General features: G+C 42.8%; 4 protein-coding genes and 1 long non-coding RNA gene across 12 annotated transcripts; 3 read left to right on the top strand and 2 right to left on the bottom strand.

Annotated features, from left to right (window-relative positions):
* Nucleotides 1-17,185: 17,185 nt before the first annotated feature.
* On the bottom strand, nucleotides 17,186-34,960 carry LOC139409110 (AP-1 complex subunit mu-1). Its single transcript, XM_071153830.1, has 12 exons — nucleotides 34,758-34,960; nucleotides 33,978-34,134; nucleotides 33,589-33,656; nucleotides 33,320-33,450; nucleotides 32,928-33,075; nucleotides 32,601-32,727; nucleotides 32,116-32,258; nucleotides 31,432-31,503; nucleotides 31,131-31,289; nucleotides 30,819-30,944; nucleotides 23,150-23,225; nucleotides 17,186-18,446 (listed from the first exon to the last, which is right to left on the bottom strand). The coding sequence occupies exons 1-12, from the start codon at nucleotides 34,797-34,799 to the stop codon at nucleotides 18,424-18,426; spliced, it is 1,272 nt and encodes a 423-aa protein (XP_071009931.1). The 5' UTR covers nucleotides 34,800-34,960; the 3' UTR covers nucleotides 17,186-18,423.
* Nucleotides 34,961-35,618: 658 nt separating this feature from the next.
* Nucleotides 35,619-41,310, bottom strand: LOC139409113 (family with sequence similarity 32 member A). The gene is made up of 4 exons (XM_071153838.1): nucleotides 41,165-41,310; nucleotides 36,213-36,357; nucleotides 36,019-36,072; nucleotides 35,619-35,893 (listed from the first exon to the last, which is right to left on the bottom strand). Exons 1-4 carry the CDS (start codon nucleotides 41,239-41,241, stop codon nucleotides 35,825-35,827), a joined length of 345 nt encoding a protein of 114 aa, XP_071009939.1. The 5' UTR covers nucleotides 41,242-41,310; the 3' UTR covers nucleotides 35,619-35,824.
* A 51-nt stretch (nucleotides 41,311-41,361) lies between these two features.
* Nucleotides 41,362-62,015, top strand: LOC139409111 (mucosa-associated lymphoid tissue lymphoma translocation protein 1 homolog). 7 transcript variants are annotated; one of them, XM_071153831.1, is made up of 17 exons: nucleotides 41,362-41,553; nucleotides 54,954-55,101; nucleotides 55,351-55,517; nucleotides 55,657-55,787; nucleotides 56,289-56,439; nucleotides 56,621-56,808; nucleotides 56,976-57,072; nucleotides 57,280-57,324; nucleotides 57,441-57,482; nucleotides 57,637-57,840; nucleotides 57,958-58,135; nucleotides 58,249-58,323; nucleotides 58,412-58,539; nucleotides 58,671-58,820; nucleotides 59,019-59,176; nucleotides 60,824-60,958; nucleotides 61,208-61,909. In XM_071153831.1, exons 1-17 carry the CDS (start codon nucleotides 41,427-41,429, stop codon nucleotides 61,664-61,666), a joined length of 2,583 nt encoding a protein of 860 aa, XP_071009932.1. In that variant the 5' UTR covers nucleotides 41,362-41,426; the 3' UTR covers nucleotides 61,667-61,909. The 7 variants fall into 7 exon arrangements, with proteins under 7 accessions (XP_071009932.1, XP_071009938.1, XP_071009937.1 ...); XM_071153837.1 differs by having other exon boundaries at nucleotides 41,415-41,553; nucleotides 54,958-55,101; XM_071153836.1 differs by lacking the exon at nucleotides 41,362-41,553 and adding an exon at nucleotides 48,402-48,490.
* Nucleotides 62,016-65,713: 3,698 nt separating this feature from the next.
* On the top strand, nucleotides 65,714-79,725 carry LOC139409114 (scaffold attachment factor B2-like). 2 transcript variants are annotated; one of them, XM_071153840.1, is made up of 18 exons: nucleotides 65,714-66,011; nucleotides 66,639-66,729; nucleotides 66,875-66,939; nucleotides 67,035-67,262; nucleotides 67,504-67,549; nucleotides 68,338-68,743; nucleotides 69,096-69,142; nucleotides 69,287-69,396; nucleotides 69,544-69,693; nucleotides 75,609-75,694; nucleotides 75,797-75,929; nucleotides 76,038-76,180; nucleotides 76,341-76,661; nucleotides 76,864-77,016; nucleotides 77,282-77,324; nucleotides 78,641-78,723; nucleotides 78,825-78,917; nucleotides 79,043-79,725. In XM_071153840.1, the coding sequence occupies exons 1-18, from the start codon at nucleotides 65,847-65,849 to the stop codon at nucleotides 79,149-79,151; spliced, it is 2,472 nt and encodes an 823-aa protein (XP_071009941.1). In that variant the 5' UTR covers nucleotides 65,714-65,846; the 3' UTR covers nucleotides 79,152-79,725. The 2 variants fall into 2 exon arrangements, with proteins under 2 accessions (XP_071009941.1, XP_071009942.1); XM_071153841.1 differs by having other exon boundaries at nucleotides 76,879-77,016.
* Nucleotides 79,726-113,902: 34,177 nt separating this feature from the next.
* LOC139410125 (uncharacterized) lies at nucleotides 113,903-117,055 on the top strand. The gene is made up of 4 exons (XR_011634455.1): nucleotides 113,903-113,941; nucleotides 116,212-116,258; nucleotides 116,400-116,548; nucleotides 116,928-117,055. It is a non-coding gene; the product is annotated as an uncharacterized lncRNA (long non-coding RNA).
* The last annotated feature ends 27,124 nt before the right edge of the window (nucleotides 117,056-144,179 follow it).

A 144,179-nucleotide genomic window follows, 5' to 3' on the forward strand; every position in this document is an offset into this window, starting at 1 on the left:
TGCACCCACACCGGGGACACCGTACGCTCCACAGCATAACACGGTGCCTGCCCGGTCTCTCTCGCTCTCCGGTAAGCACAGGAAGCTGGCGCAGGTCTCCTACCTGGCTTCGCCACACTCCCTGTGTGCCACCCCCAAGAAATGTTTGGGGCTGCCACTCGGGCTTCATACAGTGCCGCCGTGCTGACTCCATTTGCCGTTACCCCTCCTCACACTGCTCCAGAGAATCCCAGGCGGGCTCCGGCACTCTCCCTGGGTCGACCGCCCACCTGTCTATCTCCTCCCAAGTAGTGACACAGTCCAGATCTCGCTCCCATGCCCAGAAATCCTGACATCGCTGCTGCTGCTGCCTCCCATTACCACACCGCTTGGTCCTTTTGTGGTGGGTGTTTCTGTAACGGCAGATTTCCTCCTCTTCTGAAGAGGAGGTGTAGTAGCAGGGATCGGACCAAAACGCAGCGTGGTAAGTGTCCATGACGATTTTAATAAGAAAAGCCTGAACACGATGAAATACAAAACAATAAAGTGAAATAAACCAAACCGAAACAGTCCCGTGTGGCACAAACACTGACACAGGAAACAAACACCCACAAACCAACAGTGAAACCCAGGCTACCTAAATATGGTTCCCAATCAGAGACAACGACTAACACCTGCCTCTGATTGAGCACCATATCAGGCCAAACACAGAAACAGACAAACTAACATCCAACATAGAATGCCCACTCAGATCACACCCTGACCAAACAAAACATATAAACATACAAAGCAAACTATGGTCAGGGCGTGACACTTAGTTGCCGTGTCTCAACGTTTTACATCAAGTCTAGATAAAATTCCCCTCAGAGCCATAGCTGACATTAGCGATACCAGGTCAAACTGCATTAGACTTCTCTCTGGAAGAAAGGGTTAATTAAACAGGAAATTCAAGGTAACTATTGACTGAAGCCCCCTTTGAACGCTGTCAGGACAACTCTAGACTTGAGTGTGTCTGGGGAGAGACAATGAGAGGGCAAAGCCCCCTGTCAAAGGGGGACTCTGATCTCAAACACATGTCTTGCCTCTCCAAAACACCTAAGCCTAACAAAAATAAAAAATGCTTTTTTAGGGGACTGCTGCTGGCACGCATGATCCTTCCAAGCACTGATGTTATTTTCTTTATTTGGATCCCCATGAGCGTCCTGGGATCAACAAGAAGCACAAAACATGACAAGTAACAAAACGCTGATCCACTGATAGACAAGGACAGTCACAGAAGTGTAAAATACAATGATATACAAACAATACAATTACAAAATAACATTTAAAAAATACAACTATAAAACAATGTGTGCGTGTTCTGTCAAAGTTCAACTCTGGTCTGTTTGCTGGGGTCAAAGGTAAAAACTTGAGTCACGACAAATGCACTCTATCTTCAGACACAATCAGTAGTTGTTGACATGTAATTGCAAATGCAGCAACTGTTTATGTTTGTATTGAATTTCCATTTCATAGCTGAATTAGTCACATAAGCGTGATGCTTATTTAACAATAAATGATTCATTGTCATGGGCAACTGTCACATTGTGATATTGGTTTTGTCTCCCAGTAGAAATGTATGATCATCATGTGCCTGCTTTTTATACGAATTCCTTATTCCTTAGTGCCACTAACAAACAATGACAAAGATAGTACACTATGTCCTTTTACTGTCATTCTTTATTCTAAAGTACAACTTTGAGTTGTTAAATGCTTCAGTGCTCTTTGTCAAATACTGTACATACGGAACTTTTACTCACTTTTAGACACTGTGTGAAACGGTGAGAATGTTTGACATAATGACGCCTACAGTATATAGAGAGGCACATAGCTTGCATGTCAACCTCAAGCAGGAAGTCGTGCCATCAGAAGCAATAGCACCACTAGAACTTGGACGCCGCTCATTGTGGATCTCAGCCAAACCTACTGTGTGTGTGTGTGTGTGTGTGTGTGGGGGGGGGGGGCGTTCGTGTGCGTGTATGTGTATGCAGCACACCCTTGATCAGGCCCAAGTGAGAACTTCTAGAACTCTGTGTGGATGACTCATTCTTTATTATTCCCCGTTACCATGGCAGCGTGCAAACCGGTGTGTGTACCTTTTGCATTGGGCAATCACCTGAGCCTCAGTGTACCTCCGAGATACATATTACTCAAGCGCCAGATTTTCCAAAATAGTGTGACCGCAGCACAAAACACAAACCGCCGACATGCCAAAGCATTGTCTGTCTGCCCGGGGCCATCACATTACAGACACAGCACTAGGGAAATCCGGAACTATACAATGTATCCATTTCAAAGGATCCAAGCCGACTTTGTATCTGCTTTACATTAGATAAAGTTCAGAGAAATACCTGAGTTGACTGTACTCTGTTGAGTCCAATGGAATGCTTGGAGAATACTACAAATCTCTCCATCAGGAGAGATTTGTAGTATGTATCATTGTACATTTTTGCTCTCTCATGCACAAATATGATGAAATCATAAACCAGGGGACCTAAAAAGACTCATAAATTACTAGGAAGATTTTTTATACTCCAAATGCATATCTACACTAGACGGTAATCAAAGAAACAATACGAGTGAAGCTATTTCACTCAGGTACATTTGAGCTCTCCCCCTCCTTTCTCAGTACAGCCCCGTCTCTAGTCGGTGCTTCGTCTCAATGTCCTCCCGCCCTCCCCAGTCTGTCAGGTAGCATGCCTGTGTGTGAGGGAGTCTGATCACAACCTGTGATTCTCTGTCAATCAGTCAGATACAGCCAGTGTGGCGGCGATACCATAGACATTGGTGCCTTTAACTTCCCCCCTCCCCCTTCCGTTTACCCTTGGCCTACTACCCCCTCCATGTGGGGAAATACTGTCTGCTGACGTCACGCACTGAGCTCAGTCATTCACACGCAAGGGCTTCCCTGCAAGAATGAGGGTTGCTAGGCGACGAGGCGCCAGACCGTAACAAACACAGAGCTTCGGTGGGGTGCAGCGTACCTGTCACTGTGGGGGCGCAGGTCAAATCCCACGTAATCCGATAGCGGTTTACCTAGCTGCTCCTAATTGGCTCATATCAAAGCCATGCACTTTGGAATGCCAACAGACTTTTATATGACCCAAGTTCACTCATCTTAGACCCATTATAATGTCATCTCTTTTATGATATGTGTGGTTGTTAGGTTGAAGTGAGTTTAAACAGCAAGGTAAATATCACTGTATTCCTTGAAGAAGGTAAAGAAGTGTTAGAACAGAACAATTTAGCAAGTTCCATAATAGTAGCGTCCTTCTTTGAATCCTGTGTGCACAATTGTGAAGGGATTTTTTTAAAAGATTACAATCATACTGTAATCAAAAGCGTTGAGAAATCGTAGTGAAAGTTAAACAAATGTATTCAATTTGAGACTTTATACAAACTTGATTTTCTCTCAACTGGACACAATTCAGAGAAATGTCACTGATATAAGCCACCTGTTCTTGGAAATGGTTGGAAGTGTGTAGGAGGGATTCAGCCTGTGTGTGTGTGTGTGTGTGTGTGTGTGTGTGTGTGTGTGTGTGTGTGTGTGTGTGTGTGTGTGTGTGTGTGTGTGAGTGTGCGTGTGTTGTGCTTGTGGCCTCTGTCTGTTTTATGTCTCTCTGTTGTACTCTCAGGGGCTGATAGCGTATGTGTGTGTATTTCGGTGTCAGAAAACCAATACAACCATCATCTAACCGTTGCTTTATCTCCTGAGCCTGTCCACTAAGTAGATGTGTCTTTTCAGAAACAGTCATATTTTTCATTACACTAACAACAGGCGGTAGGGCATAAACCCCATTATCCAACAGGCTTTGCATTGATTGGACTAAAGCTGCATTAATTTCCTCATTAGCACCTGAGCTGGGTAGCAGGGCTTAGTACCAGTTTGCTCTGCAGTGATTGATTTGGTCCTAAATGAAATTCCCTCCTGAGTCTATTGGACAGCTGAGGAGGGATTGATTGTTAATGGCTCAACAAGCAGAAAGGACCATTGTCAGGTTTCACAGGCCATTGACAGAAGAAGTATGATGGAATCGCATGAGAACACAGGTAAACATACCATTAGCCAAGGCCTAGTGGGCGTCTGGTTAGCCTGTGTGTGGGCATTAATGCTGTGTTGCAATCAAGAGCTCTTGCTTAAAAGTCTCTCTATCTGTCATAATACACTTTCTGTGGAAGCGGGAAAAAAACTGAATTGTTTTCAAAGGGTATTAACTAGAAAGGGGCTGATGTGTACAAAAATTCCATATCGCGATAAATTGCCTGAATTGATGCGATAACGATAAATCCGGTGTATGTGACAATAAATAATAATAATAATTTAACGATACGTTGATACGCACAATTTGTATTAGTATTATCCTTTAAGCTACTACTACTAGCTTGATGTTTGTAGACATCAAATGTCCCATTAACAATCACCCATATTGGCAAACTTATTTCATTTCAAACTTCTATTTTCATTTCACATTTCTCTAGTATAGGCTACTTATCGTAATGAATGATGTTAGCAAAATGCCTGTGATGAGTGATCGGTATGGTCGGTGTCGATAACTATCGTCCCAGCTTTAGTATTAACTTAAGTCTTCAGAGGGCCAGGTGGATGTGCTGTTTTTAACCACATCACACATTGTAACCAGCTGACGCAACAAGTCATGTGTAGTTTATGCGGCATCTATAAAGTGTTGTTCAGTGCAAAATCAGGACAGGATGAGGTCACAACCTGCGATCGACCTCTCACTGAAACTGTAGAGCTCATTTTAGGAATGCTCCCTGTTTCAAGTGGTTGTCCTCAATTTTACCGCAAAACCTCAAACATTCAGTTTGTAATTGAGTGCATTTTGTGTATTCCAACAAAGAGCCTTGTACAGTTCAGGACTCATTCATATCAATCCATTAAGAATTGTAAATGACTCAACTAGCTAAATAGTTTTTTTTATGTGAATGTTTTGTTGTTTCGTTGCTTTGTTACAGGAGATCTGAGAAAGGCAGAGAGAGGTGTGATGGAGTGAGTGGATGACAGCGCCGCCAATCTCTCCTTCAGCAGTACTGCAGTCGTACTAAGCTAAAGATTCCCTCCTAGTGTGACCAGAAAAGCCAGACACATGAACAGTGTCCAGTCAGACTTCAGCACCTTCATCTATCTGTCTAAACTGGCCTCAAATCTCTCTCCGACAGATTTGATCTCCGACGATTTCAGTATTCTGAATACATCGAATTCCACAAAAGCATCTGAAAATGTTTTTTTTAGGCTCAGGAACAGCTATTTCAAATTTCCCGTAAACATGTTTACGTTTATAGAGGGACGTTTTTCCTTTATATGGCTAACAATAAAGTTCAATTGAAAGACGGATATCATACAATCGTATCACTGTCTGGATAGATCTCAATCTGCTGTCTCTTACCAAGCATAGTAACAATGTGATAATAAGTTAAGTTCCTAGATCCAGAGGAGTGGTGTCAGTCATCGCCGTTAGTACCCTTCCCTCTCATCTCTAGCATGGGTACCCACATCCTGATTTCACACACGTGATGTATTCTATAGTTTCCCTTGTGTGTATAGATTAGAAACGCCCGAATATCACTCAAAATGATACTAACGGTGCAGTTTCAGTCCCCTGCTCCTTCCATATCTCATAACCATCAACGTCACCTCGTCATTCTCAGATTAGTGTTCAGGCTGCACTGGTTATCTGTTTGAACCATTGCTGCGACATGAGTAGTTCAGAAGTTATGTCAGTGGTTGCGTGCCAGGAAGTTATTCTGCATAGAGAAGGACATAAAGGCATGATTGAAGCCAGAGGTGATTGTAGCCAGAGGTCCAGTGAGTGAGTCACAGTGACTGGCTGTATTTGGTAAATTGGTGTGGCCACATCTCTCTCCTTCTCAATGGACCTGTCTGGCTTTCACAGTCTGATCTGGTACATTAAGCCAGATCTCAGCTACTATAAGGATCCCTGGCAGCTGCACAAGAGCAGCTAGAATGTAAACAGAACCATAGTAAAGGTTCAACTATTAAGCTTTTTAAATGCACTATGGCTGATCCTAGTTCAGCTGCTGCACTCTGCTAACTGTGACCCAAGTCAAAGCCACCCACACAGAGCAGAGGCTCAACACCAAGGTTAGGGCCACAGGCTAAGAATACAAAGACACTTACTCCCGGGGGGTTTTACCTTCAGATAAGACTGTTCAAAACTGTGATGTATTTTGAATGGGCCCCAAAACAATCTGCAACATTTGTTTCTAAACCCAATAACCACCTTGAGCTATTTGGAGACATAATGATAAGGTCAAATCCATAAATACATTGAAGGGCATTTTAATAAATCATTATATGAGTCAAAGGGGATGGCTGGCATATTGAAGAAGAAAAAAAATGGCAGGAAAAATGGCCAGGGAGACCAGGGCACACATCCCAAAATGGCCGCAAAGAGGTATAATGCAACATGGAGCGACTCATTTACGCTTGAGTGTTTTTTTAAAAAGAGCCCAGCAAGGGAGAACTTGTGCCTGTGCATTCACCTCCTTGCTCGTATATAATTCCACATTTACATGCCACACACAGTGGAATGGAAACCGGATGGATGTCTGAATGTCTTTTATTGACCTTTGTATCCCTCCTTTTCTCCTTTTATTACAGTTTCTGTAAAGCTCTCTCCCCTAACGTATCAAGACCTAGTCTTTCATTCCTAGTACATGGAGCATTTGCCTTGCCTGTTGATCTGAGCATAAACACACTCTTCCATCACTCCGCCTGAAAGACACTTACATTGGATTAATGTCTCTCTCGCTCTCTCTCTTTCTGTCATTATTTCCGTGTGTACAGTATATCTCCTCCTTTCTCTCTCTCTTTCTGTCATTATTTCCGTGTGTACAGTATATCTCCTCCTTTCTCTCTCTCTTTCTGTCATTATTTCCGTGTGTACAGTATATCTCCTCCTTTCTCTCTCTCTTTCTGTCATTATTTCCGTGTGTACAGTATATCTCCTCCTTTCTCTCTCTCTTTCTGTCATTATTTCCGTGTGTACAGTATATCTCCTCCTTTCTCTCTCTCTTTCTGTCATTATTTCCGTGTGTACAGTATATCTCCTCCTTTCTCTCTCTCTTTCTGTCATTATTTCCGTGTGTACAGTATATCTCCTCCTTTCTCTCTCTCTTTCTGTCATTATTTCCGTGTGTACAGTATATCTCCTCCTTTCTCTCTCTCTTTCTGTCATTATTTCCGTGTGTACAGTATATCTCCTCCTTTCTCTCTCTCTTTCTGTCATTATTTCCGTGTGTACAGTATATCTCCTCCTTTCTCTCTCTCTTTCTGTCATTATTTCCGTGTGTACAGTATATCTCCTCCTTTCTCTCTCTCTTTCTGTCATTATTTCCGTGTGTACAGTATATCTCCTCCTTTCTCTCTCTCTTTCTGTCATTATTTCCGTGTGTACAGTATATCTCCTCCTTTCTCTCTCTCTTTCTGTCATTATTTCCGTGTGTACAGTATATCTCCTCCTTTCTCTCTCTCTTTCTGTCATTATTTCCGTGTGTACAGTATATCTCCTCCTTTCTCTCTCTCTTTCTGTCATTATTTCCGTGTGTACAGTATATCTCCTCCTTTCTCTCTCTCTTTCTGTCATTATTTCCGTGTGTACAGTATATCTCCTCCTTTCTCTCTCTCTTTCTGTCATTATTTCCGTGTGTACAGTATATCTCCTCCTTTCTCTCTCTCTTTCTGTCATTATTTCCGTGTGTACAGTATATCTCCTCCTTTCTCTCTCTCTTTCTGTCATTATTTCCGTGTGTACAGTATATCTCCTCCTTTCTCTCTCTCTTTCTGTCATTATTTCCGTGTGTACAGTATATCTCCTCCTTTCTCTCTCTCTTTCTGTCATTATTTCCGTGTGTACAGTATATCTCCTCCTTTCTCTCTCTCTTTCTGTCATTATTTCCGTGTGTACAGTATATCTCCTCCTTTCTCTCTCTCTTTCTGTCATTATTTCCGTGTGTACAGTATATCTCCTCCTTTCTCTCTCTCTTTCTGTCATTATTTCCGTGTGTACAGTATATCTCCTCCTTTCTCTCTCTCTTTCTGTCATTATTTCCGTGTGTACAGTATATCTCCTCCTTTCTCTCTCTCTTTCTGTCATTATTTCCGTGTGTACAGTATATCTCCTCCTTTCTCTCTCTCTTTCTGTCATTATTTCCGTGTGTACAGTATATCTCCTCCTTTCTCTCTCTCTTTCTGTCATTATTTCCGTGTGTACAGTATATCTCCTCCTTTCTCTCTCTCTTTCTGTCATTATTTCCGTGTGTACAGTATATCTCCTCCTTTCTCTCTCTCTTTCTGTCATTATTTCCGTGTGTACAGTATATCTCCTCCTTTCTCTCTCTCTTTCTGTCATTATTTCCGTGTGTACAGTATATCTCCTCCTTTCTCTCTCTCTTTCTGTCATTATTTCCGTGTGTACAGTATATCTCCTCCTTTCTCTCTCTCTTTCTGTCATTATTTCCGTGTGTACAGTATATCTCCTCCTTTCTCTCTCTCTTTCTGTCATTATTTCCGTGTGTACAGTATATCTCCTCCTTTCTCTCTCTCTTTCTGTCATTATTTCCGTGTGTACAGTATATCTCCTCCTTTCTCTCTCTCTTTCTGTCATTATTTCCGTGTGTACAGTATATCTCCTCCTTTCTCTCTCTCTTTCTGTCATTATTTCCGTGTGTACAGTATATCTCCTCCTTTCTCTCTCTCTTTCTGTCATTATTTCCGTGTGTACAGTATATCTCCTCCTTTCTCTCTCTCTTTCTGTTCTGTTGCAGCGTAAGGTATTTGGATCTACTTGGGTTCCAAGCAGTTGACTTACTATCACATCATTCAACAAAGTCTCATGAGGAGCCAACTGTACTGAGCACCCTGGTGAAGGCTTTAACGCAGCGCTATGTGCCTTACTGTTCAACAATAAAGAAACGCTGTCTATTGAACCTCCGTTTTCAAGTTTCCTTTGCAGATCCAGTTAGACTACATACCACAGGTAGCTGGTATACTGGAGGGTGTTGGAGAGCTGCTGAGATGAGATGATAGCACAGCTGCCTGGCGATGTGTCCGTCTGAGCTACACAGGTGATCCGTCTTCCTTTCGCTCTGTCTGACTGACAGGTTAAAGGCTGGATTCAATCCGTATCACCGAAGTATAGCGGAAGATCTGTGCTACAGTGCATTTCCACATACAACGATGGGGGCGATGAAACAACGGAGCCCCTTTCAATTTGAATGAAATGGGCGGAGGGACCGTTGGGCGATGAGCGTATGGCAAGGGAATAGACTAAAGTTGGGGAAAGCTGAACTTTATGCAAATACTCTCCGATATCGCAACGCTATTGAACGATTGAAGCTCACCATAGCTTCCAGACCCTACTGGTGTCACGCCCTGACCTTAGAGAGCCGTTTTATTTCTCTATTTGGTTAGGTCAGGGTGTAATGCGGGGTGGGCATTCTATGTTTTGTATTTCTGTGTGTTTGGCCGAGTGTGGTTCCCAATCAGTGGCAGCTGTCTATCGTTGTCTCTGATTGGGAATCATACTTAGGCAGCCTGTTTTGCCACCTTAGTTGTGGGTAGTTGTCTTTGTTAGTGGCCTGTAAAGCCCTAGTAAGCTTCACGGTCGTTTCTGTTGACAACATTTATAATAGAGAAAGATGTACGCTCACCACGCTGCACCTTGGTCCATTTCCACCCTGACGACGATCGTGACAACTGGATTGGTTGTTGATACCTAGCACTGACTATTCTGCTTGCTAGCACTCACATGAGGGCAAAGCTAGCATGGCAATCCAAATGATTGTGTTATGTGGAAATCCCTCATATAGTTTGATTGAAATTTAAAGGCAAAGTTCCCGTGTTCATAGAGACTGCATTCATGGGAAACGCTGCATGTGTTGGCTCAATCGGAAATTACCTTTATATTTTAACGCTAATCTTCCGCAATACTTCCACAATATGGATGGAAAACAGTCTAAACATATTGAAGGGTTGAGCATTATCTAGCCTGAAACCCAGCCTGATACTTTGATAAAAGTCAAAGTAACTTTGTTCTGATACTTACATGTGTGTTAACGAGTAGCATGTAAAAAGGAGTAGCAATTTCAGCTAATAAAAACATGTTTTACAATTTCTGTGTATGTCAAACATATTGTATAATGCAACCATATGGTACTCAATGGGTTGTATTTGTTTATTCAAAATAGTCATAACCCCATAACAAGAACCTATTGTTTGAAATTATGCTGACATTGAGCACTAACCTACAGTACCAGTCAAAAGTTTGAACACACCTACTCATTCCAAGGTTTTTCTATATTTGTACTATTTTCTACATTGTAGAATAAAGGGAAGCTCAGAAACGAAGCTAAATTACTTATTTTCTCACTTTGAGGCAAGTAACACTGAATCATGCATGAGAGCATCAGCTGTTCCGGACGACTGTGTAATCACGCTCTTCGTAGCCGATGTAAGACCTTTAAACGGATCAACATTCACAAGGCCGCAGGGCCTGACGGATTACCAGGATGTGTATTCCGAGCATGTGCTGATCAACTGGCAAGTGTCTTCACTGACATTTTCAACCTGTCCCTGACTGAGTCTGTAATACCAACATGTTTCAAGCAGACCACCATAGTCCCTTTACCCAAGAACACTAAGGTAACCTGCCTAAATGACTACCGACCCATAGCACTCACATCTGTAGCCATGAAGCGCTTTGAAAGGTTGGTCATGGCTCACATCAACACCATTATCCCAGAAACCATAGACCCACTCCAATTTGCATACCGCCCCAACAGATCCACAGATTATGCAATCTCTATTGCACTCCACACTGCTCTTTCACACCTGGACAAAAGGAACACCTATGTGAGATTAGTATTCATTGACTACAGCTCAGCGTTCAACACCATAGTGCCCTCAAAGCTCATCACTAAGCTAAGGACCCTGGGACTAAACACCTCCCTCTGCAACTGGATCCTGGACTTCCTGACGGGCCGCCCCCAGGTAGTAAGGGTAGATAACAACACATCCGCCACGCTGATCCTCATCACCTCAGGGATGCGTGCTCAGTTACCTCCTGTACTCCTTATTCATTCATGACTGCATCGCCAGGCACAACTCCAACACCATCATCAAGTTTGCTGATGACACAACAGTGGTAGGCCTGATCACCAACAACGATGAGACAGCCTATAGGGAGGAGGTCAGAGGCTGTCAGAGGTCACCTGGCTGTGTGGTGACAGGACAACAACCTTTCCCTCAACGTGATCAAGACAAAGGAGATGATTGTGGACTACAGGAAAAGGAGGACTGAGCACGCCCCAACTCTCATTGACGGTTGAGAGCTTCAAGTTCCTTCGTGTCCACATCACCAACAAACTATCATGGTCCAAACACACTAAGACAGTCGTGAAGAGGGAACGACAAAGCCTATTCCCCCTCAAGAGACTGAAAAGATTTGTCATGAGTCCTCAGATCCTCAAAAGGTTCATAAAAGGTCCATATTTCATATTTGAGATTTTTAAAAGTAGCCACACTTTGCCTTGATGACAGCTTTGCACACTCTTGGCATTATCTCAACCAGCTTCATGAGGTAGTCACCTGGAATGCATTTCAATTAACAGGTGTGCCTTGTTAAAAGTTCATTTGTGGAATTTCTTTCCTTCTTAATGCGTTTGAGCCAATCAGTTGTGTTGTGACAAGGTAGGGGTGGTATACAGAAGATAGCCCTATTTGGTAAAATACCAAGTCCTTATTATGGCAAGAACAGCTCAAATAAGCAAAGAGAAACGACAGTAAATCATTAATTTAAGACATGAAGGTCAGTCATTGTGGAAAATTTCAATAACTTTGAACATTTCTTCAAGTGCAGTTGCAAAAACCATCTAGCGCTATAATGAAACTGGCTCTCATGAGGACCGCCACAGGTAAGGAAGAACCAGAGTTACCTCCGCTGCAGAGGATAAGTTCATTAGAATTACCAGCCTTAGAAATTGCAGCCCAAATAAATGCTTCACAGTACAAGTTCAAGTAACAGACACATCTCAACATTAACTGTTCAGGGGAGACTGCGTGAATCAGGCATATGTTGTCTAATTGCTGCAAAGAAACCAGTACTAAAGGACACCAATAAAAAGAGACTTGCTTGGGCCAAGAAACACTGTCTGTGATTTATTTAAAATTCAAGGAAGACTTAACCAGCATGGCTACCACAGCATTCTGCAGCGATACACCATCCCATCTGGTTTGTGCTTAGTGGGACTATCATTTGTTTTTCAACAGGACAATGACCCAACACACCTCCAAGCTGTGTAAGGGCTATTTGACCAAGAAGGAGAGTGATGGAGTGCTGCATCAGATGACCTGGCCTCTACAATCACCTGACCTCAACCCAATTGAGATGGTTTGGAATGAGTTGGACCACAGAGTGAAGGAAAAGCAGTCAACAAGTGCTCAGCATATGTGGGAACACCTTCAAGACTGTTGGAAAAGCATTCCAGGTGAAGCGAGTTGAGAGAATGCCAATAGTGTGCAAAGCTGTCATCAAGGTAACGGGGTGGTTACTTTTGATTTGTTTTACACTTTTTTGGTTACTACATGATTCCATATGTGTTATTTCATAGTCTTATTCTACAATGTAGAAAACACTAAAAATAAAGAAAAACCCTGGAATGAGTTGGTGGGTCCAAACGTTTGACTGGTACTGTATGTCTAATGCAGACACAGCTGAATGCAGGTCTAGGGTCTGGGAATGCCAGCTCTAAAGGCGACTGTCCCATTGTCCCCATCCACATGTGTGAGAGCAAAAAAATGTGTGTGTTGGAGGAATTAATCTATCTGAGTCAGGCAGCCCCACGCTGCCCAGTGTGATCCCTTGTTCCCCACTTTGAATCACTTCCTCCTCCACATTCCAGGGCTTCTTTCCCAAACGCTGCACTCTGTGATTCAGGACGTGACCTCACACAGGCCCAGGCCGGAGCTGCAGCATTCACACAGTCACAGACCTCCCCTCAACAGGTCTAAAATAAGCTTCAAGGGCACAGACTGGCTGGCCCTGTCCAGGGAAGCCACCCGGCGGTCATCTTCCTCCTATTCAACTCTCAACACATATGGACAGCTTCAGACACACTGTGTGTGTGTGTGTACACACTCACAGAGAAAACAGCCTGTCACTTCCTGGTCCATGTGCACGCCAGTCAGACCCCTTGTTTGCAGGCTATCCTTAGTTTCATCCTTGATACACAGCAATACATCGACTGGCAGCGTTTGGTTTATAGACCATGTTGCTGTGTTTTGTTGTTACATCGTAAGAGTGTAAAGGGGGAGAAGACACACAGACGTATGTTGTGTAAATAGCAGATAGATTTGTTTTAGAGAGAGAGAGCCTCACAGGTCTGCATGCATGCTATTCTCAACCGGTGGTCTGCAGGGAGATATTCCATTCTGATCTGGACGAGAGCATGTGAGGCATGCACGCAACACAGCATCTGGACTGACTTACATCACACCTCTGAGGGAAAGAAAGTTGAGTAACACAAATTGTCTGCGGTGGAAGATATCGAAGACCTGTTCAAATAGTTTTATGCTTTTTGAAAATGCATCATTCCTTGGATAGGTGTAAGCAGGGGTGCCACTACATAGAACATAGAGTAGCTTTCACAGACGGTCATGTCAAGTGATTACTTCAACAAAGGGTGGTGGAATTGATGCATTTTCAAAGTATTCAAATGTGGCCTAAACATGCTGCAGTAGTTTATTAATACAGAGGAAATAATCAAGCTGTTTTTGATAAACTACTTTCTTTATGCTTGATTTTAAAGATACGGATAACAATACAGGCAAGTCAATACCTCTGCTAAAAGCAGTATCACTTGAAAGCTTTTCCTAATTATAAGGGTAAATATAATTCCTAATTTGAAGGGTCCCTGGTGTCATAGAATTCAAAAGTAAGCTATGGCTTGGTTGGATGATGAAGTTCTGACTTTCATATGTCCAACAAAACTATTTTATTTCATTTCATTTTGAAAGATCATTTGGCTGTGAACTGAAAAAAACATACAACTTTTAGATACATTTTCAGCATATATCTGTATCCAAATGGTCTGGCCTCATGCCAACTTTGTTGTGATTAAAAAGGAACGGACAAGAAACACAGACAAACCTCAAATCCAAACACACACCCACTAGGACTGTTGTCCTTTGACTTGAACGTAAACAGTTTACAGCAAACAAGACCAAGATGACAAAACTGTGAGGGGGAAAGTGTATCCGAGTGGGATATTTTGGGCAAAATTCAAGGTTTACAGCTTTTGGCCTAGCTTCTGAGAACTTACTGAAACATCCATGCAGTCAACTGTTACCACTGATATTAACTCGTACGAGTCATCTAAAAGATCTGCTAGCACTATACACTCACTGGCCAGTTTATATTTATTAGGCACACCCATCTAGTACCGGGTTGGACCCCCCTTTGCCTACAGAACAGCCTGAATTCATTGGGGCATTCTACAAAGCGTCGGAAACCTTCCATAGGGATGTTGGTCCATGCTGATACGATGGCATCACACTGTTGTTGCAGATTGGACGGTGGTACATGCATGCAGTGAACAGCCCATTCCATCCTTAAGATGCTCTATTGGGTTGAGATCTGGGGACTGCGCAGGCCAATCACGTAAACTGAACTCGTTGTCATGTTCCAGGAAAAGTTTTTCCACTCCTCAATTGTCCAGCGATGGGGATCTGGTGTTTTGCGGGTACTATTTAAATGAACCTGCCAGTTGAGGACTTGTGAGGCGTCTGTTTCTCAAACTAGACACTCTAATGTACTTGTCCTCTTGCTCAGTTGTGCACTGGGGGCCTCCCACTCCTCTTTCTATTCTGGTTAGAGACAGTTTGCGCTGTTCTGTGAGAGGTGCTTCGGAGCACGCAGAAAGGAATTACCATTACTATATTTAGCCCAAGGGCCGCAGACGCCATGGACTTCTTTATGTGCCATTACGTCCACACAAAGGGGATTCCATCGGGAAATTAGCCAAATGTTTGTAGAACAACTAAAGTCACACTAATATCTCTAAATGTAGCATATAGGTGTACCTATTTCTTTGTCAACCGCTCAACCTGAAATAGCCGCGTTTGCGCACGGACTCAAATCGTTTAGAGAAAATATCCTATTTTAGTCAGCATTGTACAATTGCATTCTTCATACTATAAAATAATGACACGGAATTCTAAGCAAATCTTGTCTGCTAAATGAACTAGTGTAGCCCACAGCCATATGGCATAGCCAGATGAGGACCTAACATAAGGACAACTCAGAGTATGCTATTCTGTTCGTAAGACTACATTTTCTTCATATCATGTTTCTTAAGACCTGTCTAAAAGAAATCATGGATTTATTGTGAAAGAGTGGGCTATATTACATGGATTTAATATATATATATAATTTTTTAAATGTAGATGTTTCAAAATGTCTGTATCAGTGGCTTGTAGGCTATGTGTAGAAGCCAGGAGATGCTAAATGTGTTTATGTTAATTAACGGTCAATTACCGTGAGACTGGCAGTTATTTGCTTGACAATCACCGACCGACGAAATTTTGGGACCGCCAGTCCTACCCACACCACTTTCAAAGTCACTTCCGTCAGTCATATTTCAATCGAACAGTTACTGAACGCTTCTCTGCCTGCTTTATATAAACCAGCCACAGCCACATGACTGAGCGATAACATTTCAGAAATAGTCGCCAAACACACTGGCTCCAGATCATCTACAGTTGTAGTCGGACGTTTACATACACCATAGCCAAATACATTTAAACTCAGTTTTTCACAACTCCTGACATTTCATCCTATTAAAAAATTCCCCTGTCTTAGGTCAGTTAGGATCACCACTTTATTTTAAGAATGTGAAATGTCAGAATAGTAGTAGAGAGAATGATTTATTTCAGATTGTATTTCTTTCATCACATTCCTAGTGGGTCAGAGGTTTACTTACACTCTATTAGTATTTGGTAGCATTGCCTTTAAATTGCTTAACTTGGGTCAAACATTTTGGGAAGCCTTCCACAACCTTCCCACAATAAATTGGGTGAATTTTGGCCCATTCCTCCTGACAAGAGCTGGTGTAACGGAGTCAGGTTTGTAGGCCTCCATGCTCGCACACGCTTTTTCAGTTCTGTCCACAAATGTTCTATAAGATTGAGGTCAAGGCTTTGTGATGGCCACTCCAATACCTTGACTTTGTTGTCCTTAAGCCATTTTGCCACAACTCTGGAAGAATGCTTGGGGTCATTGTCCATTTGTGACCAAACTTCCTGACTGATGCCATGAGATGTTGCTTCAATATATCCACATAATTTTCCTACCTCATGGTGCCATCTATTTTGTGAAGTGCAGCAGTCCCTCCTGCAGCAAAGCACCCCCACAACATGATGCTGCCACCCCCGTGCTTCACGGTTGGGATGGTGTTCTTCGGCTTGCAAGCCTCCCCTTTATTCCTCCAAACATAACAATGCTCATTATGGCCAAACAGTTCTATTTTTGATTCATCAGACCAGAGGACATTTCTCCAAAAAGTATGATCTTTGTCCCCATGTGCAGTTGCAAACCGTAGTTTGGCTTTTTATGGCGGTTTTGGAGCAGTGGCTTCTTCCTTGCTGAGCGGCCTTTCAGGTTACGTTGATATAGGACTTGTTTTACTTTGGATATACTTTTGTACCCGTTTCCTCCAGCATCTTCACAAGGTCCTTTGCTGTTGTTCTGGGATTGATTTGGACTTTTTGCACCAAAATACATTACTCTCTAAGAGATAGAACGCTTCTCCTTCCTGAGCGATATGACGGCTGCGTGGTCCCATGGTGTTTATACTTGCGTACTATTTTTTGTACAGATGAACGTGGTACCTTCAGGTGTTTGGAAATTGATCCCAAGTATGAACCAGAATTGAAGAGGTCTACAATTTTTTTTCTGAGGTCTTCGCTTATTTATTTTGATTTTCCCATGATGTCAAGCAGAGGCACTGAGTTTGAAGGTAGGCCTTGAAATACATCCACAGGTACACCTCCAATTGACTCAAATGATGTCAATTAGCCTATCAGAAGCTTCTAAAGCCATGACATCATTTTCTGGAATTTTCCAAGCTGTTTAAAAGGCACAATCCTTACATCATCATCTATCACTCCAGTGTTATTGTTAAATTATAATTATTTGGCCTCCAACACCTATTTATCGCCTTACCTCCCTACTCTTCTACATTTGCACACACTGTACATGGATTTTTCTATTGTGTTATTGCCTGTACGTTTATGTGTAACTCTGTGTTGTTGTTTATATGTCGAACTGCTTTGCTTTATCTTGGCCAGGTTGTAAATGAGAACTTTGTTCAACTTTTTTTTTAGTCACAACAGTCATGTTAATTCCACTGACCAATGTGAGGATAAGAAACCCAAAAACAAATTAAAGACCAAAAAGTCAAATGATTTTTTTTTTTTTTTAAATGAATAAACAGATAATTAGAAAATAATACATCCTTAATAAGCATTCAGGGTTTTATTCTTAAGAGGGTTAATGGTGGCATAAAGGTACTGCAACTTTGGAGTGCTGACACAAACATAAAAACTAATGTGGCACATATTTTATTACAATTTGTCTATTTTAAGTGCTCACTTTGACCTGCATGAATGTACCAATGCACCCCATCTCATAACAGCCACACAGACAATATATATTGAAGAGCTTTTTCAGCCTTGAGTCAGGCTATCACCAAGTAAATGGAACAGAGAAATGAAGAAAGCTGTTTGTCAATTCACATGAACTTCTTATAACACTGTACTGTTTTGTTGGTCACACAACTTAACACCTGAAATTGACCTATGAAACAAAATCTCAAGCATGTAATTTAGATGGAAAAAGGGGAAGTACCTTTTTTCTTTAAAAGGAGTGTCAGTCCCACTCACTTATTTCAGTTTGTAGTGGGCAGGATAGATAGAAGGACAGAAGAGAGAGAAAATAGCAGTGGTACAGATTCAAACCCATGTTGCAGGGGTATATGTGATCTGGAGACAGCAGCTTAGAACCCTGGACCACAGGGAAGTATAGTATCAATAACTGTATTTATTATTTACTGACCTACCTTTGAGTAACTCTAGAAAAATTATACATTTCACTGCTTTTGGAATACAACTGTAACCAAATAAAAGCCTAGATGCAGAATTTTCAGAGGAGTATCATTTTTGTGTTTTGGCACTTAAATTCGAACCAAACTTTAAGATGGAAATGAAAACAAAAATAACAAGACAGTTGACAACAATGGTCCATGACATAGGACTATAGGTAATTATACATCTTGGAAATATATGGGTCGGTCCTTCCTCTGCTACAGCTTCTATTGGGTTCGGAGCTGGTAATCTGGAGAGAAAAAAAAAGTACAATTATCAAACAATTCGCAAACTCCATTTCGCTGACAGTCATACATGAATATTGACGGATCTAGAAACATCGGTTTGGCCATAAAAGCTAAGCGAATGCTTACAGAGAAGTCCTTTCCTAACCCTTCCATCTTGACCTCAAAACACACATAATTCATTAACGTTTTAATATTACTCCAAGAGCCAATCTAAATAAAATGTGATTCGTCTTGTGGGAGTTGTCTCCACCCATTATAAAACTAACAGAAGAAAGACAATAAGTAGAGAAAACTCTTGTTAAAACCAGCAGAACCAGCTCGAGGATAAGTTTCCTTATTTTAGTTCCCTCAGACCAAAGACTGTGTGTTTGTAAGGAGATGTTAAGTTCCTCTGGTGCTATGCTTGGCAGCATGACTCGTAAATAAACATCTTAAATGCACATACATTTACAAATGGGAAGCACACAGCTGTGTGGAGTTTGGTTTCTTCGCTCAAGCCAAGTTCTGACTGCTTATCTGTTCAGGAATCTGAGTTTTGAGTAGAGGTGAGCATGACATCCGCACTCCCTCACACACATAAACAAGTACACAATCTGTTGTGTGTGTGTGAATGTACAGTATGTGTGCGTGTGTGTGGACTGTGCGGACTTCACTTTTGCGACGAGGGCATGCACGCAGCATGGGCCGGATTTAACAAGATCAGTACCGTCTGTTCGTGGAAACCTCTCCAAAATCACACTCTAGCCTAAAGAACACAGCCTCAATTTCTGTAATGATAACAATAAGAAAAAAGAAAAAAAAACACAGTTTGTTATGGAAACAGTGTGGTGTGTGGAACGTTAGACATGGAGTGATGAAACCGCTTGCCCCACAAGCCCAGCGTATCTGGTTTTCATTTGCCTTAAATCATATCTGCTTTAAGAGCAATTAAGTGCAAAGCCTATGGTGGAGCAGTGTTGTTGTGGTTGCTAGGGGGAACCAGAGGCACTTGGAACAATGGTGAACTGAGCCCAATAGTATTGTTACGTGACGTGGGTTTGGAACGCACTACTGACATTTGTAAATCCTTTAACGTGACGGTTCGAGAAATGACGTGCCAATGACGTGCCAAATTTGGTAGTTATGAAGTGTCTAACACAGACACCCACATGTGCCTGCCACACACACACACACACACACACACGCTTTAAATATCATAACATGTTTACTTCTAGTAAAACGCAACGGTTCGCTTTCTAAATGTGGCTCTTCATATTGTTAGTTTGACAGAATGTTTTCATGTGAATAAAACTAAAATACTTTTGACCCCTTCAAAACAACTTTAACAGACCTAATAAAACTTCTAAATACCACTTCTCTGCAATATGACATTTCTTACAAAATATGAGACTTGAACTCTTGAATCCAGTCTACACATCAGTCTAAATTACCCCGACTCGCCTGGAGACCTATTTCTAATTGTAGCGTGCACATGCCATGGGCTAGACAATGGGTCTGGTGGCTTATTTCCCCCCCCCAAGCCTTCTTGAAAATGACTGTCCTCTTAACCATCAAACACATGCTGGTTTCCTATATGGCTTTTGAGTGAGGAGAACATTAAAGGGGTAGAATAAGGCAGCTTAAGTCTTCAGGACTACTTTGTCTGTGGTAATTGATAGGCTGTGTTTACAGACCTTCACTACACGCTCATGGGAGGTCTCTAATTTGGTCCCATGCGCCCCTCTCCCCAGAAATGCACGCGCGCACACACAGAGACGGAGCCAACGCGTGGCTTTGCTGACTCAGGCTCCTGGCCGTGGCACAGTCACACACAGGGACACGCAGATGAGGTGCCATTGGCTCTCCGTGGTCCACAACAAAGTGCTTGTCGGTGCAGGGGTAAAGCCACAGGTCCTTGGGGGTGGCATTACCCTGTCACACCGCTCCTACACTTTCCACCAGTCTTCAACGACAGCCCAGTCCGTGACCTCACCGCCACCAATATGCCAATCAGGACCTCCAGCCACATCAAGGCCCCAAGGGCGCTCTGCAAATAGGACAAGGCTTTTCATTCAGCCTGAAGAAACTGTCAGGCTGCCAAAGGCATCAAGGCCTCTAGTTGGGTTAGGGCCAGTGCTTTATTTCTAGAGCTGTATGGTGTCGTGTATCGCTTCCCCATAAAAGAACACTGGTCCTCTTCAAAAGTGATATGAAACGTGGAATTTGAAGTAATTTGTCTTTCATTGTTTGAGTGAGAGTGAGATGTCACCGTGAGATGTCACCTAGACATAGAATGATTATTATTGACCTTCCCCTTTGAAGGTGTAAACGTTAATAGATGAGGTTAATAAAACCACACAGGGCTACCACGCTTAATATTAAGGATGCCCAATTACATTTCAGCTCTTTTGATGAAATCAATCTCATGAAGATTGAATCGTCAGTTACGGCTCGGGACATCTTTCTGCTAACGTTGCAGCTCTTTTGATCAACAAAATTACATAGGAGGGGAAAAAAAGACACAAAATGGTGGTGCGGTGGAAGTCTGCGGTGGGCCCTGGCAAGGAATCCGTCTGGAAACTGGTGACCAGTTTGGCCACCAGAACCCAGAGCTCATCAGGATGATGCAAGCAGTCAATTCAGGTGGCGTGGGCTAGTCAGTTGGGGCGTTGGGGGTGAACGTGGAAGTAAAACTTGGCAGTGGGCTGAGCACATGAGGTAGCGTACATGAGATATCTTGTCTTCACACCTAGTTTGTAATTGCACCGGTGTGATCCGTGTTGTTTAATTGCCCTGACAGCTTCCATAACATGTCAACTTAAATCTGTTTAATTACAGGGTTGATGAGTGATAATGAAGTTGGATTTTTTTTTAAATTAAAGTTTAGGGGCATTAACTCAAATAAACAAAAAGGCGTAGTATTTGTTTAACCCTAAGCGGAACACACCACACACATGAACATAACAAATACAGATGTATGGAAATGAGGATCTACACCTTCCCTTTTGGCGAGATACAACAGTGCAGTATGATGGCAGCGTTCTTACATTTTTTAGATCTGTGTCAACTAATGAACTCAGTCTATATACAGTACATCTACTGTAAGTGTTCGGCGATCCACCCACGTTAAGGTCTAACCTCCCCAGTATGATATCTATCACCCATACTCAAGACAAGTAATTCAACAGACCCACAGGTCCCTGTTTAATTAGATCCTATCAGAAACATTGTGAGAGGGGCGATGGAAAAAGTATGCTTTCAGTTTCAGCAGTCCTGAATTCCCCTACTCACATGTGCATTCCTAAACCATTCCTTGGCTAAATACACTGGCAATAACCCCGAGACAAAAGGTAAGATAAACATTTAAGAGCAAGGGCGTGCTCATGGAGTCCCTGTGGGCTGCCTACATTCGTCATCCGCTAACCCCAAACGGGATAGGTCACCATCGTTTGGCAAAAGCCTCTCCACCGGCCCGCCCTCCCCTCTAGCTACACTAGCAGGTTCTCTCAGTACTCTGGGACCTCAGCGCTCTCCCCCCCTCCTGGTTTTCTTCCCTTTTTTCACTCTTTTTCAAAAGATAGTATCAATGTCAGCGTTGCAGCATCATTCATAACCGCTTCAGCATGTGTTGGCTTTCGCTCTCCTCGGAGACAATGGAGGTGGAACTCATCTATGTCAGAGGGGATTGAGACAAAATGGAGCCGTAGAATTGCTGGGACTCATATTGTCAAATATCATGATACCGTCGGGTGAGACTGGATCACTGGAGATATTGTTTCTTGTCCGTTGAATCTACTTTTATTGTAGTGAAAATATTGACATGAATTCCATCAGGATCAGCGATTCCGATTTGAGCTAAGCTAGACTTCTACTGTATCTTCAAGCCACACAGGCAGACAACAACAAAACCAGGACCTGGAGTCTGGCCTTGCACGGCGCAGACACCAAAGACTGCTCGGAACAAAAGATTCAACCCCCCGATTGACAAAGTATCAAAACAAACTGTCGGCGAATGCCTTCCTCTGGTTGATATCGGAGGTAATGAATATGTTGGTTGGCTCTGCGGGGGCCGGTGTATAAGTAAGACAGCCATTAGTTGGGGTGTAGTACAGTACGACAGCTGGCCAGCGGCCGCCAAGAACAACGCTATTTCCTGGATGCTCCCTTCCTGCCAATTAGAGTCGGGAGGGGAGGGGCCCCCGTCTCAGACCACCTGCACAGATAACCTGATCAGGGAGAGAGGCCTGGAGGGAGACGGACTGCAGACTGTACTGTAGAGCCTTACAACATGGCACACAGCAGAGGGGAGATCATAGAACCACACAGCACTGCATGAAGCAGGGGAAAATCCAGTGAAGGAAGTTACAGACCACTTGGTAGCAGTGTCCCCTAGACTTATTCCTAGGCAGGGCAAAACGGTCCCTGAAGCAACATTCAGTGCTGCAATTACTAAAACTATTTAAACCAGTAAAAGCCCAAACATTTATGTGAGGGGCAACAGAGCAACGTGGGGGGCCCACCCAGAAGCAGACGAGCAGAGACACGTGGCAGTTCAGACATGCATAGTTCAACACATCGGATTGATGGCAGATGACAGTGCGTTTCATATGCAGATGTTTGGTGGCTGGGACAACGAGAGATCATTATTACAGTGTGGTGGGTTGAGGATCAGTCTTCATTGGGAGGTTTGGTTTTGAAGGGTGTGAATGTCTAGTTTTAGCCTTACCTCCGTTCTGTGTGATGTATCGAACCCATGGCAGAGCCTGGTAGCCACTCTTCTCAATGATCTTCAGGTAGCGCACCTAAAAACAAGAGTGAGCAAACATCACAAAACCTGTCCACCGTCACACCTAGCACAAACAGTGACTAAAGGGAGGAAGCAGTCAAATTCTATAGAATACAAACACTGAGTGGACAAAACATTAGGAACACCTGCTCTTTCCATGACAGACTGACCAGGTGAAAGTTATAATCCCTTATTGATGTCACTTGTTAAATCCACTTCAAATCGGATGCTTACGCCTTGAGACATGGATTGTGTGTGTGTGTGTGTGTGTGTGTATGTGCCATTCAGAGGGTGAATGGGCAAAACAAAATATCTAAGTGTCTTTGAACGGAGTACGGTAGTAGGTGCCAGTCGCACCGGCTTGTGTCAAGAACTGCAACGCTGCTGGGTTTTTCACTCTCAACAGTTTCCCGTGTGTATCAAGGATGGTCCACCACCCAAAGGACATCCAGCCATCTTGACACAACTGTGGGAAGCATTGGAGTCAACATGGGCCAGCATGCCTGTGGAACACTTTCAACACCTTGCAGCATACCCTGACAAATTGAGGCTGCTCTGAAGGTAAAAGGGGGTGCAGCTCAATATTAGGAAGGTGTTCCTAATGTTTTGACATGCATTTCATGTCATTCTGAGCCTGTTTGGAAAACCGGTCAAGTAAAGTACATTGAATATAACAAAATAGGGTTAACTATACATGATACTGTGTTGTTTTTACAAGGAAGATTATTTTTATATTCACCAAATTCACCAAAATACTAAACTTTAACAATGCCAAGTTCCACCCATAAGGTCATACATGCCCTGCAAACAAAGCCAATGTCTGTAGATGATGGGAACTTCTCTCACATTCAAGAGAGAAACGAGCTGGTGGTTAAGAAACTTTTAGATATTAATACAAAATTAGGGAACTGGCACTTCCCAATCCTATGTGAAATGTCATAAATTCTTCACTTGCCCTTCTTGTGAAACTACAACCTATTGAACAAGACCCACCAAGGGCACACATATTGCATAATATTACATAACTGAATTTACCAAATTGAGCCATGTCACATGAGAACACTTTGATAGTAAGCAGAACGCATGACAGGGAGTTAACTACTATTGTCATTAAAATCTCATTATTTATACTGAGGCCTATAAAACAAACAGCATAAATTAACATGCTTATCTCTGTGGTGAGCTTATCAGTGGATTGAGCTGCATATTACCCCATCGTAAAACAGTTCACTATTGTTTCATGGCTGGGCTTTCGTTGAAATGAGGAGAACCTTAAGGCATTCAGAGATCCTAACAGAACAAGAGAGTGGGGGATTAAGCCTTAAATCTTCTCCAGGATAAAACACTTGCAATAACCGCCCAGAGAATTACACTGACAGACAGACTTGACCATGTGTAAATGGCCACAGCACACCGCACCGCAGCCCAGCTCTCTTCACATAAATACTGAGCTTTTTATCAACACCATATGGGAAAGGTGATAGTTTTTGCTTTAGGGAGTGAAACACTTTTACAACAAGGGTACCATGAATCATAACTGGGCCGTAATGAAGAAACCCATGCTTCAACAGGACACCGGCCCTAACAGGCTCCTCAACAAACACCTCTGGGTGTGGGCCGTCTGTCTGGGGGTCCTGATGAAGATGCAACAGGCATGCAGTCGGCCACCCAAAACAGATCCTTCATCTTCCTCTCAGAAAAGGTGTGAACACTGCCGGTACCAGGACACAACCGGCCTCCAAGACACACAAGGTGGTTCTTCTCATAACAGGAAACAAACAGCTTGACAGAGAGGGTTGTTGTGTTCCTCAACAACAACAAAAAAAGGCTACAATCCCGCATGCTGGTGCAAAGGCAACCGAGTTGGATACAAACACATCATTTACTCCACAGAGGTAAATCGGTCTGCTGACCTGATCCATATCAGACTAGCGCTGTATTACGACTGTGCGCTGTACAAATCGCCTCCCATTTAGGCGCACAACGCCTATTTTTCAAGTGTGATTTAAAATCTAAAAAGGGTGTTTGAGGCGGATCCTACACGGCCAATACACAATGCAGAATGAATATGTCTATATGCATATAGGAGGAGGACTGTCTGAACGGTCTCAGAGCTGTGTGTGTGTGTGTGTGTGTGTGTGTGTGTCTGCAGTCTAGACATTGTGAGAACAGGAGAATCTCAGTGCTGGCAGGTCAAGGCTAACACTAGTTAGGTCTAGTGGCTGTCATTGGCAGAACAGGGGTGCTAGCAGGTCAATGCAAGCCAACAAGGACCATCAGAACAACCTGGCGGTTATGTTGACATTCCCTAGCAACCCTCAACTATGCGATCTTCTCATATATAATGACTAAAGATGATAAATTATGTTTTTGTCCAACACATCCATTACATCTGGCCTACATTTATACATCCATACTTTTATCAGCCAGAATCATGCTGAACCTCCTAAGTCTCCTATCCTTGCCTAAAAGTGATATGCTAACTGAGCCAATTCAATATTTCATCGTTTCTATGGTTTTGCCAACAAGACCAAGTCATAGTGAGAAATAGCCTTGATCAAAAGAGATGCAGGAATAGTAGCCACGGGGTGAAACAAGGACAGAGGATTTTTCTCGTCCCGAAGTCTCCAACATTAGTTGACCTGTCTACAACTCTACACAGCCGGGGGTGAAATTGGTAGCTTCTTATTCCTATACTACCAGTTAGTCACAGACCGTAACAAGGTTGGCCGACGTGATGCTGTAATGAACGCAGCTAAATCGAGGTGTAGCCTACTGCTGTGTGTCCAAGTAGTCTGGTGCCTTACCAATTTAGATGTTTGTTGTTCTAAACTACTGTAAGGCCAAAGCAGGCACAAACATTCGCACACATTCGTTCCAAAGTTTGGGGCACAGCCGGACCAAGCTAAGAATGCTATATTTTAAGGACACTCTCTTGAAATAGAGCAGATTTATCTTGGGGATGAATGTGTCCTCAGTGTTGAGGATTTCTCTGAGACGTTAGAGAATGTGAATACCAGACAGTAGTTGTGTAGAACAAGAGGTTTCTCCAGGCAGTCTGGTAGACAATTTACCTTTTCAACAGCCATTTGATTTGATCAGCATGAGGTCAGAGCTTCAATGAACGTTCAAGCGGAACTAGGCAATGAATCCGTCAACCAAGGTCCAACAAACAACTTGCAACTTGTTTGTGAAGTTCTCTTTTGAAATAACTAGGCCCACGGGACAGTTCTACTAACTACTGATAGACGTCTGATAATTTCTGTTTATAACAGAAAGAACAGTTTATTTACATTAAAGGAAGATCAAATGATCATGTGCTTACAAAAATTACAGCAGAGGCACTATCATCAAATCGCATGTGAAATTGATACCACACCGGAAACTTCTGTGATGATGCCTGTGCCAAATACAGTTATCATCTTCATACACAGTACCAGTTAAAAAAAATAATAATTCAGTACATGATACAGACTATGATATATTTACTGTAAATAATGTAGTACATCAGTATTTTGCAGTTGGCCAAGCGTTCTGTTCTGGTGGTTGACTAGGCCTATATGGAGTACATCCCTCTGAGGGGCTGGCGGGCCACGCCACTGTGTCTGAGGGGAGGGGGAACCTGGCTGTAATTATCCCCTGGAGGGGGACAGATGAGCCCTGATGTGGCTTCCCCCCCTACCATCAGCAGGCTATAAAGAAACCAAGCAGCCTATGCCTCTGGAGCAGCCCAAACCGCTCTGGTGGTAAACTTCCCTTTTCTACCTCAGATGGGATATGGCTGGGGGGCTTAATGCACATCTGCCTGTAGGCCTGGCTGGTTGGCGGTGGGGTAAAACACCACTTTGATATACCACGCTGTCTAATCAAGGAGTTGATGATGTGGTGTCCCCCCCCCCTTGGTGCTGTGTGTCGTGTGCAAGAGACCGGGTAGCGTGGAGAGCGTGAGTGTGCAAACACATGGTCACACATGCAGCCAGGCATATGCAGAGGCACGCACCCACAGACACACACACACACACACACACACACACACTGAGCAGTAAGTGGCGTACTCCCTGTAATAAGCCCAGGCTGCATTAATGTTCCCTCAATGCTAGCAGAGATCCTCGGTGGCGTGCGGTGGGCTCCGTTGGAGTGGCCACAGGGGCTCTACACAGTTCAAGAGGCCCTGGAACACCAGCGTAGCAACCTTGGGGTCAGCCAGGGCCACAAAATAGCTCCCCATCAAAACCCCTAAATAGTAGCTTCTAGTAGCTAAAAGTAGCATCTCTGATGAAGGCTCCATTGATCTCTGGTTGAGTGAGTTATTTTGAGGGGCTTCGGTTTACAAGCAACACTTTCCTCAAGGTGCCCCCACTAGGGTTAAATAAGTGTGGCTGTTACGAGTGCATCTTGTAGTGATGATGAAACCTTTCGGAGAACATTCTCTGGTAGAACACTACAACAGGAAGACACTGAATGTCTCTCAGTCGCGCCATTGGATTACGAAATCCATAATTTTCCATTATTGCCAAAACGTCCTCATTTCCAGAGAATTTCAAGCCAAGTGTAATTTAATACTCTGCCTTTCAATTCTGTGTGGGACGCCACTGCAGAATATTGATATGGGAGGAACACCAAAAACGGAGAAAAGCTCTAATTTAGCAGAGCATGTTTGGCTCTAACATTTGGGTAAAGAAATATAAATCGGGCAGATTGTCTAATTTATTAAAACAGTTTGATAGGGAATTTGCATAGAGGGTAAATTGAGATAGAGACCAGATAACATATCCTGTGGCTCTACTGGCAAGACAAGAGGCCTTGTGAACACATGTCATACGCTCGTACAAAAAGAAAGGAAACCAGCCCAACGCACACATAAACCTGCTATGGAAGGTGAGGTAACCACCAGACACCAATGCGGCTTTCCAGCAATGTGACCTGATGTCACCACTGTGAGCTAGCATGGCACATTTACAATACGACACAAAGGAGGTGTAGATAACAGGCTTGAGTTTCTCCTGCTTTACTGACTCTTAACTCAACTTTAATAACCAGTTCCCTGCATCCCCAGAGTTCCTTAATTTGTGTTTAGCCAAATGCATGGCAGTTTAGAGGAGATGTCCCTAGGCAAACTTGAAAATCTAAGCTAGATTGTTACTAATGCTGAACATTTTCTGCGGGTACAGCTCAAAAACACAGTGCTGCAGCACAATGGTATTGGGATTAAGATTATCCAAAAGATCATTCATATTCATCCCGAGAATCCTGGGAAATACTGCAAAAAATCTGAATTTTTTTGTTTACTCGTTTTGCAGAAGGAGTAGCTATTCTTTCTGGAGTCCACAAAGTGCCCATTTAAAGCGTTTAAAACCAAGATATGGTGAAAATGCCAGGGTTCCCCCCCAAATAAGAGGGACGTTGCGACAGCTTGTCAGCGCCACTATGTAAAGATTTCAGAGCAAATGAAACTGATATTTAGTAATGATTGAGTAACTACCTTTGATCGCCAATGACATTGCTGTGAATTGCAAAACAGGCCATTATCATGTTCCTCAAATTCAGTGCGTTTCAGCAGTGGGTCATCTCAACAAAGACTGCACTCAGGACGCACCGAGAGCATGGAGTTGTCGAATCATACAAACAAAAGTCAAATGAACAAAGTTGCTAAGTTTGCTAGATAACATCCAACGAATGACAGAATCTCTCCTACATTTGGCAAAATGGGAGTTCATGATTATACAGATAGCAGATCAGCTCATGAATAACAGGGAGATGAAGAGAGGAAATGTTTTAAAAAGATACCTTAACAGGGACAAACTCTGTTCAAAAAATAAATAATAATAACATCCATATATAGTCTCACACCGTTTGTTGATCACACATTCTCTACCGAAGCTCTCAGATGGGCAGAAAGTAGGAGAAAAGCAGAGGAAATGTTATAGATGTATTTTGACATGCAGAGGCAAAAAAAGGGCTTCGATAATGCAACCTATGGATCATAGAATAAAGTTAGGGTTTTTCGCATGAGACAGGAGTAAGGATTTGGGGTTTCAGTGCAATTGAAGAAAAGCCTAGGCTCTATAACAGGAGAGGATTTCCCCTCGGGCCTCTGATTTTTTAAAAGACTGACAGATGTAGTGTATTGCGCATAGGGGCCTATCAAATGTGTGACTGTCGGAAGTCACAACGAAAGCTCAAAGAGGCACACATTTTTTCCTAGGCTGTACTGTAGGGGTTTCCTGTAGGGTTTACTAACTGCATTCGGGTCGCGTGTGCAGTCCGGCAGTGTCAATTAAGCGTGTGCTTTGAATTTATGGTTACTTTGTGTGAAGTAAATATCCTAGACTCAAGGCTTCCATGCAACAACCTGTTTGGATAATGTGCTATTTTATTTTTTGCTAATCTGCTGCTATACATGTCATGTATTTTGTGGAATTGCAACAATGCCACTAAGGAAAAAAATTATTTCCCGGGTCTTGTCATTTTATTTTTTTTGGGGGGGTAATGTGAAGAGTGTTCCCGGGACAGTCCCAGGATCCCGTTTAACCCCTACAATGGTGTAATGTGTTGACTTCATAGCTTTTGTATTCCTGTATGGAGACTCAAACGGTTTGTTTTAGTGCTGATGTGAGGGTGTGCGTCTCCATAATAAGTTGGCCATGCTCGTTTTTCACCAGGAAACAAAGACCCGAGGCGAGCAAACCCCGCACTGAGCCAACGAAAAGGCTTTCCTTTGATTCTCTGGGCTCTGATGTCATTTCCCTGGTGTCAGATCTGGAAGCAGAGGGCTGAGAGGGAGAACCTGACACTGATCCAGAACACTGCCCGACTTAAATAAGGACCTGAACACTAGTACTCTGCCCCTAATTGTTCTCATCTTAACCAGCCTATCTACTACCTATTGAGCATTCGGTCTGAGTATTATGGGTAGAAACATTTCAATAAAACAGAGCAAAACAAAGTTTGTCTTAAAAGCAGTGAGTTTTTTGGTGCTCCCGAGTGGTGCAGCGGTCTAAGGCACTGCATCTCAGTGCTAGAGGCGTCACTACAGACCCTGGTCCGATCCCGGGCTGTATCACAACCGGCCGTGATGGGGAGTCCCATAGGGCGGCGCACAATTGGCCCAGCGTCGTCTGGGTTAGCCCTCTTTGTAAATAAAATGCGTTCCTTACTGACTTGCCGAGTTAAATTAAATACAAAGTGTGTGGAGCAGTTTATTTTTTGGCAGTTGCCAGATGCTGGTATACAGAACCTGTGCAGAACTATTTGACTGTGTGTACATCCTTCTGAGTGTAGCTTGTCAACGACACCTTAACTCTGTAGTGTAGATATGTTACAGAGAGACCCGCCAGACCAACGCTACAGTGATGTTGTTGTCCCTGTGTTGACTGACAGTCTGTTGTACGGTCTGTATTAAAAACGACAGCAGTTCTACCTACAACAGAACCATGCACACACGACACCAGTCTTTGAAGCAGCAAACCAAGCACACCTCAGGTTCTCAGCAGGAGCAGCCAGACCTCATCTGTGTTACAACAGCGCCATCCTGTGTTAGAATGATTCCCAGTCACAGCAACAAGAGACCCCTGGAGGATAGAAGAGGTACTGCAGTGAGGATGCTCACCTGGATGCCAGAGGTAGTGAAGTAGGGGATCTCAAACTTCACACTGATGGGGGGCTTCCCCTCCTTGTCCTCTGCTTCCACACTTGGCAGACCGAAGTGGGCTCTCATCAGATACTCTTTACCCCCCTGGGACAAGACAAAACAGAGCAAGAGTTAGGATAATGTGGACTTTGTTTTACATAAATGTATCCAGGTCAGTTAAGTGACACATGAGGTCTTTGTGGTTATGATGATGTTCAGACACTCAAAATAACCGCATTTTGAGAACTATGTTCTACGCTAGCATGCAGTCCAGTGTGTTGTTGTGCTCACCGGGAATGACTTGATGGACCAGACAACCTCACTGTTCTCTGGGATCCACTTGACACTGCCCACCGTGGTCTTGAACTTGGGCGAGTCAGCGTCTGTGGGAACTGGAATGTGGATCTCCACGTTGTTGGCAGTGGAGCGCCTCTTGAACTGACTCTTGGCCTTAGACACAAAAAGAGAGGCTAATACATGGCATTTCTGAAGATCATGCTATTTGCATTTATGATAGCTTTGTGGTCAACTATTGATTTGATACTAGAGCATACTGTTAGCTGCTGGGTAACGTTACAGGGCTGGTGTTTACCTTGATCATGTACTCGATCCTGCTGTGGGAGTGTTTCTCTATCACCGACTCTATCCAGATCAGGGGCTTCACCTGGGGACAACACATTTCATAGGCTTAAAAAACAACAACTCATCAATACAACGAAAGGGTTCATTTCTGCATTGACACGTCTTTCCTGCACACGCAAAATGGCATGCCATTATCTCATATGCATAAATAAAATAGCAATTCCTTAAAGCTGAAATCTGCATAAGGTGAAAGAGGGTCACTGTCTGCCCCAGCGCATTTGTTATCGGTTTTGTTTAGTTGATGAAACGGAGAGTAAAAAAATTGCAATAAATACTCTGCTATTCTACTGCTCGTGCACTGATGTGCAATTCCCGAGGGGGAAAAAAACAGTGTTAGTTGTTTGAAGTAACTTCTTAATTGCTTTAATATTGCAAAACGGACGTGGCAGTTTCACCAAGTACCGATTCCAGCTTTAACTTGTACACTTCTAATTGGAGGCCCATCCCATAAAGGGGGCGGTTCCCTGGACAGAGATTAAACCTAGTCTTGGACTAAGAAGCCCTTTCGATGGGGAAGCTTCATGGACAATGTTTATTTTCTTTGTCGAAGACTTCATATCTTTGTAAAAACAAGACCCGTTATGACAAGCCCATCTAATGAAACTGGCCTCCCTCTCTCTCATACAATACCCACGTGTGTGTTGAGGCGGTAGGACATGAGCTCAAACTCTCCATCGGGGGGAATGAAGGAGATGGTACGGTCATTCTCAAAGCGAGACAGACGCACACACTGGTGGAACTTCGTGTCCTCCAGCTCCACTGATTTACTCTTCCCTCCTGTGGTGAGCACAGCGACAGAGAGAGTCAGGGCATGAGAGGATTGTACCTGGTACAAGTACAGTTTTCTGCAAAAAAAATACAAGCTCTGTTAAGAATTTAAATAGATTAGAGGTAAGAGCTGAATCCTAACTTGAAATATGTGCGCACAGCACAGCACACAACTCCAACTTCCTTGCAAATCATACAATGATGCCGATGGGAAATTCTAAGCAAAAGGCTTAGTTAGTGTCTAAAATTTGGGATGAGAATACAGACAGAAACAGCTTTGAAATATGACATGCATTTGTATTTTAACTGAACTGTAACAAATCCAGTGACACACAGTGCAGAGGAACTCACGGCCAGTGTTCTCAAACAGAACTTTATCATTGAGGCCCAGTCGCAGCTCAGGCATCCCTGACAAGAACACACGCATCTTGATGGAGCCCACGATCTCACTGCGCAGCACGTTACCGTTCGCACTGACCTGCAGAGGAGAGAAAGGGGGAAAAGTGTCAAACCGTTTACAACAATTTCAGAAATGCGTCTACGTTCAAAATGGTTGATAGTACTTCAATAAAACACTGAATAATTTTGTCATAGAGAAATAATAAACATTGCAAGCCAAGAATGTATTAGAGGGAGGCGAGTGTTAGACTTAGAACACGACGTGACAAGGCGCCGCACCAGAAGATTAACAGACTCGATGACATCCAGGAAGACTTCATTCTTCCTGTACTTGATGCCCTCTGACCTCCAGGACACAGCGTTGGTGACGGTGGCAGGAGGGCGCGGGCCCCCTGTGTCCAGCTTGTGCCCCTCTTGGGTGATGTACCTACAAACAAACAGAGACAGACCTGGTGAGAGGACAGGACAACAATGACAGGAACTGTCTGTCTGCAGACATACTGGGTGTTTAGGTGAAATGGAAGATAAGCTGGACACAGTATTGTAGGTCACTACTACATTATTAAATCATGTTTAACTTGGAGGAATTTTAAACTGTTTAATGGAAGCTAAACATAGGTTTGTACAGAGAGAGTTTTGTAGACAGAATAAGGGCTAGGTAGGATACTCACTCTTGAAGGATCTTGCTGTCAGTAGTCTGAGGATAGCCAAAGTCCATCAGCTCATCCATCAACTCATAGATGATGACAAAGTTATCTCTGATACTCTCCTCTTCCAACTCTTTAAAATACTCGGAGAAAACCTGCAGAGACAATAGGCTGAGTCTAGATACAACACTTTTTTTTTTTTACCAGTTAACCACCAGTAATACTTATGGGTTATTGGAAAATAAGACTACTGCACACCACACACCATTATAGAAATACTAATTGTAACTCACCTGGATAATTTTGTAGAGGAAAGAGAAGACCAAGGAGACACAGGCATTTTTCTTAGACGTTGCTACAACTGATGGAACATGTGTTAAGGTGAAAAGTTGATGTTGGGCTTTCAACATAAGTCGACTTGTATCTACCTTAAAAAAGGTGGCCAGTTTGAGAACAACTACAAGTGGAATTTGCAAGAAGTGAACCATTGAACTCTCAGCAAGAGAAGTAGTACTTTGACCTGAGCAGTCAAACCAACCATCACTCTCCCTTTTACCCAGAGCAAAATATGGAGGCGTTTCCCATTTCTATTGGGAACCATATATTGGAAAGGAAAAGGAATACTGAGGCAGTAGTCATTCTAATCCCACGTGAGAGGTTGAGTAAGTGGCAGTAAGGATACGGTACAGATTGTTGTGTTTGATCCACATGAAGCGGACCCCTCCGTGGGCCAGGATAGGGGATAAATTGCCCTCCTCCTCTCTGTCCATGAGGATGGGCATAAAGTGCTCAATCTCTGACATGTCCACATCTCCTCTGTAGTTACGACAAACCAGAACCTGGAGCGGTGAAACAAAATCAACAGGAACTTACTTCTCTAGCTGTCTCTCCATCCTACATGGTATGTGCCTCATGATGACATCCTGAACTGGCATCCTGTTTTCATATCTTCAAGTGTCTTTGATATGGAACACAAACATCTACATGGGTCTAAGGGGACTTAGCATTTGAGGCTTCACATAAAGGGTGTTCTCATTCTCAAACAGGCCTTAGGATGGGGGCAAATGTTGGTGATCATGATGACGTCCATGGATGGTCAGGCTTGTGATACTGTTCATAAGGCCACCAGAACCATTATCATAATCATGCAGAATTTGGCCACAATACATTACGTGATTCATTGAACCCAATCTGATCCTAATACCAGTCTAGCTGGGTGGGGTAGATGCTAGCTAAGTAACTAGCTACAATGCATATTATTAATGTCCCGTATCAACATCAAAAGCTAGCCATCTCAAATTCACTATTGTATATTTGTCTTAGAATGCAAAGTAGCTAGCTACATATTGTAACTTGGCCATCAAATTGTGATGCATTAGTAAACATTTTAATGTGAACCATGTTAGATTAAGCTAGCTAACGTTAGCTATTTAGCTAGCTGAGCTCATCACTTTTCTCTTACCTTGCCTTTAAGATCTAACACATACACCGCACTTGCTGACATTTTGCTAGTCCTAACTTACGAGTTGGTACCGGTGAAAAATATTTAGAATATCTAAAACATGCGGCGGTATGGTAGCATCCACCTAGGAGTGCTAGGTGTTACCGGCTAACATCAGAGAGGAAGAAGCGAAGCGAGAGGGTTTACTCCGCCCAAATTTTGTCCACGAAAACAAGACCGCGAAAGTGAGGAACTTTGAATATGAGTGTCGAATTTGGTCATCAAAATAATATAATTGCGAATTTGCTACGTGAGGCTTATTTGATCAAATATACGTTTCGAGATCGATTGTTACGAATAAACTAACGCACGTGGTATTTAAACAACAACAAAACTACTTTATATCAGAGTTCTGCCTGTTGTTGGCATGCGTATCTGACCTTATTAGCTAGAATGGTCCAACCCTTTCGCCTCCTCCCGCCTGCCTTCAACCTTTGAAGACATGTATTTCCATTGTTGGAGCGATTACTCGACTATCTTGTCAATATAATAGAAAACCTTTGCTAATATTTACAATTATATTGCTCTACTTCCGGGAAGCTGTCTGTCTATTCTCAACACAAATATTGCCTTCATACATAATTTGCTACATATTTTTTTTAGATTACAAGTTATGCTAATTGTAATTAATATATTGAGTGACTACACTGTACGCATGTGGTGTTATAAGAGACCACAGCTCAGCCCTCTACTTTACAATAGAAGGCTCTGTAATTGGGCCTGGAAAATGCCACCTGTCGTTTCCCGTTTCAATCTTGACAGCAATGAACTACACACAACCAATACCAATGTAAAAAATGTAAGGTGAATAAATTAGTGAAATTCCAGACAAGGAAAAGTAACTCAGTTTAATTAAATACACATCACAGCATGTCTAATCTAGTATAATTCTATGTATGGAACCAAAATATAGTCACACCAATTACCACATTATAAAATGACTAATGTAGAACAAATGACACAGAATGGGCAAAAAAATAAAAAATTCTAAAGCATATTCTAAAATGAAAATGGTCCAGGATTCCTCTTCATTTGGTCCAGCTGACTTTAGGAATATCATAATGTTCTGTCAGGGTGTCCAGGTGATGGTTGAAATCCTGCAATACAACAAAAATACCTTTGTTTATTGTAAATTCCAGGGGTTTGTAGAACTCAAATCTCCAAGTGTATTTTCTGAATTACAGTAAATTCATGCAGATGTTTTCAAATAATATGGTCTTACCTCAACTCTCCGCTTGTGAGTTTTTTCTGCTTTGTTCAAAATTCTCTCCATTTGCTGAAAGCAACATAAAAAAATTGGGTGTGAATATTGGTATTTGAAACAGGAAGTAGGTAATTTTATCCCATGACTAACATTGTCTCTATTTCAGTGCTAGAACATCAGTAGGACAATACATTTAGGACAATGATTATTACCCTCTTCTCTTGCATCTTGACAAAAGCCATTTGAGCTGGTGTTCTTTTGTCAATGTATCCACTCTTGGTTTCCTCCTCTTCATTTTTATTTGTATTAATTTGCTGCTCCAAACAATGCTTCTTCTCCTTGTTCTTCTTCTTCTTCCTAAAATAGTAAAATAATACCAACAGATGAAGGGTTGTTAGTGAGGAGTTAGCTAGCCTACACCAGCTAGAGCTTTGAGGGAAATACTAGATATGTTTGTTTACTTTTATTTATTTAATTTAACTAGGCAAGTCAGTTGAAAAAAAAAATCTTATTTACAATGATGGCCTACCAAAAGGCCTCCTGCGGGGACTGGGGTTGGGATTAAAAATATATAAATATAGGACACATCACGACAAGAGAGAAAACACAACACTACATAAAAACACAACACTACATAAAAGAGAGACCTAAAACAACAACATAGCAAGGCAGCAACACATGACAACACAGCATGGTAGCAACACAACATGGTACAAACATTATTGGGTACAGACAACAGCACAAAGGGCAAGAAGGTAGAGACCACAATACATCAAGCAAAGCAGCCACAACTGTCAGTAAGAGTGTCCACTATAGAGTCTTTGAATGAAGAGATTGAGATAAAACTGTCCAGTTTGAGTGTTTGTTGCAGCTCATTCCAGTCGCTAGCTGCAGCAAACTGAAAAGAGGAGCGACCCAGGGATGTCTGTGCTTTGGGGACATTTAACAGAATGTGACTGGCAGAACGGGTGTTGTATGTCGGATGAGGGCTGCAGTAGATATCGCAGATAGGAGGGAGTAGGCCTAAGAGGGTTTTATAAATAAGCATCAACCAGTGGGTCTTACGACAGGTATACAGAGATGACCAGTTTACAGAGGAGTATAGAGTCCAGTGATGTGTCCTATAAGGAGCATTGGTGGCAAATCTGATGGCCGAAAGGTTAAGAACATCTAGCCGCTCGAAAGCACCCCTACCTGCCGACCTATAAATTATGTCTCCGTAATCTAGCATCTAGCTGGGGTGAAAGAGGAGCGATTACAATAGAGGAAACCAAGTCTAGATCTAATTTTAGCCTGCAGCTTTGATACAGTGGGGCAAAAAAGTATTTAGTCAGCCACCAATTGTGCAAGTTCTCCCACTTAAAAAGATGATAGGTACACTTCAACTATGACAGACAAAATTAGAAGAAAAAAAATCCAGAAAATCACATTGTAGGATTTTTAATGAATTTATTTGCAAATTATGGTGGAAAATAAGTATTTGGTCACCTACAAACAAGCAAGATTTCTGGCTCTCACAGACCTGTAAGAGGCCTTCTTTAAGAGGCTCCTCTGTCCTCCACTCGTTACCTGTATTAATGGCACCTGTTTGAACTTGTTATCAGTATAAAAGGCACCTGTCCACAACCTCAAACAGTCACACTCCAAACTCTAATATGGCCAAGACCAAAGAGCTGTCAAAGGACACCAGAAACAAAATTGTAGACCTGCACCAGGCTGGGAAGACTGAATCTGCAATTGGTAAGCAGCTTGGTTTGAAGAAATCAACTGTGGGAGCAATTATTAGGAAATGGAAGACATACAAGACCACTGATAATCTCCCTCGATCTGGGGCTCCACGCAAGATCTCACCCCGTGGGGTCAAAATGATCACAAGAACGGTGAGCAAAAATCCCAGAACCACACGGGGGGACCTAGTGAATGACCTGCAGAGAGCTGGGACCAAAGTAACAAAGCCTACCATCAGTAACACACTACGCCGCCAGGGACTCAAATCCTGCAGTGCCAGACGTGTCCCCCTGCTTAAGCCAGTACATGTCCAGGCCCGTCTGAAGTTTGCTAGAGAGCATTTGGATGATCCAGAAGAAGATTGGGAGAATGTCAGATGAAACCAAAATATAACTTTTTGGTAAAAACTCAACTCGTCGTGATTGGAGGACAAAGAATGTTGAGTTGCATCCAAAGAACACCATACCTACTGTGAAGCATGGGGGTGGAAACATCATGCTTTGGGGCTGTTTTTCTGCAAAGGGACCAGGACGACTGATCCACGTAAAGGAAAGAATGAATGGGGCCATGTATCGTGAGATTTTGAGTGAAAACCTCCTTCCATCAGCAAGGGCATTGGAGATTAAACGTGGCTGGGTCTTTCAGCATGACAATGATCCCAAACACACCGCTCGGGCAACGAAGGAGTGGCTTCGTAAGAAGCATTTCAAGGTCCTGGAGTGGTCTAGCCAGTCTCCAGATCTCAACCCCATAGAAAATCTTTGGCGGGAGTTGAAAGTCTGTGTTGCCCAGCAGTAGCCCCAAAACATCACTGCTCTAGAGGAGATCTGCATGGAGGAATAGGCCAAAATACCAGCAATAGTGTGTGAAAACCTTGTGAAGACTTACAGAAAACCTTTGACCTCTGTCATTGCCAACAAAGGGTATATAACAAAGTATTGAGATAAACGTTATTGACCAAATACTTATTTTCCACCATCATTTGCAAATAAATTCATTAAAAATCCTACAATGTGAATTTCTGATTTTTTTGTCTCATTTTGTCTGTCATAGTTGAAGTGTACCTATGATGAAAATTACAGGTCTCGCTCATCTTTTTAAATGGGAGAACTTGCACAATTGGTGGCTGACTAAATCATTTTTTGCCCCACTGTATGTGTTGGGAGAAGGACAGTGTACCATCAAGCCATACTCCCAAGTACTTGTATGAGGTGACTACCTCAAGCTCTAAACCCTCAGAGGTAGTAATCACACCTGTGAGGGGAGGGGCATTCTTCTTACCAAACCACATGACCTTTGTTTTAGAGGTGTTCAGAACAAGGTAAGGGTAGAGAAAGCTTGTTGGACACTAAGAAAGCTTTGTTGTAGAACATTTAACACAAAATCCAGGGAGGGGCCAGCTGAGTATAAGACTATCATCTGCATATAAATGGTCGAGAGAGCTTCCTACTGCCAGAGCTATGATGTTGATGTAAATTGAGAAGAGCGTGGGGCCTAGGATTGAGCCTTGGGGTACTCCCTTGGTGACAGGCAGTGGCTGAGACAGCACATTTGACTTGGAAAAACACTGCACTCTTTGAGAGAGGTAGTTAGCAAACCAGCCCAAAGACCCCTCAGAGACACCAATACTCCTTAGCCTGCCCACAAAAATGGAATGGTCTGCCGTATCAAAAGCTTTGGCCAAGTCAATAGAAATAGCAGCACAACATTGCTTAAAATCAAGGGCAATAGTGACATAATTTAGAACCTTTAAGGTTGCAGTGACACATACTTAACCTGAGTGGAAACCAGATTGCATACCAGAGAGAATACTAGACATCAAGAAAGCCAGTCAGTTAATTATTTACAAGTTCTTCCAACACTTTTGATAAACACGGCAAAATAGAAACAGGCCTATAACAGTTAGGATCAGCTTGATCTCCCCCTTTAAATAAAGGACAAACCATGGCTGCCTTCCAAGCAATGGGAACCTCCCCAGAAAGGAGAGACAGATTAAAACAGGTTGGAGATAGGCTTGGCGATGATAGGGGCAGCAACCTTAAAGAAAAGGTCTAAACCATCTGACCCATGACAAATCAGGACAGGCCGTTTCACTGAGCAGCCATTACAAACACAGGCTGTAAAATAGTAATCACTAAGGTCATTACAGAAAACACCAGACAGATACCTATCAGGATAATTTGTGAGGATAACATCAAGGACATTAGCCTTTTTTTTTGTTTGAAGTCATACCTTGTGGGATTGGTAATAATCTGGCAAAGATTTAGGGAGCCCATTGCTCTAGGACTTGGTCAGGTGGTTTAATTATGTCCCAGTTTAGGTCACCTAGCCGGACAAATTCAGACTTAGTGTAAGGGGCCAGGAGTGAGCTTGAGGCAGGTAGGGTAAAGAACGGTGCTGATGGACTGATGGCCGGTGCACTTAAAAGCTACATACATTTGAGAAGGCTAACACTATGTAACTATTTACAGTGAACAAAATATGATTTAGAGGTTATTAAAAGCTACATACATTCGAGAAGGCTAACACTATGTAACTATTTACAGTGAACAAAATATGATTTAGCTGTTGTTACCATGTGTGATAGTATTTTTTTTTTTTTAAATGTATCCGTTATTTTACCAGGTAAGTTGACTGAGAACACGTTCTCATTTGCAGCAACGACCTGGGGAATAGTTACAGGGGAGAGGAGTGGGATGAATGAGCCAATTGTAAACCGGGGATTATTAGGTGACCGTGATGGTTTGAGGGCCAGATTGGGAATTTAGCCAGGACACCGGGGTTAACCCCCCTACTCTTACAATAAGTGCCATGGGATCTTTAATGATCTCAGAGAGTAAGGACACCCGTTTAACGTCCCATCTCAAAGACGGCACCCTACACAGGGCATTGTCCCCAATCACTGCTCTGGGGCATTGGGATATTTTTTTAGACCAGAGGAAAGAGTGCCTCCTACTGGCCCTCCAACACCACTTCCAGCAGCATCGGGTCTCCCATCCAGGAACTGAACAGGGCCAAAAGTTAGCAAGATGGTTAGTTTAGCTGGCAAAAAAATAAAAATAAACTTTTACAAATTGTAAAGTCTACAAAACGCAGTCCACTCTGTGACATATTCTAGTTTTGGAAACAGAAAACTGCATGGAGATGTTTCATCGATGAGAAAATGTACAGTAATGTCGGACAAAATTAATCTCACTCCTACTTCCGGCCACTGAGCTTCATCTCATCACCATATTTGGCAGTGAGTGGAAACGACAACCGGATGCTTCACATTTTTAAATCTGGTGAAATATCTAGCTCATTGTTCTAGCTGTATTAGCTGGTTTATAGAGACAGAGAGCTAGCTACTTTGCTCCTTTACTCCATTTTAAACATAGTAAGGTGTGGACAATTTTAAGAACACATTGACTTAGTAATAATAACATGAAATACATACTTTTTACCGGCGGAAACAACGCCTAATCCTTTCAGTTTCAGGGAACCTTTCTGGACGGTTGCGTATTGGTCCGACATATTTGTTGTTGATGTAGATTTCGTTCTTCCTCTCTCGCTGTTACGCAGATGAGTTTCATGAATGGTACTCTGTTGCCACCTTTGGCAGAGTACTGTGCGTTCATTCCAGCAGGTGGCGATTATGAACGTCAAACAAATGCGCAGTGACCTGTTGTGTTAGCCAATCCCCAACGCTTCACGAAAGGATGGCAGGGTACGTTTTATTCTGCTCTACAATGACAATGAAATGCCTTGTGACCAATACACCCGTGTGGTTTTGTATGAGTAACCTGTTGTATAAAACTCCGACATGTGGATACGCAAAGAAAGTTGGTAAGTAACGTTAAATTGCTTCTATAAAATGTATAATTTAATCTAGCTAACGTTAGCTCCATTCGAAAATATAACTGAGTAATGAACAATACACAGGTACAGATAAATAGCAGGCACGGTGAGCAAAAGTTATTTATATGATTACAGTATGAGTAGTTAACATAGATGGTTTAGCTGACAACGTCACGAAAACGATGTGCACGCTTCAATGGGGCAGAAGCCTGTGTTGTTGTGATTCTGGATGCCAGATATTTCAAAAGGGTCCCGCTGCAACGTCATCCCCCAGGGTCTCTATGCTCCCACCTACTGATATGTCATCTCTCTGGAATGTGGGGGTGTCGAAAGGACTGGGCGTTTCGAAAGGAACCATGTAAGGAGAAGTGGGGGTTTCTTGGAAAATGTATTCGATAATACCATGTCTTGTTTTCACTGATTTCATGGCAATGCTAATATGGAAAAAATGTGCTAGCTAGTGTAACAACAAGTGTGCTTGTGCTACAACAAGTGTAACAACGTATTTGAGACAGCAAGTGCTCATTGTGCAAATGTAATTATTTTTTTAAACAAACCTTGGAGACGAAACATAGTTTATGTTGTCAAAGCCTACTTGGACACTGGGTCCCCACATTTCCTGTGATAAATAGCCAGATTTTTGACCTGGTTACATGTACATTGAACAACACAGAAGCTTTTCAGCATGTTTCTGTACCAATTTAGGGAAACCCTGCAATAGAGTACCACAGAATGAGTCATAATACCCATAAAACCTAGCAGTCAAACAAGACAATGGTTCCAATCATTTTTCCACCATTCATTTTCCCCATAAGGATATTAGAAACACTTCAAATAAGGGCTGTGTTTCGTGTAGGCTTATCCTGGCATGAGGTTTTGCTAACCATGTAAATCTCTCTAGGACAAGATGACTTATCAATCAATATATTTGCCTGTATTTACCCCCTCATCATGAAATGCTAATTAGCTGGTAATATGGCTATCATAAAGAACTTCAAATGCCATGATGATCTGGATGAGACTGCCAAATCGAGGCAAAGGTAGGAATCTCTGGATTAACTATCTAAATTTAGTCATGAAGAAATTTGCTACATTTCTTGAAATGTACAATTCTTTAAACTGTCTTGTGCAAGTTTTAAATTGACATAATGCCTGTTAGCAAAGGTGTCAGCTAGTGATGACGTGCAGGAGCTTGCAGGGATTTGTAGTCTTGCATGATGTCTACTTTGATGCTAATTAGCATTTTTGAATCTGAGAGTAAATAGAGCTGAGTATATTGATAAAAGTCACCTTGTCCAAGAGAGAGTTACATGGTTATCAAAACGTCACACCAGGGTAAGCCTACATTCTTGCAGTTGACATATGACGCCTCCTAGTGACCATGTTGGAAGACCACCGCATTTATTCTAATGACAATAGCTGAGTGGCTACCCCAAACTGTATGATAATAGTGCCTAAAACTATAGTGAACAAAAATATAAACGTAATGTTGGTTTCATGAGCTGATATGATCCCAGAAATGTTCCATGCGCACAAAAAGCTTATTTCTCTCAAATGTTGTGCAGAAATTTGTTTACATCCCTGTCAGTGAGCATTTCTCCTTTGCCCAGATAATCGATCCACCTGACAGGTGTGGCATATCAAGAAGCTGATTAAACAGCATGATCATTACACAAGGGCACCTTGTGCTGGGGACAATAAAAGGCCACTCTATAATGTGCAGTTTTGTCAGACAACATAATACCACAGATATCTCAAGTTTTGTGGCAGTGTACAATTGGCATGACTGCAGGAATGTCCACCAGAGCTGTTGCCAGATAAATTAATGTTAATTACTCTACCATAAGCCGCCTCCAACGTCGTCTAATTCTCCTAACCTGCTACTTGAATTCTCCTCATCTGTAACACATAGTCAAATTACGTTAATTTGACAAAGGATGGATACATTCTACCCATGTAGAATGTACAATATGAGGTCCCTATAGCCCCCCCAAAAAACAATGATCATTTGAGAACTTTATTCATAAGAGAGAAAATGTATGGACATTACAGCATAGGAAAAATGCCTCAATGGGTTAGGACAACCTGCTGTGTTGACTGGTGTTTCCAGCCCAACAACATATTTAATCTTTATATGACACTAAAACAACTGAATGAATTAAACACAACCAAACAATTAAGAGCCCTGATGGATAGGTGACCTGAAGAAGTGATATTCTAACAACAGCTTTATTTGTTTATGTACTGTATGTCGACTGGATTCCCCCTGTGAAGATGAGCAATGCCGCAGCAACATCAGTTTCTTCTACAACTTCGTCCTTCTCCAGATATGAACGGAGACATCCCTCAGTTATACATTTATTTTGGAACAACATGTAAAATACTTATTTATATGCTTATTTATGATATTATAAACATACTGTACTTTAATAATAGGCTATATTGTTGTTTGGGTGAAATTAAAAGTGTTTTGTCATTTCTGCTTTGCCTTGCTTTATTGAATAAAAAAAAATATTTTTTATAGCCTAACGTGTGTGTGTGTGTGTGTGTGTGTGTGTGTGTGTGTGTGTGTGTGTGTGTGTGTGTGTGTGTGTGTAATATATATAATTTAAACACATTTAGCATAAACAATGTAATTGTTGTTGTAGTCTTAGGCAAACCATTTTCATTATAACAGGTGGCACTTCCGAAGTGCCACTCTGATCTTCTGGGAGAAAAGTATCTGGCATTGAACATGGTGATGGATGTTTTAAGCTAAAGATCCCATCTCCTGCTTCAAGACATTTCACTGCCTAGATTACAAGGGTTGGATTCGCACAAAACTATTTCATGTCGGCACAATGCATGTAAAACATCTAGTAAGAAATCAACTGTGGAATCAATTATTAGGAAATGGAAGACATACAAGACCACTGATAATCTCCATCGATCTGGGGCTCCACGCAAGATCTCACCCCGTGGGGTCAAAAGGATCACAAGAACGATGAGCAAAAATCCCAGAACCACACGGGGGGACCTAGTGAATGACCTGCAGAGAGCTGGGACCAAAGTAACAAAGCCTACCATCAGTAACACACTACGCTGCCAGGGACTCAAATCCTGAAGTGCCAGACGTGTCCCCCTGCTTAAGCCAGTACATGTCCAGGCCCGTCTGAAGTTTGCTAGAGAGCATTTGGATGATCCAGAAGAAGATTGGGAGAATGTCAGATGAAACCAAAATATAACTTTTTGGTAAAAACTCAACTCGTCGTGTTTGGAGGACAAAGAATGTTGAGTTGCATCCAAAGAACACCATACCTACTGTGAAGCATGGGGGTGGAAACATCATGCTTTGGGGCTGTTTTTCTGCAAAGGGACCAGGACGACTGATCCATGTAAAGGAAAGAATGAATGGGGCCATGTATCGTGAGATTTTGAGTGAAAACCTCCTTCCATCAGCAAGGGCATTGAAGATGAAACGTGGCTGGGTCTTTCAGCATGACAATGATCCCAAACACACAACAAAGGAGTGGCTTCGTAAGAATCTCAACCCCATAGAAAATCTTGAAGACTGTAATCGCTGTCAAAGGTGTTCAAAAAAGTACTGAGTAAAGGGTCTGAATACTTATGTAAATGTTATATTTCAGTTTTATTTGTAATACATTTGCTAACATTTTCTAAAAAACTGTTTTTATGGGGTATTGTGTGTAGGTCGATGGTGGGAGGGGAATTGTAATACATTTTAAAATAAGGCTGTAGTGTGGAAAAAGTCAAGAAGTCTGAATTCTTTCCAAATCCACTGTAATCCATGGTATCCAATGATGTACCCTTATTCTCTTGGGACATTTCACTGGGACCTTTAAATCTGCAGACAGGGTTTCACAGCTCTCAGTATCCGAGGACAGAAAACATCACAAAGAAACAGGCTGCATTATACTGAAATTAGACAGCCCTGAATATTATGTTGCTATATCTCTCTGTCCTCAGTTTTTCTCGCTAGGGACTGGAACTGGATAATCTTTTACTAATGTCCCCCAACAAAGGTACCTGCCCTTATCCAGAGTAACCTACTCTCCATTCTCTGACAGCTGGAACTTCTAGCTAAACCTTTCACCCTTTTCCATGGCTGTTAGCTACCTAGCCATGTGGACGATTGGAGGACTTCCACCAGACTGGTCTTCCAACATGGTGCCTGGTGCGGTTTCTAGGTGATTTGTGATGCAATTGCAAGCCCTTTAAAGTGTGAAGTAAAGGTTTTCACGGGCCAAAAAAGTTGGGCTTTCCCACCCGGACCCAGTATGCATAAATATAATATTTTAATATAGAGACCCATTGCAAATAAACCAGAGGACAACTAGACACGTTCCGTATAGACCTGGTTGGAACCAGAGCCGTCTGATCTGAGTGAGGGAAGCAGGAGAAAATAAATTTTTAACCAGAGCTAATAAAGCGTGAGAGGAGGGAGAGTGGCGCCCCTTCAGCAGGCAGCCTATCCTTCTCCTGTAACTTTGAATTTTAATTCCATCTTCCATTGATTAGATATTTCCTAACTTGTGCCACACACGGGGTGAGGCTCTAACTGGATGCCTGTTGCCGCTTTGTTGAATAATGATTGGCCAACCACAAGCTACACCCTCCACTTGTGAAAAGCAAGAGAAGCACCATAAATGATCAAATTTCTCTCTCCCTCTACCTCAATCGTTGCGTTCGGATCTGTGCGGACCCTTCCGGACAAAATTAAACATACCTGAGGCCCATGACAATCATATCAGATCCGACCCAGACCCCTGACATTATTTAGAATTCTGGTTCCCTGACCGGGTCTCGGGTCCCTGACCAGGTCTCGGGTATTCAGGTACAGATGGATCTGTGGATCTGAAGACCTCTAGTGTGAGGTAGCTATCTACTTGCTAGTAGGAGTCTATGTGCAGCTTTATGGTCAGGAGGCCCACAGTGATGCACAGTTCCTATCATAACTTCCTGTGTGACTTCATGTGCAATCAAAATAGCTCTTTCACCCACACCCACTGAATAATTGCCTGTATCCTCTGTATGCCTTTGCCTGTCCATATTATCTCTGTAAATGATGAAGTTTATCTGAAGGCACTGCACCTTTAGATTACATCTGAATGTTGCCTTGCCACATAGCATTCAGGACAATATCAAGTTTCAAGTTGTATTAGTTGTATGTACAGGATACGCATGATATACATCGTCCAACGAAATGATTAGTTGAAGGTTTCTCCTCGACAATGCAACAAAAATAAACAAATAAAATATATGAAAATGGAATGTAAAGTAAATGACAGTAGAATAGAATAATACATTTTATAATACAGGAAGGCACAATTTATAGTCCAATATTTACACGTGTATTGGGGAAGGGGAGATGGAGGCAAGTGTATAAATTGAGCAGTATAATAAGAGTCTGGTAGCAGCAGGTGTGATGTGTGTGTGTGTGTGCGTGCATGTGTGCTAAGGTCCGGAGAATCAGAGCAGGTGGTCAAGTCCAGTTCAAGTGTTCAGCAGTCTGATGGCTTGTAGATAGAAAATAGAGCCTGTTGTTGTCAGACCTCATTCTCCGATACCGTCTGCACGACGGTAAGGGAGATAACAGCTCATGGCTGGGGTGTGTGGGGTCCTGATGATGCTGCATGCCTTTCTCAGGCACCGTTTCAAGTAGATATCCTGGATTGGTGGGAGCACGGTCCCAGTGATCTACTGTAGTCTTGGGTAGTCTTCACCACCCACTGGAGGGCCTTGCAATCGTGGACGGAGCTATTCCCGTAACAGACCGTGATGCAACCTGTCAGAACGCTCTCGATTGTGCAGCGGTAGTATTTGGAGAGGACCCGGGGCGGAATGCCAAATTTCTTCAGATGTATTAGGAAGTAGAGATGCTGTTGCGCCCTCTTGACAAGAGTGGTGGTGGTGTTGGTCCATGTCAAGTCCTCAATGATGTGGATGCAGAGGATCTTAAAACGTGTGTCTCTACTGCAGTCCCGTTGATGTGGATCGGTGCATGTTCCCTGCTCTGCTTTCTGAAATCAACAATCAACTCTTTTGTTTTGCTCACATTGAGGAAGAGGTGTTTGTCATGACACCACAATGCCAGTTCACTTACCTCCTCCCTATAGGCTGACTTATTGTTGTTGGTTATCAGGGCTACATCCGTGGTGTCGTCAGAAAACTTGCTGATGGAGTTGGTGTCGTGCAAAGCCACACAGTCGTGGGTGAACAGGGACTACAGCAGAGGAAAGAGGACACCCCTGGGGGGCCCCTGTGTTAAGAGTCAGTGTGGAGGAGGTGTTGTTGTCAATCCTCACAGCCTTTGGTCTTCCTGTCAGGGTGTCCGTGATCCAGTTGGAGAGGGTGGTGTTGGAGCTTGGAGAGAACAATAGTGTTGAATGCTGAACTGTATTCAATGAACAGCATTGAATACAGTTCACATACTGTAGGTGTTCCACTTGTCCAGATGTGTTACGGCCATGTAAATAGCGATGGAAATGGTATCTTCCATGGATCAGTTGGATCTTTAGCCAATGTTAAATCTATTGCATGAATTAATTTACCTGATTTTTAAGACTTTATATCTATAAATATGGGATCAAATAGATTTATTTAACGTAAACACTGGGCAAAAATGCAGAAGAGCACAAATCATGAGTCCAGTCTTGTTCATGTTCTCGAACTCATTGTTTCCATGTTTTATAGTATGACCAGTGATAGCAATGCTGAAGTGTAGAATGAGTCATAACAGCTTTTATCCCAACTTGTTTTCTCTCTGCCAGCTGCTAAAGGGAAAGGCAAGGGCATTGTAAAAGGTGTGCTGAAGGGGCCGGAGTTGTGTAAGGACCCTGTGAAGCTCACCTCTCATGCTGTCGGAGTCAACATTTTTAAGCAAGGAGACAACCCTGCACTTAAACCACACAAGGAATACCCAGTGGTAAGTGCTCAAATGTGGTAGTACCTTGACAAAGAGAGCTGGAGTTATGTTTTTGTGGGATATTTTGAGATATAGCTTTCACTTGAAAAATTTAAATATATCCTGTTTAATGCTCTACTTCCTGTTAATGCTCTACTTCATGTCCATGAATATAAGCTTTTGTTATAAAGATGTAGCGTTGTGTGTTTTTATTAATGAATAAACACAAAAGCTTTATAAACTATTTAAGTGACACAAAGCTTCTGCCTCCCAGGCTCTTCCAGTTACAGCTGGGTCCCCTTAAGAATATCCACGAGCTGGAGCCAGATAGCTGTGAATACTGGAAGGTACTGAGGAAGGAGCACGTGACGCTTTAACAGGTTACACATAGGGAAGAAGCTGTAGGACACTGTAGCGCAGCTGTAACCAGACACTATAGCGCAGCTGTAACTTGACTGAGTCAAAATACTCTCCGCTTGCATGTCATCTTTCTGCTGAAAGGGAATAACCCATCACCTCGAGAACTTGGACTTAGTTTACAGTACAAAGGCAAATAGAAAGACCTGAATTTTGAATCCATCTCAACTTTTGCCTTTTGATTTCTTATCTCAAATATTACCATGTCTAGGCTTCTTTGAAAAAGAAGACGCATGCAGACATGTTATTTTAGAATTATGTGAGGGTATGCGTTTTGATTCACACCTTGCAGATAGCATCTGTAGTACTCTGTGAACATACAAGGATTTATATTTTGTCTCAGTATGTGTAGCCCATCTATGTCTGTTCAAAAAGTATATAACATTGTTGGCAGTATACAAAGCGTGTGAAAAGTTAGGATTTGGCTTGACACCAATCACATCAGAAGCCAAACGTCATTGACAGAAACAAACTTGAATTGTTGTGTCGTTGTCCTCCGGTGTCTAGCTAGCTAAAATCGTCCCTTTTCATGGATAGAGACAGGGATTTGGAGTTTTGGTTTTACTTAATTCTCCGTGCTGGTCAATTATTATAAGGGAGAATTCTGATCCAACCATAAATTCATACATTGTGCCCCTGGCCTGAGAGGATGGAAGATCAACATGTAGATAGTTTAATTAACTGGTCTGGCACATTATTGCCCTTGAAAGGAAGTTAGGCTAGCGAGCAAGCATTTTAGCCAGGTAGCCTAGGACAACAAAAACTATAAAAGTGTGTACTGTATGACATAGACCATTTAGGCAACATAAAAGAGTAGGATGGCTAAAGTCAACATGTTTTTTCTACTTACACACACACACAGAACTCAGTCCCATGGTCTGACATTTTATTTAGCTTAAGTTGATTGGACTAAATAGTTTTTGGTATATTTTAGTAGTCAGATGAAGTGTAGCACATGAGGATGTGTGAAACTTACTCCTCAGCCTGAAGTGTCCACACTTGCGCCAGCGAATAGCTAGCTTTTCGCGTAGCACCGACTGGTAAGACGTTACAGGAGGGCGGTCATGTGTGCTAGCACGGCAGAGGTCCCAAGTTCGCGTTCAGAAAAATGAAGGCCTTGTTTATTCTCGTCACTTGTCAGAGAGAGAACACCTAAATACCTTTTGACCTCTGCTTATTCGTGCAAGATTTTGTGTATCAATGGTGAATAAAATGACTGCTTTGATTATTCTGTAAGTGATTATTTTGATTATTCTACACAGTGGCGTGCTCATGGATGCCAAGGGAAGCCAGGCTCCCCCAAATATTTGACCAATACCAAAATATTAATACAATTATATTTTTGTCTCTGTGTTTTCATAATTTGAGTGTCTGAATCTCACTGGAGACATCATTGGAGCGAGGGAATCAGCGGCCCTCTGTCTCAGTATGTGTAGCCCATTTATCTGTTGCTATCTGGACCTAAAAAGTATAACATGTTGCCACCGTAGCATTTGATTGAATGATACCAGCAAGCATTTGGACAAAACTTCAGTGTCGGTTTCTGGTCTGCTTGTGTTGATGTCCTGCAGTAGCTAGCTTGCTAAATCATCCCATTCCTAAGCCATGGATGGAGATGGGGATTTGGACTTGTTGTTTTGTTTTCTCTGTACAGGCCAATGATTGTGATGGCGATTCTGATCTAACTATAAATGTATATGTTGTGCCACTGGCCTGAGATGATTGAAGTTGAATATGTAGCCTAGCAGGCTCCCATTAACTAGCTAGCAAGAAAGGAGGTTTGCATTGGCATTCAACTAGTCTACAAGTATTGTGAGTCCCCCAAAAATGTTTTGCTTAATCACGCCCACCCACACACACACAGACTGAAATCTGTACCATGGACAACCACATGACATTTAGTAACACTGATTGAACTAAATTGTTTTGGGTATATTTTAAGTTTGTTTTCAGTGTATTAAACTAAGCATGTATAGCCTTGTTCATTTGATGATGTTTAAGTTGAAATGGTACTGGAATAGCAGAGGCAGTGCTCCTGTTGTTTTTATGCTGACTTGTGGTAACTGGTTTTAAATCAGTAGTTGTTTAGTAAACTGTTGAAAACATGAACTTGCTTGACCATGTTGCTGTTGAAATTACTGTTACATGCAATATTTGCTTTGTGGACTTCACCACTCTGGATTTGTGATTAAACAAAGGTGTGGTTGAATTTATTCTGCCACTGTGGCTTCCCAGGTAACACAAAACGTCTGGCCCACATCTGGCCTGAATCCGGCATGCCAGATCTAAAACTGCTGGCCCGGGTCTGGCAGCCGGATCCTGCCCGACCCCGAAATGAATGTCGGTACAGACTAGGCCGGAGTCATTCGGGCCAGATCTGGCAGTCTGAACTGAGCCAAAGCTGCCATTTTAGGGCCAGAATCGTCCCAGCAATGGCCCAAATCCACTTGATTTTACCCCCCCCCCCCCCCCCCCCACACACACACCGCTGCAAAATAATATGAAGATTAAAATATGTGGAAAGGTGTGCAAAAATGATCAATGTGACATTAAAGAGACGTTTTTATTCAAAGCAACAGTATGTTGTCAGGCATTAATTTTCCGTTCGTGGACCCAGGAATCGAACCCAAAATCATGATGTTTCGGGCGCCATGGTTTTTTCCAGTGACAGCTATGGTCGTTGTTTATTTTAGCTAAAGACTAAATTTGTAAATTTAATAGGCTATTGGAATAATTCAACATGCATGGTTGTAAGCTGCATCACTCCTTCAGTTTAGGTGGCAGATTATCAAATGAAAGATATAGGCCTATGTTTTTGGAAAAATACAAGTATTCTATGTCTTAGGATACAACACAGTGCAATGAGAAATGTATTATTGTTAGTACACAATTATTGTTTTTGCTGTAAACTGCAGTGATGTAGGCTAATATGAATAACCCCTCAAACGTCCTTTTGTGTTTCGTGCAGAAATAAAGCCCTGATTATACAACCATTTAGGAACAGTTTTTGCTTTATTCTCTACAGTACAAGGTCCAGAAAATGAGATGTATCGACATTTACACATAGGCTATAGCTTATTGTTCTATGGTAGGCCTATGACACTGAGATGTGCTGTCGGTCATAGACAGTGGTGTAAAGAACTTAAGTAAAAGTACTTTAAAAGTATTAATTAAGTAGTTTTTTGGGGTATCTGTACTTTACTATTTATATTTTCAGCTACTTTTACTTCACTACATTGCTAATGAAAATAATGTACTTTTTACTCCATACATTTTCCCTGACAACCAAAAGTACTCGTTACATTTTGAATGCATAGCAGGACAGGACAATGGCTATTTGCACATTTATCAAGACAACATCCCTATTGCCTCTGATCTGGTGGCCTCACTAAACACACGTTTAATTTGTAAATTATATCTGAGTGTTGGAGCGTGCCCCTGGCTATCAGTAAATTTAAATAACAAGAAAATGTTGCTGTCTGGTTCGTTTAATATAAGGAATTTGAAATGATTTATGCTTATTAAGTATATTTTAGCGATTACATGTACTTTTGATACTTAAGTATATTTAAAACCGAATACTTTTAGATTTACTCAAGTAGTATTTTACTTGGTGACTTTCACTTTTACTTGAGTAATCATCGGTTCCTCTTTTTGTGTTGTCAGTTGTATTTTTCTTTTTACTCAACTATGACAATTTGCAACTTTTTCCACCACTGGTCGTGGTTCATGTATCCCAAGTCATCCTATAATTAACATTGCCACCAGCATATGCCTAAAAATCGCTAATGCCATTATACTAAACCAGGATTTGCCGGATGACTGAAATTAATAGAACTGTGAGTATCGTTCGAAAAAAAAAACTGTAGTAAAATCTAATTAATTTATACTAGAGATTATCTAGGGTCATTCTCCATCTAATGGTTTAATAGGCCGATGTTTTGCTTGCAAATGACCTAGCAAATTCGAGGTGAATTATTACATTCATTTGTTTTTTGTATTATTCCATCACCTGCCGAATAAAAAATATAATATTGCCCTACTTCTGAAAAAGTTAGATATGCTGAGCAAACAACGCAATTATCACAGGTTGGAATATGGCATTTTTTGTGTGGTTTGGCGTCGCTTGTGAGTTTACACATGCACCGCTGCTGCTAGAGTTCTTCTGAAAAAAATGGCCTTGTTTATTCTCGTCACCTTTTGAGATCTACTTATTTCGTGCAAGATTTTGTGTGTAAATGGTGAATATACATGTTTTTTGTGGATTTAAACTTGTTCCGCCACTGTGTGACTGTTGTCTATTTGTTGTCACGGCCTTATTGTATTTCACGGTGGCGTATGAATGAATGGGTTGTAGAGCAAACAACGCAATTATCATACCAGGTTGTAATAGCTTTTTTTATTGGCTTGGCTTTCTCAGTGATTTTACCCATGAACCGATAGTGTTTCTGCAACGTGATGGAGTTGTCTCTTTTGTTGATAGTTCCAAACTTCTCTCTGATACATATTTCCACTGACGCTGAGTTTTGGTGTGATTCTATTGGCGTAGGGAAGGTGAAAGTAAACTTGAGGGGGAACATGGTTGCTTTCATGCAAATACAAGGGACAACACAAAAAGAGGAACCGATGTGAAATGAGAACCAAGACATTGTTCAACCAATTGTGAGAGTTGATTCACACCGAGACGAGATTGGCAAAACGGACTACTCTAGTTCCGAAATATATGATTATCGATAGAGATTTCTGAACTAGATGAGAGCGGTCGGTTTGTCTCTTCTTCCACTGAAAACTATTGAACAACTTCTTGTCTCCTCGAAAACATCGTCGGAATCGGTAAAGAGGCGGGCGTTTGTAAATTTTGAGATAAAGATACAGTAGTCTCGTTTACGTGGACGAAGAAATTCATCTCAGGTTATTCCGGAAGCTGCTGAATAGAACGCAGGTAAATGGATGCGCTTTCAGTCACTCATTTAAGTGAGCGAGACATTCGGATAAATAGGCTATAGCAGTTGACCGATATTTAGGCCTATTCGTTATGTTGTAATGTGCTTGTTTAATTGTTATAGCTTTTAACTAGACTACGTACAATCCAATCATACAAATATTTTTTCACAGGCTTTGCATACTGCCAGTCACCATAAGCATCAGCAAGTGAAAGTTGTAACCATAGCATTAAGAATACTAGAATGGACATGAACGTTGTTATGATCATATAAAGGTCAGCCATTTTGGTCAAGTTTGTCAACCATGGTTTGCCAGTGCTGTGATTGGATATTGTGTAAAATAATGTATTTGAACAATTGATCTGCAGTGTATGTTTGTTAGCTAGCTATAGCAAGCCAGTTTTAGAGGAATGATTCCATTAATGGGTCAAATGAACTGCTAATATTCCAACATTCCATTCAAACAATGCAATCAATCCACAGCCTAGCGGACTAAACTCCACTTCCGCTATCCATGGCCATACACCGGCTGAAACTAATTGATGACAGGACTTAGACAAGTTGTAAATGCAACAAGTACTCATATTGTATCATATAATAGCACTCACAGCTTTACAAGAAAACTGAGACATTTCTGGCCTGTTTACATATATTGTAGAGGCTATTTATAAAGAAAATAGGTATAAAACCTGTATAAACTGTATGTATGACAATATTTTATGTTGACAATAATTATATTACACAATTTCTAAAATATCACATGCCTTACTTTTATTTTCATGTATAAGTAAAATCAGGATTATGCCTCTTACTGCCATTCATTCCAGTTAGACTGTTTGGGATTTTTCCCTGAACAATATGGCTGCCATTTTCTTCCCATTCTGGAACTTTGAGGATCTATGACATACCCCTTCAAGTAATTTAACAGGATATCTATGGTTGGAACAATGTGTCTTCTGTAGTGTGTTCTGTCATCACAGCCACTCAAGGCGTGACTGGCACGATTGACTCTGGATGACCACTGTTACAAGTTTATTCCAAAATGTTTTGAGGACTGTGAAAACTAAGGTCAATAACCATTAGCTGTTTCTTTTCTTCCCTACAAAAAACAATATTGTTTGAAGACAGACTAGAGATGGGTGACTGGAATCTCAGCATTGGGACTTTGAGTGAAGGAGCTCAGAGCAGGTTAGCTGACATGCTGGATAATGCTAAATGTGGATGGAGACAACTTGCCAATGTTGTCACTGAGGAACCTCGATTCCGCTGCAGGTGAGACTTTGAAATGAAACACTCAATGCTAATAGCATTGTTAGAGCTATGATGTTGATAACTGAGTTCGTACCCAATATTCTTCACAGAATAATCTGTCATCTATACCGAATGATAACACTCAATCTGTAACTTTTCTTAATGGTGATGTTGTGAAATTGTGGTGTCTTAATGATGGTATAAAGCCATACAGAGAGAATGTCGATGTTTAGCCTGACCTGTTAGTGGTTTGTCACCATTTACTGACAGTGAGAATGAGATGACCAGTTGTTCGCTCCAGGTGCTCAGCCCGACTGGCAGCCCCAGCCGCTACCTCCTAGAGAGGCTATCTGAGCGCTCCTGCACCCTGGGCTTCCTGCTGCACTGCCTGAAGAAGATGGAGCACCATGAAGCTGTGCAGTACCTCACTGCTAACGGTCAGTCTTAACCTCTGCCTGCCTGTCTCTTTCTCTCTGAAATATATGATATTTGCTATATTTTAGCAACACTACAGGTGTCCTCTGTCACCTTACTTGTTACCTCAGTCACTGTGCGTGTGTATATTTGTGTGTGTAGTGATGGAGCGGTTTCAGATCACAGTGCAGCCCCAGGCCCAGCATGCTACAGAGGGAGGCAGGGTTGTGTTGGTCTGTAAGGCCATTGGTCCTGCTGCTATGGGCTACCAGTGGTTCAAAGGCAAAGAAGAGGTCAGTCCATTGGATATTACAGTGATTATACACTGAGTATACAAAACATTAAGAACACCTTCTCTTTCCCTGACAGATTGACCAGATGAACCCAGGTGAAAGCTATGATCCCTTATTTATGTCACTTGTTAAATCCACTTCGATCAGTGTAGGTGAAGGGGAAGAGACAGGTTAAAGAAGGATTTTTAAGCTTTGAGACAATTGAGACATGGATTGTGTAGGTGTGCCATTCAGACGGTGAATGGGCAATACAAAAGATGTAAGTGCCTTTGAACGGGGTATGGTAGTAGGTGCCAGGCAACGCAAGTTATTCACGCTCAACAGTTTCCAGTCTGTTTCAAGAATGGTCCGCCACACAAAGGACATCCAGCCAACTTGTTTAATTAAGGGGTGGGGGGGTGCAACTCAATATTAGGAAAGTGTTCCTAATGTTTGGTGTGCTCACTGTGTGCCCACATACAGTGTAAAGTGTATGAGTGAGATAATTTATTCTCTCTTTAGGTGCTGGGTGGAAGTGGTCCAGAGCTGGTCCTTTGCCCTTTAACCCCAACCCACCAGGGACACTACATCTGCCGGGTCAACCATGGAGAGAACTTCGTCTTCTCCCAGTGGGCACATGTCCGCATTGTCAGGTCAGCTGGCTCCAGCACAGGTAACTCAATTCAACTATATTTTCAAATATAGTTCAATCAGTAGAACTAATGTAGTCAATGCACCGATGGTATTAGAAGATCGTCTTGGCATTTAGGCTCTGCCCTTCCTGAATTCATCACATTGACTTTACCTTGCATTTTTTTGTGTCATAACCATTAGGCCCCTTGGTTGTGTTTCAGGTGTCAGTAGCAGCTTCTTCCCCCCCTCAGTGAGTGGAGTGCGTATTGTCCGTCAGCCCCGGCCCCAGGTAGTAGCTGAGGGGGACTCCTTGTGTCTGGACTGCTTTGCTGAGGCCAACCCTCCTCCTCAGTACCAGTGGTACCACAATAAACAACCAATGCCAACAGACAAGATAAGCACCCTGAGGGTCAGTGCCGTTTTGGGTCCCCTGAATATATGATTACTTACCTTTAAAAGCCTGTATCATAATTATAGGTCCAGTTATGTCAGACATCTTGGGACTTGTATGTGTCTGTTCATTGGCTGTATATGATTGTCATGTTTGGGGTTGTTATGTGTCGTAATTGTCTGCAGATACTGTGTGTGACCACAGCAGATCGAGGAATGTACAGCTGCAGGGTGTTCAACCTGTACCATGAGGTGTGGAGCGACCAGGTCCATGTCAAAATAGGTGAGAGTGGTGCATCGGCAATGATTGTATTGTCTGTTATTTCTGTTCTGTGGTCAGAATTTTACGACATATTTTGTAGGTTTCCTTTTTAGTGTTGGCTTAGTTGTGAGGATTCGTGCAGAAGTGGTTCTATGAATATATTTTGATTGTCCCAGAAAGCACATGACACAGTGCTTTGACTGACTTCCTTGTTTGTGGTTTTTGTAGACCCTGGTTCCTCCATTGATGCCTCCTGGGGAGAAATAGACCCTGGTACAGACATGATAGTATTTTAACCAACTTCACTGTTTTTCTACTCCATGTCGCACCAATGTTTTTGGGTGGTAATGTGATTCATTCATAACCATGTTATAAATAATGTTTTACAGCTGCCACACCTAGCCCTGCCAGGCAGATAAGTAAATTATATGGTAAGTGCAGTAAACAACATAGCCAAGAATATGCAGTGTCGAAAAAAAACATAAATGACTGTATATGATTGTCCATTTGAATAACATTAATAACAGAATGTTTTTGATGTGTACCCTTTTTCCTCATACCTTAATTTCCTCTTGTTTGTCAAAGCCACGGACAAGGTGGCTCTTCTGATGGGCAACATGAACTACCTGCACCACAGGCCTCTGCGAGCGCCCATGGCTGACGTGCACGAGATGACCAACCTGCTGCGCCAGCTCGACTTCAAGGTGGTTTCTCTGCTGGACCTCAACTGGCAGGAGATGCACAGCGCTGTAACTGAGTTCCTACTGCTGCTCGACCGCGGCGTCTATGGTCAGTTTAGTTACTATAAGAAATCATGGTAGTTAAATAGTCATATTAATTGCATTGTCCAGCTGTGTCTGATAGTGCCTATCCCTTTCCCGTTCCTCCTCCCCCGTCATGTTCCAGGGCTTCTGTACTTTGCGGGTCATGGTTATGAGAACTATGGGAACAGTTTCATGGTGCCCATTGATGCCCCGGCTTCTTATACCTCAGAGAACTGCCTGTGGGTGCAGGATGTGCTACAGCGGATGCAGGAGCGAGAGACGAGCCTCAATGTATTTCTATTGGACATGTGTCGCAAAAGGTACAGTTCTCAGCATCAACTATGTGATTGGGCTCTATGATAATGTAATAATGATATTGCTGTTATGATGTTGTAAATGAACTCATATCTGTACTAAACTTGTACTGTTTTAGAAACTTGAACGACGGCGTCCCTCCACAGCCAGGGCAACTGAAAGTGACCGCAAACATAGTGTTTGGTTATGCCACGTGAGTTGCTTCTCTGCCAACTTAAAGTACCTCTTTCACTCATACACGTATCACAGAATGTGTTATATTAATTTCCGATTATGTCTAGGTGTGTGGATGCAGAGGCCTTTGAGGTGAACAAAGACGACCTGTCCAATGGAATCTTCATCAATTTCCTCAAACAGAGAGTCATGGAGGACGAGAAGGTCACTGTCATGCTGGACAGGGTGGCCGAAGGTATGACTAATGAAGTAAAAAAAAAAAAAAAAAACATATTTTGCCATATTGTGACACTTGGTATCGTGAATATCAATCTTTACAAATGACTGTTAATGTAGTTTCTCTGTTTTGTTCATGTATCTGTACAGACATGGGTCGGTGTGAGATCACACGAGGGCGTCAGGCTCTAGAGTTACGCAGTAATCTTTCTGAGCGGCGTGCACTCACTGACCGCATCCAGAGCTCCGGCTGCCCGGAGACCACCTCGGCACGCAACCTGCAGTGGGCCATAGCACACGGTGAGACCTTTGGCTAATTCACCATGCATTTTTCAATCAAAGTACATTAGTGGAGTGACCGACTGGGTTTTGAACCAGGTCATATATCCCTCTGAGCTAAATCCAATGCATTAGCTCTGGGAGCTGATATGCGTTTTCTGGTAGACCTAAGTAAGCACTGCATGACGGCTTCAATAAGCATTAGCTGTCTCTGTCCAGTTCTTCCAAAGAGCCGTAACCTGCAGTTTGACTGTGGCGTGACGGTGCAGCTGGGCTTCGCAGCAGAGTTCTCCAACATCATGATCATCTACACCCGAATATTGGAGAACCCCAAGGAAATTGCGTCCTGCTCCGCCCATCTCACAGACTTCACTGAGGTGAGCTTCTCCATTGTCAAAATGTCTTAATATGTTCAATAGACTTCAACTGCAGCACAGTCAGGGTTGGTGACTCTTTATTAAACATTTCACAGTAATAAACTCATCAAAAAAAGAAACGGCCCCTTTTCAGGACCCTGTCTTTCAAAGATAATTCGTAAAAATTCAAATAACTTCACAGATCTTCATTGTAAAGGGTTTAAACACTGTTTCCCATGCTTGTTCAATGAACCATAAACAATTAATGAACACGCACCTGTGGAACGGTCGTTAAGACACTAACAGCTTACAGACGGTAGGCAATTAAGGTCACAGTTATGAAAACTTAGGACACTAAAGAGGCCTTTCTACTGACTGAAAAACACCAAAAGAAAGATGGCCAGGGTCCCTGCTCATCTGCGTGAACGTGCCTTTGTCATGCTGCAAGGAGGCATGAGGACTGCAGATATGGCCAGGGCAATAAATTGCCATGTCCATACTGTGAGATGCCTAAGACAGCGCTACAGGGAGACAGGACGGACAGCTGATTGTCCTCGCAGTGGCAGACCACGTGTAACAACACCTGCACAGGATCGGTACATCCGAACATCACACCTGCAGGACAGGTAAAGGATGGCAACAACAACTGCCCGAGTTACACCAGGAGCGTACAATCCCTCCATCGGGGATGTTCGCAATAGGCTGAGAGAGGCTGGACTGAGGGCTTGTAGGCCTGTTGTAAGGCAGGTCCTCACCAGACATCACCGGCAACAACGTCTCCTATGGGCTCAAACCCACCGTCGCTGGACCAGACAGGACTGGCAAAAAGTGCTCTTCACTGACGAGTCGTGGTTTTGTCTCACCGGAGGTGATGGTCGGATTTTTGTTTATCGTCGAAAGAATGAGCGTTACACCAAGACCTGTACTCTGGAGCGGGATCGATTTGGAGGTGGAGAGTCCGTCATGGTCTGAGGCAGTGTGTCACAGCATCATCGGACTGAGCTTGTTGTCATTGCAGGCAATCTCAACACTGTGCGTTACAGGGAAGACATCCTCCTCCCTCATGTGGTACCCTTCCTGCAGGCTCATCCTGACATGACCCTCCAGCATGACAATGCCACCAGCCATACTGCTCATTCTGTGCGTGATTTCCTGCAAGACAGGAATTTCAGTATTCTGCCAAGGCCAGGGAAGAGCCCAGATTTCCATATCATTGAGAATGTCTGGGACCTGTTGGATCTGAGGGTGAGGGCTAGGGCCATTCCCCCCAGAAATGTCCGGGAACTTGCAGGTACCTTGGTGGAAGAGTGGGATAACATCTCACAGCAAGAACTGGCAAATCTTGTGCAGTCCATGAGGAGGAGATGCACTGCAGTACTTAATGCAGCTGGTGGTACTGACTGTTACTTTTGATTTTGAACCCCCCTTTGTTCAGGGACACATTATTCCATTTATGCTAGTCGCATGTCTGTGGAACTTGTTCAGTTTATGTCTCAGTTGTTGAATCTTGTTATGCTCATACAAATATTGACACATGTTATTTTTGCTGAAAATAAACACAGTTGACAGTGAGAGGACCTTTCTTTTTTTTGCTGAGTTTATGGTTCTGTCATGTGGACATACAATCACACTTGTTCCGGTTTCCAATTGTGTTCTGTATGATGGCAGGGTTTGGATATGGATCTGAAGATGAGTAATCAGGAGAACCTCCTAGATGCAGGGAGTTTACTGCCAATGGAGATCCTCCTGCCTGCAGAGCTTCCAGGCCTCTACACCCGCCTGAAGGGACTGCAGAGACTTAAGGTCAGGGTTCATTTTACACATTGAAATCTCATGGGTGCTCCACAACAGTGGGACCAGTGTTGGTATTCAAACTCTAAATCAGATATCATTGTTACCCGTTTTGTTTGGGGATACGGGAGAGCCCAGAAACCCTGTAAGAACCTTGCTCAAGGTGATTGTGAATCCCTTCTCTGTGTAGGCCTATGAGTTATGTGACTATCACCATTTTCTGAGCTTTGACGCATCTGCCTTTGTTTGTTCTCATTACAGAAGGAGTTGACATTCACTGTGTGCCTTCAGTATAAGTATACAAACTTGGATGAGGAGGTCCATGAGAGGCAAACTGTCACTGTGGGCAAACCACTGGTATCCAAACTCAATCTCCACGAACCTCGGCTTCCCCGCTCCTACTCGGCCTCCTCCTCATTCGACCTTCACTCCTTCAGCCATTCCTCCTCCTTCCCAGAGGGCTTTGGGCCAAGCTTCCCTGCCTCAGATACTTCCTCCATTGGCTCAGCCTCCACCACCTGGTCCTATTACTCACAGCCAGGAGTGTCTGCCACCCCATCTTCCCCCGGGAAGTTAAATCTACCTGTGGAGGATGACAGTCCAGAGTTGTTTGATTCTGACACCCCCCAGCCTCTCACCACAAGCAAAAGCCTGCCTCATGGTCAAGTAGAGGACCTCACATATCGGTTCAGTAACATGCACAACTTCCATTCATGTTAGTCATGTCAATTTGCAGTGTTGTAAGCCGTGCAACCCATTGTGTTTTGTCCACAGACCTACACATGAACTTATAGTGCAACTTACTTTACAACAAATTGATCCCATGACCTGCATTGTTTATATGTTAAAGAATATGTAGAGAAAAACTGATGTAATCTATTTTTTTTAGCTCATGTAATGGGTGTTTGTCTTAATGTTATGAACATATAGTGCCTTAAAGCATCATTAAAGCATTAAACCATTTGGGCATGCTGTTAATACATTTCTTTCACATCTTTCACATGGTGGATTTAACTTCTTTTTTTTTTTACTGACATAAATAACTTATTAAAATGTGTTTGAACATTTTGATTCTGGCCCCTCAAATATTGTACACAAAACACAAATCATTTAGGCTGGGATATGTTTATTATCCTGTCAGAGCCTTTATATCCAGGCCTTTGCAGTGTAAGAGATGTAAAAAGTGTCTGCAGACAGAAGGAGCCGAGATGTGGAACGTGTGGGGGAAAATCAGTTTGATAGAGACTGTATAGCAGAAGAGAATTGCAAAGGAATAAAGTGTTGTAACTTTGGTGATGAGGCAACATCCTTGGAATGCCCAAATATGGTGAAAGAGGTGGAGGTGGCCAAAATCCGGGCAGTTCAGTTCAGTCTTCTATGCAGAAGGTTCAATAAAGGGTAGAAATAGCAAAAGGTCCGACACAGCAACAAGCAGCGATGCCTGCGTGTCACCTGCAGGATCCAGACATTCTTCAAGTAAAGAAAGTGGACTTTGTGCCATTTATAGCAATGGTGATAAATGGAACTGCAGAAGTAAAAATAAGTCAAGAAAGATCGACATTGATCCTGCAGCTGAACTCTTTCAAGGATTAAAGGATTTTACATCTGAGGAGTTGCAGTGCCTTCGGAAAGTATTCAGACCCCTTGACTTTTTCCACCTTTTCTTACGTTACAACCTTATTCTAAAAGGGATTAAATAGTTTTTTTCCCTCCATCAATCTACACACAATACCCCATAATGTCAAAGCAAGAACTGGTTAGGAAATGTTTGCTAATTGATAAAAAATAAAAAAAACATCACATTTACATAAGTAATCAGACCTTTTAATCAATACTTTATTGAATATCCTTTGGCAGTGATTACAGCCTTGAGTCTTCTTGGGTCTACAGTCTGCTGTTCCCACATGCTTCAAGAGGGCAACCATTGTTCCTGTTCCCAAGAAAGCTAAGGTAACTGAGCTAAACGACTACCGCCCTGTAGCACTCACTTCCGTCATCATGAAGTGCTTTGCGAGACTAGTCAAGGACCATATCACCTCCACCCTACCTGACACCCTAGACCCACTCCAATTTGCTTACCGCCCAAATAGGTCCACAGACGATGCAATCTCAACCCCACTGCACACTGCCCTAACCCATCTGGACAAGAGGAGTACCTATGTGAGAATGCTGTTCATCGACTACAGCTCAGCATTTAACACCATAGTACCCTCCAAACTCGTCATCAAGCTCGAGACCCTGGGCCTTGACCCCGCCCTGTGCAACTGGCTACTGGACTTCCTGGCGGGCCGCCCCCAGGTGGTGAGGGTAGGTAACAACATCTCCACCCCGCTGATTCTCAACACTGGGGCCCCACAAGGGTGCGTTCTGAGCCCTCTCCTGTACTCCCTGTTCACCCACGACTGCATGGCCATGCACGCCTCCAACTCAATCATCAAGTTTGCAGACGACACTACAGTGGTAGGCTTGGATACCAACAACGACGAGACGGCCTACAGGGAGGAGGTGAGGGCCCTCGGAGTGTGGTGTCAGGAAAATAACCTCACACTCAACGTCAACAAAACTAAGGAGATGATTGTGGACTTCAGGAAACAGCAGAGGGAGCACCCCCCTATCCACATCAATGGGACAGTAGTGGAGAGGGTAGTAAGTTTTAAGTTCCTCGGCGTACACATCACAGACAAACTGAATTGGTCCACCCGCACAGACAGCATCGTGAAGAAGGCGCAGCAGCGCCTCTTCAACCTCAGGAGGCTGAAGAAATTCGGCTTGTCACCAAAAGCACACACAAACTTCTACAGATGCACAATCGAGAGCATCCTGTCGGGCTGTATCACCGCCTGGTACGGCAACTGCTCCGCCCACAACCGTAAGGCTCTCCAGAGGGTAGTGAGGTCTGCACAACGCATCACCGGGGGCAAACTACCTGCCCTCCAGGACACCTACACCACCCAATGTCATAGGAAATTCCATAAAGATCATCAAGGACAACAACCACCCGAGCCACTGCCTGTTCACCCCGTTATCATCCAGAAGGCGAGGTCAGTACAGGTGCATCAAAGCAGGGGCCGAGAGACTGAAAAACAGCTTCTATCTCAAGGCCATCAGACTGTTAAACAGCCACCACTAACATTGAGTGGCTGCTGTCAACACACTGACTCAACTCCAGCCACTTTAATAATGGGAATTGATGTAAAATATATCACTAGCCACTTTAAACAATGCTACTTAATATAATGTTTACATACCCTACATTATTCATCTCATATGTATATGTATATACTGTACTCTATATCATCTACTGCATCTTTATGTAATACATGTATCACTAGCCACTTTAAACTATGCCATTTTGTTTACATACCCTACATTACTCATCTCATATGTATATACTGTACTCGATACCAACTACTGCATCTTGCCAATGCCGTTCTGTACCATCACTCATTCATATATCTTTATGTACATATTCTTTATCCCTTTACACTTGTGTGTATAAGGTAGTAGTTTTGGAATTGTTAGGTTAGATTACTCGTTGGTTATTACTGCATTGTCGGAACTAGAAGCACAAGCATTTCGCTACACTCACATTAACATCTGCTAACCATGTGTATGTGACAAATAAATTTGATTTTATTTATTTGATTTGTATGACACTACAAGCTTGGCACACCTGTATTTGGGGAGTTTCTCCCATTCTTCTCTGCAGATCCTCTCAAGCTCTGTCAGGTTGGATGGGAAGCGTTGTTGCACAGCTATTTTCAGGTCTCTCCAGAGATGTTCGATCAAGATCAAGTCCGGGCTCTGGCTGGTCCACTCAAGGACATTTAGTGACTTGTCCCTAAGGAACTCCTGCGTTATTTTGGCAGTATGTCCAGCCAGCCTCACATCCACAGACCACGTGTTTGGCGTCATGTGTGCATTTTATCGATGGCAGCTTGAATGCACAGAGATACTGTAATGAGATCCTGAGGCCCATTGTTGTGCAATTCATCCACCCCCATCAACTCATGTTTCAGCATGATAATGCATGCCCCCATGTCACAAGGATCTGTACACAATCACTGGAAGCTGAAAATGTCCCATTTCTTCCATGGCCTGCATACTCACCAGACATGTCACACATTGAGCATGTTAGGGATGCTCTGGGTAGACGTGTATGACAGCGTGTTCCAGTTCCCGCCAATATCCGGCAACTTCACACAGCCATTGAAGAGGAGTGGGACAACATTCCACAGGCCACAATCAACAGCCGGATCAACTCTATGTGAAGGAGAAGTGTTGTGCTCCATAAGGCAAATAGTGGTCACACTGGTTTTCTGATTCACACCACTACTTTTTTTTTTAAAGCTATCCGTGACCAACAGGTGTATATCTGTATTCCCAGTCATGTGAAATCAATAGATTAGGCCTAATTCATTTATTTCCATTGACTGATTTCCTTATGTGAACTGTAACACAGTAAAATCTTAGACATTGTTGCGTTCATATTTTTGTTCAGTGTGTTCAGAGAAAATTAACACGAATCCACGAATATAACATATATATATATATATATATATATATTGTGTAGTTTGTGTGGATTTGTGTATATTTTCGCTTCCCCGTATTGAATGTACTTTTCTCTTGTATATTTTTTGCACCCCCGTTCAGTTGGTGGCAACAATACACCACCATCTTCTGCGTGTAGCGCGACGTAAAACTCAAAAGAAGAAGCGCACGTTTAGGCGTTCACAATTATAAGAACACTGCCCCTTTTCACAAACTGTTTTCAGATGACATATGCGCAGTGGAGTTCCCTGTTCATAGTGCGCCATTTTGTGACAGTAGGCCGCTTGTTTCGTGCAAGAGATTAGTTAACCTGTGCTTGCAAACAAAATAACGTTTTCTCAGTGTAATCATGGCTGAAAACTATTCGACGGGGGAAGCAGGGGGCGTTGAGATTCCTGAGGGAGCAATTCGTAAATTGTCGGAGCTGAGAGTCATTGACTTGAAAGCAGAATTAAAAAGACGAAATCTGGACGCCACTGGCATCAAGAGTACGCTGACAGAGAGGCTGAAAAAGGTAACGTTAGCCATGCTAACTAGTAGCTAGTTAGATGTGCTTATGCATCATGATAATTCACAAATTAACTGGAACCAGTGTCACGTCATTAGTTAGTTGCATGATGTATATAATCACTAGTATTTGCTAGCTGACTAAGTTGTATATTTCAAATAAAGGAAGCTAACGTCAGCTAGCCATGGCCTTGCGTAGCCGAACGGCAAGGCCTTTGTGAGCGGGCGTGATAGCCACATGGTGCCCTTTCCCAAACCTCTCCTCGGGCACCCCTGCTCCGTATTCCAGAACTAGCTAGTTTAGCATACATGATTCAACAAATGAAAGCCTTAGTGATTAGTTGACCATTTGAATCCGATGTGTTCGTACTACAATACATCGAATAGGTTTAATGCTTGTAGGCACTGGAGGAGAGGTTAAGGAAACACTGAAACAAGGCCTGCAAGCTGGCTTGTCAGATGTTTGTTAGTGCTAGTTGTTGAACATTATCACTATGTTGTAGCAACTAGCACTGTGTTGTAGCTGACCACAGCCGTGTGTTTGATAATTGTCGAGTTGGCTAAACTGAAACCAGATATAACGTAGTTAACTAGCCAGGTAACTATAATAATTCCTTATGTAATTTCTCCACAGGCGATTGAAGAAGAGGGTGGAAACCCAGATGAGATGGTGGTTGTTCTCGATGCAACTCCTAAGGCGGCACTGGCTAAACGGACCTCCAAAGGTATGTTTAGGGAGTGAGATCAAGGTCTTAATTAAGCAATATTGTCTTGGAGTAAATTGATATTAGGGACTTAAATATTAGTTTTTCCCACCACACCCCAGTTTTGTGATCTTTAATTGTGATCCAATTACTGTCTTGTCTGCAGGGAAAAGACCAGAGAACGATGAATCAGAGGACTGCACCATTGAGGAAGATTCGGGTGATGGCCAGGTGAGCATCTACCACCGTTTTTATCTAATGCAATCACTATGCACTCCCTGGATAACAATCTATTCATAAATTCACCTTCCATAATTCCATTCAAGGATGACAACATGCAGGACATGGACATCCTGGATATGAATGTGCTTGATGAGGCTGAGAATGACAACAGTATGCCGGCAGAGGAGGAGTATGACACAGATGAAGTCCTGAACTCTCCGTCGGATGAAGTCAACACCGAGATCCTGGCTGACGAAGAGGCCATGAATGAAGATGAACGCAATGGAATCTCTGGCTCTCTTGAGCTGATGCGTGAAGCCAAACCTGAAGAGGTGAGAAACTCGCTTCTGTTGTGGCACAGTCATATCTAATGATTCCAATATTCTCACTTGGTTTTTTTGTGTTTTTTTATTTATTTGGAGGCACAGCCTGAATTAGCAGACATTTAAGAGAAGGAAGATCTAAAGAGTTAAAATATAATGCAAGCACATTTCATAATTTGTTTAGACTGTAAAACCCCATTTGTGCTAGGAGCCATGTTACACAAGATACATTTTCCTTTTATTCCATTAGGTTCAAGAGAAGGATCCGAAGCCCAAAGACTCAAAGGAAGAAATAGGTACTGTTGAAAAGGGGTTGGAAGTTGAAATGAATGCACACTATCTTTTTGCAGTGTTAAATCCGGTATGCAAGTCGTTTTAGATTAACATTCTTGCCTGTGGTTGGTCAGGAAGAGACTGGAAATCCAAAGAAAATTGCTGACTGTGTGTTGATGCTTGTTAACTGGAATTGCTAAACACTGATATATGAATCTGTCTCTTTTGGGCACCCTCCTATTATTAAAACAGAACTGGTTAACAATCTGAAGCACAAAGACAGTAATTAAAGGTTTAGTTGTTGCAGTTTTAGCACGCAGTGTTTTTAGCTTGCCACGCAAAGACCAAGAAGAGAAGACTGAGGCCCATCATTTGAAACCAACCATTCAAAAGCCTTTTTAGGACTCTGACTAATATTCTCACTGGAGATGAGACTAATGGACTTGTTATACAAACCAAAAGAATTCTGAATTCGCTGTCACTTACCAGATTATGGACACTCATGAAGTCAGCAATTGCATGAAGATGGACCTTCATGGAGCCTCTGCTGATCTTCTGGCTTTCTTCAGATCAGATCTTTTTCTGCCTAGGGATCAGGTGAACTGAAATGGTCGACTTGAATGAGGAGTTAGGCTGCTTGGTCAGTCTCTTTGGTTTTTCCAGTCTCTTGTTACGTGTGTATCTGTGTATACGTAGTTCAATGACAGCGGAGGGCCACGTCCTTTTCCAGCCTTGCCAGTTCCACGTTAACCATTGCTGTGTTTCAGAAGTAATTAAACTCTGTGCCATTCTATTCCTGTTAAATCCGTAGAAACTGATAAAGTAGCCGGGTCTTGTTTATCTGAGCCGCTAAATGAAGAGCGCCAGGAGCCACCGACAGAAGATCAAGCCACCATCGGGGACAAGGTCAATGTTGCCGAGGAAGACAATTTGGAGCCTGAACTGTCGACTAGCGACATGGACGTTGCTAAGCTAACTGCGAGTGAAATGAAAGACACTGGCGACAAACAAAATGTTCCCGACGAGGCAGATGACGCTGAAAGCGAGAGCGCTCAGGCTGTTAGCGTAAGCGAGCAGGGCGCGGGTGAAACCGAAAGCGCTGTTGATTCGGAAATGGTCTCTAAGGCTGAGGGTGAGGAGAAGACTGAAGAGAATGCTGCAGAATCAACGACAGTGAAAGAGTCCTCTTCTGTTGAGGGTGATGATCAGAAAAAGAGGTTTGTTGTTTTCTGTCTACTAGAACAATGGCTATCTCTGTTGCATTGGGTCCTTTTTTTAGCAAGTTTTGGTGCTCCTCTGGATGTAAAATGGTCTGCATTTGTGTCAAGTTATCATTTTGTCATTTCCCACCCCTACCTCACCTCTTTACCTTCATAAAGTAATGTATTGGGAGTTTCTTTGGCCATGTAAGGCTGCCTTGTAACATTGACACCCACCCAAATCACTGTAGTGTTGTATATGCTGGGGTAATTACTATGTGCACAGGGTAAGTATAATTCATCTGGATGAGCCCCCTCCCCCAGGTCTTCTCACTTCCAGATATTAATTGTGTGTTCTCTTTGTCTTTAGTTCTGATGAGGAAAAAGGTAGCAAGCCTGACTCAAAAGATGAAAAGGGTAAGAGTAAAAATTGTTCATTCTGTAATTGTGATGTGTCCATTGTAGGAAATTGCAATAGACTTCCTCACACCTGAATGAGGTGCTGAATCAGCTCTGATGAATGTCTGTACATTTGTCTCATGTTTGTCTGTGTTCTGAAAGGCCCTGCAGGTAGTGCTCCAGCTAGTAGTGGCAGAAACCTGTGGGTTAGTGGCCTCTCCTCCAACACCAGAGCAACTGATCTAAAGACTCTGTTCAGCAAGCACGGAAAGGTCAGTACCTGAGGGGAAAATAAGCAATTTTTTTTGGTATATATGTTCATGCAAGATGTAGGTGTGAAATTGTACTGTACTTTTGGACCCCACACACCTTCCCTGCCCACAAATTAAATGTTCTATCCTTCTCCGTCTCAACATCAGGTTGTTGGCGCTAAAGTGGTGACTAACGCCCGGAGCCCCGGGGCTCGCTGCTATGGTTTTGTCACCATGTGTTCCACAGAGGAGGCCACCAAGTGTATCAGCCACCTGAACAGGACCGAGCTCCATGGTAGAATGATCTCTGTGGAGAGGGTGAGGGTCATTATCTACCATCTATATCAGTGGCCACTGCTCTAAACCTGTAGTTTTGTCAAATGTATGGGATGCCTTCATTCAGAAAAGTGAGGATTGACCATGCCAACCTGCATGCATTTTGCGTGCCATATACGCCATTTGAGGGCTTCTAGTTGGCACATTGTGGTGTTTCACTTAATAGGGATAGGCGTCCCGCTAGCAGGACACCTGGGAAAAATATCTGGTGACGTCAGAGGGCGCGCAATTCAAATAAATAATCATAATAACATTCATGAACATACAAATATCTTATGTCATTTAAAAGCTTAAATTCTTAATCCAACGGTGTTGTCTGATTTACAATAGGCTTTACAGTGAAAGTGTTGAATAGACTGACATCTAGTGGAAGCCATAGGAATTGCAATCTGGGAGCCAGAATTACATAGCTTTCCATTGTAAAAGCATAGGACCTAAAAAAAAAAAAACATTCTGGTTGGTATTTCTTTGGCCTTTCGCTTGCCATATCAATTCTGTTAGTCTCAGATATTATTTTAACAGTTTTAGAAACTTCAGTGTTTTCTATCCAATGCTACCAATTATATGCATATCCTGGCTTCTGGGCCTGAGTAACATGCAGTTTACTTTGGGCTTGTCAGTCAGGCGGAAATTCAGGAACCTAGACCCTATCCCTAACAAGTTTTAACTGTCTAAAGTTGGAGCTGAGCCAATCAGACGATTTGGGCAAGGATAAAATGATCTCTAGCTCTCCGCTCTGGCCTGCCCTGTAGTCTTAAATCCTCTTGGAACTACCCATCCCGGATCCGGGAGAATTGTCAGCAACTACACTAATTAGCATAGCGCAACGGTCAAATAATCTTACTAGAAAATGTTCATATTCATGAAATCACAAGTGAAATATAGCGAAACACAGCTTAGCCTTTTGTTAATCACCCTTTCGTCTCAGATTTTGAAATTATGCTTTACAGCGACAGCAAGACAAGCGTTTGTAAGTTTATTGATAGCCTAGCATAGCATTATGTCCAGCTAGCAGCAGGAAGCTTGGTCACGAAAATCAGAAAAGCAATCAAATTAACCGTTTACCTTTGACCTTCGGATGTTTTCACTGATGAGACTCCCAGTTAGACAGCAAATGTTCCTTTTGTTCCAAAAAGATGATTGTTATACCCAAAATACCTCCGTTTGTTTGTCACGTTACGTTCAGAAATCCACCGGAAATAGCGGTCACAACAACGCCGGAAAATTCAAATATCTATTCGATAATACACTGCTCAAAAAAATAAAGGGAACACTAAAATAACACACCTCCCAGTCGTGTGTATCTGTGTGTGAGATGGATCAACGGAGGTGGAACTCCTTTGCTAGGTGCGATACGTTGGTTTGATGTTACTTAGAACCTTTTAGTTCTTCTGCAGTGACGCCATAGTCTGAATATTGATATGGGTCAGTCCTTTGTTGAAGTCATTACATGTGTTCTATCACCATTCTGAATTAATTAAATATTTTTATGAAATACTTTTTTCTTTACATAGTTGAATGTGCTGACAACAAAATCACACAAATTATCAATGGATATCAAATGTATCAACCCATGGAGGTCTGGATTTGGAGTGACACTCAAAATTAAAGTGGAAAACCACACTACAGGCTGATCCAACTTTGATGTAATGTCCTTAAAACAAGTCAAAATGAGGCTCAGTAGTGTGTGTGGCCTCCACGTGCCTGTATGACCTCCCTACAACGCCTGGGCATGCTCCTGATGAGGTGGCGGATGGTCTCCTGAGGGATCTCCTCCCAGACCTGGACTAAAGCATCCGCCAACTCCTGGACAGTCTGTGGTGCAACGTGGCGTTGGTGGATGGAGCGAGACATGATGTCCCAGATGTGCTCAATTGGATTCAGGTCTGGGGAACGGGCGGGCCAGTCCATAGCATCAATGCCTTCCTCTTACAGGAACTGCTGAAACACTCCAGCCACATGAGGTCTAGCATTGTCTTGCATTAGGAGGAACCCAGGGCTAACCGCACCAGCATATGGTCTCACAAGGGGTCTGAGGATCTCATCTCGGTACCTAATGGCAGTCAGGCTACCTCTGGCGAGCACATGGAGAGCTGTGCGGCCCCCCCAAAGAAATGCCACCCCACACCATGACTGACCCACCGCCAAACCGGTCATGCTGGAGGATGTTGCAGGCAGCAGAACGTTCTCCACGGCATCTCCAGACTGTCACGTCTGTCACGTGCTCAGTGTGAACCTGCTTTCATCTGTGAAGAGCACAGGGTGCCAGTGGTGAATTTGCCAATCTTGGTGTTCTCTGGCAATTGCCAAAAGTCCTGCACGGTTTTGGGCTGTAAGCACAACCCCCACCTGTGGACGTCGGGCACTCATACCACTCTCATGGAGTCTGTTTCTGACCGTTTGAGCAGACACATGCACATTTGTGGCCTGCTGGAGGTCATTTTGCAGGGCTCTGGCAGTGCTCCTCCTGCTCCTCCTTGCACAAAGGCGGAGGTAGCGGTCCTGCTGCTGGGTTGTTGCCCTCCTACGGCCTCCTCCACGTCTCCTGATGTACTGGCCTGTCTCCTGCTAGTGCCTCCATGCTCTGGACACTACGCTGACAGACACAGCAAACCTTCTTGCCACAGCTCGCATCGATGTGCCGTCCTGAATGAGCTGCACTACCTGAGCCACTTGTGTGGGTTGTAGACTCCGTCTCATGCTACCACTAGAGCCAGCATTCAAGTGACCAAAACATCAGCCAGGAAGCATAGGAACTGAGAAGTGGTCTGTAGTCACCACCTGCAGAACCACTCCTTTATTGTGTCTTGCGAATTGCCTATAATTTCCACCTGTTGTCTATTCCATTTGCACAACAGTGTGTGAAATGTATTGTCAATCAGTGTTGCTTCCTAAGTGGACAGTTTGATTTCACAGAAGTGTGATTGACTTGGACTTACATTGTTGTTTAAGTGTTCCCTTTTATTATGAGCAGTGTATATCAACCGGGACAGTTGGCTTTTCAGTAGGACCGGGAGGAAAAATGGCTACCTCTTTTACGCAAGAATCACTCAGAGCCATCAGCTGGCCACTTACGCAATGTGCCCGTTTACTCTCATTCTTCAACATAAAGGCGTGAAACTACGTCTAAAGGCTGTAGACACCTTAGGGAAGACGTAGAAAAAGGAATCTGGTTGATATCCCTTTCAATGGTCAATAGGGATGCATAGGAAAACAGAGCGTTCAAAAGAAGTCACTTCCTGATTGCGTTTTCCTCATGCTTTCGCCTGCAATAACAGTTCTGTTATACTCACAGAAAATATTTTTACAATTTTGGAAACTTTAGTATTTTCTATCCTAAGCTGTCAATTATATGCATATTCTAGCATCTGGTCCTGAGAAATAGGCAGTTTACTTTAGGAACATTATTTTTCCAAAAATAAAAATAGTGCCCCCTAGCTTCAAGATGTTATTACTAAACTCAGCAAAAAAAGAAACGTCCCTTTTTCAGGACCCTGTCTTTCAAAGATAATTCATACAAATAACTTCACAGCTCTTCATTGTAAAGGGTTTAAACACTGTTTCCCATGCTTGTTCAATGAACCATAAACAATTAATCAACATGCACCCGTGGAACGGTCGACACTAACCGCTTAGACGTAGGCAATTAAGGTCACAGTATTGAAAACTTAGGACACTAAAGAGGCCTTTCTGACTCTGAAAAACAAAGAATGATGCCCAGGGTCCCTGCTCATCTGCATGACCGTGCATTAGGTATGCTGCAAGGAGGCATGAGGACTGCAGATATAGCCAGAGCAATAAATTGCAATGTTCATACTGTGAGATGCCTAAAACAGCGCTACAGGGAGACAGGACGGACAGCTGATTGTCCTTGCAGTGGCAGACCATGTGTAACACCTGCAAAGGATCCGAACATCACACCTGCGGGACAGGTACAGGATGGCAACAACTGCCCGAGTTACTCCAGGAATGCACAATCCCTCCATCAGTGCTCAGACTGTTCACAATAGGCTGAGAGAGGCTGGACTGAGGGCTTGTAGGCCTGTAAGGCAACAACGTCGCTTATGGGCACAAACCCACCGTCGCTGGACTGGCAAAAAGTGCTCTTAACTGACGAGTAGCAGTTTTGTCTCACCAGGGGTGATGGTCTGATTTGCGTTTATCTTCGAAGGAATGAGCGTTACACCGAGGCCTGTACTCTGGAGCGGGATCGATTTGGAGGTGGAGGGTCCGTCATGGTCTGGGGCGTTGTCACACCATCAGACTGCGCGTACACGCAAGCTCAACTCTGTGCGTTACAGGGAAGACATCCTCCCTCATGTGGTACCCTTCCTGCAGGCTCATCCTGACAACTCTCCAGCATGACAATGCCACTAGCCATACTGCTCATTCTGTGTGTGATTTCCTACAAGACAGGAATGTCAGGGTTCTGCCATGGCCAGCGAAGTACCTGGTTGCAATCCCGTTGAGCACTTCTGGGATCTGTTGGATCAGAGGGAGGCTAGGGCCATTCCCCTGAAACCAGCTCATATAGGCTGTCTATAATGTTTTTAAAACCCTATTCAGACGGGACTTCTATTATTAGAACGCTGGTTATGTATTTATAACCCCAGGGAAAAAAATTCAGGCTACACTGATAACTCAAGTTTCTTTAAACGATACCAAACCATCTTTGCTATAGTGTCGTCATCATATTTCAGTTGTGGAAGTGTGATCATTAGGCTATTTTAGCAATCCACAGTAGTAGATGTCCTAAATGCCTAAACAACGCTGTTGTGGAAATTCCTACACAGGGACACTCAAAGTCAATCTTAAATGAATCATTGTTTATTGTCAGTGCACTGGAGAGGTTCTCAAACTTGATGCACCATAGTGAATGTCTGTCAGGAGCTCTAAAGGGACAGTCCTGTTTAGTCCTCTTTTATATATATGATAGACAAGTCATATTTGCGTAATTTTAGCTTATTCATAAATCATTCAACGTTTGTTTCATTCATGTGACCGACCAATACTTCACGGGCTTCTGGGTTTGCTGCCAAATAGCAGACACTAAACAAATCCTCACTATCAGTCACTAGCTTGAACACAGAAATTGGTTTATAGAAAGCACCAACATAACATTTTCCATCACAGCTCACTTTTTATCAAATCAGTTAATGACTTCTTGCTCAAACTGCGAGCAACGCCTGTCAAACTCTAACATTTCTCTGATAGTATGAGAGATGCCGATTCGCAAAGGGCTAGTATTATCAGAGGAGGTTATGGTTGGAAATGTTACTCTCCTGGCATGGAAAATTTACTGACATGGCAGATTCGGACGTGACTGAAATTGTACTTTTGTACACATAATTACATTACCTGACCTCCCCCAGTAAAACTAATCCCATCTGAATAGGGCTTTATTTTGTATTTATTTAACTAGGCAAGTCAGTTAAGAACAAATTCTTATTTTCAATGACGGCCTAGGAACAGTGGGTTAACTGCCTGTTCAGGGGCAGAACGACAGATTTGTACCTTGTCAGCTCGGGGGTTTGAACTAGTCCAACTCTCTAACCACTAGGCTACCCTGCCGCCCCACAGAGCGTGAGCGTATCCGCCTGTTAAGAAAGTATACATTTTTGTAAAAATGTGTACGTACATTAATCATTTTCTAGTTAGATACTGAAAAGCAGCCAATTACCAAGTACCCGTAAGTCTAGCATACCATTCCTGCTTCTGCCAACATCATTATTAAGCAAAAAAAAAGTGCATTTGATGTGGGAAGTGTGGGATTTGCGCGGGAGCCGGAGATGCTGCTGCCACCCTGAAGTAGTACTCTTAAAGAAAATTAAAAAAAATAAAATAAATCTTCCATGGTTGGCAAGTCTGCTGTTTTTATAATCCGACCTCTGTTCCAGGCTAAGAACGAGCCTGCTGGCAAGAAGCCTGCTGACAAGAGCGATGCTAAGTCTGGCACCGACAGGAGACACTCCTCAGACTCCAAGTAAGCTCTGAGAACATGTCAATGTCATTACACATTAAGCTATGTACCTATTGTATGTCATCAGATACTAGATTCATGTTTTTAACCATTTTCTCTATCCAGGTCCGATGCCAACAAGGATGAAATGGCTGAAGGTGAAGTCGGAAAAGATGGCAAACGTAATGAGAGGACAGTGGTGATGGACAAGTCCAAGGGAGAGCCTGTCATCAGCGTGAAAGCCAAAAGCAAAGACCGGGTAAGCTACCCAAACGCTGAAATCTATACTCCGTCTATTGAAATTTCACCTCAAACTATTGTGTTAAAAATGATTATGCAACATGAGCTTTTGTCTTGTTCAAAACAGAGCTCCAAGAGTCGCGACCGCAAGTCCCCAAGCAAAGAGAAGGACATCCTGTCGTTTGACCAGATCAAGGAGCAGCGTGAGCGCGAGAGACGGAGGCAGCGAGAGAGGGAGGTCAGGGAGGTGGACAGACGCAGGCCCTCTGGGTGAGGAGTTGCAATAGCTGCACGACATTTCACCTCAATGCTAAGAATGAAGCCAGCTTGTACACTGTTAGCTTGTTACAGCAGTTAGAATGCTTTGAAAAGAGACGGGTCATTCAAAGTTATTCCACTAAATATCTCCTATGCTTTCTGTTTGGCCCAGGGAGCGCGGCAGTGGCCCAGACCGTGGCAGCGTGGACAACCGCACAGAGCGTGAGCGTATCCGCCTGTTCCGGGAGAAGGAGGAGCGCGAGCGCCTCCTGCGGAAAAGGAACTGGCTGGAGGTGGAGAAGGAGCGGCTGAACTTTGACCGCATGGAGCGCGAGTTCCTGGAGCGCGAGCGTCAGCGTGTGGAGTACGAGCGCCGGCGTGAGCAGGAGAGGATCCAGCGGGAGAGGGATGAGCTCCGCAGGCAGCAGGAGCAGCTGCGCTTCGAGCAGGACCGCCGCCCCCTCAAGAGGCCCTACGCCGACCTGGACAACAGGTACACACTTCGTCCACGTCTGCCAACCTTTCACCCCTCTCCACAGCGTCAGTACCCCTGTTTGAGTTACCAGGTCTCTTATCATAGACTAGATGGCTGTATATGGCCATATAACAACCTCAGCCTTACTCTAGATCTTCAGTGTGCATGATTGTCATCTAAAGACTTGCATGGTTTGAAAATATTTTATTGCGACTGACAGACCTGCTGCTTGTAGGAAAGACGACTGGCAGGACAAGAGGCTGGCTATGGATGACCGCTATGGGGGGCGCTCAGACTTCGGTCGCCAGGAGCGCTACCAAGACATTGACCACAGGGATCGCGGTCGCTACCAGGACGATGCCGTCATTGACAGGTACAGAGTAGACTAAGGTTATTTGCAGTGAGCTGACACCAGCTGTCATTACTGTTTATAACATCTGTTATGTAGGTCTTATGATGGGAGGGCCTCAAATATTTTCCGCCTGTTTCTGCATCACTTGAATTGATGCTTATATTTATACTTACATAAAAAGCAGTTTTAATGGCCAACTGCTTGGTGGTGAATTTGTGGTTGTATGCCACACGTTTCGGTCAATAATCAATGTGTTTAGTAATGTTTAATGTAATCTTTCCTGTAGGAGGGACACTTCACGGGCTGTAGTTGCAGACAGGGATAGCACGGTAAGAGACATGGCCTCATGCAATCTACACACAATGCCCCATACTGACCAAGCGAAAACAGGTTTTCAGATTTTTTTTTTTGCAAATTTAACATTTAAAAAAAATGTATCGTGCTCGCTCTCTGCTATGAGACTTGAAATTAAGCTCAGGTGCATCCTGTTTCCATTGATCATCCTTGATGTTTCTACAATTTGATTAGTCCACCTGTGGTAAATTCAAATGATTGAATGTGATTTGGAAAGGCAATCCTGTCTATATAAGGTCCCACAGTTGACAGTGCATGTCAGAGCAAAAACCAAGTTGTGAGGGCGAAGGAATTGTCCGTAGCGCTCCGGGACAGGATTGTGTCGAGCCACAGATCTGGGGAAGGGTACCAAATAATTTCTGCAGCACTCAAGGTCCCCAAGTGGCCTCCATCTTCCATTTAAGAACGTTTGGATCCGTGAAGACTCTTCCTAGAGCTGGCCGCCCAGCCAAACTGACCAATCGGGGGAGAAGGTCCTTGGTCAGGGAGGTGACCAAGAACCCGATGGTCACTGACAGTGCTTTAGAGTTCCTCTATGGAAATGGGAGAATCTTCTGGCAGGACAACCATCTCTGCGGCACTCCACCAATCAGGCCTTGACGCTAGAATGGCCAGAGCAAAGTACAGAGATCTTTGTTGAAAACGTATTCCAGAGCGCTCAGGACGGTTCACTTTCCAACAGGACAACGACCCTAAGCACACAGCAAAGACAACACAGGAGTGGCTTCGGGACCAGTTTCTGAATATCCTTGAGTGGGCCAGCAAGAGCTTGGACTTGAACTCTATCGACCATCTCTGGAGAGACATGAAAGTAGCTGTGTAGCAATGTTCCCCATACAACCTGAAAACACTTGATAGGATCTGCAGAGAAGAATGGGAGAAACTCCCCAAATACAGCTGTGCCAAGCTTGTGGTGTCATACTCAAGGCTGTAATCGCTGCCAAAGGTGCTTAAACAAAGTACTGAATCAAGGTTCTGAATACTTAGGTAAATGTAATATTTCTGTTTTTTGTTATTTTTAATCAATTAGCAAAATGTCTAAACTGGTTTTTGCTTTGTCATTATGGTGTATTGTGACGATTTGTCTCCCCTCAATTTAATCAATTTTAGAATAAGGCTGTAATATAACAAAATGTGGATAAAGTCAAGGTCTGAATATTTTCCCAAAGGCACTGTATGCTATTAGGCACCAATATGAGTTGTTGATCATGTCGTACCACTGTTTTACAGCATTTGGTGCCTTTTTAGAAATGTGATGCGATTTTGTTTTTAATTGTGCTTCTCTCACCAGCACTTCTCGGACCGTACAGAGAGGCACGGGAGGGACACCTGGACCGCAGCAGGAAGTTATGACAAGCGTACTATTAATCCAAGGTTAGTTTGATTTTAGATGGTTTTGTCAATTTTAATTTGCTTCTCACCAGATGGATGCCAAAGTGTGCTTTGAGCTGCTCATCACTCTGTCTTTCTTTCAGGGAGGGCCGTGACTGGGACAGAACCTGGCAAACCGGTCGAGACGGGGGCATCCCAGGCCAAAGTCACATGGGGGCACGGGGAGGAATGGCGAGGTAAGCTCAAATGTGTTTATGGCAATATTGATTATGTTTTTGAGACATCCGGAAATGTGGGGCCAGTAAGTGCGAAATCCTTTAGCAATTATTGTCCTTATGGTGTCTTGTTTTCTGACCCCCAGTCGTGGAGGAGGCTACATGACAACCGGGACCTCCCAGTCCCTCTCTGGAGCTCTGAATCGTCAGAATCAGATGATGCAGGGTGGCGGGGCCTTCGGTCGCCGCTACTGAGGTCTGAACACCCTTGTTCCCAGTCACATGTTTAGATGTATTGTGAAACTGTCTGCAGCATGTATATTGCTCACAAAAGCTTTGTGAATTCGATGTTGCTTTTATAGACCCTTTGACTTTTCTTCCTCCTTTTAAAATTTAAGATTGCAATCGAATTTAACTGAACATCTGAGTTTTAAATGTCTGATCAGATCATTCATAGTTTTTTCACTCTGAATTACCTTTTTTTTTTTTCAAATAGAAAATTGATAAATTCCATTCAATTTGTGTGTTGTGTATGTGGTTGAATCTTGGTAAGAAATGCTCAGGAATGCGTCTGCTTAAACTTGGTTGCGGAAAAGTATGAACACAATGGTTATGATTGCATTTCAGGCTTAATTTCAATTACTGTCAAATGTGGCATTGTCTTAGTGGTAATGTACAAATCTTTTAAGAATTTGTATTGGATAGTAGTAAACGATTAACTGCGTTTGATTAAACTGCAGTTGTACAATACCACCACTGGATGGCACCAGATGGCTATTTTCTGTGAGATGAAAATGCTGCCTAATAAAGTTTTCTTTTTGCAGGCCAAGGGCAAACATTTTTATTTACCTTTCTCGTCATGATTGTTTTTAAGAGCAATGTTTTGCAATCAAATATTACTAACACAGGTTTGGTTCGTGGTAGATAACTCTCCACAAATCAAAAAGAATTAGACCCAAGAGCTCTGGGCTCTTCATGCAACCAGAAAAATTATAAGTACATTAATCATCTTGCCCTAGTGAAATGTGTTATGTGGGTATTTTCACCTACATACTTGTAGGCTACATGTTTGGAGTGTTACATTTTTTTGTGGCCATCTTTTCATAATGAGCTTAAAAGAGTGTTAAAATAACCTGATTAGTTTGGCATGATTGTTGTCTATCTACTCCATAGGGCCTAGGCCACACTGATGTAAACAGTTGTTTAAAATTGACATTTTGTTTAATCTACTTGATTTTCTCCTAACCTACCAGCAGTTTTCCCCTCTAGCAGCCTGCCATAATCTTTGGTGTCTATCTTGCCCAGCTCAGAGATTAAAGATGAATCTTTGGTCCAGTCATAGAATTAGCATACTACGATAGACATGAACCTTAAGGTCAGCCATCTTGGTCAGGGAGTTGGACAGACAAGTTGTAAATGCAACAAGTACTGATATTGTATTATCATAGCGTTCAGTGTTCCAAGAAAAACATTTAGACATTTACTGGCTGTTTGCATATTTTAGAGGCTATTCATATAGAAATGGTATTTATAGTGACCGTATTTTGGGTAGACAGTGTAATAATTATCACATGCGTAACTTATTTTCCTGCATAAGTAAAATCAGGGGTTTTGGATATCTCCCTGACCAATCTGGTTGCCATTTTCACCACATTCTGGAATGTTGACGGTTAAAATTAGCTAGATAACCAACAACTGTAATGACGTATTTGAGAGACGAGTGCTCATTGTGAAAATGTATTTGTTTTCAATAAACATTGGAGACAATATAGTTTACATGTCAACAAATCTAAACCAACCCTGTCTGTTTTGCCCGCGACAGTTTTGTTGCTAAACCACCAACCCATCGATGGGTCCAGTACTGTCTTCGTGCCCAATTCGCGCCACACACACATGACGGGCGTTGACAGAAAAACCCGACTTGCTAGCTAACGGATCCACTGCAAAGTGATTTCACATGGATTAAACAGTCAAGCTATGATTATTTACCAAACTAGCTTTTTATTCTTTCTCTAGCTAGCCAGCTATAATGAACTAAAATTCAAACGCAACATGCAAAAATGTTAAATAATTTTCTCAATTCATTTAAGGAAATCAATCAATTGAAATAAATTCATTAGGCCCTCATCTGTGGGTTTCACATGACTGGGCACGGGCTCAGCCATGGTGGGCCTTGGAGAACATGGGCCTACCACTTAGCAGCTAGGCCCACCAATTGGGGAGCCTGGCCCACCCCCACAGGTCAAAAAGCCGAATGTGGAGGTCCTGGGCTGACGTTATACGTTGTTTTGCCGGTTGGACGTACTGACAAATTCTCTAAATCGACAGTGGGAGGCAGTTTATGGTAGAACATTTAACATTCAATTCTATTGCAATGGCTCTGGTGGACATTCCTGCAGTCAGCATGCCAATTACACTCTACCTCAAAACTGCACATTTTATAGTGGCCTTTGTCCTCAGCACAAGGTGCACCGGTGTAATGGTCATGCTGTTTAATCAGCTTCTTGATATGCAATACCTGTCAGGTGGATGGTTTATCTTGGCAAAGGAGAAATGCTCACTTACAGGGATGTAAATATTTTGTGAACACAATTTGAGAGGAAAGCTTTTTGTGCATGTTTAACATTTCTGGGATTTTTTTTGTTTCAGCTCATGAAAAATGGGACCACCACGTTACATGTTCCGTTTATATTTTTGTTCAGTGTACTTTTGCTTGTTATCAAGCAAAGATACTGCTCCTTCCATCTGTGTTACAAGTAAATAATGGCTCTCCAGAGTGGAGAAAAAGTTATCCGGATAGCTATGGGTCAAATAAACCTAAACATGTTTTGTAAGTAAAATCACTAATTCATATTTGGTGGCCTACATTATTGTAGCCAATTTTGGTGCTATTTCCGCGTGTCATAATACACCAAGTGGCCCAAACCTCTGACATGGTAGTCCTTGCAGAACTGAGAGTAAGACTTCAACATTTCTTCATAGAAGGTGTCCCTGCGCTTCACACAATCCATTCTGCCAGCCCAGTTAACGATCAGACAAAACACGACTCCAACACCATCAAGTTTGCTGACGACAACAGTGGTAGGCCTGGTCACCGAAAATGATGAGACAGCCTATAGGGAGGTCAGAGAACGGGCAGTGTGGTGCCAGGACAACAACCTCTCCCTCAATGTGAGCAAGACAAAGGAGCTACAGGAATATGCAGGCCAAACATGCCCCCATTAACATTGACAGGGCTCTAGAGCGGGTCGAGAGTTTCAAGTTTCTTGGTGTCCACATCACCAACGAACTATCATGCTCCAAACACACCAAGACAGTCGTGAAGAGGGCCCGACAAAACCTATTCCCTCTCAGGAGACTGAACTTATTTGGCATGGGTCCCCAGATCCTCAAAAAGTTCTACAGCTGCACCATCGAGAGCATCCTGACCGGTTGCATCAGCGCCTGGTATGGCAACTGCTCGGCATCTGACCGTATGGTACTACAGAGGGTAGTGCATACGGCCCAGTACATTGCTGGGGCCAAGCTTCCTGCCATCCAGGACCTATATAATATGCAGTGTCAGAGGAAAGCCAATAAAATTGTCAGACTCCAGTCACCCAAGTCATTGACCGTTCTCTCTGCTACCGCACGGAAAGCGGTACCGGAGCGCCAAGTCCAGGACCAAAAGGCTCCTTAACAGCTTCTACCTCCAAGCCATAAGACTGCTGAACAATTAATCAAATGGCCACCGGACTATTTATATTGACACCTCGCTCCCCTCCATTTGTTTTGTGCACTGCTGCTACTCGCTGTTTATTATCAATGCATAGTCATTTCACCGAGACCTACATGTACAAATGACCTCAACTAACCTGTACCCCCGCACACTGACTCGGTACCGGTACCCCTTGTATATAGCCTCGTTATTGTTATTTTATTGTGTTACTTTTTATTTCTTTACTTTAGTTTATTTGGTAAATATTTTCTTAACTGCACTGTTGGTTAAAGGATCGGCCCCTTTTTTCAGTTTTCGCCTAAGATGACATACCCAAATCTAACTACCTGTATCTCAGGCCCTGAAGCAAGTACCATTTGAAAGGAAACACTGAAGTTTGTGGAAATGTGAAAGGAATGTAGGAGAATATAACACATTAGATCTGGTAAAAGATAATACAAAGGGAAAAAAATGTATTTTTGTATTTGTTTGTACCGTCATATTTGAAATAGAAAAGAAAGGCCATAATGTATTATTGCAGCCCAGGTGCAATTTAGATATTGGCCACTAGATGGCAGCAGTTTGCGCGCAAAGTTTTAGACTGATCCAATGAACCATTGCATTTCTGTTCAAAGTTTGTATCAAGACTGCCCAAATGTGCCTAATTTGTTTATTAATAACTTTTTATGTTCAAAACTGTGTACTCTCCTCAAAAATAGCATGGTATTATTTCACTGTAATAGCTACAGTAAATTGGACAGTGCAGTTAGATTAACAAGAAATTAAGCTTTCTGCCAGTATCAGATATGTCTATGTCCTGGGAAATGTTCTTGTTACTTACAACCTCATGCTAATTGCATTAGGCTACGTTAGCTCAACTGTCCCGCAGGGGACCCACCAATCCTGAAGAAGTTTTAAGGGCTTGTAAGTAAGCATTTCACGGTAAGGTCTACACTTGTATTCGGCTCATGTGACAAATAAAGTTTGATTCGATTTACTAAGGTTGTTACTGTTGCTCGCTGGTGGTGTCTACCGGAATCAAATAATCTTGATGCAATATATTGATTCCAAATGGTGTTGTGTTAAATTAATTATCATTCATTAGAAAAATAAAAGCAGTAGGTGACACCAAATACCTATCATCTTAGTCTTGAAAATATTTTTTCATGTCCTTACAGTGACAATACCATGCCAGCACCTACATTTTTTTTTTTTCAAGTACAGAGGATGACCTTATCCTGTCCGCCGAGTGGTAAGGTAGTCCATGGCTGCAGGAGTGGGCCTAAGAAGCTTATCAGAGGACAATGAGATTGGTGAAGGCATGTAAAAAAGGGCATGTCAGTCAGGAAGGCAATTGTGATATTTCAACCGAGAATGACCTTAGCAGTGGCGGTCATGAAAGATGATTGTTAAGCAAATAATTGCTGGACGTCTGGTGAGGACCTGCCTTACAACAGGCCTACAAGCCCTCAGTCCAGCCTCTCTCAGCCTATTGCGTACAGTCTGAGCACTGATGGAGGGATTGTTCGTTCCTGGTGTAACTCGGGCAGTTGTTGCCATCCTGTACCTGTCCTGCAGGTGTGATGTTCGGATGTACCGATCCTGTGCAGGTGTTGTTACACGTGGTCTGCCACTGCGAGGACGATCAGCTGTCCGTCCTGTCTCCCTGTAGCGCTGTCATATGCGTCTCACAGTACAGACGTTGTAATTTATTGCCCTAGCCACATCTGCAGTCCTCATGCCTCCTTGCAGCATGCCTAAGGCACGTTCACGCAGATGAGCAGGGACCCTGGGCGTCTTTCTTTTGGTGTTTTTCAGAGTCAGTATAAAGGCCTCTTTAGTGTCCTAAGTTTTCATAACTGTGACCTTAATTGCCTACCGTCTGTAAGCTGTTAGGGTCTTAACGACCGTTCCACAGGTGCATGTTCATTAATTGTTTATGATTCATTGAACAAGCATGGGAAACAGTGTTTAAACCCTTTACAATGAAGATCTGTGAAGTTATTTGGATTTTTACGAATTTTCTTTGAAAGACAGAGTCCTGAAAAAGGGACGTTTCTTTTTTTGCTGAGTTTAGTATTCATTATGATCTTACCTTTTGCAAATTCTTAGTCTGGATTGTTCTCTTGGGTCAAGAGGACCATGTACATTAATGAAATATGATTAGTACTGTAAATCCATATGTACATGTAGGCTATAAGCTAGCTAGCTAGCACTGTAGTAGTGCCTAATATAGAATAGCCTACTTGTATCTAATGTTATAGATGAACTTAATGATGATGAGCTCCTACATGTGCTCCAGTAAAGTTGCCCTCCAGGGGTGGCCACTGCTCCAGCCACATCTGGAACTCCAAGACAGACAGACAGACATACAGTCTGGGAGCTGGGCAAAATAGACAAATGCAAAACTAATATTGATATTCATGTGTGGTTGGCCGTAGCAAACTACAGTATCTGCTTTAGTTTTCTAGATGATCGATCTCACCCTCACGAAAAGGCACTATGGGATTAATATAAAAGAGTATTATATAAATATATATTTTTAAACGTATAGTATTCTTGTTGTGAATTCAGACATACTATAGAATAACTATAGCAATCTTATAGTAATAATATAGCAATAACTATAGCAATATTATAGTGATCCTATAAGATTACTATAGAAGAATATTATAGAAATATCACAGAAAAACTTTTTACAAATTCTATAGTATTCTTATTGTAAATTCAGACATAACTATAGTTATTCTACACTATCTTAAAGGAATACTATAACATCTTATAGTGATACTATAGCAATAACTAATATTATACATTACTATACCAATATACAAAGATATACTACTGGTATATCTTATGGTAATATTAAAACAATCTTATAGTGATACTACAGCAATAACTATAGTAGACTTTTGAAATGTTTTTGTTCAGTGTACATTAAGAAGTTGACAGATACACGAGGACATCATATTTGAAAGATTATCAATTTTAATACTTTTTCCACATAGTTAACAAATCAAAAGTTAGGCCTTAGCCTCCAAGTTACTCCCTTTGAGTTAAAAAAAAGCAGTTTTAAACCTAAATCTTCTTTAAACTTCTTAAGCAATTTCGATTCAAGCTTCAATTAAATTATTTTAAAGACATCCTTCTCCTCCATCTGGTTTCGCCTAAATAAAAGGCTGTGGAGAAAAAGAAGAGAGGGTTTTAACAAATTTGCTTTGAGTACAGAATAGTCTGCCCAACCCCAAATTAATCAACAGTCTTGGCACAAACTAATAGACCTGAGATCAGGTTACACACATACATTCACACTTGTAATAATTAAATCATTAAATTAAATAAACTACAAAACCCCTTTTTGGCCATTTACAGTACTAGTAGTTCTTCTGTATTTTGAAGTAAGTCGTATCTTTCATAATTATACATGTATTATACATGTACAGTATTTATAGTAAAAATGTATTAAGAAACGTACTGTAAATGGCACTTTGGTTGGGCACAGCTTTTTTCTGTGCCTCCTGGTCCCAGAATGCATTCAAATGTTTTCCTGTCAACGAAGAGACGGCCATCACCTCTCTGGGAAACAGAGCTGTCATGAGCTCAGAAATGCACTTTGATGGTTCCTTGCTCAGTCGAGTGATAATGTTCACCTGGAGTTTAACTCCCTCTGCCAGTTCCACCTGTAAAACATCATAAAACATTAACTTTAATAAAATACATACGCAAGTTACACATGATTTTGCTATTTGCAGAGAGAGTACTGTAGTAGTTATCAACAATGTGTATTCAAACTTTCCTTTGTGATGGACAGAAACATTGTTTGTTTTTTTGCATGATATTAGAATATTTCAAACATTAATATCTGAAATCAATACAGTATTTTAATATTAGTATTTGCTCTGACTTCCAGTTTGTGTGCACCTGTTCTAAAATTTTTTTGTCTTGTTAGGGCAATCATCTCCCCAGTATGTCTTTAATAGGGGTGTGCCGAGTATTCGGACAAAACCATTTTTGCTACCGATATTAGGACTTTGCAGAAACACACACATGAATAGATTATTAACATCACCATCCGGGATTATAAAAAGTTTCTGAAAACAGAATTTCTCGAGTCGACTGCAAATTTAACAAAACATTGTTTTTGACATTGTCACGTCGTCGCCATTGATGATGGTTGTAGTCCTATCCCCAGCACTAGTGGTAACTATACAACTATTATCTAATTATTTCTCTCTCTGTCTCCTTCGCTTTGTCACTCTCCCCTTCTATCTTTCTCCCCCGTTTCTAAGTACAGTATATTAGAATTTAGTTTTGGACTTAGTCAAACATATGTTCTCTGCCATCCTCTCAGATTCATGCTCAGATAAATGCTTTGTTCATAAAGTATTATCTTGAAATGAAAACTGCTGTGTTTCCTTGTTTAATGTTTTCATCAACTATGTTAAATGGGTGGTTCATCAAAAAATATGTTTAATCTCACTAGAACATTTTCCTAGGCATTAGCCTTCACCAGAGACAGTATTTAGTTTAGCTCATCAGCAAATTCTACTTCTCCCTCTCCCATAGAAACCCAATTTAAAGTCAAAGTTGATCGTCAATACCTTCAAAAGACACCAAAGGTGCCTCCAATCACTGCAATAGCCCTTGCAGTTAAAATCTCGATAAGATTACTTTGGTAAAATATTTACCTAGCCTAATATTTCCCAATGATATCGGTCATTTTTTCATTAAAATCCAGGAAGTCATTCATTCGCACCGAGCCGCGACTTAGGTCAGAGTGAGAACTTACATACAAATCTTTGAATCAAGAGGAAGAGGATCAACCAGATGACACAAACTGAAGAAAGCATTACCTCTAGCAGGACGATTTTTGTAACATGTTTTAACTTCTTGGTGGCAGTATTTTCATGTCCGGATGAAATGCATGCCCAAATTCAACTGCCTGCTACTCATCCCCAGAAGATAAGATATGTATATTATTAGTATATTTGGATAGAAAAAACTCTGAAGTTTCTAAAACTGTTTGAATCATGTTTGTGAGTTTAACATAACTTATTTAGCAGGTGAAACCCAGAGGACAAACCATTCAGAATTTTCTTTTTGATGTCACTCTCTTTTCAATGTGCTTTCATTGGGATTCCAGATTTCTGAGGGACCTTCTTGCAGTTCCTATCGCTTCCACTGGATGTCAACAGTCTTTAGAAATTGGTTGAGGTTATTCCTTTGTGTAATGAAGAAGTACGGCCATCTTGAACTAGGGTCACTTGAAGTGTACTGATAGAGGCGCGTGACCAGCAAGCATGCTTGTTTGTTTTCTTCCTGTATTGAACACAGATCATCCCGTCTTCAATTTTATCGATTATTCACGTTAAAAAATACCTAAAGCTGTATTAAAAAAGTAGTTTGAAATGTTTTGGCAAAGTTTACAGGTAACTTTTGAGATATTTTGTAGTCACGTTGAGCAAGTTGGATACAGTGTTTTTCTGGATCAAACGCGCCAAAGAAATTGACATTTTGGATATATATCGATGGAATTAATCGAACAAAAGGACCATTTGTGATGTTTATGGGACATATTGGAGTGCCAGCAAAAGAAGCTCATCAAAGGCATTAATTATATTTTTATATCTGCATTTTGTGTCGCGCCTGCAGGTTTGAAATATGGTTTCTCTTTCTTTACGGTGGTGCTATCCTCAGATAATAGCATCGTTTGCTTTTGCCGAAAAGTCTTTTTGAAATCTGACATGTTTGTTGGCTGGATTCAAAACAAGTGTAGCTTTAATTTGTTATTTTGCATGTGTAATTTATGAAAGTTTGATTTTTATAGTAATTTATTTGAATTTGGCGCTCTGCATTTTCCCTGGCTTTTGGCCAGGTGGGACGCTAGCGTCCCACATAACCCAGAGAGGTTAAAGCAAAACAGATTGTTTTGGGGCAAGTCAATGACGAGACAACATTTGTTGCATAAGTGAGGATAAATACATATCGTTTTTCATACAATCGTAAATGTCGGATTTTGAAATAAAATTGTTGAAGTCTAAATACTGATCCAACTAACCTAAACTTTCTGGTAAAAACTCATGCCTAGACAAATGTTCTAATGAGGTTAAAAGTATTTTTCTATAAACCACCCCTTTAAGTAAGTAAATGCATTTGAATTATAAAACCACTCTCGTGGTCCTTTCCGCCACGACTCAAGTAGTTTGCTTGCTGTACTCCCATTAGATAGTTTTAGTAGTTAACGAGAAATAGTTGTGTGAGTATTTTTCTGCTTGCTGTATTTTTACAATGTTAATACACCTGCTTTTGTATTCAAATTGTGACTAGTTTGCATCCCCGCTTTACAGCTCAAGGTTTGAAGTCACCCTATCATAATGTCTGGTAGGGTTGTGATGGCTATGTCTTGGAGTGCTGTTTTGGGGGGTTGGAGGAAGGGTGTGGATTCACCAGCCATGATGTCTGGGAACACACAGTATGACAGACAGTTAAGTATGACAGACAGAGATTTAATACAGATTCATTCAACCACGGTAGACGGTAGAGTTAAGTTGTCTGCGGTTTTTCTTCTCACTGTTACTTTTTCACTGTTATAATTTGCATGAGTTATGTTACGGGTCTCGCCCCCCCCCCCCCCCCCCCCCCAGTCTGAGGTCATTAGCGCTCTGGAGCAGGTTTTCATCTTCCCCTCCATCTTTCCCTCGATCCTGACTAGTCTCCCAGTCCCTGCCGTTGAAAAACATCCCCTCAGCATGATGCTGCCACTACCATGCTTCACCGTAGGTATGATGCCAGGTTTCCTTCAGAAGTGACGCTTGGCATTCAGGCCAAAGAGTTCAATCTTGGTTTCATCAGACCAGAGAATCTGGTTTATCATGGTCTGAGAGTCCTTTAGGTGCCTTTTGGCAAACTCCAAGCGGGTTGTCATGTGCCTTTTACTGAGGAGTGGCTTCCGTTTGGCCACTCTACCATAAAGGCCTGATTGGTGGAGTGCTGCAGAGATGGTTGTTCTTCTGGAAGGTTCTCCCATCTCCACAGAGGACCTCTGGAGCTCTCAGCGTGACCATTGGGTTCTTGGTCACAATTTCGAATCTCATAGCAAATTAATTAGGGATTTTTAAAAATATGCATATAATTGTTTTATATATATATATATATTACACACACACACACACATTTGCAAAAATGATGAAACCTATTTTCACTTTGTCATTATGGGGTATTGTATGTAGATTGTGTGTGTATATATATATATACAATTTGTTGATATTCTATTTTAGAATAAGGCTGTAACGTAGGCTATGCATCCCTCCTATGTGCTGCTTCTAATCTGCATCTTTGTTGCTGTGTGAACATTCAGATGTATTTAGCCAACATCTATTTAGGCATATTAAAACACTGATCACGAGTATCGTCCTATCCCGACTATCAACTGTCAATTTACGGATATGATTACAAATATAAGTATGGCCATTTCGGGACACCCATAGTTAGGAAGTTATCTTTCTTGTAATAAGGAGATAATGGATTCTTTTGTTTTAATTAGTTATGTAGTTATTTCGTAATAATGAGTTCCAGAAATATGCAATGTCTGGCTTTTTTTTTAATGTGTGCAAAAAATGACAAGTTAAATTAATGCCATTGCCTCATCTCTGGTCTGAGTTATTAAGAAACTGCAGACTGGGGCGACTGCCCGTCTCTAATGAAATGTGCCCAACTAGAATCCTCAAGGGTGACATGTTGCACAGAATGAGCCAGTCAATGTTGAAGAAATAAGGTGAAAAGCTGATCGTGTGAAAGACAACCTTCGACCTGTACTGTACAAATTGTGTTGCATTGACCCCCTGTATTTATTGCTTACCAAATGACACAATCGTTCATATTTCGGACTGGTGAACAATACAGAGAATCCATACGCAAACAGATACTTCACATTGACAACATTTTTCTGACTTATCTATGATCTTCAAAAAGTTGTGATCTCTCATATCAACAACAAAATATCTGACCGGTTGTTTTTAAAAAGCAGAAGGAACTCTTCCCAATTATCACTTCCTTGAGCCCAATATGCTTATTCGTCCTCCTCTGGAGTTGTCTCTTCAGTTCCTCTCTCTATCCATTGTTCTCCGTCTTTGTGGGGTTTCTTTAGGACAGTGGCTATTTTATTTAGGAGGAAGAACGTAAACAGCGCAGAATCGCATTAGTGGAAACCAAGACTGTTCTCAGGGCAGGCCTGGTTATAACAGGGAACATTTTAGCTAACCCTTTTCATAACCTTAACCTAATTATCCTAACCTGCCATGTTAATTACCTACCTTCAGTGTCAGCCCCGGACAACTAGATTAATGTATGTGGGCAATTCCATGCCAGGATGGCCCAAATATATTTGAGGTTTTGGATCTTCCTGAAATTCATTCCCATAGAAAGGTCCTTTTGGGGGAAGAATGTTTGGCATACATTTGAAGTCAATATGATTATTGAGAAATTGTATTGAAGTTGTGAAATGTGTGTCATTTTGGCCTTGCTCAGGCCTTCTTTAAGACACTTAAATGTGTCTGTAAATGCTACTACGCCAGATTTGTTGTCATCTTAAATGTTACCGTTGTTTGAAATATGAGTAGTGTTTAGATTAAGCGTTCAATTCATTTACATGAATTTATGGATCATTTAAAATATTAATTAACTCAAGTGTTTTTAGACATATTGTTTGTAATGCTATGCTCTTCAAACATGTCAAATTTCCATAGCTCTCACTTCAAAAGTAGCAGAGAGCCCACTGGAAATGTGATTTATTTATAGAATATCTTTACAACAATATGTCTAATAATTAAGAACATCAAAAAGGGTACTTTTGAGATATTTATGTTCACATTTTTCTTTGTCCATAAATTCATGCAAAAAGGTGTATTCTTAACCTAAACACTTCTCGTATTTCAGAACACACGATAAGTTTTATGGCTTTTTAGCATCTACAGACTTTGGAGAAGGCCTGGGTATGGCCAAAATGTCAAACATTTCACAACTTTAATCATTATTTTTAAGTAATTATTTTGGATACAAATTTTGAAGATATGCCAGACATCCTTGCCCAAAAATGACCTGTTTGGGCTATCCTTGCACTGTGGAATTGCCCATATCTGGCCACGGCCAAGACAAATGGCATGACCTATGCAAGTGTGACGATATCCTTCAGAATGTGATTTGCACAATGACTGTATATATGAAGGATTTGCCTATCATTCATCCAACCTTGCGGATGAAAGGTAACTATGGTTCACGTGGTGGCACATGTTGTCCAAATGGGCCAGGGAAGGGCAGCCACCTGTATTGAGGAAGTGAGTGATTTGATTAACACTGCAGACTCATAATTTTAACAAAAGTGGAAGGAAATAATGAAACATCTCCACCCTGACTACTTTAGGTCAAGTGGAAGGAAATAATGAAACAACTCCACCCTGACTACTTTAGGTCAAGTGGAAGGAAATAATGAAACATCTCCACCCTGACTACTTTAGGTCAAGTGGAAGGAAATAATGAAACATCTCCACCCTGACTACTTTAGGTCAAGTGGAAGGAAATAATGAAACATCTCCACCCTGACTACTTTAGGTATGTATGTCATTTTTCTCAGACATGTTTATCCTCCAACATTCTCATGTTTTTTTCTTGGATGTTAATCTCATTTTCTTTTTTGGTAATATGACATTTCTATTAGGAAGTGTGATATTGATTATAATATTATTATCATTAGACAAAGCTTCACCCAGCTGCAGATAACCCACATGTATGGGATCCAGGGTAAAACAAGGACGTGTTTTGGCTTTCCCCTCTATGAAAAACATCTGCCATTCAAGGATTCATTATTTAACAAAACAAAGATTAAAGTAGTTCAGAAATGTCCTTTGTTCATTGTTTTATATACGCAGAGGACTATCACAAGCTGTTTCTGATATAAAGTAGCTGATCAGGGACAGTTTCTAATCCGAAGTGATAGGCGCTGACAAACACCCCACCCAGAAGTCCTTGCCTAGCCTCTTGTTTTGGGATGCATGTCCTTGTGTCTGTTGAAGTTTCGGTCTCTTGGCTGCAGTGCTGCAACTAATGGCCCTTTCCCAAATACCATGCTTACCTCACAGAGTACGACGTTTCAAGTAAGACCCAAGTGAAGACTGTGTTGAAGTAACCATGTTTATTACAGGGGCAGGCAAACGACAGGTTATGGCAGGCAGGGGTCGATAATCCAGAGTAGGGGCAAAGGGTACAGGACGGCAGTCAGGGTCAAGGGCAGGCAGAGTGGTCATGCAGGCGGGCTCAGAGTTAGGACAGGCAAGGGTCAAAACCAGGACTGCTAGGGAAAGCGCGACTGGGGGAAAAGCAGGAGCTGAGAGAAACCACTGGTTGACTTGAACGAACAAGACAAATTGGCCACAGACAAACAGAGAACAAGTATAAGTACCCAGGGGATACTGGGGAAGATGGGTGACACCTGGAGGGGGGGTGGAGACAAGCACAAGGACAGGTGAAACAGATCAGGGCGTGACGCAGAGAGTGAGGTGTGTATCTTGTGCACTAGAGAGACTTTCATTCCCCAAAGCTTGCAGCAGGGGGCGATGAAATACCACATTTGAATTACCCCCAAGTTTACCCCCGAAGGTTGAATTGACTGCATCTGAAGATGTCATGAAGGATAGGACTTTTTCAAACAGGTAATCCTCTGTTAGTGGTGGGAATGTGGGTCTTTTGACACACACATTATGTCTATCAGACTTTCTCCCCTCTAGTACTTCACTATTTGTATAGATCATATCTGCTGGCTGGGAGTAATGACAAGATATACCTTCACCTTTCACAGTCTTTGAAGCATCCTGAAATAGTTCACTATGGCTGGGGTAGCAGTCTGCTGTGCATGGGACATTGGTAGCCAGTCTAGAGTCTAACACGTTCCATGATATCATGGTTGCGGCCTGGATAGACTTCAATGGACAGAAATTGGTCGAAATGCTGACCATTGGTTACACTTGAGCTCTCCTGCCGCATGGAGTTTCATCCATGGAACCCTGACTAACATACTTAAGACACTGATGAATGGACGTTTGCCTAGTGTGGACATTGTGTGCTTTAAAGGCATGAAATGGAAGAGCATCTCTGTATTGAATCCTTTATGAAGTGGGTCATGTACTTACCTATATAGAAAATAATAATGAAAATCAACTAAGAATCTTATATGGCAGAAGATAATTTGTACAAAATGTGTCTTAAGATTTTTTTATGTTTTGCCTTATATGTCAGTTTTGTATTTCTGTATGTGTTAACTTATGTCTTTTGTGACTAACACACTTGAATACATGATTGTTATGATTTTCCTACATAGATATGGTATTACATATGAGACAAAATACACTACATGGCCAATAGTATGTGAACACCTGCTCATCGAACATCTCATTCCAAACTCATGGGCATTAATATGGAGTTGGTCCCCCCTTTGCTGCCATAACAGCCTCCACTCTACTGGGAAGGCTTTACACTCGATTTGGGGACATTGGTGCAGGGACTCACTTCCATTTAGCCACTAAGCCTGGCTCACAGTCGGCATTCCAGTTCATCCCAAAGGTGTTCGATGGACTTAGGGTCAGGGCTCTGTGCAGGCCAGTCAAGTTCTTCCACACCGATCTCGACAAACCATTTCTGTATGGGCCTCGTTTTATGTACGGGGGCATTGTCAAGCTGAAACAGGAAAGGGCCTTCCCCAAACTGTTGCCACAAAGTTGGAAGCATAGAATCGTCTAGAATATCATTGTATGCTGTAGCGTTAAGGTTTCCCTTCACTGGAACTAAGGAGCTTGAACCATGAAAAACAGCCGCAGACCATTATTCCTCCTCCACCAAACTTAACAATTGGCACCATGCATTGGGGCAAGTAGCGTTCTTCTGCCAGATGGTGAAGCATAATTCATCACTCCAGAGAACGCGTTTCCACTGCTCAAGAGTCCAAAGACAACAAGCTTTACACCACCATCTGTCACTTGGCATTGCCCATGGTGATCTTAGGCTTGTGTGCGGCTGCTCGGCCATGGAAACCCATTTCAGCCCCTGACAAACAGTTATTCTGAAACTTGGTAGTGAGCGTTGCAACCGAGGACAGACCATTTTTACGCGGTACGCGTTTCAGCACTCAGCGGCCCCGTTCTGTGAGCTTGTGTAGCATACCACTCTGTGGCTGAGCAGTTGTTGCTCCTAGACGTTTCCACTTCACAATAACAGCACTTACAGTTGACCTGGGCAGCTCTAGCAGGGCAGACATTTTACAAACTGACTTGTTGAAAAGGTGGCATCCTATGACGGTGCCACGTTGAGAGTCACTGAACTCATCAGTAAGGCCATTCTGCTGCCAATGTTTGTCTATGGAGATTGCATGGCTGTGTGCTCGATTTTATACACCGGTCATCAACGGGTGTGGCTGAAATAACCAAATCCAATAATTTCAAAGGGTGTCCACATACTTTTTTGTATATCGTGTATAAGAATTATAAGTCATCTATGAGTATTGTAAGAAAAGTGCATGTTCTGACAATGTAACCTCTACAAAATAAATGTTTTCCTATTAGGTTTCATATTGTTTTTATAAGTCAACATATACAAACCCATGACAATTACGATTAGAAACATATAGCATATATACAGTACCAGTCAGGGTTTTTTGTTTAGCACTTTTTTGGTTACTACATGATTCCATTTGTGTTATTATATAGTTTTGATGTTTTCACTATTATTCTGCAGTGTAAAAAATAGTAAAATAAATAATAACCCTTGAATGAGTAGGTGTGTTTAAACTTTTGACTGGTAATGTATACAGGGCATTCGGAAAGTATTCAGACCCCTTGACTTTTTCCACATTTTGTTACATTACAGCCTTATTCTAAACAGGATTTATAAAAACATACTAATCAATCTACACGCAACACTCCACAATGACAAAACAAAAACACTTTTTGCAAATTATTATTTAAAAAAATCTGAAATACCTTATTTACATATGTATTCAGACCCTTTGCTATGAGACTCAAAATTGAGCTCAGGTGCATCCTGTTTCCATTTATCATCTTTGAGATATTTCTACAACTTGACTGGAGACCACCTGTGGTAAATTCAATTGACTGGACATGATATGGAAAGGCACACCTATCTATATAAGGTCCAGTGCATGTCAGAGCAAAAACCAAGCCATGAGGTCGAAAGAATTGTCCGTAGTGCTCCGAGACAAGATTGTGTCAAAGCACAGACCTTTGGCAGGGTACCAACATTTCTGCAGCATTGAAGGTCCCCAAGAAACACAGTGGCCTCCATCATTCATGAATGGAAGACGTTTGGAACCACCCAGACTCTTCCTAGAGCTGGCTGCCTGGCCAAATTTAGCAATCAGGGGGGAGAAGGGCCTTGGTCAGGTAGGTGATCAAGAACCCGATGGTCATTCTGACAGAGCTCCAGAGTTCATCTGTGTACAGCACCATAAAAGCCTAACGGAAGCCAAAAGGCACATGACAGCCCGCTTGGAGTTTGCCAAATGGCACCAAAGGACTCAGACCATGAGAAACAAGATTCTCATGTCTGATGAAACCAAGATTGAACTCTCGTCTGAATGTCAAGCATCACTTCTGGTGGAAACCTGGCACAATCCCTATGGTGAAGCACGGTGATGGCAACATCATGCTGTGAGGATGTTTTTCAACGGCAGGGACTGGGAAACTTGTCAGGATCACATCAAATGTTGTTTGTCATATGCGCCGAATACAACAGGAGTAGGTAGACCTTAGAGTGAAATGCTTACTTACAAGCCCTGAACCAACAACGCAGTTAAGAAAATACCCCCCCAAAATAAGAGAAGAATAACAAATGCTTAAATAGCAGCAGTAAATAACAATAGTGGGTTATATACAGTGGGGCAAAAAAGTATTTAGTCAGCCACCAATTGTGCAAGTTCTCCCACTTAAAAAGATGAGAGAGGCCTGTAATTGTCATCATATGTACACTTCAACTATGACAAACAAAATTAGAAGAAAAAAAATCCAGAAAATCACATTGTAGGATTTTTAATGAATGTATTTGCAAATTATGGTGGAAAATAAGTATTTGGTCACCTACAAACAAGCAAGATTTCTGGCCCTCACAGACCTGTAACTTCTTCTTTAAGAGGATCCTCTGTCCACCACTCGTTACCTGTATTAATGGCACCTGTTTGAACTTGTTATCAGTATAAAAGACACCTGTCCACAACCTCAAACAGTCACACTCCAAACTCCACTATGGCCAAGACCAAAGAGCTGTCAAAGGACACCAGAAACAAAATTGTAGACCTACACCAGGATGGAAAGACTGAATCTGCAATAGGTAAGCAGCTTGGTTTGAAGAAATCAACTGTGGGAGCAATTATTAGGAAATGGAAGACATACAAGACCAGTGATAATCTCCCTCAATCTGGGGCTCCACGCAAGGTCTCACCCCGTGGGGTCAAAATGATCACAAGAACGGTGAGCAAACAAAAATCCCAGAACCACACGAGGGGACCTAGTGAATGACCTGCAGAGAGCTGGGACCAAAGTAACAAAGCCTACCATCAGTAACACACTACGCCGCCAGGGACTCAAATCCTGCAGTGCCAGATGTGTCCCCCTGCTTAAGCCAGTACATGTCCAGGCCCATCTGAAGTTTGCATTTGGATGATCCAGAAGAAGATTGGGATATGGTCAGATGAAACCAAAATATAACTTTTTGGTAAATACGCAACTCGTCGTGTTTGGAGGACAAAGAATGCTGAGTTGCATCCAAAGAACACCATATCTACTGTGAAGCATGGGGGTGGAAACATCATGCTTTGGGGCTGTTTTTCTGCAAAGGGACCAGGACGACTGATCCGTGTAAAGGAAAGAATGAATGGGGCCATGTATCGTGAGATTTTGAGTGAAAACCTCCGTCCATAAGCAAGGGCATTGAAGATGAAACGTGGCTGGGTCTTTCAGCATGACAATGATCCCAAACACACCGCCCGGGCAACGAAGGAGTGGCTTCGTAAGAAGCATTTCAAGGTCCTGGAGTGGCCTAGCCAGTCTCCAGATCTCAACCCTATAGAAAATCTTTGGAGGGAGTTGAAAGTCCGTGTTGCCCAGCAACAGCCCCAAAACATCACTGCTCTAGAGGAGATCTGCATGGAGGAATGGGCCAAAATACCAGCAACAGTGTGTGAAAACCTTGTGAAGACTTACAGAAAACATTTGACCTCTGTCATTGCAAACAAAGGGTATATAACAAAGTATCGAGATAAACTTTTGTTATTGACCAAATACTTATTTTCCACCATAATTTGCAAATAAATTCATAAAAATCCTACAATGTGATTTTCTGGATTTTTTTTTCTAATTGCTCTGTCATAGTTGAAGTGTACCTATGATGAAAATTACAGGCTTCTCTCATATTTTTAAGTTGGAGAACTTGCACAATTGGTGGCTGACTAAATACTTTTTTGCCCAACTGTACAAGGGGTACCGGTATGAAAATAGTCTTGGTAGCCATTTGATTAGCTGTTCAGGAGTCTTATGGCTTGGGGGTAGAAGCTATTTAGGAGCTTCTTAGACCTAAACTTGGCGCTCCGGTACCGCTTGCCGTGCGGTAGCAGAGAGAACTGTCTATCAATAGGGTGGCTGGAGTCTTTGACCATTTTTAGGGCCTTCCTCTGACACCGCCTGGTATAGAGGTCCTGGATAGCAGGAAGCTTGGCCCCAGTGATGTACTGGGCCGTTCGCACTACCCTCTGTAGTGCCTTGCGGTCTGAGGCCGAGCAGTTGCCATACCAGGCAGTGATCACTGCCGGATGCTCTCAATGGTGCAGCTGTAGAACCTTTTGAGGATCTGAGGACCCATGCCAAATATTTTCAGTCTCCTGGGGGGGAATAGGTTTGGTCGTGCCCACATAACATTATTGGCATGTTTTTGAATGAGTTATTTCTTTCTTTCTTACTAAGGATACCGATGAGATTGTCAGCGATGCATGATGTGGTCATATGAGGGGTTAGTGTCGGTTATGTTTGATGTTAAGAAGAGCCTTCAGACCATTCCATTTTGTCTCTTTTTAGGACTTGTAAGAGACACAAAAATAATCAGAGGAGCAGAGACAAGCAGCTGTCTTCACATTGGCTGAGGTGAGTGTTACCCCGTATATAGCTCGTTCGCCCCAATCAAGTGGTTGTGTTTGTTAACTTCTTATGGCTGCAATTCCGTTAACGGGATGATATGACAACAGCCAGTGAAAGTGGAGGGCACCAAATTCAAAACAACAGAAATCTCACAATTAAAATTCCTCAAACATCTATGTATCTTATACCGTTTTAATGGTAATCTTGTTGTTAATCCCACCACAGTGTCTGATTTCAAATAGGCTTTACAGCGAAAGCACCACAAACGATTATGTTAGGTCACCACCAAGACACAGAAAAACCCAGAATTTCTTTTTTCCAGCCAAAGAAAGGAGTTTCAAAAAGCAGAAATAGAGATCAAATGAATCACTAACCTTTAATGATCTTCATCAGATGACACTCATAGGACTTTATGTTACACAATACATGTATGTTTTGTTTGATAAAGTTCATATTTATCAAAATATGAGTTTACATTGGCGCGTTAGATTCACTAGTTCCAAAAACATCCAGTGATTTTGCATAGCCACATCATTCAACAAAAATACTCATCATAAATGTAGATGATAATACAAGTTATACACATGGAATTATAGATATACCTCTCCTTAATGCAACCGCTGTGTCTGATTTCAAAAAAACTTTACGGAATAAGCAAACAATGCAATAATCTGAGAAGGCGCTCAGAAGAATAAGTCACAATAGCCGCAATGTTGGCATCAACATAAACAAGAAATTACATGATAAATATTCCCTTACCTTTGATGATCTACATCAGAAAGCACTCCAGGAATCCCAGGTCCACAATAAATGTTTGTTTTGTTCGATAATGTCTTATTTATGTCCAAATACCTTCTTTTGTTAGCGCGTTTTGGTATACATATCCAAACGCTCATTCTGGTCACCGTTACGTCGGACAAAAACTTCAAAAAGTTATATTACAGGTCGAAGAAACATTTCAAACTATGTACAGAATCAATCATTAGGATGTTAACATATAGCTTCAATAAAGTTCCAACCGGAGTATTCCTTTGTGTCTTGATGAGCAATGGAACGCAAGTGGATACCATGAGGAATGCACGTGATCAGAAAATGGCTGACTGCCAGTCACCTGATAGATTCTGCTCTCATTGAGTCCCACAACACAGTAGAAGTCTCATTCAAATTTCTATAGATGGTTGACATCTAGTGGAACTCCTAGGCAGAGTAGGACTGCAGTGAATACATAGAAAACTCAGATTTCTCACTTCCTGCTTTGATTTTTCTAAGATTTTTTTTATTTTTAGTATTTTCTATCCAATACTAATAATAATATGCATGTATTAGGAACTGAGACTGAGGAGCAGGCCGTTTACTTTGGGCAACTTTACTGTCTAATCATTACTGTTTTGGACAAGCTACAGTGTTGTATATATATATGAGAGCACCTAACAGAGTAAAGCCTTCATATGATAACATTATTGGCATGTTTTTTAATGAGTTGTTGGTAATGATTAGATTGTCAGTGATGCAGAAATGACAAACCAAACACAGGATCAATAGCAGCCACTTTCACATGGGCCCAGGTGAGTGATGTTGAGCTAATTAAATAACGTTTGACATTAATTCATCAAAGTGAACTGACTTATTTAACTTAAGATGTAGAAAAAGTAATGACAAAATGCACACCACTGTAAACACACTTCCCCTCCCTCTCTCTCTCCATTCTAATTTTTGTTTCTATCATGTGTGTTGTGCCTTTCTTTCTCTTTTGTGCAAAGTACAGTAGACCAGGGCAAGGTTTTAATGCAGTAATGGAAAACTAAAATCAAACTGTACCTACATAATTAAACTTCTAATATTGTTTCCTACCACTTGTAGGACAAGGTCCCACAAGAAACAGAGGATACTGGGATGCCCACTCATATGGACTTACAGAAGACCGAAGTCGCATCTTGATTCTCTACTTTGCTTTCAGACACGACGCTACTGGTGTGTTGGTGGAAGACCTGCTGACACTTCTACGGTGACATTCTGCTGGGACAAGTGCAGGTCCAGCAAGCATGTATGTTTTTGAGAAACCACTAGCTGGTATTGTAGATCAACATGAACGTCGTCATTACTGCAGAGAATGTAAACAGTTCCTTTGGCAATTCACAAACTAAAGTAGAAACACTCACGTGTGTCCTGTTCCTCATCTGTAACAGTGAAAGACAGTTTAGAGGAAGGACATTTCTTTATCAATGTCCCATTGAAGGATCAACTGAAATTTCTTCTTGACAATCAGGGTATGCATGATCTACAGTATGTTTACGTGCTGATGACAGTGGTCATGTCTTTGGCTATGCCGGATTAAGTGATATGACATGCTATTCTATAAAATAATTTCTCTGTAATTAATATTACCTGATTGAGCAAACCATGTAAATGTAATTAACTAGAGCGTCGGGGCACCACAAAATAATATTTATAGAGCTGTTATCTTCCGAATATACTCTTAAAGACCTAGTAATGTTTTACATCAATAGCAGTCCATATTAATCATCAGCTTAATTCAGTCTCATCTGAAAGTTGTAAATTCGTGGTTATCTTCACGAACCCCGGCTAACAAGTTGAATCAGCAATTCAAAATTGGGTTTAATTATTTATTTACTAAATACCTAACTAATCACACAGAATTACATATACAAAGAATGAATTATACCATGATTACAAATTACGTCATAAAGGAAAACGTCCCTAGCGGGTGGAACAGATATGACAGCTGGTTACACAAAAGAAAAAGGCTGGGTTTGAGTGAAAGAGCGGGAAGACTGAGGACCAAAGGAAGAAGCTGTGCTATTGTAAATACAGTATTTTATGCATTCTAAATTACAGCCCATTTGGAAAAGGAAAATGCAATACATTTTTACTCTGAGCTGTGCTTCGGTAGGTTGATGGTAGATGGAAGGCCGTGTTGCCAAACCGAGTCCTTTGTCCTTTGAAGAATGTCTCTGGTGGTCAATTGGATACGTTGTAGTAATGTCGTTGTGTGATAGACAGGATACTCTGTCTGTTCCTTCCTAACCCTCGTTTGCAGCTGCTGTTGCTAACTCAACGGCTAGGAGGTATCCCTTCTGTAGTGAATAAGAGTTCAAAGTTTATACCATTCGCAACCAAAGCTCACGCTGATGTTGGCTTTGTTCTGTAGTTATTATCTGAACCATTCTGACATCGGACCGTCGTCCTCACATCCTCGGAACAGGAGGTTACATTTTCGTCAAGTGCTTTTATAGTGGAGGGAGAAAAGGGGTGTGTTTCATAGTTTTCAACCTATGTCTCTTCACGTGGGCAGGCCACTGAGTCGGGCCTAATACACTCATGAAAACCCAATTCTCACATTTTAGAAGCTAAAATCACATTTCATCCCATCAAGAATATTTTCATATTCAAACATTTAAATTGAACAACAATTCCATGTGAATCTGATAACTCTGATGTGTAGACTTTACACTGTAGAGTTTGTCATCTTATTAATTGATGAGAATGTCTGAGATGACAACCGAACTGACATCATATTCATTAAGTACCACTGCATATGTTCAATTGGTCGGATTACCAGAATATAGTTAATTTCCCCTCACCTTCTGATGTTCCCAGAATCTCTATGTTAACCAAGGGGTGTTGAAATATAACATCAGTAGGGTAGAGAGAGGAAAAAGGGGGAGAGGTATTTATGACTGTCATAAACCTACCCCCAGGCCAACGTCATGACACAGACATGTAATACGTGACATAGGGGATGGCACTTTACATCAGCCCTTGAAGGCAAACTGTGATGATGATGTCTTGTCCCTTACATTTAATTGTGATTGTGTACCAGTCGTTCAGTCCTCCAAATTCAGTATTTCGCCAGTACTGTGTTGTCATTAAGACACTCCCAGAAAGTAAAGATAAGCATGTGCTTTTGTGCGACTTGTGGTTTGGATCCAAAAAGCCAGATGTGACCTTTTGTGGAGGAATGTGCCACTCTTTTACAGACTTGCTTTGAGTGGCAGCATCCCAGTGAACAGTCATGGAGACACGTGAAGGTGTCACGCCCTGACCTTAGAGAGCCTTTTTATTTCTCTATTTGGTTTGGTCAGGGTGTGATTTGGGTGGGCATTCTAGTTTGTCTGTTTCTTTGTTGGCCTGGTATGGTTCCCAATCAGAGGCAGCTGTCTATCGTTGTCTCTGATTGGGAATCATACTTAGGCAGCTTTTTTCCCACCTGTGTTTGTGGGTAATTGTTTATTTTCTGTGAGTGTTTGTGTGTGCCACGGTTGCATCACGGGCAGTTTCTGTTTACCTGTTTTTTTTGTGAAGGTTTCACTCCTATTAAAGATGTGGAATTACATGCACGCTGCGCCTTGGCTCATTTATGACAGGGAGTTTGAAGACAGTCAACGTGACAGAAGGTGCACACATTATGTTGTGTTTGTGATGCATTAGCAAGACCATTACTACAGAACTTCAAACTATTTCATGGAGATTATGGTTGTGGACCATGCCTTCACCCTGGGCTGCAACACACAAGGGAATTGGAATGTTTAGATGAGAAACCGAACAACAGAACCACTGTGAAGTTAGGAGAAATAGCTGCAACATAAGGGCAGACTATTGCGCATAAAGGACTCATTTGCCATTTTAGGTTTACCAAAGTTTGATTTGATCAATGGAATGGTCCCTGACTACATGCACTGTGTGTTTCTTGGAGTGTGCAGACAGATTGGCACTTTTTGAATTGATTCCAAGAGCTAAGCACAGCTATGGTACAACCCAAAGAATTGACATACACCCTCTGTCTATAAAACCTCCAACGAGTTCCAAGATCAGTAACTGTAAAAACACTCAGCTCATCTCCTATTCAAGACCGCCAAATTATTTTAGTTTTCTTATTGGAATAAGGTCATGCCAATCATCATTATTTTATTAGCCAGTCAGCAGTCTCTATTCACAGGAGTTAGGGTAGGACCCACCAGGCAGGGCCTTATTCAGTCAGTAGTTTTCCATCCTGATGACCAACTCTTTTTTTTTTCTCATTCTACCTCCTGGGGAATATTTTTTTTCTGATGTTTGATTGTGTGTGCAGCTAAATGTAAGTGCCTACATCTTTATGTCTTGTTTTTGGAGCTAAATAGTGCCTGTTATAAATATGTACCATATGCATACTCCTGCTATCATTAATGTTAGCATTAGTATTGCAATCCAAATGCATTACTATTTAGCATGCTTGTGATTAGCATTTGTTAGCATTTCTCTGTGGTGCTAGGCATAATAATATATAGATATTTATACATTATTTGTGCATCTAGCATGTGTTTGGGTCCACAAAGACTGTTTAGTTTGTTGACATGTAAATAGGCATATTTTCCCAAATTGTGCTATATACAGAACCACATTTAGTATCAGAGATAGTGGTGTTGTATGTGTGTGCATTAAAAACCTTGAACTGGAAACAATGCTTCCTCATGTTCTGGACGGACACATTGGTGGTTGCTACCGGCCTTAACCCAGCACCTAAGTTTTCTATCCTTATTTATTTTTGGTCCTTTCGAATTCCTATAAAAAAACATACACCGGGTGTACAAAACATTAAGGACACCTGCTCTTTCCATGCCATGGACTGACCAGATGAATGCAGGTGGAAGCTATGATCCCTTATTGATGTCACTTGTGAAATCCACTTCAATCAGTGTAAATTAAGGGGAGGAGACAGGTTAAATAAGGATGTTTAAGCCTTGAGACATGGATTCAGAGGGTGAATGGGCAAGGCCAAAAATGTAAGTGCCTTTGAACGGGGTATGGTAGTAGGTGCCAGGCGCACCGGTTTGTGTCAAGAACTGCACAACTGCTGGGTTTTTCACACTCAACAGTTTCCTGTGTGTATCAAGAATTGTCCACCACCCAAAGGACATCCAGAAAACTTGACACAACTGTGGGAAACATTGGAGTCAACATTGGCCAGCATCCCTGTGGAAAGCTTTCGACACATTGTAGAGTCCATGCCCTGACAAATTGAGGCTGTTCGGAGGGCAAAATGGAGGGGGGGGGGGGGGGTGCAACTCAATATTAGGAAGGTGTTCCTAATGTTTGGTATACTCAGTGTATATTTTCATGGTCCTTAGGAGCCGGATGCAGTAACTGCCACAGCCCAAGGATGCCAGTCACCAGAGAAGATCCTCCACAAGTTGTGGTTTGTCCCAGCCGACAGACTCACCCCCCACATTGTCTAATCGACAAGGCACGCACAACAACACACAAACAACACACCACTCCAACTAGTGAGACCAAGAGGAGGCTGTGGAATGAATTATTTCCTCACATAACCAGACAAGCACCTTTCTGCGCGAGATGAGAGAAGTACCCTGTTCTTCCAGAACACTCGCAACGTGCCTGCAGCTAATTGGAGAGGAATGTGAGAAGTTGAGATGATGGCGCTATTGGAAGAGCAAACTTCATCTGCTTCAATGAATATCCAGTAGTTCAAGTCAGCACCCAGGCTGACCCGCATCTTCATCGGTTGTCATCTCACTGGCCCCCCACAGCAGGTGTATCTCGACTAGAGATCATTAAAGATCAACGCCAACTTGAGCGGTCACAGCTGGTAACAACCAAAGAGGACACACTGCGGTCACAAACGTGATAAGATAAATCAGCTCATTGAAGAACTCAGGATCAGAGAGCTCCCCAACCCAGACCAGTCATCATCATCATCATCACCTACTCCATTAAACCCTCTCCATCGTGAGCCATTGCACCATCGAGACAGGTCGTCTTCTCATTGCAGTACTCGTAGCCCTACAGCGCCACTTAGAGGGCCGACTTCACGTGATCGCTATCAGCCTACACCTGACTGTTGCTGTCAGACCCTCACATGATTGTCACCGTCAGCCCTCACCTGATCGCTGCTGCTGCTGGCACTCACATGTCCGCTACCACACAATTTCTCCGTTCAGCCGGGAGCGCACCTACTGTGAACCAACACCTACCATCCCTAACTTTGTCAATGAAGATCCACAGGATTTTGCAAGCTGAAGGTTGCTCTCAACAATGTGCTACCTGTAGATGCAACAGAGCGCTTCAAGTATCAGGTACTGGTGGACCACCTGAATTTGGAAGAGGCTTTGCTCATTGCAGACTCCGACAGCAACAGCAGGAACCCATACTGTACAGCTACACCATGGAGTCCCTCATAGAACTGTATGGCCAGCCCGACCAAAGCATTGCAGGTTTAATGAACGGCCCCAACATCTAGAGTGGTGAAATCAAGGCATTTGCTCTGAGGCTGAGTGCCTTGGTTGGCATGCTGGAACAGCTAGGGAGCAATGGATGAACGGAACTGAGGTGCGGCTCAATACTTCTCCCGCCTCTTAGCTAAGCTGCCACATGACCTAAGAGCCAGCTTCAAGAGATGGTTGAACCCGATCAAGACAACCATTCCAACCCTCCTGGCATGCAGTTCAGCAGCGACCAAGGAAGGGACCAGCCTGGCTCACTCCAAGTTCAGCGTAAAGACAAGTCTTCCCCCAAGACCACCACCATCTTCCACGGAGGTGAGCAGAGAAAGGTCATGAGAGAGGCCAAGGAAATATTTCCCATTCTGTAATACCATAAAGCACCAAATTAATCAGTGCACAAACTCCCAGCTCCATTCCAAAGAACAGATTGAATCCTGGATCAAGATAAATCACAGTTGTTGGAAGCACCAAGTGTACTCTCAAGGCTAAGCGCAAGATGTGTGAGAAGAAACCTCTTGAAATTCTCCATGACGTCAACGCTAGCACTACCGCTACCAAGAACGCTAGCACGAGTGCTACAAAGACAGGGCTCAAAGGTACGCCACTCCCCTCTTGTGGAAGAAGAACATTTCTCACTTAGAAGCTCCGAAGGAGGTACTGGCTCATCTGCGAGGGACAGAGAAGCATCTGTCAAAAGATCCAGAGAATGCAGCAGTGTACAACACAGAGGTTGACAACTTAGAGAGTCCGGCCACATCAAGAAGGTACCCTTATCGGCAGTCAGAGTGCCAAGGTTGGTACATTCCTATCAGTGGGAAGAACAGAGTCGTATTCAACTGGTCTATCAACTACAGAGGCAAGAGCTTGAATTAGAGGAGTCCTTCAGCGCGTCTGGTAACACTCTGTGGCCATCAGAAGCAACATCAAAGGTATGTTCCATCAAGTCTGCCTGCTACCCGAAGACCAGCCTCTTCTCCAGTTTCTGTGGCGAGACCTGTACTACGATGATCATCCTGATGTCTACGAGTGGCAGTGGCTTCCCTTTGGGAGGACATGTAGTCCCTACTGCGCCACATTCACCCTTCAGAAGTATGTGTTCGACCATAGCGAGCCCGTAGAAGATGTGCACTCTCTCTAGAACATTGTTTCTATGTAAACAAAAACTGTCTACCAAGCCTCCCCTCTGCGGATAGCCAAGAATCAGGTGGACAAGCTGAAGCACCTCCTTGCTGAGGGCGGATTCAACCTACGCCAGTGGGCCAGCAACCTTCCAGGAGTCATCAGACACCTACCTCAAGAGTCCAGGTCAGACAGCAGTGCACTCTAGTTCCCCCAGGATGGCGTGGAACCCCAAGAGCTTACCCTTGGACTATGATGGTAATGTCTGTCTGACACTCTTGGCTACAAGCAAGGTCAAATAAAGAACGCTGAGCCCACCATACACAACATATATCGATCCTTGCCAGCCAGTAGAATCCACTCGGCTTCATCATCCCATACACCAGAAGGGCCAAGGTCATGGTCCAGAGGCTTTGGGACAAGAAAAGAGGGTGGGATGACCCAGACCTACCTGAAGATCTTCTCCAAGCGTTGCTTACTTGGGAGAGCAAACTTCCACAGCTGCCTCAGGTCACACTGCCAAGGTGTTAAGTCAGCACCGACATGGTCCTCCCAACCAGCACAAGAAGTGTCCATGTCTTCAGTGATGCCTCAGAGTGTGCGTAAGGTGCCGTCTTATACCTCTGCATTTAAGACACCAATTAACGGATCCAAGTGGCAGTCCTTGCAGCAATATCAAGAGTGGCTCTGAAACAACAACAGTCGATGCCAAGACTTGAGCTCTGCGCTTCACTCACCGGTGCCCAGCTGACCGTGGTCCTCAGAAGAGGACTCACCCTGGAGATCCGTGACTTCATATACTGGTGGGATTCTACAACTGTCTTAACTTGGCTCCAGTCAGACTCCTGCAGGTACAAAGTATTTGTTGGAACAAGAGTCACAGACATACAGGAGCTCACGGATCCACAGGCCTGTTGTTACGTGGACACGGAGAGCAATCCAGCTGACGATATCACACATGGGAAGACACTGTCTCAGCCAGTCCCTCTGGGCAGTCGTCTGGTGACGACGACATCCGGGCCAAGAGAGAGTGTTTGCGGTTGTATGTAAAGGGTTCTGGATTCTGAGGGGGAGGGCAGGTATCCATCGCTTCCAGCTTGGTTGCGCCAAATACAGGAAGTGCTGAAGCCAGTCTACAAGCCCACATTATTTTCTACAGGTGTGGACTGCTTTGGACCGTATGTTATCAAGATTGGACAAATAAATTAAAATAGATGGTGCATCATCTTTAAGTGCATGACCACCCAGGCTGTACATGTGGATCTACTGATGAACATGGATACCGATTTGTTCCTGACGGCGTTGAGACGAATCATTGCTTGCAGAGGAAAGCCTTTTAAGATCTTGTCCGATCGAGGAACACATGTAGCGAGAGCTATAGCAGTGGTGTTGTGTGTGTGTGTGTGTGTGTGTGTGTGTGCGTGTGTGTGTGTGGATCTTCATCCCAATTCCACAATAAATGTTTGTTTTGTTCGATAATGTCCATCATTTATGTCCAAATTCCTCCTTGTTGTTAGCACGTTCAGCCCAGTAATCCAACTTCATGACGCACGAGCAGACGAAAAGTCCAAAAGTTCCATTACAGTCCGTAGAAACATGTCAAACGAAGTATAGAATCAATCTTTAGGATGTTTTTAACATAAATCTTCAATAATGTTCCAACCGGAGAATTCCTTTGTCTGTAGAAATGCGATGGAACAGAGCTCGCTCTCACGTGAACGAGCGTCACGAGCTCAAGGCATTCTGGCAGACTCATTCCCCTCTCATTCCCCCCCACTTAACAGTAGAAGCATCAAACAAGGTTCTAAAGACTGTTGACATCTAGTGGAAGCCTTAGGAAGTGCAACATGACCAATATCACACTGTATCTTCAATAGAGAATGAGTTGAAAAACGACCAACCTCAGATTTCCCACTTCCTGGTTGGATTTTTTCTCAGGTTTTTGCCTGCCATATGTGTTCTGTTATACTCACAGACATCATTCAAACTTCAGAGTGTTTTCTATCCAAATATACTAATAATATGCATATATTAGCAACTGGGACTGAGTAGCAGGCAGTTTACTCTGGGCACCTTATTCATCCAAGCTACTCAATACTGCCCCCAGCCATAAGAAGTTTTTAACATGGGTGATCAGTGTTTGTATACCATAGGAAACTATGGCCATTGCATGGTGCAGAAGTTGGACAGAGGGTCTCTGATCAGAACACTCACCTACATGTCAACCATCTACTTCCCATCAGACTTTCACAAAGACATACACACTAATCAGGTAGTCAGACCATGCAGGCATATTCAGTGGCCACAGTCCAGCTCCATTGAATTTAGGTTAATAAAGACATATTACTGTAATTGAAAGGAATGTGAACCAAATGTGAAGAATGCCATGTTTGTATCATCACAATAAAATTGGTTTGCTTGTAGTTTTGTAGACTTTTCATTGGGGTCCAGAAAAACAATCTACAGTAGAAATAAATAAAGGTGAATACAATGGAGGAAAACAACTGATAATACTATATAGGCCTCAATCCACACCAAAACAATGTTCTATATTGGAAGTTCACTTTGTTGGAGATGATGACCTAGGAGTAACCCAAAGTTACGTATAAGTAACCCAACTTATTTCTCTGCATGTCTGCAATTTTGTAAAAATCACAACAATCCGACAGTCCCCATTCTCCAGATATTTCCATATATTGTACATGGTATGACACTGATGGGATAGTTTAGAATATTGTGCAGTAGTATATACTGATTGCCGGACACGGTGAACACAATTGCAGACATTTCTCTTCTGATGAAGACAATGTGTTAATATTCTGTGAGCAAAACAGTGCATTTTGTATTTACTGATGATATTTGTATTCAATGTTTTGCAAAAGGTAGTCTATGCAAGTCATGGAGTGGACCTTCCTCGCACCCAAACATGAAATTTGAACTTTCTACAGAACACAATGAATGAAATGAATCATGAAATTAGCCTCTGTACTTGTTATGATCCAAGTGCTTTGAAATGTGTATTTATCATGTATGTGAGACCTTACATGTCTCACATGTCTACAACATTTCTGTAATAATAATTCCCATAAACCCAGGGACAACAAAATAATCCAGCCAGGGCACAGTCTTAACCTAATAACTTGCAATCCTTTGTCTGAGTCTGAATACCGCTCACTTGTAGGGTCAGCTTGGATGTCACATGTAATGTTGGTTTAACTTAGTGTCACTGGCAACCAAAAAGGCTAGTAAAAGTTGGTTTGAAGTAGTGCTGAACAACTCATCAAATTCACATCCTAATCGCTAAATATTGACATTTGCAATATCCATATCGCAAGAGATCATATCGCATGCAACATCTTTGAAACGCCACTCAGGTGAGTGTAACTTCCGTTTTTTAGAATTGACCCTGTTTGTCGTCTCTCTCCCTCTCTCCTCTTGCGCCTGCTTCCTACACACAAATCCCTGCCCCATGTCACAGTTACTTCGCTATACTGTTGGGGCAGATGTGTTCAACAGATTGTTCCAATCAAGAATGAGGATTCTTTCCACTTTGCTTCTTAATATAAATAATATATTTCTATGATTCCATCCGTTAACCCAAATGTTTTAATCTATATCGCATGTAAAATCACAAAATTGGGTTAAAAAAAACCCCGCTATAAATGTTTTTGCCGATATGGTGCAGTTTGAACCTAGTTTGAACAATTTATTCCCATGTTTAAAACATATTGCCCCTGTGGGACGAGAGCTAAAGGCTGAGTGTGCAGGGAGCAGAAAGGAAAGGAAAGAGCTCTATATCTGGGCCTGTCCCAGGGCTGGCTAAAGACTCCGAACCGGACTAGATGGGTACATTTACAACTTTAGAGATCTCATTAAATATTAAGATCACATCCTATTGCATGGGGAGAGGTAGTGTTTCAACCCACCCCAATGTCCTAAAGTAACCTTGTGTGGAGTGTGGTTCCATGTGGGCTGGATTTTGTGTGTGATGTCATATTTCAGATCAGGCTGTCCAACCCTGGCCAATCAGTTTAAGGCAGGAGGTTTGGGGGAGGCAGTCATAAAGTAGAAGAGCAGCTGGAGAGATCAGTTACAGCCCCGAAGAGCAAAATATTAACCTAAATGAGAGTGGCTGAAGCTCAGAACACCTCTACTTGTGACAGCTGTGTTTCTCTGGAGGTAAACCAGATCAAACAAGAAGTCAAATTAGGTTTTGCGTCTCCATTTCAGTCTAAGACACATTACATTGTCTGGCCTATATTGTGTTCTGTCATGATTAGTTCCTCTCAGTGTCCCTGGAGGCGAAAGAAACGCACACCTGTTTAGGCGAGGTGTTGGCCAACGGAGTAGAACACCTGTTTAGTCGAGGTGCTGGCCAACGGAGTAGAACACCTGTTTAGGCGAGGTGCTGGCCAACGGAGTAGAACACCTGTTTAGGCGAGGTGTTGGCCAACAGAGTAGAACACCTGTTTAGGCGAGGTGCTGGCCAACGGAGTAGAACACCTGTTTAGGCGAGGTGCTGGCCAACGGAGTAGAACACCTGTTTAGTCGAGGTGCTGGCCAACGGAGTAGAACACCTGTTTAGGCGAGGTGCTGGCCAACGGAGTAGAACACCTGTTTAGGCGAGGTGCTGGCCAACGGAGTAGAACACCTGTTTAGTCGAGGTGCTGGCCAACGGAGTAGAACACCTGTTTAGTCGAGGTGCTGGCCAACGGAGTAGAACACCTGTTTAGGCGAGGTGCTGGCCAACGGAGTAGAACACCTGTTTAGGCGAGGTGCTGGCCAACGGAGTAGAACACCTGTTTAGGCGAGGTGCTGGCCAACGGAGTAGAACACCTGTTTAGGCGAGGTGCTGGCCAACGGAGTAGAACACCTGTTTAGGCGAGGTGCTGGCCAACGGAGTAGAACACCTGTTTAGGCGAGGTGCTGGCCAACGGAGTAGAACACCTGTTTAGGCGAGGTGTTGGCCAACAGAGTAGAACACCTGTTTAGGCGAGGTGCTGGCCAACGGAGTAGAACACCTGTTTAGGCGAGGTGCTGGCCAACGGAGTAGAACACCTGTTTAGGCGAGGTGCTGGCCAACGGAGTAGAACACCTGTTTAGGCGAGGTGCTGGCCAACGGAGTAGAACACCTGTTTAGTCGAGGTGCTGGCCAACGGAGTAGAACACCTGTTTAGTCGAGGTGCTGGCCAACGGAGTAGAACACCTGTTTAGTCGAGGTGCTGGCCAACGGAGTAGAACACTTGAAAAAGAAAAGGAGAGCCTCACACTCTAGGAGCTCAGATGCAATAATTGAATAACCAACGTTTCGACAGACAAGCTGTCTTCATCAGGGTATAATGACAAACACTGCGGGTCACTTGTTTATATAGTGTCAAAGGACACACACAGGTGTCTGTAATCATGACCGTGTGTCTTGATATCATTGGTTAATTTACAGATATAAATAGAACATACAAAAAACATGAATGGATAACATACGACCACAGATACAATTTGGCTACAATGGCCAACAAACATTTACAATGAATAGCAAAATCACAAGAATGGCTTCAGATCGAAGTCTATGTTGAGACCGAGGTCACCCCCTCCCCGATATAACGTAGGTACGAAATCGAATGGTTCGCTTCTTACATGTGGGCCACAACTGGGTACATTGAGTTTTTGCACCTAATGGTGCTACGATGCTCAGAGATTCATCCTTTAATTTGCGCTTTGTTTTACCGACTTTTTAACCAGAAGGACAAGTTATAAGTGAAAACCTTGTGAAGACTTACAGAAAACGTTTGAGCTCTGTCATTGCCAACAAAGGGTATATGACAAAGTATTGAGATAAACTTTTGTTATTGACCAACTACTTATTTTCCACCATAATTTGCAAATAAATTCATAAAAAATCCTACAATGTGATTTTCTGATTTTTTTTCCTTCTCATTTTGTCTGTCATAGTTGAAGTGTACCTATGATGAAAATTACAGGCCTCTCTCATCTTTTTAAGTGGGAGAACTTGCACAATTGGTGGCTGACTAAATACTTTTTGTAACGGTTTTCTGTATGAGAAGGAGAGTCAGACCAAAATGCAGCGTGTAGATTGCGATCCATGTTTTAATAAACAAACGTAAAACACGAATCAATACAAACACTACAAAATAAAGAACGTAACGAAAACCTAAACAGCCCTATCTGGTGAAAACACATAGACAGGAACAATCACCCACCAACACACAGTGAAACCCAGGCTACCTAAATATGGTTCCCAATCAGAGACAATGACGAACACCTGCCTCTGATTGAGAACCATATCAGGCCGAACATAGAACTGGACAAACTAGACATGTAACATAGAATGCCCACTCAGATCACACCCTGACCAACCAAAACATAGAAACATACAAAGTAAACTATGGTCAGGGTGTGACACTTTTTGCCCCACTGTATCTAGCTAAAATTGTCCCTTTCCTAAATGATCCATGGATGGAGATAGGGATTTGGACTTGTGGTTTTACCTAATTCTCTGTATTGGCCAATTATTATAACGATGATTCTGATCCAACCATAAATTCAGACATTGTGCCCCTGGCCTGAGAGGATAGAAGTTCAACATGTAGCTAGATGTAGTTGGTTAATTTGAACTAACTGGCCTGGCGTATCGTTGCCCATGAAAGGAAGTTAGGCTAGCGAGCAAGCATTTTAGTCAGGTAGCCTAGGACAACACAACACAACTAAAAGTGTGTACTGTATGACAGACATAGAACGTTTGAGCAACAGGAAAGAGTAGAGTGGCATTGGAGTTTCTCTACAAGTAGGGTAAGTCAACATGTTTTTCTACAATGTTTTCTACTTGCACGCACACACACACACACACACACACACACACACACACACACACACACACACACATACAACAACAAAAAATCAGTACTATGGACAGTCACATCATATTTAGCTTACATCGATTGGACATAATAGTTTGTGGTATCTTTTAGTTGTCACTGTATTAGACTAAGCATAGGTGATTAGATATGGTTGAAATGTTGAAGTTGAAATGGTGCTGGAATAGTGGAGGCAACGCCTGTTTTCTTTGCGACTTGCAGTAACGCCGTGGTTCTAAATCAATAGCTGTTTAGTAGTCTGAAAATGTCGGAAATATTAACTTGCTTGACCATGCTGTTGTTCATGTGACTATGTTTTGTGGACTTCACTGGACAGATGTTGCTCTCCGGTTTTGAACTGAAACAAAGCTGTGGTTGAATTTATTCTGCCTCTGTGTCTTCTTATTGTCTCTGCCTTAGGCCTATATATGACGGTGTCAAGGCATATGAACTAACAGGTTATAGAGCAAACAACACAATTATCACACAGGTTGTAATATGGCTTTTTTTCCTGGCTTGGCTTCCCTGGTGATTTTTTCACACGCAACGCCACTGCCACTAGGCTACCTGCCGCCTTATCCGCCTTATATAGGAACCTGGCTTTGACATGGGCTTTATATAGGAACCTGGCTTTATATAAAAACCTGGCTTTGACACTGGCTTTATATAGGAACCTGGCTGTGACACTGGCTTTATATAGGAACCTGGCTGTGACACTGGCTTTATATAGGATCCTGGTTTTGACACTGGCTTTATATAGGAACCTGGCTTTATATAGGAACCTGGCTTTGACACTGGATTTGACACTTAATGCGAACACTGAGAGTGCACCATAGTTCAGTCAAGTCAATGGGTTGCCTTGATCCGCTAGGGATGGGAATGTCTCTATTGCAGTTTCCCAAACTTAAAATGTCCACATTTGTTCCTTGAATGAGTATATTTGCAAGTAAAAGGAGGTCGTTGAAAACACTACAGTACAGGTTTTTTACTTCCTTTATAGTAGTCTTCCCTATAGTTACTTCCCTTTTATTAGACTGGTGAGAATACTTTGATGCGTTCTACATTGCTCCCCAAAATATATAAATGGTCTATTATAAAACATTCTCCAAATAGATTGGATGTTGGGTGGATCCTCTTTTCCTTTTTGGGGGAAGTGTTAATGAAGTCATGTCACAAATAGCATGACATGTACCTATGATCAGACACTTCACATCTCTGTATCACACGCTGTGTCCAATAGAAGTTTCCAGCATATCATGATCTAATACAACTAAGTAAAGATAACTTCTCACCCTAATTCATGTTAGTGTGACCATTTCAACCACAATTTACTTCCACAATTTACTTCATGACCTCTGTTATTACCACTATTACCACATTACCACTTGTCTGGGAAGGCTTTCCACTATATGTTGGAACATTGCTACGGGGACTTGCTTCCATTCAGCCACAAGAGCATTAGTTAGGTTGGGCACTGATGTTGGGTGATTAGGCCCGGCTCGCAGTCTGCGTTCCAATTCCTCCCAAAGCTGTTGGATGGGGTTGAGGTCAGGGCTCTGTGCAGGCCAGTCAAGTTCTTCCACACCGATCTCGGCAAACCATTTGTGTATGGACCTCACTTCATGCACGGGGGCATTGTCATGCTGAAACAGGAAAGTGCTTTCCCCAAGCTAGCCATCTTGATTACTTTCTTATGTCATTCTCTCTGGCACCAAAAGTAAAACAAGTGTTGATAGGGGACAGAATGCGGTCGGACCATCACATAATTGGCATATACAGTTGAAGTCGGAAGTTTACATACACCTTAGCCAAATATATTTAAACTCAGCTTTTCACAATTCCTGACATTTAATCTTAGTAAAAATTCCCTGTCTTAGGTCAGTTAGGATCACCACTTTATTTTAAGAATGTGAAATGTCAGAATAATAATCATTGGCCTCCCATTAGCTTGGAACTGTCAGTTAAGACAGGAGATCTGCTTAAGCTTGTCCTCTGTGGAATGCTTTGACCAACAAACACATAGGCCTTCCCCACTGGGCACAGACATCAATTCAACATCTATTCCACATTAGTTCAACTTAATTTCATTGAAATGACATGGGTACAACAGTGATTAAACCGGTGTGTGCCCAGTGGGACATTGATGCGAAGGCCTTCATGCGATGTTGAAGCTGTGTTTTGCTTGATTTTGCTCTCTGAAAATAGATCCAGTACAGCGGATCTCTTCCATCTATATTCTGAAGAACTTGAAGGTATGACATTTCAGGGACTCGTGGCATCATAATCCAACATACTGTAGCCTGCCTCCCCTCAAAAATACAATCTGCCTGCCTTTCTCTATCTCTCTCCCCACTCCATCTCTCACTAACTCCCACCTGTCTGTCTCTTACCAGATGAGAGGGGTTCCTCCTGCCACGGCTCTGTCATCCAGGGCCAGTTTGAGGGTTCCGTCCTTACAGCCAATATCATGTAGAGCCCATCCACAGATACACCAGCGATCCCTCACAACACCACTCAATCATCTACCATGAGGACAACATAGGTAAGAGGATTGTTGAACATCTTAAGTGTTCTTCTTAGTGTATATCAATTGCTATGTTGCGTCCTCGAAATGATATGGTCTATTACAAACGAAAAATATATCTGCCATTGTGTCACATGCGTATGTATACACCCTTCCTCATTTTTGGAATGAGGAAATTAATATAAACCTATAATAAGACCATGACCTCATCTACCAAAGGTCAAGCTGACATATTTTATGACATCAAGGTCAGATGAAATGGACTAACGCTCAATGCCATGGCCACCTTACCAGACCAGAGCAGACCATGGCATTGATGAAAACAGAGAGGATCCTGCACGAGGGCCAGACTAATGGCTGTCTATTGTTCCCTATCTCTCCTTTTATCCTAACCCAGTTTTAAACCAGCAGGCTGTGGGCCGGGGTTACCATGGTTCACTGATCCAGTCATGCCCTGTGCTGTTCAGAGCAGACAGGGGGTAACGGGTCCTCTTATGGAGCTCTGGGGGTTAGGAGGAGGTGGAGACTCACTCAGAGCTCCAGCCAAAGAAAAGAAAAACCTGAGATGATGTGAGGGAGGAGGAGGAGCAGTGTCGGGTGACCTTCCTCCCAAGGCTGGGAACCCTTTAAGCTGGGTAGGCCTGTGAGAGGGCCTTACTAGAGAGGTTTGGCCAGATGGCACTCATTGGAAAGAGCCGTCATCCTATTTAACGTGTGCTTGTGTGTGTGTGTGTGTGTGTGTGTTTCAGTGTAAGATTAATTCCAGGAAAGAGGTTTGCTCCCTAAAGCTATATTACGCACACAAAGCACAACTTGCTGGTTTCTCAAGCTTTTTGTATCCCCCCAATAAACAACTGTAGTAAAACTGTCATTTTTTGCATTTTGTTGATGTTGCTTGTAAGCAATGTCCTGTACTTTTATATACATGCCAAAATACAGTATAACAGTACGCAATATTTAATTGAAACACACGAGAACTGATGGAGACCGATGTGTTATATCAGTACAATCAGTGCATGTGGGCCTGAGGTAATGTTGCTCTTTTGTACTACACTAACTTCCTGTGGTTGTCATCTGAACTTGAGGTTGGATAAGGATTAAGGATTCCTGGTCCCCAGACATGGGACAGCCTAGGTTTGTTTGTGAATAGGCCTTTAGGAACAGCCCTCCAGACAGTCTGTTTAACATCACTTTTATCAACAGACTGTCTGACTAATTATTAGGACTTCTTATTTATTTAGCCAACTAGGCAAGTCAGTTAAGAACAAACTCTTATTTACGATGACAGCCTACCCTGGCCAAACCCTAACCCGGACGACACTGGGCCAATTGTGCACCACCCTATGGGACTCCCAATCACGGCCAGTTGTGATACAGCCTGGAATCGAACCAGGGTCTTTAGTGACACCGCTAGCACTGAGATGCAGTGCCTTAGACCGCTGCACCACTCAGGAAGTCATGGTATGTGAGGTGTGTGTCACATACATTTACTCCATGAAGACCAAGCTCATAACAATGTTATGAAGGCCCCGGGTAGGACGTTTTACCACCCATGGGGTTATAAAGCATTGAGGTTATCTCCAATGGCTTTGATAAGAGTCTTTTGAAGTGTGTGTGTCCATGCGTGAGTCTGTGTGTTTGTGTGCAGGGAGGAGATAGAGCGGTGGGGGCAGACCAGTACTGAGGTCCCCATGCTGTGTAGAGTCCTGGCAGACAAGCTAAAGTTAAACAATATCAGAGAGAGGAGTGTCCGACTGTGTCTGTGTGTGAGCTCTCCATGGTAAACCCTGGTCACGTGACCTCTCTTTTGAAGTCACACCACCTTGGTGTGAGAGAGGGATAACTATTGAGCATTTGTCATGCTTGCTGGGGCTCTGTCATTCAGCCTGCTAGCTCTCCTTCCGCTCTGGGTATCATTAGTTAAGAGGCTCACTCATGAAAACATACTTAGACATCCCCGCCAACACCCTGCAAGCAAGCAGATTGACAAAGTCTCTAGTTCTGCTTGTAGGTGAAAAACAAAACAAAAACAACAGTGAAGCATATGTATTCCAGATGTGTGAAATCATTTTTGCTTAAAGATTCAAAAGATGGGCAGCCCTCACACAGTGCTTTCACACATTGTTCATATTGCAGTCCCGTGTAGCTCATTTGGTAGAGCATGGCACTTGCAACACCCATGGGGGACTAGTATGAACAAAATAGAAAAATAATGAAAAATGTATGAAGTCACTCTGGATAAGAGTGTCTCCTAAAATGTGTGTTGTAAAGGGACAGCTGTTGAATTTCATCCAGCATCGAAGACTGATTTCAGTCCCTCCATGGAGGATTTTGCGGAAAGAATCCGTGTTGGGAAATACCCCCATGACCACGCTTGCAACACCCCCACCAGGTCTTCTCCTGGCCCGGGTTGATGACATGACTTTAAGCCCACCGCGGATGACGTCTAAGGGTGGCTACTTTTAGCAAATGACTGTTACTTTGACATAACTTTTAAATTAGCACATTCAGGGTGTTCATGTGGCCAAGTTCTCCTATAGGATTTAATATGAACTCTAAAAAAAATATATATCTGGTGACTGGGGGTTCTGACCTACTCTGTGGATGAGTATGGCAGCGTCTCAGTGCACGTTTTATGGAATACACTTTTAGTCCTGAATTGGTTTGATGTTCAGGTAAACCAAACAGGAAATCCACCTATGGGTTTTATGATGGATGTAGTACGTTTCAAACGTGCCCGTTACAATAGGCTGTGTAATAGGCTGTTTAAACTATGTACGGGGTATTTCTCTACTGCAGTGAGACAGATTGAGTTTAGTTATTTAAGTTGGCAAAGAACTATGCCTTTCTTTTAAGAGTTTGGCTGCATGGTCCAGAAACTTGTAGAGCGTTTGCTTATTTTTGTCTCCCCACGCATGCATAGTTGAGAGAGAGCCCAACTCTTCATCTCTGAGGCTCAGGGAGCCCATGGCAGATGTCTGGAAATAATTCTGTCAATGGGTCAACGCCCGACATTTAACCCCCTCCCCCTCTCCCCAGTCCAACATCCCCACCCATGCCATCTATAGAGCCAACAACTCTCATTGGCCATAGGTGCCTCAGCAGAATGGTGTGACCCAATCACACATTGTCTCCCTGAGTGTTTGATGGAGTGACAGGTCGCCCAGGCCTGACAGCAGTATTTTCTCAGTCCTCCACGGTTCAACAATCAGGTCTTCCTCTGTCAGCCCTCCAATCTGGGTCGCCAATTAATAACATCGCAGAAATCCAGGAAATCACACGTTAAAGTGATTATTGTTATGTCATACAGTGCCTTCGGAAAGTACAGTGATGTACAGTGAAAGTACAGTGATGTACAGTGAAAGTACAGTGATGTACAGTGAAAGTACAGTGATGTACAGTGAAAGTACAGTGATGTACAGTGCCTTCGGAAAGTATTCAGACCTCTTGACTTTTTCCACATTTATTACGTTACAGCCTTAATCTAAAATGTATTAAATAAATAAAAATCATCAGCAAACTACACACAATACCCCCATACTGACACATATTTTTGAAATGTGTTAAAATCAAACAAACAGAATACCTTATTTACATAATTGTTCAGATCCTTTGCTATGAGACTTGAAATTGAGCTCAGGTGCATCCTGTTTCCATTGATCATCCTTGAGATGTTTCTACAACTTGATTGGTGTCCACCTGTGCTAAATTCAATTGATTTGACATGATCTGGAAAGGCTTTTTAAGTGGGAGAACTTGCACAATTGGTGGCTGACTAAATACATTTTTGCCCCACATATATACAGTGCCTTGCGAAAGTATTCGGCCCCCTTGAACTTTGCGACCTTTTGCCACATTTCAGGCTTCAAACATAAAGATATAAAACTGTATTTTTTTGTGAAGAATCAACAACAAGTGGGACACAATCATGAAGTGGAACGACATTTATTGGATATTTCAAACTTTTTTAACAAATCAAAAACTGAAAAATTGGGCGTGCAAAATTATTCAGCCCCTTCAGTGAGGATCTCTGAATGATCCAATGTTGACCTAAATGACTAATGATGATAAATACAATCCACCTGTGTGTAATCAAGTCTCCGTATAAATGCACCTGCGCTGTGATAGTCTCAGAGGTCCGTCAAAAGCGCAGAGAGCATCATGAAAAACAAGGAACACACCAGGCAGGTCAAAGATACTGTTGTGAAGAGTGGCAAGAAGAAAGCCATTTCTTAAAGATATCCATAAAAAGTGTTGTTTAAAGTTTGCCACAAGCCACCTGGGAGACACACCAAACATGTGGAAGAAGGTGCTCTGGTCAGATGAAACCAAAATTGAACTTTTTGGCAACAATGCAAAACGTTATGTTTGGCGTAAAAGCAACACAGCTGAACACACCACCCCCACTGTCAAACATGGTGGTGGCAGCATCATGGTTTGGTCCTGCTTTTCTTCAGCAGGGACAGGGTAGATGGTTAAAATTGATGGGAAGATGGATGGAGCCAAATACAGGACCATTCTGGAAGAAAACCTGATGGAGTCTGCAAAAGACCTGAGACTGGGACGGAGATTTGTCTTCCAACAAGACAATGATCCAAAACATAAAGCAAAATCTACAATGGAATGGTTAAAAAATAAACATATCCAGGTGTTAGAATGGCCAAGTCAAAGTCCAGACCTGAATCCAATCGAGAATCTGTGGAAAGAACTGAAAACTGCTGTTCACAAATGCTCTCCATCCAACCTCACTGAGCTCGAGCTGTTTTGCAAGGAGGAATGGGAAAGAATTTCAGTCTCTCGATGTGCAAAACTGATAGAGACATACCCCAAGCAACTTACAGCTGTAATCGCAGCAAAAGGTGGCGCTACAAAGTATTAACTTAAGGGGGCTGAATAATTTTGCACGCCCAATTTTTCAGTTTTTGATTTGTTAAAAAAGTTTGAAATATCCAATAAAAGTCGTTCCACTTCATGATTGTGTCCCACTTGTTGTTGATTCTTCACAAAAAAATACAGTTTTATATCTTTATGTTTGAAGCCTGAAATGTGGCAAAAGGTCGCAAAGTTCAAGGGGGCCGAATACTTTCGCATGGCACTGTATCTACAGTGGGCTCCAAAATGACTGGCACTGCACAAACAATACTTTAAAAAATAGAAACAATATAATTATAGAGAAACTCAAAATACCAACATGTGAGAAATACTGTACTTTATTCATGTTTCAATGGAACCCACTAAAATCATACAATTATTTAATAGAAAATACATTTCACCAAAATCAAGGTTTCATAATTATTGGCACTCCTCATTTAGTACTTTGTGACACCACCTCTGGCAGGGATAACAGCATGGTCTTTTCCTGTAATGTTTGACAAGGTTAAGGAACACATTTGGAGGGATTTTGGACCATTCCTCTATGCAGATCCTTTCAAGATCCTTCACATTCTTGGGTTTGCGCTTATCAATTGCCCTCTTCAACTCAGCCCACAGGTTTTCGATTGGATTGAGGACCAGCGACTGAGATGACCATGGCAGAACATTTTGTTGTCACAGAACCATTTCTGTGTGGATCTTGAGGTCTGTTTTGGGTCATTGTCTTGTTGGAAAGTCCATATACGGCCAAGTCCCAGCCTTCTGGCAGAGGCAACCAGATTGTCAGCCAATATTGCCTGATACTTGGTGGAATTCATTATGCCATCAATCTTAACCAGTGCCTCTGGAGCTCTTTAATTAAAACAGCCCCAAAACATCACTGACCCACCACCATATTTCACCGTAGGTATGAGGTGCCTGTCCTTGTATGCATCTCTGTTTCGACGCCAAACATGCCGATGCTGTATCTGACCAAAACGTTCAAATTTGGTCTCATCTGACCAGAGCACCTTCTTCCAATCGTAATTTAAATGACGTTTGGCAAACTCCAAGTGCTTTCGTCTGTGTCTTGGGGTCATTAAGGGCTTTCTTCTGGCAACCCTTCCAAAGAACCTGTGGTTGTGGAGGTGGCGTCTGATGGTACTTTTTTAAACCTGGTGACCCCAAGACGTCACCTAGGCCTGCAATTCTTTCACAGTGATTCTTGGGAATTTTGTTGCTTCTCTCACGATCCTCCTCCCTATCCTGGGGGGCAAAATGCATTTGCCTCCTCTACCCATGAGGATTTCAACTGTTGCATGTCTTTTGAATTTTTTAATAATTGCCCTGACAGTGCTCAGTCATATATTCAATAGTTTGTGGATCTTCTTGTAGCCATTACCAGATTTATGAAGGTCTACGACCATCTGTCCCTTTTGAACTGCCAGTTCTTTTCTTTTCTTCATGGTGTTGGATGACAAAGGGATATTGCATGTGTGTTACCTCATTTTTATACCCTAGTGAAAAAGGAAGTGATGTAATGGCTCAATATAGTTCCTTAGATAAACTTAAATAAGTGGAATATAATTCCTGGTTTAATGTTGGTAGATGTTATTTACAATAATATTTAAGGGTGCCATTAATTGTGAAACTTTGATTTGGAGGACATTGATTTTTTATTAAATCAATAAATTATTTTGGTGGGTTCCATTGAAACATGAATAAAGTACGGTATTTTTCACATGTTGGTATTTTGAGTTTATCTCTATAATTATATTGTTTATATTTTTTAAAGTATTGTTTGTGCATTGCCAGACAAGGGTGCCAGTAATTTTGGAGCCCACTGTATATATATTATACCAAAAGGGGTCCTGAAATGCAAAACAAATAGCTAAATGATCCACAGTTTGACCATCTTAAAACAATTCCATATGTCAGCTTAGAAGATGTGGTGTCGTGTTCTTTCAATAGAGTTCCAGACACTTGTAGAATCTATGCCACGGTGCATTGAAGCTGTTCTGGCTTCTGGTGGCCTAACAGCCTATTATAATGGCGCCGGAGGGGATCGCTGCCGTTTTACGGGCTCCTAAACAACTGTGCTCTTTAAAAACAATTATGGCGGTTGTTTGTAACTTATTTTGAACATAATGTTGCTGCTACCGTCTCTTATGACAGAAAAAGCTTCTGGATATCAGAACAGCTGTCAGTTTCTCCCTAGGAGAGGTGGGTGTGGAGTCAGGTGCAGGAGTGAGCGAATACGAGAAAGGGCGTTTTATTTACAAGTCCAAAGAACAGGAATAGTACCACAACAGTAGCCACAAAACAACAGGAACGTAGTCCCGAAAAAACACCTGTTCAACAGAACAAACCAAAACACAACCCAAACAAAATGACAGCTACACGAACAATCCCACACAAAACCAAGAGGGTAGGGCGAGATTAAATACCCCACTAATAACCTAAACTATACACAGGTGAACAACAATACAGACAAAACCAAATGAAAAACAAAAAGGGATCGGTGGCAGCTAGTAGACCGGCGACGACGTCCGCCGAGCGCCGCCCGAACAGGGAGAGAAGCCACCTTCGGTGGAAGTCGTGAAAACAGCGATCACTGGACGAAGATTTTTTCTTTAATGAGACCGATGCGAAGGCTATACTGCTTCTCTGAGACCAGGCCCAAATCCCAGTAATTTGCGGGAAGAAAAGATGGAAATACGGGGGGCGGAGATCAGGGTGCCTTGTGAGAATTAGTCGGTGAGTGTGTAACCCGGCTCTACCATCCGTTCTATTGGCCAATGTACAATCACTGGAGAATAAACAGGATTATCTCAGTTCGAGACTATCCTACCAACGGGACATTAAAAACTTGTAATATCTTATGTTTCACAGAGTCGTGGCTGAACGACAATACAGATAATATACAGCTGACTGGGTTTTATCGTGCATCAACAGGACAGAACAGCTATGTCTGGTAAGATGAGGGGTGGTGGTGTGTGTCTATTTGTCAATAACAGCTGGTACGCAATGTCTAATATTAAGGAGGCCTTGAGGTATTGCTCGCCTGAGGTAGAGTACCTCATGATAAACTGTAGACCACACTATCTACCAAGAGAGTTTTATTTTTATAATTTTTTCGTAGCTGTCTATTTACCACCACAAACCTGATGTTGGCACTAAGACCGCACTTAACGAGCTGTATAAGGCCATAAGCAAACCAGAAAATGCTAATCCAGAAGCGGCGCTCCTAGTGGCCGGAACTTTAATGCAGGCAAACTTAAATCCGTTTTATCTCATTTCTACCAGCATGTCACATGTGCAATCAGAGGGAAAACAACTCTAGACCACCTTAACTCCCCACACAGAGATGCATACAAAGCTCTCCTTCACCCTCCATTTGGCAAATCTGACCATAATTCTATCCTCCTGATTCCTGCTTACGAGCGAAAACTAAAGCAGGAAGTACCAGTGACTCGCTCAATACGATGTGGTCAGATGACGCGGATGCTACGCTACAGGACTGTTTTGCTAGCACAGACTGGAATATGTTCCGGGATTCATCCAATGGCATTGAGGAGTATACCACCTTAGTCACCAATAAGTGCATTGACGATGTCATCCCCACAGTGACCATACGTACATATCCCACCAGAAGGTATGTATTACAGGCAACATCCGCACCAGGCTAAAGTCTAGAGCTGCCGATTTCAAGGAGCGGGACACTAATCTGGATGCTTATAAGAAATCCCGCTATACCCTCAGATGAACCATCAAACAGGAAAAGCATCAATACAGGACTAAGAGTGAATCCTGCTACACCGGCTCTTACGCTCGTCAGATGTGGCAGGGCTTGCAAAATATTGCGGACTACAAAGGGAAACCCAGCTGCGAGCTGCCCAGTGACGTGAGTCTACCAGACTAGTGAAATACCTTTCATGCTCGCTTCGAGGGAAGCAACACTGAAGCATGCATGAGAGCACCAGCTGTTCCGGAAAACTGTGTGATCACGCTCTCCATAACTGATGTGAGTAAGACCTTTAACCTTTCTGGGATATGTGGGACGGTAGCGTCCCACCTGGCCAACATCCAATGAAAATGCAGAGCGCCAAATTCAAATAAATTACTATAAAAATTAAACTTTTATGAAATCACACATTCAATTTATCAAATTAAATCTAATCTTGTTGTGAATCCAGCCAACGTGTCAGTTTTCAAAAATGCTTTAATAAGGCGAAAGCAAATGATGCTATTATCTGAGGATACTACCCCAGTATACAAAGAGAGAAAAGCATATTTCAACCCAGCAGGCGCGACACAAAACGCAGAAATAAAAACATAATTAATGCCTTACTTTTGACGAGCTTCTTCTGTTGGCACTCCAATATGTCCCATAAACATCACAAATGGTCCTTTTGTTTGATTCATTCAGTCAATATATATTCAAAATGTCCATTTATTTGGCGCGTTTGATCCAGAAAAACACCGGTTCCAACTTGCGCAACGTGACTACAAAATATCTCAAAAGTTACCTGTAAGCATTGTCCAAACATTTCAAACTACTTTTATAATACAATTTTAGGTATTTTTTTATGTAAATATTCAATAAAATTGAAGAGGGGATAAACAGTGTTCAATACAGAATGATAACAAAGTGTAGCGAGCATTTCTGGTCACGCACCTCTATCTAACAGTACACTTCAAGTTACCCTCGTTCTGGATGGCCGTACTTCTTCATTACACAAAGGAAAAACCTCAACCAATTTCTAAAGACTGTTGACATCCAGTGGAAGCGATGGGAACTGCAAGCCTTAGAATTCTAGATTCCTAATGAAAACCCATTGAGGGTTTCGCCTGCCAAATAAGTTTTGTTGTACTCACAGACATCATTCAAACAGTTTTAGAAACGTCAGAGTGTTTTCTATCCAAATCTACTGATAATATGCATATCCTGGCTTCTGAGCCAGAGTAGCAGGCCGGTTACTTTGGACACGCTTTTCATCCGGACGTGAAAATACTGCCCCCTATCCCAAAGAAGTTAAACAGGTCAACATTCACAAGGCCGCGAGGCCAGACTGATTACCAGGACTTGTACTTAGATCATAGGCGGACAAACTGACAAGTGTCTTCACTGACATTTACAACCTCTCCCTGACCGAGTCTGTAATACCTACATGTTTCAAGCAAACCACCATAGTCCCTGTGCCCAAGAAAGCAAAGGTAACCTGCCTAAATGTCTACCGCCCCGTAGCACTGACGTCTGTAGCCACCTGGACAAAAGGAACACCTATGTGAGAATGCTGTTCATTGTCTACAGCTTAGCGTTCAAAACCATAGTGCCCACAAAGCTCATCACTAAGCCAAGGACCCTGGGACTAAACACCTCCCTCTGCAACTGGATCCTGGACTGCCTGATGGGCCGCCCCCAGGTGGTAAGGGTAGGTAACAACACATCTGACACACTGATCCTCAACACAGTGGCCCCTCAGAGGTGCTTGCTTAGTCCCCTCCTGTACTCTCTGTTCACCCCCGACTGCGTGGCCAAGCACAACTCCAACACCATTATTAAGTTTGCCGATGACACAACAGTGGTAGGCCTGATCACCGACAACGATGAGACAGCCTATAGGGAGGAGGTCAGAGACCTGGCAGTGTGGTGCCAGGATAACAACCTCTCCCTCAACGTGAGCAAGACAAAGGAGCTGATCGTGGACTACAGGAAAAGGAGGGACGAACATGCCCCCATTCACAAAAACAGGCTGTAGTGGAGCGGGTCCAGAGTTTCAAGTTCCTTGGTGTCCACATCACCAACAAACTATCATGTATCATGGTCCAAACACATCAAGACACTTGTGAAGAGGGCACGACAACACATTTTCCCCCTCAGGAGACTGAAAATATTTGGCATGGTTCCCAAGATGGTATGGTAACTGCTCGGCATCTGACCATAAATCGCTACAGAGGGTAGTGTGTACAGCCCAGTACATCACTGGGATCAAGCTTCCTGCCATCCAGGAACTATATACTAGGCAGTGTCAGAGGAAGGTCCAAAAAATTTGTCAAAGACCCAAGCAATAAGACTGCTGAACAGTTAATCAAATGGCCACTTGGACTATTTACATTGACAACCCCCCCCCCCTATTTGTTTTTACACTGCTGCTACTAGCTGCTTATTATCAATGCATAGTCACTTTTACCCCTACCTTGATTTGATTTGACACTGATGTTGATGTTTCCTTTATTTTGGCAGTTACCTGTATGCATCAATTTATGGAAACAAAATGTGGCCCTTGAAGGCATGGCCACTCAATTATTTTAAAAAGTTCTGAGGGTTCATGGTCCCTGAGTTCTAATTCAAATTCAGACAAATGATTGTGATTCAGGGAAACCACACATGGTAATACTAAAGGCTACACAGTCAGTTTATGGTGATTGGATAAATACGTGTTTTCTACTCTGAGATAGGCCTACAACTACAACTTAAAAATGTATCATTATTTTATGCACTGGCACTATAGAATGGTATGAGTTACACAAAACACAAAAGTTGAGTTGATTGTGTTGTAGAGTGTTGAACATTATATATGTAAAATACTGTGAGCAAAATAAAATCTATTAGGTGGTGTGGTTTGTATCTTTTGGGACTTAAAGCAATTAAAGTTGCCCTTTGCACCCTTGTAGTTGATAATAGTAAGTATTAGTCTCATGAGACATGGAGTAGATTACAGATCTCTGTATACAACTTGGAGATGTTCCATGTCATCCAGTCTGTTGTGTACATGAAGTTATCAGGAAACACAACTGCTCCTATCTACCAAGCCAGTTATTAGTAATTTAGGTCCTTATTGATAAAAAGCAGCTGTGCAACTCGTATTTCAACACTACAAACACATGTTCACTGCTTCCTGCCAAATAGGAAATGCTGTTTGATGTTTCAGTTGTCCACATGCGCCAACACATACAGTGAGTCATTAACCTTCTCCGGCCATGGATTTGATTTCAGCAATCCAGCCTCCATTAACCTAGACTAGTGGGTGTGCCGGTCATCGGTGTGTTGATTTTACACAACACCATATTAGGGCCAATACTGGTGGATTATCAACAATCATGTGACCACCTCCTACGCTTAAATGGAGGAGTAGAACATAGCACAAGGCCCATTACCTTTGGCCTACTGCAATGACTGTTTGATGGGAATTCAGATTGCTGCAGTTGTTAGAAAGAGTCTTTGCTTTTACGGGAAAACATCAGTGTACAATCGTGATAAATATTACGAATTGAGTTGCTAGGGTTGGTTTGTGTTCCAAATAAACATTTAGAAGTAAATGCAAATTACAAAGTCAATGTGTTTGATGCTTATTTATAAAACCCTCTTAGGCCTCTTAGGCCCCCCTATCTGAGATATCTACTGCAGCCCTCATCCTCCACATACAACACCCATTCTCCCAGTCACATTCTGTTAAAGGTCCTTCTTGACTTTTGTGCTGTTGACTGTGCCCAATAATGTTTGTACCATGTTTTGTGCTGCTACCATGTTGTGTTTCTACCATGTTGTTATGTTGTGTTGCTACCATGCTGTGTTGTCATGTGTTGCTGCCTTGCTATGTTGTTGTCTTAGGTCTCTCTTTATGTAGTGTTGTGTTGTGTCTCTTGTTGTGATTTGTGTTTTGTCCTATATATATTTTGTATTTAAAAAAAAAAAATAATAATCCCAGACCCCAGTCCCCGCAGGAGGCCTTTTGCCTTTTGGTAGGCCTTCATTGTAAATAATAATTTGTTCTTAACTGACTTGTTAAATAAAGGTTAAATATAAAATAAAAAAAATACATTTGTATTTGATACCCTGAAGAATTGTGATGAATTAAGGCAGAAACATGCATTTTTTGTGAAAACTTCAAGAGGCTGAATATGTCTTGCACACTTGTTTAACTGTGTAGTTGTGCATGTGTTCATGTGTTCATACAGTAAAATATACATTTGTAAAGATTTTTTTTTTTTTACCAAGTTAGTGCACTAGGCTTTTAAGACTCCTGTATGAGCAGAGAAAAATACTCGTCAGCAGATCAGGGATAAAAATCCACATAGATTATCCACCCAATGGAAGCAGCCATGACGGGTTCTGTGGTGCAGAGCGTCTGTAGAGTGTCTGGTACTAGTATTGGCACCATTATGGCATAGTGTTTGACAGAACTCATGATAAAATGGCAGGTAAGAGAAAAGATAAGAGAAAAGAGTGCCCACATAAACTCAGCAAAAAAAGAAACATCCTCTCACTGTCAACAGCGTTTATTTTCAGCAAACTTAACATGTGTAAATATATTCATGAACATAACAAGATTCAACAACTGAGCCATAAACTGAACAAGTTCCACAGATATCTGACCAACAGAAATGGAATAATGTGTTCCTGAATGAGCAGTATGGCTGGTGGCATTGTCATGCTGGAGGGTCATGTCAGGATGAGCCTGCAGGAAGGGTACCACATGAGGGAGGAAGATGCCTTCCCTGTAACGCACAACATTGAGATTGCCTGCAATGACAACAAGCTCAGTCCGATGATGCTGTGACACACCACCCCAGACCATGACGGACCCTCCACCTCCAAATCGATCCCGCTCCAGAGTACAGGCCTCGGTGTGACGCTCATTCCTTCGATGATAAACATGAATCAGACCATCACCCCTGGTGAGACAAACCCGCGACTCATCAGTGAAGAGCACTTTTGCCAGTCCTGTCTGATCCAGCGACGGTGGATTTGTGCCCATAGGCAATGTTGTTGGCGGGGATGTCTGGTGAGGACCTGCCTTACAACAGGCCTACAGGCACAAACCCATCATCCTGTCCCTATCCCGCTGTCTTAGGCGTCTCACAGTACGAACTTTGCAATTTATTGCCCTGGCCACATCTGCAGTCCTCATGCATCCTTGCAGCATGCCTAAGGCATGTTCACGCAGATGAGCAGGGACCCTGGGCATCTTTCTTTTGGTGTTTTTCCAGAGTCAATAGTTAGTTTTCATATTTGCGACCTTAATTGCCTACCGTCTGTAAGCGGTTAGTGTCTTAACGACCGTTCCACAGGTGAATGTTCATTAATTGTTTATGGTTCATAGAACAAGCATGGGAAACCGTGTTTAAACCATTAACAATGAAGATCTGTATTTTTACAAATTATCTTTGAAAGACAGGGTTCTGAATAAGGGACGTTTTTTTGCTGAGTTTAGTATTGTAGATGATCTGCAGATACAATAGCTATTGCAGGTCATATTATGTTTAGAGCTATAAGCTACCCTGTAAATTGATTAAATAAACAGCAGGTATGATTTTGCGTGTCAGCTCCATGAATAATCTATTATAGGCAGGCCATTGTCTCTAAGGCATGAGGCTAGTTTGGTTATGGTCCCTATATCTTGATCAACAATGGGTACAGGGAGATTTGAACATATACAGAACATCATGTAAAGTTATTTATAGCCACATGCTTGGAAACATACATCATTTCCTTTATGTTGAGATTAGCTATAAAATGGATTGAGCAGATGTTATTCCATGAGGAATTTTCCATCCTGCCGAACCCGTTCTCTCCCCTCAAACACGTTCCCACAGGTGACTGGCCTTCTGTCTATGTGGCAGACGTATTACCTTCTATTTTTTTTGCCGGACAATGTGATTTTAACAACAAACCTTAGCTTTGCCCAAAAGGGTAATAACCATACATTTGTGGTGGTGTGAGAATGTACAAGGCCGTAAAGCTACAGTGGGGCAAAAAAGTATTTAGTCAGACACCAATTGTGCAAGTTCTCCCACTTAAAAAGATGAGAGAGGCCTGACATTTTCATCATAGCTACACTTCAACAATGACAGACAAAATGAGGGAAAAAAATCCAGAAAATCACATTGTAGGATTTTTAATGAATTTATTTGCAAATTATGGTGGAAAATAAGTATTTGGTCACCTACAAACAAGCAAGATTTCTGGCTCTCACAGACCTGTAACTTCTTCTTTAAGAGGCTCCCCTGTCCTCCACTCGTTACCTGTATTAATGGCACCTGTTTGAACTTGTTATCAGTATAAAAGACACCTGTCCACAACATCAAACAGTCACACTCCAAACTCCACTATGGCCAAGACCAAAGAGCTGTCAAAGGACACCAGAAACAAAATTGAATTTCTTCAGCCTCCTGAGGTTGAAGAGGCACTTTTGCTCCTTCTTCACCACACTGTCTTTGTGGGTGGACCATTTCAGATTGTCAGTGATGTGTACACCGAGGAACTTGAAGCTTTTCACCTTCTCCACTGTGGTCCCGTCAATGTGGATAGAGGCGTGCTTCCTCTGCTGTTTCCTGAAGTCCGCGATCAGCTCTTTGTTTTGTTGATGTTGATGGAGAGGTTATTTTCCTAGCGCCGGTCCTCCAGGGCCCTCACCTCCTCCCTGTAGGCTGTCTTGTCATTTTTGGTAATCAGGTCTACTACTGTTGTGTCGTCTGCAAACTAGATGATTGAGTTGGAGGTGTGCTTGGCCACGCAGTCACGGGTGAACAGGGTGTACAGGAAGGGGCTGAGCACGCACCCTTATGGGCCGGTGAGTTGAGGATCAGCGAAGTGGAGGTGTTGTTTCCTACCTTCACCACCTGGGGGCGGCCCATCAGGAAGTCCAGGACCCAGTTGCAAAGGGCGGGGTTCATACCCAGGGCCCCAAGCTTAATGATGACCTTGGAGGGTACTATGGTGTTGAAGGCTGAGCTATAGTCAATTAACAGCATTCTTACATAGGTATTCCTCTTGTCCAGATGGCATCCATGTCTATGTAAGGGGGTTTATTGTGCCTGTCTTTTCAGCCCAATGGCCAAATACTTTCCAAAGTATTTACTCCAAATGTCCATTTATGGAATGGAGAGAGAATTTATTTAATTTTTGGACTGACCTCCGCCCTTTCCGTCTGCCATTTGTGAGTTGGTTCAATGGGAAGGGAGTCTACCACATCTGACTTGTTCTGTGTTTCATGACCCAGAGAACGTGCAGTACATTTGAAATGCCAGCATGCTAGATGCCGTCATTATGTAGTATTAGTATGCCAGAGATAAGGCATCAGGATTTCCTTGTCCCTCAGTAACCCCATCCGTTATATTTACCTTTGTTCTCGGAAGTTGTGTTCAGAACTGGAGTTACTACTCGATGTCGGATACATCTGGACAAAAGCTCACTTGTTTTGGGTCATTTGCATTTGTGTTAACCATTGTCCAACATATTTAGGCCTTCCCTGCCGTCTATCGATATCAGAACTCCTTTTTGGGAATTATAGTTTTTTTTCAGAATTTGATGAAAACCTTTGATAACTTTAGAGCTTTTGGATCTCGACTGTCTGTCAAACAAGTTATTAAAAGCTTTGCTACATAAACCAGACATCAAAGCAATCCTAATAGCGTTTGATGTTATTCAGGATTAGTTAGATTGAATAAAAGATAAATGTCAAAAGTTCAATGCTGCTATTCAGTCAGATGACTGGATAAAACAGATTATTAAGGAGACATGTTGGAATTCCATTTGGTATGTTCAGTCTGAGTTAATTAAATTAGCTTTTGATGTTGAACGTTCAGGCCTGTCTGCGTTATGCATGGGCGTTAAAGACACCCCACCTTTTCTGTGCCAACTGCCAAGCCCTCTCTTCTCCTGACCACACAGCTGCTGTGGCACCACACTGGCAGAGATTAGGAGAGAGCTTCAGGGCACATGGTGCCATATGTGTCAAGGCAGTGTGCCAGGTGTAAGCGCTAGCTGCCCCATATGTTAACCCAATGCTAAGGGCATATCAACACAGGTTCTAGTGCTATTTGGCTGCCTTCCCCTCCACAGGCACTCAGCTACAGTCTGTGCCAGCTACACCCTTCAGAATGTAGTAACACCACTGCCATGCCCAGCACTATGCTGGGGCTGCCAAGATGGCTGCAGCCAAGTCCTTGTTCCAGGATAGTTTCCCCTGGGTGTTCGTGTGACTGTGAGCCCCCATGCACATGACACAGTCCCAGTCCCTGCAGCCCCAGAGACCTGTAGTGAACTCTGGCGTAACTGGCAGACTGACTGGGTCAAAGGCTCACCGCCCCGCCCACCAAACAGCCTGCCTGTCCACCCGCCGCCTGCCTGACTGGCTGGGATGCTGTGCAATAAATGTCCCTATGGCAGTGATTTAAGTGTCTATGTGGAAACGTCCCATAATGGAACAATGTATGATGGTCTGGATTAGAGATTGTCACACATTGATCTGGGAGTCTGGTGACATAACTTCATCTTAAAAAAGAAAAGGAAAAGCGTCACACTCGAAGAGCGCCGATACAATCTTTAATTTCCACCGCTTCGACAGCCAAGCTGTCTTCATTGGGGTATACTGACAAACAGCACAGGTCACCAGTTTATATAGGGTTTCAAAGGACTCGTGCAAGTGTTTGTAATTATGGCCGGCTGTGGCATGATTTCATTGGTCGATTTACAAATATCAATAGTACATATAAAAAAACATGAATAAATAACATACGATAATAGATACAATTAGGCTACATCATATAGGCCTACAAACACAATATTAGTTACAATGGATAGCAAAAACACAAGAATCACAGGACTGGCTTCAGATCAAACTCTGAGAACGAAGGGAGCGAGGGTCTTTAAATTAAAGATTCAGGCAGCCTCTCGTTTTAACAAAGAATTGTCAAAATAGTGAAGGGACGAAATAGGCTGGTTCGCTTCCAAAAAGTGGGCAGCAACTGCGTACATCACGTTTTTGCACCTAATTGTGCTACGGTGCTCAGAGATTCTTACTTTTAGTTCTCGCTTCATTTTGCCCACATCATTTTTACCACACTGACAAGTTATTAGATAAGTAACTGCCATAGTGGAGCACTTGATATCACCTTTCATTGGAATCCGTTTCTCTGTTTGGGGGGGTTTCAACATTTGTAAGTGCCATTGCATTGAGCGCAGCCATTCCACTTGTGGTATCTATCTGGTGGTGGCGCAAGGAGACTTTGTGTGGGGGGGGGGGGGGGGGGGGGGGGGTATTTTAGTTGTGGTAAATCAGAGGTTACCAATTGATCTCTTAGATTTCTACCCCGGGAGATGAGATCCATGTGCGAAAACACATTACCGATACTGTCATCGGATTTTAGAATGTGGTAATATTTGTGGCCGATTCCCTTAATTTGTTCAGAGCATTTTGAATGGCGCGTAGTGAGAACTCAATAACTATTATTTTTGTCTCGATTTTGTTTTTGATTTTCTCAATATCCATGTTTTGTACCCCCTTTCAACTAATTTTCTTTGAATTTCAGCCATGTTTCTGTTGAAGTTTGATTGTTTTTTGCAAATTCTTTTGATTTGACAGAATTGGCTGTCGGGCAAACTGTTTTTCAAGGGACTCGGGTGGCATCTATCAGCCTTCAACAAACTGTTACGATCAGTGAGTTTCTTGTAAATATCTGTGTATAGAACATTATCCACACAAATAATCAATTAAAAAATTGATAAGTGCTATTGATAAGAGACAGGTAAATGAGTAATCCGTTTGGAGAAGGGGATTGTAAATACACATAGCAATCGTTTTAGATTATTTTTCCTGATGATCCTTGGAGACTAATGTGAAACCAACCATATGGAAGCAAACTGAAAATCCTATCAACATGACATGTACTGCGGCCTTGTAACATAGATGCAGGGAGTCAGGAAGCAAGTGCAGTTAGTGAGTTTAATGACGAAGAACATAGAATGATACTAAACAAGGGAGAGGTCTTACATGGAAAAATAAACAATATTTCCTGGTGGGTGATCAGGGTAATGATGGAATCCAGGTGTGCCTCATGATGGGACACGTGTGCGTAATGAGGGTTGCCAGGTGTGCGTAATAACCGGTGGTTAGTAGACCTGCTACGTCTAGTGCCGGAGAGCGGGAGCGGGAGTAGGTGACAGTACCTCCCCCCGACGCACGGTTCCAACCGCAGGATGACGCCGGCCAGGAGGACAGCCCCAAGTGCGAGGAGCAGGCCGGTCCGGATAGCGAAGGTGTAATTCTTGGATGATGTGGGGATCTAGAATGTCGCCCACCGGAACTCAGCACCCCTCCTCTGGACCATACCCCTCCCAGTCCACCAGGTACTGGAGTTGACCCCCACAACGTCGGGAGTCCAGGAGTGATCTGACGGCATTGGCATGGCTCTTCTCGATGTCTGAGGGAGGTGGAGGGTTGTCGTGGGGGACAGCATCCGCCAGGGGACCAGGAACCACCGACCTGAAGAGGGAAACATGAAAACATGATGAGATCCGGTAGTTAGTGGGGTATTGTAATATGTAAATTACCTCGTTGACCTTCCCGGAGGACCTTGAACAGCCACACAAACCAGGGAATCAGCATCTTACAGGGCAGACGGAGCAGGAGGTTCCTGATGGAGAGGCAGACGCGATCACCAGGATGGAACACGGGAGCCTCACTGTGGTGGCGATCCGCCTATTGTTTCCGCCTGCTCTTTCTCACATGATGTGAATTGAGGGCCACGATTGGAGACGATATCCTCCGGAAGGCCATAGGCACTATGGTGACCTGCTGGAACAGTGCCTCAGCAACCTGGAGAGTGGTAGGGGGACATGAGAGAGGTATAAAATGGCAGGATTTTGAGAATCTGTCCACAACAACCATAACAGTGGTGAAACCATTAGACGGGAAGATCATTGACAAAATCTATTGACAGATGGGTCCAAGGCCACTGAGGCACGGGGAGGGGAAGGAGTTTCCCTGCTGGAGCTTTCTGGGGAAACTTGGTTTGGACACATACGGAGCAGGAGTTGACGTAGCAGGAGTTCCGACGTCTTGTGCCAAGGTGGGCCACCAGTACTTAACGGAGCTGGATTGAGGGGTGTAGGTGATTCCAAGGAATGTGTGCACCCAGGTCAAAAGCTAATCCCTTACCTCCGTGGGAACGTAGGTGCGCTCCGGGAACAGGCACACCTGGATTCCATCATTACCCTGATTACTTCCCCTTTATCTAGCACTCCTTTGTCATCACCCTCCAGGCAATATTGTTTATTTTTCCATGTAAGACACCTCCCTTGTTTTGTATGGGAGGGGTACGGTGTGGAGGGGTACGGTGCGGGTTCCCTCTCCAGAAGTTAGCGGATGTCCACATCTATGTCCCAGAGTATGGGGGCAACGATTTGGGAGGGCTGTATGATGGGACCACTCAGGACAGGGACCTGTCCCGAATCGTGGAGAAGGGACAGGGCATCGGCTTTAAAATAAAGAAAAGGGCCCACCTTGCTTGGTGTGGGTTCAGACGCCTCGCTGTCTGTATCTACTCCAAGTTCCAATGGTCGGTGAGGGTGAGAAACAGGTCCGTGGCTCCCACCAGCCAGTGTCTCCACTCCTCTAATGCCAACTTCACTGCCAGGAGCTCCCGATCACCAACGTCATAGTTCCTCTCTGCAGGGGCTAGTTTTTTAGAGTAGTATGCACATGGATATAGTTTTTGTGGATTACCTTGACACTATGACAGAACGGCCCCCACGCCCACTTCTGAGGTGTCCGCCTCCACCACGAAGTGCAGCGTAGGGTCTGGGTGTTTCAGAAATGGGGCGGAGGTGAAACGCCTCTTCAGCAGGTGAAAGACCTCATCAGCTGCAGGATTCCACGCCAACTTAAGGGGACCACCTTTGAGGAGAGAGGTTAACGAAGAGGCGATGGAGCTGAAGTTCCTGATGAGGAGGTGGTAAAAGTTGGCAAACCCCAAAAACCGTTGTAGTCTCAATGGTGGTTGAGACTGGCCATGACCTGACCGCATCTACCTTCCTTTCCTCCATAACTACTCCCTGCGGGCTGATCCAATATCCCAAGAAGGAGATGGCGACCTGATGGAACTGGTTCTTCTCCGCTTTGATGTACAGATGGTTATCCAGGAGGCGTCCCAGGATTACCCGGTGGCAGAGTAGATCAAGATGTCATAAATATACACGACCACCTGGCGCCCAAGCATGTCCCGAAACCCCTCGTTCACGAATGTCTGGAACACCGACATAGCATTGGCTAAACATGGAACGAACATAATAACAATATTGCATCTGAAAAGCTGAACATGAACACCGGTTACTGAAAAAACACCAAATAGAAAGCACATTGTGTAACTCGTGCCCAGACAAGGGTGCTGAAGGCCGTCTTCCATTCATCCCCTTCCCCGATGCGGATCAAATTGTAGGCATTCCGCAGGTCTAGCTTGGTAAAACACTGGACCCTGCGGAGGTGTTCAATGGCGGACGGCACCAATTGGTGGGGGTAGCGGTACTTGGTGGTGATGGCATTGAGCCATCTGTAGTCAATACAAGGACGAAGACCCCCCTTCTTCTTGGCCACAAAGAAGAAACCAGCCGACGCAGGGGATGTGGATGGGCGGAAGGAACCCTGTTGGACAGCCTCCTGGATGTACTCTTCCATAGCCTTTGCTTCAGCCACAGACAGTTGCAATCTGCCCAATGCATTACCGGGGGCAAACAACCCGCCCTCCAGGACACCTACAGCACCCGATGTCACAGAAAGGTCAAAAAGATCATCAAGGACATCAACCACCCGAGCCACGGCCTGTTCACCCCGCTACCATCCAGAAGGCAAGGTCAGTACAGGTGCATCAAAGCTGGGACCAAAAGACTGAAAAACAGCTTCGATCTCAAGACCATTAGACTGTTAAACATCCATCACTAGCACATTAGAGGTTGCTGCCTATAGGCATAGAGTAGAAATCACTGGTGGCGCAGAAAACCTCCCGGAGATCCTGGTAAACCTCGGATGTCGGCCTAGAGGACAACCACAGGACTCTTAACCGACATGGAATGACAGGGTAAAGGAAAGCAGGTCTCCCGGCATCCTCTATCCTCGGCCAGGAGATGGTGGTGTCGTGGCGTTTGTGTACGGGTGCCTGGATGATGAGGAAGGGGAGCCTTTCTTGGTGCAGGGTTCCCACGGTGATGGTGAGGGGTGCTGTGATGCGTGTGACTGTGCCAGATCCCAGGGGTCAGTTATCCAGTGCTTGAACCAGAAAAGGAGAGGAGAGCAGGTATGATGTTATGTTCCGGGAGGAGGCTGGTCAAAAGCCTGGTCAAAAGTCATCTAGAGCTGTAGAAACAACAGGCAAGGTTTTGGTGGAGAGTGAAGATGATGAATTACTCACACATACCCCACGAGACAAATGATCACTGGACCGTCCCTCTGCTCTAGTGACTCTTGGGTTAGAACATAGAGGACACTGTTGAAGCTGGTGTCCTTCCTGGCCACAAAAGGGACAGAGCTGTCTCCAACCGCGTCACTCAGCCGTGGGGAGGCTGCATACATCCATGGGTTCAGGCTCTGGTCAACGAAGCTGCCTCTGTACGAAAGGTGAGGGCGTACGCCACAGCGGTGTGGTCCCCCTGCCATAGTTGGAGTAGGTGCTCAATCCCCTCTGCCCTCTGGTGGACGACCGAAGACTCTTCCGCACAGAGCCATGAACCTCCCATAGGAACCCAGCTCCTCCTCTCTCCCAGACGGCTGTAGCCCACTCCAACACCCGACGGACTCTCCAACGCCCCAACGGACCTCTCGGAGGTGGGGGCTCCCATTTGATAAGCAAAATAGAGGGCGCAGGGGATGTGGATGGGCGGAAGGAACCCTGTTGGCCAGCCTCCTGGATGTACTCTTCCATAGCCTTTGCTTCAGCCACAGACAGTTGCAATTTGCCCAATGCATTACTGGGGGCAAATAACCCGCCCTCCAGGACACCTACATGGGGGCTCCCATTTGGGGGCTCCCATTTGATAAGCAAAATAGAGGGAGCAGTGGAGGAGGAAGCCACAGTATTTGTATGGTCCCGTCATATTTGTCTGGAAGGGACAAATGGGCATCGCTGACTTGGACAGACTGCTGAATGGGCTGGAGTGCTGGCTCGCTGGGTTGACTCATGGTAGAGGATCCTCCACTCATTTGGAGTGACGCCCCTTGGGGAATATCTATACATTGAAGGTGATCGTGGTGTTGGCGAAGTAGGTCTCCCTGTTTGTCGACCATCTGGGAGATATTTTGTTTGGCTGCTGCTTCCATTCTGTAACGTAGACGCAGGGAGTCAGGAAGCAAGTGCAGTTAGTGAGTTTAATGACAAAGAACATGGAACGATACGAAACAAGGGAAGCATCTTACATGGAAAAATAAACAATAATCCCTGGTGGGTGATAACAAAGGAGTGTAAGATAAAGGTGAAGTAATCAGGTTAGTGATGGAGTCCAGGTGTGCCTCATGATGGGGCTGTTGTGGAAATTCAACACATGGACACTCATAGTCAATCTTAAATTAATAATTGTTTATTAACAGTGCACTGTAGAGGTTCTAACCAACTATGTACACATGTTGATCAGGAGTTCCTCTGTCCAGTGTCTGTGTTCTTTTGCCCATATTAATAATTAATTTTTTCGGTAAAAGACAGTACTGAGGAGCCGTCTTCATCACCCTGGCCAAGGCTTTCGGCTCTGTCAATCCCCGTATTCTTATTGGCAGACTCAACAGCCTTGGTTTCTCAAATGACTGCCTCGCCTGGTTCACCAACTACTTCTCAGATAGAGTTCAGTGTGTCAAATCTGAGGGCCTGTTGTCCAGACCTCTGGCAGTCTCTATGGGGGTACCACAGGGTACCAATTCTCGGGCCGACTTTTTTCTCTGTATATATCAACGATGGCTCTCTTGCTGCGGGGGATTCCCTGATCCACCTCTACGCAGACGACACCATTCTGTATACATCTGGCCCTTCTTTGGACACTGTGTTAACAAACCTCCAGACGAGCTTCAATGCCACACAATACTCCTTCCGTGGCCTACAACTGCTCTTGAACGCTAGTAAAACTAAATGCATGCTTTTCAACCGATCGCTGCCCACACCCGCCCGTCCGACTAGCATCACTACTCTGGACGGTTCTGACTTAGAATATGTGGACAACTACAAATACCTAGGTGTCTGGCTAGACTGTAAACTCTCCTTCCAGACTCATATTAAACATCTCCAATCCAAAATTAAATCTAGAATCAGCTTCCTATTTTGCAACAAAGCCTCCTTCACTCACGCTGCCAAGCATACCCTCGTAAAACTGACAATCCTACCGATCCTTGACTTTGGTGATGTCATTTACAAAATAGCCTCCAACACTCTGCTCAGCAAACTGGATGCAGTGTATCACAGTGCCATCCATTTTGTAACCAAAGCCCCATATACCACCCACCACTGCGACCTGTATGCTCTCGCCGGCTGGCCCTCGCTACATATTCGTCGCCAGACCCACTGGCTCCAGGTCATCTATAAGTCTTTTCTAGTTAAAGCTCCGCCTTATCTCAGCTCACTGGTCACAATAACACCACCCACCCGTAGCACGCGCTCCAGCAGGTATATCTCACTGGTCATCCCCAAAGCCAACACCTCTTTGGCAGCCTTTCCTTCCAGTTCTCTGCTGCCAATGACTGGAACGAATTGCAAAAATCACTGAAGTTGGAGACTTATATCTCCCGCACTAACTTTAAGCATCAGCAATCTGAGCAGCTTACCGATCGCTGCAGCTGTTCACAGCCCATCTGTAAACAGCCCATCCAATCTACCTACCTCATCCCCATATTGTTTTTATTTTATTTTTTGCTCTTTTGCACACCAGTATTTCTACTTGCACATCATCATCTGCACATCTATCACTCCAATGTTAATTTGCTAAATTGTAATTACTTCGCTACTATGGCCTATTTATTGCCTTACCTCCTTACGCCATTTGCACACACTGTATATAGACTTTTTCTATTGTGTTATTGACTACGTTTGTTTATTCCATGTGTAACTCTGTATTGTTGTTTGTGTCACACTGCTTTGCTTTATCTTGGCCAGGTTGCAGTTGTAAATGAGAACTTGTTCTCAACTGGCCTACCTGATTAAATCAAGGTTGAAATATTTTTTTTTACAACATTAGCAATGTCTACACTGTATTTCTGATGAATTTGATGTTGTTTTAATGTACAAAAATTTGCTTTTCTTTCAAAAACAATGATATTTCTAAGTGATGCAAATTAATAAGTTATGTCTGAATACCAAATGCTGAGAAGTGAGCAGGGAAGGTGTGCGCAGGAAAGGTGTGCACAGGAAAGGTGTGCGCAGGAAAGGTGTGCGTAGGAAAGGTGTGCTTAGGAATGGTGTGCGTAGGAATGATGTGCGTAGGAATGGTGTGCGTAGGAATTGCATAAATTCCTAAATCTGGATCGAGCCCTCAGTGAATGTGGCACATGGCACGCCACGCTATTTAGACTCTGCTCCTCTCTTCTCACCTCTCCTGACTAGCCAGATTATTTCCACTCGTGACAATTTATGTTGTCCATGGCCCTTGTTGTGGCCCATTGGGCATTTTTATTTTTAAAGCAAGCATTATAATGCAAATGGTGCACTGATTTCGTCTGCCTGTAAATATGGCCCTTGTGTTGTCACTGATGACCCCATTCTCACAGGATTGAGACAAGGCTCCTGTCTCCTCACTCCGAGGTGTCAATATTTATGACAGAGGAAAGTTCACGCTGTGCGTCGTTGTTGCATGCAGAAGAGTAGGGATTATATGTTCTGTGTGCCTTGGTTGGCATGTGACTGGTTTGCACGTGTAGGGTATGCAGGGTACAATGTCAGCAGTCTCCCACTCATGCTGAAAATACAGTGGCTTATAAATCTTTGTGGAGGAGATTATGAATTGCATTAATGCCATATCCACTGTACTGTAGTTTTCTCCTTTCCTCCACTCCTGACTGCATTTCCTGCCATAGAAATGTAATGAATAAAACAGGCGTTCCCATTCAAGTCAATGGTCGCATAATGGATGGACTGGTGGCCATTGCGAGTGTATCCATAGGAGCAAAGCAGGAAGTAAAAGCAGGAAGTGTACCCATCAATATGTGCTGCGATTTCTTGATTCAACTCAACTAACATTACAAAAAATACAGTCCATAGCATGATCCACATCAGTTAACATCATTTGAAAGAACATTCTATTTTACCATGGAAGTGATTGCACCACTCTACAAGGCAGCAATTGTGAGTGTACCCATGAGTTTACCAGTCAAATTGTCTGAGTTAGAGGTTCCAAGCCCATTCTATTAATTGTTTTCTACAACACCTTGCTTGTTTCAACAAGGAGCAACAAAGTTGAATCACTTTGTTGAGTCCATGTTATCGCAGAAACAGACTCAACCATACAAATGACCGCCCGTCCCTTCTTCAGTCAGCTGTTTGTTCCCAAAATAGTTATGACGGTTATTTTATTTCCATGGCGGTTTTCATCCATAACTGCTGGTTACACGGTTATATGGTAATTGTGCCAGCCCTAACTGTAGTGAGTCTCCTCAAGCAGAGAAGTATCGAATCACACTGTGAGTGTTTTTTGTTGTTGAATATTCTGTCCCTTTTGGCTCTGTGTCCTCCTCTCCCTGGTTGCCTCCTACGAGAGAGCGGTGAATGATACTTATGGCAAGGCCGACTGTGATGGACTCCAGCTAATCAACTTCATAGTGAAATACCTCAGTGTAAGAACTCCTAGACTCACAATGGCTGTAATGTTTCCTGTTTCAGGGCTTATCCAATTTAGATGTGCGGATGTTACGCTATGATAACCCCGAGCTTCAACTTGATGTGCAATTCACAAACTAGTTATGTTTTCCCTTTCATTCTCTTATCCTTAGACTCAAAGGCTGCTTTATGATAGATTTTATAGAAATAATGCAGTGTTCTCAGGTGGTGCTGATGTGTCTGAGAGAAACTGGGAAAATGACTGTCTGTCCGACCTGCTGATCAACAGGGACTACAGTGGAGTCCTGGGGCTGGTCTGGGAGGGCAAGACAGGCACACACACACGGACAGACACACATGACCACCTTGTCATCAATGGCCTCTAATACTAATCTGCATTATAATGCATTTGCACTATGTACACTTTCCGCACAACACTGTATATACACTGTACATAATTGCCACGGCAGAATCCATGCCTCTGTAAATTGTTAATTGTATATTCCCGCTGTAATCAGTCTATACCCTAGAGTTGGATGTATACTGTTCCGATATGGCTATATTCTGTATGATGTCTGTGGTATGTGTAAATGTACCTGGCAAATAAAAGTGATTCTGATTCTGACAGAAACACTCTTGTTATTATGGGGTGTGATCGAACAGAATCCCCTCAGCAGTTACAACATGGCCATAAAAACAGTCCCCCCACTACCTCTTAAACACCACTGGATTACCCACACACACAAACCCACCCCTATCTGTGAGTTCTTGGGGGCAGTGCCCATATTTGTAACAGTTGAGCTAGCTCAGCACCTTTCAAGTGGTTGGTATTTGTCCTTTGTCCGTTTCTGGCCAGAGGTCACCCCTGGCCCCTCCCAACACCCACATTGGAAAAGTTTCCATACTAAGTCAAGGTAAATAGGGTTATTGAATATTTGACCTTCACAGCATCAACTGCAGGTGACTTTGGATAAAGAAAGTTAGCATGGCTGTCATAAGGCCAGAAAAGGGTTTAGCATAGTGCTTTTTCAAGTCCATAAACTGGGCTGTGCCAACACTCCTGTGGATGTTTTTAAGATGGTACATGTAGAATAGATATTTTTCCTGCTGGCCTGTGTCCAACATGTGCTGAATTATTGTACTATGAGTGTGTGAGCCCTGTTAGTTCTCTCTCCCTACGGCCAGAGTTCAATCACTGAATTTTGACTGCACTCCAATCACAGCTGTGTGTCCA

The sequence above is a fragment of the Oncorhynchus clarkii genome, chromosome 5, assembly GCF_045791955.1.
Source record: "Oncorhynchus clarkii lewisi isolate Uvic-CL-2024 chromosome 5, UVic_Ocla_1.0, whole genome shotgun sequence".
Lineage (NCBI taxonomy): Eukaryota > Metazoa > Chordata > Actinopteri > Salmoniformes > Salmonidae > Oncorhynchus > Oncorhynchus clarkii.

Excerpts from the sequence above, each read along its gene's own strand:
- LOC139409110 (XM_071153830.1), bottom strand. The coding sequence starts at position 34,799 with ATGTCAGCAAGTGCGGTGTATGTGTTAGATCTTAAAGGCAAG. Across the intron at positions 34,135-34,757 it reads TGTTAGATCTTAAAGGCAAG|GTTCTGGTTTGTCGTAACTA; the intron begins GTAAGAGAAAAG and ends TCACCGCTCCAG. Across the intron at positions 32,259-32,600 it reads TCTGTTTGAGAACACTGGCC|GAGGGAAGAGTAAATCAGTG; the intron begins GTGAGTTCCTCT and ends TGCTCACCACAG.
- LOC139409113 (XM_071153838.1), bottom strand. The coding sequence starts at position 41,241 with ATGTCGGACCAATACGCAACCGTCCAGAAAGGTTCCCTGAAACTGAAA. Across the intron at positions 36,358-41,164 it reads GTTGTTTCCGCCGGTAAAAA|GAAGAAGAAGAAGAACAAGG; the intron begins GTATGTATTTCA and ends TTACTATTTTAG. Across the intron at positions 35,894-36,018 it reads CTCACAAGCGGAGAGTTGAG|GATTTCAACCATCACCTGGA; the intron begins GTAAGACCATAT and ends GTTGTATTGCAG.
- LOC139409111 (XM_071153831.1), top strand. The coding sequence starts at position 41,427 with ATGGCAGGGTACGTTTTATTCTGCTCTACAATGACAATGAAATGCCTT. Across the intron at positions 57,483-57,636 it reads GCAGATAAGTAAATTATATG|CCACGGACAAGGTGGCTCTT; the intron begins GTAAGTGCAGTA and ends TGTTTGTCAAAG. Across the intron at positions 57,841-57,957 it reads GCTCGACCGCGGCGTCTATG|GGCTTCTGTACTTTGCGGGT; the intron begins GTCAGTTTAGTT and ends GTCATGTTCCAG.
- LOC139409114 (XM_071153840.1), top strand. The coding sequence starts at position 65,847 with ATGGCTGAAAACTATTCGACGGGGGAAGCAGGGGGCGTTGAGATTCCT. Across the intron at positions 69,694-75,608 it reads GAATGATCTCTGTGGAGAGG|GCTAAGAACGAGCCTGCTGG; the intron begins GTGAGGGTCATT and ends CCTCTGTTCCAG. Across the intron at positions 78,918-79,042 it reads GCACGGGGAGGAATGGCGAG|TCGTGGAGGAGGCTACATGA; the intron begins GTAAGCTCAAAT and ends TCTGACCCCCAG.